This window comes from Ruditapes philippinarum, unplaced genomic scaffold, assembly GCF_026571515.1.
Source record: "Ruditapes philippinarum isolate M1 unplaced genomic scaffold, ASM2657151v2 ctg23_1_1_1_1, whole genome shotgun sequence".
Classification (NCBI taxonomy): Eukaryota; Metazoa; Mollusca; class Bivalvia; order Venerida; family Veneridae; genus Ruditapes; species Ruditapes philippinarum.
In genome coordinates, this window is record NW_026864815.1 from 842 (window position 1) to 145020 (window position 144179).

At 33.0% G+C, this 144179-nt stretch overlaps 3 protein-coding genes and 1 long non-coding RNA gene across 5 annotated transcripts; 2 read left to right on the plus strand and 2 right to left on the minus strand.

Annotated features, from left to right (window-relative positions):
• The first annotated feature begins 1006 nt into the window (after positions 1-1006).
• LOC132726943 (uncharacterized) lies at positions 1007-67072 on the plus strand. 2 transcript variants are annotated; one of them, XM_060712357.1, is made up of 16 exons: positions 1007-1133; positions 19435-19608; positions 25968-26056; positions 32380-32520; positions 33264-33456; positions 33862-34530; positions 35532-35810; positions 52894-53165; positions 54139-54313; positions 54814-54902; positions 57866-58006; positions 58736-59027; positions 59472-59642; positions 60733-60906; positions 63035-63138; positions 63475-67072. In XM_060712357.1, exons 2-16 carry the CDS (start codon positions 19468-19470, stop codon positions 64442-64444), a joined length of 3900 nt encoding a protein of 1299 aa, XP_060568340.1. In that variant the 5' UTR covers positions 1007-1133; positions 19435-19467; the 3' UTR covers positions 64445-67072. The 2 variants fall into 2 exon arrangements, with proteins under 2 accessions (XP_060568340.1, XP_060568339.1); XM_060712356.1 differs by lacking the exon at positions 1007-1133 and adding an exon at positions 16273-16443.
• LOC132726944 (uncharacterized) lies at positions 39553-41330 on the minus strand. The gene is made up of 2 exons (XR_009625272.1): positions 41096-41330; positions 39553-39763 (listed from the first exon to the last, which is right to left on the minus strand). It is a non-coding gene; the product is annotated as an uncharacterized LOC132726944 (long non-coding RNA).
• Positions 67073-71249: 4177 nt separating the features above from the next.
• LOC132726925 (non-structural maintenance of chromosomes element 4 homolog A-like) lies at positions 71250-94628 on the minus strand. The gene is made up of 10 exons (XM_060712340.1): positions 94503-94628; positions 90998-91078; positions 89980-90110; positions 86795-86919; positions 83859-83961; positions 83320-83419; positions 81333-81427; positions 80850-80898; positions 77985-78079; positions 71250-73331 (listed from the first exon to the last, which is right to left on the minus strand). The coding sequence occupies exons 1-10, from the start codon at positions 94600-94602 to the stop codon at positions 73245-73247; spliced, it is 966 nt and encodes a 321-aa protein (XP_060568323.1). The 5' UTR covers positions 94603-94628; the 3' UTR covers positions 71250-73244.
• An 11764-nt stretch (positions 94629-106392) lies between these two features.
• On the plus strand, positions 106393-126841 carry LOC132726926 (uncharacterized). The gene is made up of 5 exons (XM_060712341.1): positions 106393-106693; positions 118461-118664; positions 119404-119640; positions 120855-121070; positions 121497-126841. Exons 2-5 carry the CDS (start codon positions 118461-118463, stop codon positions 121752-121754), a joined length of 915 nt encoding a protein of 304 aa, XP_060568324.1. The 5' UTR covers positions 106393-106693; the 3' UTR covers positions 121755-126841.
• The last annotated feature ends 17338 nt before the right edge of the window (positions 126842-144179 follow it).

Below are 144179 nucleotides of genomic sequence, written 5' to 3' on the forward strand. Positions count from 1 at the left end.
CTCATTCAATATCCTTTATTTCTTTTTTTTTCAATCTGCATATTAACAGAAAATGATGAAAAATATTGGAATTGTCCAAACTCGACTTTTTCCATGTGTTTACATGGCCTTACACATAATTTTGATTGTGGCATTTTTATTTTATTATATGCAGAAAGTGTAATTATACAAATAAAATGGGTATATACGCACGCTGTTAATACATACTTGTATATTTTGCTCCATGGTTAAACCACACATGTAAACATCTTCTGGTGCATTTTCAGGTACATTTTACAATACACGTTTCAGAATATTGTAGACAAGCAAGGAAGTTGGAGCTTTAGATCTCCTTAAAACTAAAAAGAATTTTGCTTTATAATACATATCAATATTTTAAATAACCGTGATTTCACAAGAGTAAACTTTGAAATGCTTATAATCATAATAGCTGCATGGGGTGTTGTTCCCAGATTATTAGTAAAAGCATTTTTAAAAATGAATAATACAGAAGTAAGGTTGCATACTTTTGGCTAGTGAATGTCTTAAAATTATTGTCTAGTAATAAAATTTTCAGTATACATTTATTTTCTGATTCTGATGATATAATTATGATAGATGATATAAAGAGGTAATAAAAAATTTGTTTCTTCTTTTACAGGCTATATTTTCTGGAACACGTTCCATTAATATGAATTGAGTGCTTTCTTTATTTACCCAGGTCCATATATTATACAAAACCCCAGCTCTTTTTAATTAACTTAATTTCTGCAAAAGCACATCCTGTTAAGTTCTATATTAGGCAGGTTTAATAATGTACAATGATGTCCTCCTTATTTTTTTCTGTTCTGGATGTTTCATATAAAAATCAAAAGATGACCGCCGGTTTCTTCTTTGGTCATTGATTTGTGGATTTACTTTACTCTAATTTACGAAATAATCCTTTAAATCAAAGGGACAAAACTTTTAACCGCTTGTGTGCATCATATTTTTGAATACCCTCCCTTAGATAGGATTGTCAATTTCTCATGAATCTGGCACGCGACATGCTCTGCGCATGCCTGGCGCGTTACGGTAGCGTACACTTTTCACCGGCTCCAGAGTACCGGATAGTTGAATTTTTTTGGATTTTCTGTATCAGACGCGTGTGTCAGGTATTCCAATTTATATTTTATCTAATTACATATATGCACATATATCATACGTATTTACGTAAGCTACATACTTTTCAATTATAAAAACAAACGGGTAATTCATGCCTGTTGGAATTTCCTAGTAAGGGAATGTAAACAATTTCATTGCATTTGGTGGGTGGGGTTTACCGGCTTGTCAAAAATATGTTGACGTTTCTGCAGCTACGCGTTGTTTGACATGTGGCATTTACTGGACATTTAAAGTAGATTTCTGTACTGCAAATCTGATGTCAATAGAAAATAATATAACCTATTGAAATATCGAGTAGTCATTACTAATTTAAAATATCTTAATTGGCTTGTATAACAATAATGACTTAGAGCAGTTACTTTTCAATTCTGTTTTCTCTGGAATTTAATATGACTTATTTGTACAGTACCATTTGAAATTCAATATATTTCATTTTGAGAAACTTAATTGATTGACAGCTATTATTTTTAACTTTACTAGTAATGGGCTAGCAGGCTATTGCTAAATTGGCAGAGTGATAAAGTTTATTAATGACAAGAGCTTGCAAGAAACAGTATTAAAGCCAACTTTGCCAAACAGGGCATGCCATTGCTAAAAGATCTATCAACATACAGATTTTGTCATTTGTCAAAAAATCTGTAGGTCAATGTATTTATGTAGAAAACATTTTTTTCTGTTTTTACTGCTTCTTCCATTTGAATATATTTTGTATACAAAAAGGTACTGTATGAAACAAACATCCTAAGCATAGGGTACCTTCATAATAATAAATTTCTCCAATAACAAGTAAGCATATATTCAAGTATAAAATTTCATAATGATTTAATTATCTTGTATAAAAGTGTAATGAACATAATTTTGCAATTGCTTGATGAAAATAAATATGAATCTTATTATTTTCAATAATGTAAATATGGCCTAAATTGACCAGTTTTGAGTTTGTATAGAGCAGAGATGACACGGAGAGCCAAGTTAGTACAAAGGCTTAAATAAAACGATTAACATACATACTTACAATAAAGTCAATATTTAGTTATATTGATATTAGTAGCTGCTTGCATCATCAAGCAATTGAGCAGGTTCTTAAAGTGTCGAAGTATATATAATAATATTATAGCCAAGGTTACTTCAACTGAGTGTCAATAATCTTCGGCTGTGAGAGGCCTTGGAGTAGGAAAGGATTCCCAAACTTTGTTTACTATTACCTTTCATTATTAATTTTTTTTCACTTGCGCAGCCCATGGAGAAGAGAATATTGTGACACAGCAGGGGTAAAAGGGAAAGTAAGAAATGGATAAAACAGTGCATTTTATGTCAAATTGTGATTTAATACTAAAATGAAACTTTTCTTACTTTATTGAATAAAAACAAATACAGACCAGAAAAAATTAGGATCAAAATCTTGGTTACTTTGAGCAAGTTGATACTTCATAGAAAGTTTGGTCCACGATCCAAGTACCAACTCAGAGAAAGAGGTTTAAAAAGATTTTAATAAATTGTGGCCACAATTTTTCATTGACAAGGATATAATAAAGTAAGAGTTAATCTTTTTGGATGTTGGTCATCTAACTAAAAATGGTCCTAACCCTAACCCTTGTGCCCTGTCTTACTTTTGTTTGGTGTCCTACAGGGCTCCTTGCCGGTGGTCCTATGTTACTGGGTTGCGTGGGGGTTCATTGAATGTTGCCCTTACTTGATGATCTTGTTTTTCATATTTTATTGCATTGTGGTCAGTGTGGCTTTAAGGGTTGGTTGAAAAAATCATTGTAAACATGTTTTTAACGTCACTGTTGGTAGTGTTTAAAGCTTTAATAAATTGTGAACTATCTCACATAAATCATATAGGACTGTGTATGATTTGTAAAACATTCCAAGATCAAGGGTAATTTAACAACAAAACAACTCTGCATGAATTCTCCTCAGAAAAATCTATTCACATATCATATTAATGAGTTTATTACATCGTTTATGAAAATCTTTGCATGTTTAATGTATTTAGAAGTTATTCCATCAATTGGTTTGTACTGAAGTTAAGGGAACTACTTCTTTTGGCTAATTTATATTTACAAATGATATGTACTAAAAAGACTACTACAGTTCAGTTCTCATCAGTAAGCATATCAATTCTCAAACATTGTTGTACATCTCATTCTGATTTTAGCAACATTTACAAATTGTATAACCTCTTAAAGCTAATGACTACTGGTATAGTCTAATTCAAAATTACAGTGAGTGTATCATAGTCTATTTCATGTCTCAACCAGGTAAGATGAAAATTCTACAAGAATACTGATGCTACATTACTGATAAGTCTTTTTCATTGGTTCAAGCTTTTGGTGGTTTTAAAAATGACATGTACAAATCTGTACTTTTGATCATGCATCAGAACTCGATTTGCTGATTTTCTAAACTGAATTTGCCCGTTACTTCTATTTTTGGAACTTAGTCCACTATGAGTATCAATAATAGGGATATCAGGGTGAATATTAAAAGATAGCTTAGCCAGCAGTATAGAGCCTGGGTGTGCAGGCTGGCCTGGCATTATACTGGCGACAAAGGCTATTAATTACTTTATATTTCAGCAGGTCAAGAATTAAGAACTTTAGTTAAAGTGTCTACATTGACTAAACATTTACAGTTGTCTATAGATTCTAGAATAGGTTTCTATAACTACCTACAAGTTTTACAGAAATATTTCCGACACACAGCTCAATGAATGACATTGCATGATATGTAAGTGTCTTGGGGTTATTTTATCAATACATGGATCAATTTCTCAGTAACCAATGATTGTATCAAATGTGTTGTATAGAGATGGATACATCATGAAAACACTAGACAGCATTTTCCCTTGGTGTTACATTATATCAGTAATTATTATAGCAAATCATTCCTCGGATGAGATCATTTTTTGGTATAAATATGTTTGATTAAAATGTACAAGTGATAGTAAATACATAGAGGATATTTGTTTAGTTCAGTGTAAGATTGGAATATATTTCACCGAGTGAGCACCAAAAGGTATATTTCACGAGTGGCGCAGCCACGAGTGAAATATGAACTTTTGGTGTTCACAAGGTGAAATATATTTCAATCTTACACTAAACTAAACAAATTTTCTTTTTATTACATGCAAAGGAACGTTTTAAAAGACATTTAACATAATACTGAATGAAAAGCGCACCGAATAATAATACAACGTGACGTCATTTACGACGTCACGTCATTCAGTTGGTACCCAGTACTGTGCACGCTGGTATTTCACTGAAACAACGTAAGGGGCTTAAATTCAAAACAGTGAAATTATCAAAGTGGTAATTTCACTGTTTCAAACAGTGAAATTACCAGTTTTATGTCACTGATATATTTCTATAAACCACCGAAAAGCATGTAATAAAGTTATAAAAACTGAACCTCCACTTCTCCTGGGATGTGGGGCATGTACATTGTAGGTTTTACCATTGTATGCCTGTCCAGCTGTCATGGTATGTATTTGTAGATTGAAACAAAAAACCAGTGTGTCGCTGCATCTGAGTCCTATCAGAATATTTCTAGCTTTTCATGAATAAGTAGTAATGAAACAAAAAATAATGTGGATTTAATAATTTTATCTTGAATTGTTATAATTAAACCTTTTTAGTTGGTATGAAAATTCTAGACATGCTCACTGTATGATGCTGTTCACATCTCATATTGAATAATAATATTGATCATGTTTTATAGAATTAATTTGTCAGCACATCCCTGCATATCCTTTTAAAGCCAGGCTTCTTAGGAAAGTAATTCCCATGTGGTGTATTTTGATATTCTGTCCAAAATTTAGCTGAAAGTGTATAATATATGCAAGAGAATAATACAGTCCATTGCCTATTATGTGTACAGAGACAGGCAATCCTGCACTTTTCCTCAGACTCCTTATAATTATTCTATAGATGAAATCCTTGGTATTTGTAATGGGCAGTTTTTAATAGTCAATAGAAGGCATTTCTATTGAATGAATTACGTAGAGTTTCACGGGTCAGTAACATATGATTCACGGGTCAGTAACATATGATTCACGGGTCAGTAACATATGATTTCAATACTCATCAAATAAAGTCAATTTTTTTTTTTTTTAAACTTCTACTGTTTAAGGGTGGAATTTTAGGCAATAAGTAAAAAAGGACATTGACTTACATGAAACAAATGAACTTTAATTGTTTTTTCAAACACATACAAAATTATGAACAATTGATGTGCAATACATGTAGTATTTTTAATGGAACAAAAATACCCATGGGTAATGAATTGTTGTCATTTTAAGCCATATGTTTTTAAGAATGAATGTGCAAAATTTATAAAATTAGTTTTAAAAAAGAAATGCTTGAAAAATAATTATGCATTGATTTACATCCAGATTATACTTGACACACACTGAGTGATAAAATTTATTTGTGATACATGTGATTGAGATAATGTCCTGCATTGTGTCAATATATGAGCTGCGTCATGACAAAACCAACAACCAGCATGGATCCAGACCAGCCTGCACATCCGTGCAGTCTGATCAGAATCCATGCTGTTCACTATCAGTTTCTCTACTTGTTATAGGGTTTGTAAGCGAACAGCATGGATCCTGATCAGTCTGAGCATATGCGCAGGCTGGTCTGGATCCATGCTGGTCGCAAACCCATTATGTTGGTTTTGTCATGACACGGCTCAATTATTGTAATAAAGCCAGGTTTTGTCTGGTAATTTACAATTGTTTAGCAATTTAGTCTGACACTGCAGGTATGATTTGTCACAAGTTTGTGGTAACTTGTTCTTAAAACTTGTTTACACCCAAGGTTAGCCAAACCATCATGCCATATGACATAACATGTGACTGCAGCATTGCATGAGTGCCGTAAAAAAAAAAGAAATCAAGGGGGCGTTGTTTACCTTAACGAAATACTACATGTACATGACTCACCAGTATAAAGCCAGGCCTGTCTGCTCACCCAGGCTTTTTACCAAACTCTTAGAGTGTTGTATATTTACTTTTTAGCTCGACTATACGAAGTATATGGAGAGCTGTCCTACTCGCCCCGGCGTCCGCGTCCAGATTTTAGATTAAAGTTTTGGTGCAGTAAAATATTTTTCACTATAACTTTGTCATTTCTTAAGGTATCAACTTCAAACTTCAAATATATGTTCCTTATCATCAACCACATCTTATGTGACAAGGTTCATAACTCTAGCACCAATATTTTCAGATTTATCTCCCCTTGAACTTAGAATTTTCCTTAAAAAATACTATTTTTTACTGTTTCTTCTTTATTTCTTAAGGGATCAACCTCATACTTCAAATATATGTACCTTATCATCATCCCCATCTTATGTGACAAGGTTCATAACTCAGTGAGTAGCACCAATATTGCAAGAATTATCTCTCCATAAACTTAGATTTTTTTAATAGAAAAATGTTATTTTTTATTATAACTTTTTTATTTTTAAAGGTATCTACCTCAAACTTCAAATACTTATTCCTTATCATCAATTACATTTTATGTGACAATGTTCATAACTCTTGAAGTAATATTTACAGATTTATCTCTCTTTGAACTTAGGATTTTCTTTAAGAAATATAATAACTTCTTTACTTTTTAAGGTATCTACTTCAAACTTCAAATATATATTTCTTATCATTACACAAATGTTGTGTGATAAGGTCCATAGCTCTAGCATGACTATTTCTAGAATTATTCCACTTGATCTTGGAATTAATGTTAACAAATGTTATTTTTTTACTATAACTTAATACATAATTATACATAATGGATTTTTCTTTCATAGTTTTGTCCTCCTTACTGCGTTCAGTATTTTATTAGTCGAGCTTCGCTGTCTCCTGTGACAGCTCTTGTTATTATACCCCGCACAACAAAGTTGTGGGGGGGTATACTGGAATCAGCTTGTCCGTCCGGCTGTCCGTCCGTTTTTTCTTGTCCGCCCAACAACTTAAGATTCCTTTGACCCACAGTCTTCATATTTGGCATGGAGGTTAGTCATGATTAGTAGATGACCCCTATTGATTTTGAGGTCACCAGGTCAAATGTCGAGCACATGGGCCTTGACTTCAAAAAGCTTGTCCGCCCAATAACTTAAGATTCCTTTGACCCACAGTCTTCATATTTGGCATGGAGGTTAGTCATGATAAGTAGATGACCCCTATTGATTTTGAGGTCACCAGATTAAAGGTCAAGGTCACATGGGCCTTGACTTCAAAAAGTTTTCCGCCTAGTAACTTAAGATTCCTTTGACCGACAGTCTTCATATTTGGCATGGAGATTAGTCATGATTAGTAGATGACCCCTTTTGATTTTGAGGTCACCAGGTCAATGGTCAAGGTCACAGGGGCCTTGACATCAAAAAGCTTTTCCGCCCAATAACTTAAGATTCCTATGACCCACAGTCTTCAAATTTGGCATGGAGGTTAGTCATGATTAGTAGATGACCCCTATCAATTTTGAGGTCACCAGGTCAAAGGTCAAGGTCACAGGGGCCTTGACTTCAAAAAGATTGTCCGCCCAATAACTTAAGATTCCTTTGATCCCACAGTCTTCATATTTGGCATGGAGGTTAGTCATATTTGGCATGGAGGTTAGTCATGATTAGTAGATGACCCCTATTGATTTTGAGATCACCAGGTCAGAGGTCAAGGTCACAGGGGCCTTGACTTCAAAAAGCTTGTCCGCCCAATAACTTAAGATTCATTTGACCCACAGTCTTCATATTTGGCATGGAGGTTAGTCATGATTAGTAGATGATCCCTATTGATTTTGAGGTCACCGGGTCAAAGGTCAAGGTCACAGGGCCTTGACTTCAAAAAGCTTGTCTGCCCAATAACTTAAGGTTTCTATGACCCACAGTCTTCATATTTGGCATGGAGGTTAGTCATGATTAGTAGATGGTCCATATTGATTTTGAGGTCACTGGGTCAAAGGTCAAGGTCACAGGGACCTTGTCAAAATAAAGCTTTTCCCCTGAATTGCTTCAGAATGCCATGACATTTTCACATTTGAAGCATGTAGAATATATAACTTAGCAATGTGCTGGCTTAGTAACCTCAGATTTGGCAGGGAGGTTGTCATTGAGTTCTAAATGGCCACTGTTGATTCTGACAAAGTGGTATGTGGGGGTATTCACGCCATGAAAGTGGCAGTTCTAGTTATTTTTGATTATTGAAAATCAGAGGGAAACCTGGCTTTCATATTAACTCCCATGATAACCGCCTCTGTGGTCAAGGGGTTAGGGTCAATGACTTCTAATCCAGTTACCTCTCTGGCGTGGGTTGGATCCCTAGGAGCTGCTTTGGTAGTTAAGCATGGAGGAAGGTAGTCTAGTACTGGTGTAACTCTCAAGGAACCATGGTTAGGAAACTACCCGCCTATATGACTGAAATACTGATGTGAAAAGGCGTAAAAACATTGGAACAAACAAACAAACAAATCACCACCATAATAGTTTTTTTTCACCAGGAAAGTTAGATTTACTTTTAAAGCTACGCACACACCTCATTCAAATGTAATATTATATTCTGAAATCCAACATTATTTTGTTATCAGAAACTATAAAGTGCAATCTGAAGAAAACTCATATTTTAATTATGCATAAATCAGCATATTTATTCAATATAATTTATTGAAGTTATATAAAAGGTTGAGTATTTTACAGGCATGTTGTATAACATTATGAGATATTATTCATCTGAGGTGGTAGGTGTTTGTTTGTTTCTTTGCAGTTTTTAGCGTGGGTTTTGATCATAAACCATAAAGGTCATAACCTTGTAGAAATTGAAATCTCATGTAGCCGGCAGATAACATCCTGCTCTGTCTGTTTATTCTAGGTTTTATCACATTTTTTCTGAAATAATCAGTGACTGTATTAATATTTACTATGATTGATTTTTACCTGGATACTATGTAGGTAGATTTGAAAAAAAACATGACTAAGTTTTGGTTGTATATGTCATACAGTTTGATCGCTGGTGGGGATAAAGACAAACTATGCCACAGATACAGAACCTGAAAAGTCTACAACTTTTTGATCCCCTTGTGGCTGACGGGTTGAGGCATTAGACATTGAGTCTAAGCATCTCATAGCTCCATCAGGAGAGGTGTTTTTGACCCCTGGTGTTACTTTAAGTTTGTAACACCCAACATTTGCCAAAATCATCTTTCCTGTTTCAGTGCCTTATGTCCAAAATATTGTTGGTGTGCCATAATACCAAACAAAAGAAAACCAAGAAAAATTCTGCAACCGTTTGAAGATATACAAATTTGTATAATTACAAATAATGGAGAGTTCCAAGTTTAAAGTAGGATAAGGCCAACATACAAAATCACTGAACATAATGAACTAATAAATCAAATATACAGCTTTTCCTTTACATTGTGTAATCTACATTTATATAAATATTTTATTGATCATAATTGAAATGAATTCATGATCATTTAGCTTACTCAGCAAAAAATGTTAGAAATATTGATTTGTGCTACACACAGTTACACTGCTGACTGAAGCAGATATGAAAAGACAACATTAAACAAGATAAAATCATTTTACTTTTTGGCAACAGATCTTGGAAGGGAAAACCATAGAATTAGAAACAGGTATATATTGCATGTAAGTTAAGTTTATTGACTTTAAAACAGAGCCAGATACTGGATGTTTTTTTCTGAGACTTTCCAGCTTACGGGGAACATTTTGCTGCCACTCCTTTCTGTTTACCTGTCCCAGGTCCATCATATTGGAAAGAGAGAAAGTATTGATTTATGTTAAATACCTGAACATTACTTCTTAATTGAAAAAGAAAGGTGGCTTAAGGTACTCTAAAGGTGGTTAAAAGGTGAAAAGTGCATGTGGAATTCATTAAATGCTTAAGAAATTTAAGGCAGGTATAATTAATGTAAAGTGTTTTAAATGATGGATGATCTAATCTGTAGTCATTTGTTTTAAACTTGTACAGGTGGGAGTATAGGAGAAAAAACATGCATGTTTTATCATACTGTATCTGGTGTAATTTGTCCTGTATCATTGCACATGAAAATTGCCACCAAAAAATAGTTGAAATCTGACACAATCATGGGTATAAATTATAATCATTTGCTTGAGATCGGTCAGTCTGTATATGGGGGTGGGGATTATGTTATCATATTTGAGTGAAATATAATAAGAGTTACATGTATGTAGACACAGCAGTCTTTGAAATAAAAAGAATAATTCAAGGAGAATAAATCATTCAGGTTACACTCAGGTCTGTGCACACATAAAGTCGCATCTTTAATAAAAGGGGCACGGTGGCTGAGTGGTTAAGGTCATTGTTTTCAAACCACTTGCTCTCACTGCTGTAGGTTCGAGCCGTGCATTAGCATTGTTTGCATTGTCAGATTTTACATGTGAGAAAGCTATCCAGCTAGCTTGCGGAACATAGGTGGTTCTACTATGTGAGGTTCCCTTTGGTGCCTGAAATAATGTACATATGGGCAGCTGAGGTCTTCTTCCATCAGTAAAGCTGGAAAGTTGCCAATTATGACCTATACTGTGTTGGTGCGACATGCAACCTAACCAAAAAAAACAAAAACAAAAAAAAACAATCAAGATAATGTAAGGTCAAGGATCAAGGGGCATTTAGTGTCTTTCTTCACCATTGAAGTTGGATATTCTCTCCCCAAAATTCAGGACAATGTATAGTCATGTATAATAAAGATATTTTTTTTGTATCTCCATGAAATATCTCTGGATCTCTAGTTGTCATTATATAGTGTCATATAAGGTCTGTACTATTTATGATGTATTTTATAGTAGGAAATTATGGCCTTGTTATCTCCAGATTGCTGTTTTATTCACCTTTATAGCTATAGGGTGGAAATTACATTTTTAGCTCGACTTTTCTATGAAAAGGGGAGCTATCCTATTCGCCCCGGCGTCGGCGTCGGCGTCACACCTTGGTTAAGTTTTTCGTACCACCCCACTTTATTTCAGAAGTATTACAAGTATGGCTTTGAAACTTACCATACTTGTTCACCATCATAACCTCCATCTACAGACAAGAGTACATAACTCTGTCAAGGTTTTTGACAGAATTATGGCCCTTTTTTGACTTAGAAAGTGTATTGAGCTTGGTTAAGTTTTTTGTACCACCTCACTTTATTTCAAAACCATTGGAGGTATTGCTTTGAAACTGACCATACTTGTTTACCATCACGACCTTCATCAACAGACAAGAGGACATAACTCTGTCAAGGTTTTTGACAGAATTATGCCCCTTTTTGACTTAGAAAATACATTGAATATGGGTAAAATCCACTTATTGCCTTAACCCTTTGAGATATTGCTTTGAAACTTTTAATGCTATTTCACATCATTACCCCCATCTGTACGCAAGAGAAGGTAACTCTTTCAAGGATTTGTTTTAAAAATTAAGGCCTTTTATCGACTTAGAATCTTGGTTAAGTTTTTAGTACCAGTCCACTTTTTGACTGAACTGTTTGAGATATTAATTTTTTAGTTTTTAGTACCAGCCCTCTTTTGACTTAAACATTTCAAACTTTGCTGCAGTGTTCAAGGGTATCACACAATTCAGTAAAATAATTCTTCACTAAATATCTTAATGCTCATGGCCATTGTTCACTTTAAAAATACAGAGATTCTTGTATTTCCTTTTACTGCAAAAACTTTTTTTATTGGCAAGCAATAAAAAAGTCGAGCGCGCTGTCTTACGGACAGCTCTTGTTATGAAGCTTCCAACTCGCACATAAAAAAAGCTATCTCTTAAAACACAAGGCCCTTTAAATGATTAGATTGTAGCTTAATTTGGTCAGAGTATTGTAAATTGATGGTCACCAGAAACTGTTGATGAATTATGCTAGGATTTGTTCAATTCTTTATGAAAGTTTAATTCAGATTTCAGGACATTGAGGCTGGTGTACAGGGGCAAGAAAGATGTTTAACTTTTCCATTAGCCCTCACAAACAGACTCAAATCAAAACGAGTTTGCAATTTTCATATAACTGTTGTTTTGATTGGTCTAGAAGGATCTCCTCTTTGTTCAGAATTTAATGAATGCAAAATTATGCTCATATAATTTGTAAAATTGTATTCTTTAAATTCATAGAACTCTTACTGAACATTTCAATATCAAATAAGATTTTAGCAGCTTTCAGTTGTAGGAAGACTTGCCTGAATATTTGATGATGGCCTTTACTAGACAAGTCAATTTGAAAGGTTAAGTCTTGTATTTCAAATTTTGTGTATTTCCATAGTAAATTATTAGACCAGTGTAAAAAATTGTTTACTTGATCCTTTAGCGAAATGTTTATAAAACCATTGGATGACTGTTTTGTAAACTATTTTACCAAATAAGTCATTGTATTGGCTTATAAATGAATGCATTGTTTGTTATTTTATATTATATGACCATTGAAAAATAAATGATTACAAGTCAGGAAATCTTATAATGAAGTGAGTCAGTACATGAAGCATGTGAAGTGTAACACACAAGTGGTTTATGCATATTAGCTTGTTAATACAGAAAAGCTGTTTTATACATTCGGTGTATGGTTTGATATATATATTCCTTTTTTCGCCTCAAACAAGAATGCGAAATCGAATTTACCACAAAACTCATCATGAATATCCTGTTAAGTCGTTACATAGATTATTATTGATGAGAATTAGGGTGGAAAAAAACTTGCCATTCATCGGGTTATACTTTAAGCGAGATACGTCAACAGGAAAAGTTATTAAAATCATCGATCTTTGTGTTTTCTTTTCCCTTGTATATATTGACATAGAGGTGAAATCATATATAGTTAAGTTTTCAGTAATATTTATAATTTCATTATAGTTTTGATTTCAACACTTATTGAGCTTGAGGTTTGTTTTCTTTAATTATATTTAATATGTCATGGCTTCAGCATGTATCATGTTTGTTGTTGTTCAAGGTTGTTTTGTCAGCATTTTATGGGCTAGATTGATTAATTGATTGATGGGTGAATTAATAAGTAAATTATTTGATTGATTGATTGATTGATTGATAAAGTTTTATTTAAGTCACATAAACACAGTAAACTGTAAAGGGTTATATACCAATTTTCCAGTTTTGTTAGTAGAGGAAGACCCCTTTTTGCATTATTTCAGACACCTAAATAGAATTCAAGGAGGTTATATTACTTTTATACGCCCGTTTGAAAAACGGGACGTATTATGGGAACGCCCCTGGCGGGCGGGCGGCGGTCGGGCGGGCGGGCGGTCGGGGCGGGCGGCGGCGGGCGGCGTCCAATTTTGTCCGGAGCATATCTCCTACATGTATGGAGGGATTTTAATGAAACTTCATATAAATGTTCACCACTATGAGGAGCAGTGTCGCGCACATGAACCAGGTCTCTAGGTCAAAGGTCAAGGTCACACTTAGAGCTCATTGAAAAATGCTTGTCCGGAGCAAAACTTCCACATGTATAGAGGGATTTCAATATTACTTGGCACAAATGTTCAACATTGTGAGGCGGAGTGTCGCGTGCAAGATTCAGGTCCTTGCGGCCAAGGTCAAGGTCACACTTAGAGGTCAAAGTTCAGATAAAAATATGAAGATGTGTATATGGACCATTTAGTCATCATTTATTGAGGGATTGTAACACAAATGGTCATTATCAAGACTATGGCTGTGATACATATAATTTAGGTCAATATATACAAGGTCAAGGTCACTAAAGATGATGAAATATCCAGATTTTGTAAATAGAATTTAATCAAAGGGAGACAACAAAGTTATTACTTTGTTCATAAATGACTTACACAATTACTCCCCTTGATCTATTTTCTAAAAATAGAATTTAATCAAAGGGCATGAAAGAATCCTCTTTCTTGGACTTGAGTATGTTGTAAAGAATGTAACATTTATTTACACATGTTTCATTCATTGGTCAAGATACTTAACTGTGATAACTATGGTGTTCTGTAGACTTGGTATTTGTTCATAAAGATCATACAGTAATTACCTTATCAAATGTAAATACTTTCTCATAGAAATTTAATTATATTTTAATTTTCAAGTAAATATCAGTTCAGCTCATTCAAAGATTAAGAATTGTAATGAAATGTATTTCCCTAGAATAAAATCTTAAATCAGAATTTTTTAGTTATTAAATTACATGTACTTTTTATACGCCCGTTTAAAAAAAGATAAAAATATGAAGATGTGTATAGAGACGATTTAATCATCATTTATTGAGGGATTGTAACACAAATGGTCATTATAATGACTACGGCTGTGACACATGTACTTTAGGTCAATATATGCAAGGTCAAGGTCACTAAAGATGGTGAAATATCCAGATTTTGTCTGGAGCATATCTCCTACATGTATGGAAGAATTTTTATAATACTTTATGGAAATGCTCACCACCATGATATGTATTGCTCCATGCATGATCCAGGTCTCCAGGTCAAAGGTCAAGGTCACACTTAGAGCTCATTGAAAAACGCTTGTCCGGAGCAAAACTTCTACATTCATAGGGGGTTTTCAATATAACTTGGCACAAATGTTTTTCATTGTGAGGCTGAGTGTCGCATGCAAAATTCAGATCCCTGCGACCAAAGTCAAGGTTACACATAGAGGTCAAAGTTCAGATAAAAATTTGAAGATGGTTATAGGGACCATTTAGTCATCATTTATTGATGGATTGTAGCACAAATGGTAACTATCATGACTACAGGTGTTGCACATTTAATTTAGGTTAATATTTGCAAGGTCAAGGTCACTGGAGATGATTAAATATCCAGATGTTGTCCGGAGCATATTTTCTACATGCATGGAGGAATTTTAATGTTACTTTTATAGAATTGTTCACCACCATGAGACGTAGTGCCCTGCACATAAATCAAGTCTCTAGGTCAAAGGTGAAGGTCACAGTTAGAGCTCATAGAAAAACACTTGTCTGGAGCAAAACTTCTACATGCATAGAGGGATTTCAATATAATTTGGCACAAATGTTCATCATTGTGAGGCTGAGTGCCGTGCATAAAATTCAGGTCCCTGCGACCAAGGTCAAGGTCACACATTCTGTGCATATCTTCCCTATTGATTTGTTTTAAGGTTCATTTAACAACACAGTGCCAAGAATAAAAACTTGCTTGCTAGATAACACTTATCCATAATGCCCCCATCTCCATCTAAAGCTTTTTCGTAAACGGGCGTATTTTGTGACTATGGCACCCTTGTTTACAGTGTGTTTGGTTAAAGACTGAAGGAACAAAATCAATCCAGGGATCATAGAGGGATAAAATCTTAGTCTAGACAGAACTAAATGGTCACAATAATGATGATGTTATCAGCCGCCTGATTATTGCAGGATGATTGACAGTGATGATTGGCAGCCTTAATCCCTTACCTAGACTGTTGCAGCTGCTCTCTCTAGTATCTCCGCACAATTTTTGAACAGTTTAACAAAGAGTTTTTTTTCTTAGGTTTTGCTTGTCTGTGTATTAAAATGACACTTGCTGCATTCATTCTTCAAGCTTATGAGTTTAAATTAAGTCCATTAACCAATGCTTGCGTGATGTGATGACAAAGTTACAGCCACGTTAAGACTCAATTCATATACTTATTTTATTCTCCTCAGTGGTTCTACTATAGTGCCCCATTTATGTGCCTGAAATAATGCACGGAGAACCACCTGAGGTCTTCCTCCACCAGTAAAACTTGAAAGTGTTGGTGCAACATAAAACTAAGAAAAAAAACAATATATAAAGTTTTGAGTTGTAACTGTAGATACATTATTTTGTATGGTATTTATTAACTATTACAAATCGCTATGATCAGTGAAACAAATAAATCATATATTAAATTGTGAATCAGTAATTTGCATAAATATGCCTACCACTGTTCACATAAATATGTCATTAACCTAACAGTCAAACACTGTATACATGTATTTCTCACTCAGTCATGTATTTTAGCAATGTGTTTAAATGCTTGAACTAGCCTTGTTCTGTACATACAACAGTTCGGGAAATTTTCTACAAGATAAAATAGACAGATCAGCAGGAATTTCTAGTGAAAGCTGGTGTGAAAATATTTTATTAGTCATTAAGTGACCTTGGGCTGGCGTAGGTTTATTCACTGTAAAGAAGTGATAACATTCTCGGATAGATATTTACTTGGTGCAGATAGTCAGTTGGTACATCTCTCTTTTTGATATGGAGGGTGGTTTTAATGGTGAATAAAAATATAAATATCTTGTAACATCATTGTTTGGAATACAACACTGTGTCAGATATACTGTAAGTATATTTTGTTAGGTAGTCAATATGAAATATTTTGTGTGTATACATATTTTACATAGTTTGAAGCACTTTTGCTTGAAGCAAATTAAATATTTTCCAATGTTTCTACTGTTTAACATATCATATGAGATTCAAAACAATTTTGCAGTTGGCCTCGAATTGTAATAATTATATATCTATGAGCAATTTTATCGATTTTTGATTCATATTGCAGTATAATTCAGTATGAAAATATGATTATTTCTTTGCATGAATCCTTTATCAAATCCCTGTCTGCCTCACAGTTGGAAGTTCTACATGGCTGCTTTGCCTGGTGTAAATGAGTAAATAGAAGTATAATTTTCAAACTGTGTGTGTACAATTTCAGGTGTATGTTTAATACCTGATTTTATTTGAAAGATACGTTTATGGGTTTGTTTTTTTTTCCCCAGATAGATTGAATTTTACTTGCCTAGCTTGCAGTTGCAATGAAATTATAATTAAAGATATGAAATGTTTAGATTCAAGGTTCTTATTGTGCAGCAAAGCACATGTATATATGAGCCGCGCCATGACAAAACCAACATAATGGGTTTGCGACCAGCATGGATCCAGACCAGCCTGCGCATCAGCGCAGTCTGATCAGGATCCATACTGTTCGCTTACAAACCCTATAACAAGTAGAGAAACTGATAGCGAAAACTGATAGCGCAGGCTGGTCTGGATCCATGCTTGTCGCAAACCCATTATGTTGGTTTTGTCATGGCGCGGCTCATATTTGAAAACACAAACACTGTAGATTAATACATTACATCATAGTGGATAATTATATAGCAAGAACCACTTGTCAATATCACATAAGATTTGTTGAAAAAAGAATTTAATGTAAATATTTTTTGTTCCTTACATATACATTCTTGTCACTACATAATCATGTCACTGCACATAGTCATGTCAAGTGAGTCAGTTTATCAATACAGTCTTATTGAACGTTTTGTATTTTTATCCAACTTTCCAAGTTTATGTATTTTTATCCATACAATCATGTCATTTTCACATAATTACATTGCCACATTATGTCATCACTTTAGATTATAAAATCGGCCTTTTATTACACACTGTTTCAATTCATAGTTTAATTATGTTATTGCATACAGTAACGTAAAAAAAAAATCACATCCATATATCATTACAGCCTTACAAATGTTTGTTATTACATACTGTCATATTATTACATAAAATCATGTCACTACAGACACATTTCAATCATGATAGTCATACAGTCATGTCTATTACACTGTCATATCATTGACTACTCTTTATCTGAAGTCATGTCTGTAGTCATGTCATTACATAGTTATAATCATGTCATAATCAAGTCATTCTTGTTTCTATGGACTTGTGAAGTAAACCCATTTCAAGGCCCAGTATGTTCTAGTCTTTTACGACTAGGTTTCCCATCTTTTAAAATAGTTCCCTGTTCTACTGTAGCTTCCTGTATATCATGTTTTATAAAGTTTGCAAGATAATGTTGCATATTGGTTAATAAGCTGAATTTATGAGGAGATGGAATTGTAGGGTGGCATTCTCATTTCTTAACAAAAACTTTCCAATCTTAGATTGTGTGTTGAGATGGTTGTCTTATACATAAATGGTTATTAGTAGAAATAAGAAGACTGTCTTTGCTTAAAGAAATATAATGTAGGATATACAAAAGAAATTTAGCTGGCAAAATCCTTGTGTTAGTCTTACACAGTCAAGACATTTCACACTTTTTACACTATTATGTCATTACACACAAGTTTTTTTATAATTGATCTAGTCATACTATGACTTATTTCCACAGATATTATTTGCAGAATGTATAGAAATTAAATGTATTTATAGAACAACTTTATCATCAAAAATAGTTTTTCCCCTAAAACATATGGATACAGTCTCAGGCTGCATAAAATGCTGATAATCAAATAAACTATCTATAGTTGCCATGAAATACTGTGGTATTTCACAATCGAGTACACATCTGGTGCATCATCTGCTTTCCTTGAAGGTAAATTGATGCAATTTTAACGTGTAGCGTCAAAGAAATATTAATTTCGGGATGTTATTTGCATTGTTACCAAATTATGATCACATTTGTAATAATTGAATGCCTGCATACCTTTATTATTAAGATAAGCACAGCCAGTGGTTTTGTTGTTTGTGACGGCAGCAGCAGACGGAAAGATTGCAAGTGCTCAAGGCAATTTTTTTCATTTTATAAGCAGTTGACTCACTATTCATTTCCATATTTGTGAATTATTTCTTATGCAGTTGTCTGCACCATCATGACAACTGATTTTGATATGTCAAAGGGCTAAGCTGTGTTTAGACATGCGTCACTTTTTGGGTGCGAAATCAACAGCCGACTTGAAAAGGCAGACAGAAACATCTGTCCTCCATGCTGTTGGTATTTCCTAGGTGTGTTTGCAAAGATTTAGTAATGGTCCACTTGTCTTGAAAGAAATAAAAAGCTTTTAAAACAGTTTTAATAATTTCATACATTTATTAGATATTGTAATTTTGATTTTGAGACCAAGGGTAGTAAGTCATGATGTGCATATTTTAAGAGTTATGATTATTTGTTAACTAAGAACATTTTATAATTGTTATATAACATTATTTACATTAGATGATAACTGTTAAGATATTTGATGATTTGTTATAGCAACAAACACGTTTGATTATTTCCCTGTTGATTTAATCTGCATTTATAGACCTGCAGTGCACTCTTAGTATTATCAGTTCATTGTTAATTTTATGACAATTCTGCAAAAAAAACCAACAACAAAAAAACAACAACAACAACTAATCAGAGTAGTCATCCTTAAATGATATGGACAGACTGCATCAAATTGATTTATACAATACTTATTTGGTTCTCAACTTCTGGGTTAAATGATAAAACTAGGGTTTTGGGATATATGATTTAGATTTTAGTTTAACAGCAATGAAATTATATATTTTCAGGTATTAGCTTAACCTGATCATCCCCAATCAACCATGCAAGCCCCTCCCAACTTCCAGCCCCAGAATGTGAATCAAGGACGTAAGTTGCCACCAGCGGTAAGATCACGCTACAGAAAGTTTGACATCTACCGGGACGTCACGCAGTTCTCATTCGTAGATAACCATGCCATTTTGGTGAGTATACAGTTAGATATTTATCAGTTATTGATTTGTGAAATTTTTAATGTTTAGAGTTTATAAATGCTATTGTGAACCTGTTGTCCTACTGATAAAACTTCAATTATGTCCAGTTTTAAATAGAGGATATTGAATGAGTGTAGGTTTAATACTAAATTTATTGAACGAGTTGAATAAAATCATATTAGTGCGACCAGTACTTTGGGTGATTTCATATTGTTTTTTTCACTGTTTAATTCAATTTAGTATTGAATTCTACAGATTGTCAATTTCTATTTAGTCACATATTTAGTTCAAAATTGAAGGTTTAATACTTGTTGTCATAGGTTATTTTTTTTGACGCGCTATAGTGTACGCTAAGCATTTTAGTAGCGCTTTAATATTGTTTATAGTGCACCAATTGTACATTTGCATTGTCAATTGTGTTTTTAACTAGTGTTTAAAATGTCTAGTGTTCATATTGCGCATCTTTTATTTAATTATGGCTTTATTTACATTTCCCTTTATGTTTTAAATTCGCTTTTATTGCTATTAGTGTTGCCATTTGTGGATTGTCATATTACTTGAGTGGTTTCATATTGTACACATTGCTAAATATTTGGTGTTGTCATATTGTAGTGTTTGTCATGTTGTAGTGTTTGTCATGTTGTAGTGTTGTCATATGACAGTGTTGTCATATTGTAGCATTGTGATATTGTAGTGTTGTCATGTTGTTGCATTGTCATATTGTAGCATAGTCATATTTTAGTGTTTGTTACATATTGTTCGTGTCTTGTTATATTTTAGCATTTGTCAGTGTAATAGCATTAATTGTTATATTGTCATATTATTGTTATATTGTAGCATTATTGTTATATTGTCATTATTGTTATATGCTATGTATTGTAGCATTTGCTTCATATTGTAGCATTGCCATATTGTAGCATTGTCATATTGTAGTGTTTGTCATATTGTAGTGTTGTGATATTGTAGTATTTGTCATATTGTAGTGTTGCCATATTGTAGGGTTGTCATATTGAAGTGTTTGTCATATTGTACCATTGCTATATTTTAGTGTTGTCATATTGTAGTGTTGCCATATTGTAGCATTGTCATTATTAATTGTAGTGTTGTCATATTGTAGCATTGCTATATTGTAGTGTTGTCATATTGTAGCATTGCTATATTGTAGTGTTGTCATATTGTAGCATTGTCATATTGTAGTGTTGTCATATTGTAGCATTGCCATATTGTAGCATTGTCATATTGAAGTGTTGTCATATTGTAGCATTTGCTATATTGTAGTGTTTTGTCATATTGTAGTGTTTGTCATATTGAAGTGTTTGTCATATTGTAGCATTGTTATATTGCTAGGCCGTTGTCATATTGTAGTTGTTTTGTCATATTGAAGTGTTTGTCATATTGTAGTGTTGTTCATATTGCAAGTGTTTTGTCATATTGAAGTGTTTGCCGCTATTTTGTAGTGTTGTTGATTATTGACAGTGTTTGTCATATTTGAAGTGTTTGCCGTATTGTTAGTGTTGTGATATTGAAGTGTTTGTCATATGAAGTGTTTGCCATATTGTAGTGCTTGTGATATTTTGTTTGTCATATTGAAGTGTATGTCATTATTGTAGTGTTGTGATATTGAATGTTTGTCATATTGAAGTGTTTGTGAATATTTTTAGTTTGCATATTGAAGTGTTTGTTCAATCAAATTGAAGTTGTTTGCCATATTTTAGTGTTGTGATATTGAAGTGTTTGTCATATTGACCAGTGTTTGTCATATTGTAGTGTTGTGATATTTGAAGTGCTTTGCTCATATTGAAGTGTTCGCGATATTGCTAGTGTTGTGATATTGAAGTGTTTGTCATATTGAAGTGTTTGTCATATTGTAGTGTTGTGATATTGAAGTGTTTGTCATATTGAAGTGTTTGTGATATTGTAGTGTTGTCATATTGAAGTGTTTGTCATATTGAAGTGTTTGCCATATTGTAGTGTTGTGATATTGAAGTGTTTGTCATATTGAAGTGTTTGTCATATTGTAGCATTTGTTATATTGTAGGGTTGTCATATTGAAGTGTTTGTCATATTGTAGTGTTTGTTATATTGAAGTGTTTGTCATATTGAAGTGTTTGTCATATTGTAGCATTTGTTATATTGTAGGGTTGTCATATTGAAGTGTTTGTCATATTGAAGTGTTTGTCATATTGAAGTGTTTGCCATATTGTATAGTTGTCATATTGAATTGTTTGTCATATTGAATTGTTTGTCATATTGAAGTGTTTGCCATATTGTAGCATTTGTTATATTGTAGGGTTGTCATATTGAAGTGTTTGTTATATTGAAGTGTTTGTCATATTGTAGCATTTGTTATATTGTAGGGTTGTCATATTGAAGTGTTTGTCATATTGAAGTGTTTGTCATATTGAAGTGTTTGTCATATTGAAGTGTCTGTCATATTGTAGCATTGTCATATTGTAGCATTGCCATATTGTAGCATTGTCATATTGTAGTGTTGTCATATTGTAGCATTGCTATATTGTAGCATTGTCATATTGTAGTGTTGTCGTATTGTAGCATTGCCATATTGTAGCATTGTCATATTGAAGTTAAAAGTGGGCTGTCACAACTTTCTATTAATGGCAAGTTTATAACTTTGATACGTTTTAAAACATTCATGTTTAATGGAAGACCAAACCACCTATGATTTCTGGGTCCATATTTTACTCTTAGTCTTCTGGTGGCAAAAGATCCTACCCATATGACCAGTACAGACCAAGATCAGCCTTCACATCCTTTGTATCTAATTATGGTCTGCTCATTTCACTATTAAGTCACTACATATTTTGACATTTTCCCTTAAAATGATTAATGGTTTTATCCAGAACGAAATATGGACAAGTACAGCCATTTAATATAGTAAGCATTATAAAATGCATTTAATTGTACAACTGTAAGATTAATTTTCTAACAAAGTGAATATTTTGTTACAGATAAAATGTCAAACATCAATTGTTTCCCTCTGGTAATTTAATTTATGTGATTAAATTGGCAGTCAGACTATTGAGATTTTCAGTGCTTCCCTTTTCAACATATAGGCAATTTGTCAAAATGTTATACCATGCAAAAAAGCTGAGAAATGAGTGTACTGTTTTATGAGGGTTATTATGTCTAAATGGCAGAGTTTGGTAAAAGAATGTGACATCTGGTAACCATCTTCCATTAGGTTTGGTGCAGTATAGTGAGATGAAGACATAGCTTGGTACGTTTTTTTCTTTTGCACATTCTGTAAATCATTGCAGACTGCAACAAGAAAAACAAGTTTATAATCTGACAGAATGTTTGAAGTTTTCTGAGAGTTTTAATCATGTGTATGTGTTATCAAAGGCCATCTGTAGATCTTTTCTTGTTACCTCAGTGTTTCATCTATAAATATTGTGTAGAGAAAAAGTTTTGTGTGGTACATTTTTTTTCTGCAACAGACACTCAGACACACAGGCAGCCTCCCTGCAGAATAATTATCCCAAATCAATAAATATTGATAGGTCTTTCACTTGTTTATTTATAGACAAGCTGGAGATAATTGTATCTACTGGCAAATTGTAATAAAAGCTCTACAATAACTTGTTAGTAAACGAGATATTTTGACATGCCGAAAAGCAGTTTGAAAATTAAAATCTTCAAAAGCAGTGTTTATTGTGTGCATTAGCTTCAAAGTAAGAAGTTTAAAATTGTTGAATAAGCAAAGTTTTGTTCAGAATGTGCTAACAAGAAGAAAGTTCTATAATGTAGTGGCATGGCCGAGTGGTTAACACATCAGACTAGTAATCAAATGACCGCTAACCACATGATTTCAAATCCTGTCAAGGGCAAGTCTTTGTTTCCTTAACAGAACTTTTACACTTATTGCTCAGTACTGGTTGGTTCCAGAAATGGACTAGAAAGTGTGTCTATAAGCTACACAATCAAGCTAAAAATTAATTGAAGTGAGATGTTTTTACCTTGCAGTATCATAAAAAAATGATCTGATTTATAACCTTTCACTGATGGTAATATGAACATTAAACCTATGAATGTCAGTTAGACATTTGACTTATGAATGTCAGTGTGATATGTTACTTTAAGATAGTTGACCTATGAATGTCAGTGAAATATATTAGTTAGACATTTGACCTATGAATGTCAGTGCAATATATTAGACATTTGACCTATGAATGTCAGTGCAATATATTAGACATTTGACCTATGAATGTCAGTGAAATATATTAGTTAGGCTTTTGAACTATGAATTTCAGTGTAATATGTTAGTTGGACATTTGACCTATGAATGTCAGTGCAATATATCAGTTAGACATTTGACCTATGAATATCAGTGTGATATATTATTTAGGCATTTGACCTATGATTGTCAGTGTGATATATTATTTAGGCATATGACCTATGATTGTCAGTGCAATATATCAGTTAGACATTTGACATATTAATGTCAGCCCAATATCAATGAGAGTTTACATTAAAATGTCAGTGGAATATCTATTAAACATTTGACATTTATATTTCTGTGAGAGATTTAACATTGAAATGCCAGCTAGTATTCAATATCAGTGAGACATTTGAATTCCAGTGTGATATCTGTAAATTGCCTTTATTTGATATTGAGTGAAATATCAGTGAAACATTAGATAATAAGATGTTTGTAAGAAATTTGATGTTTTATTACCATAAAGAAAATATTTTTACTTTAATGAGTAATATGTAACTTTATTGTATCAGAGAATGTGTCAGATTTTAATGCTTCCAGTATCATTAAAAATGTAATTTCCTTGTATTCACAAGAAATAATTGTTTTTAAATAAGGGTCAGCTTTGATAAGATTTGTTAAATGAAAATTTAAAAAGAAATAGGAAATTAATGATATTCTTCCTGCAATCTAAGTAGATCTTACTTGTGACACATTCATAAAGCATGTTTGCTTAAGTTATTTAAAACTTAAGTACTTCAAAAGCAGATTATGTATGGACATTTAAGATGTTCAATATATATTTTACACACACCCTTAGCCTGTTGGCGGCAACTGATTCTACCCATGGGGCATGTCCATAACAAGATTAACCAGCATCTGTCTGTCTGATAATAGTCTGCACTGTTGGCACATACTTTGAAATATTTCCTAAAAATGATCAATAGTTTTCTCCATCTTTAGTATGGCAAGGGTTAAAGTTTCCAAAATATCTCTAAAGCTTTTGACTGTTGTATAATGTTACCACTCCCAACTAAACAAATGTTTTTTGAAAGTCAACATAGAGATTTGTATAAAGCTTCACCCCCAAAAAAATGTAAAATATAAGTGGGTGGAAGAACACAATTTATCACTGCAATTTCTTAGGCTCTTATCATTTATTTATTCAGATTAGATGGTTTCTCCTGCTGGTTTTGATAATACCAGTGAATCTTATAAATATTTGCCTCTAAAATTCACCTGAGTTTACAGAGCAGGTAGCTCAATTGAGGTCACATAATCTCTGATCTCTTCTTTTTTTTTCATTGTTAGTTTATTGAAATCAAATCTGGAAAAAAAATTATGTAAACATTATATTATTGATGTTAATCATTTGATGGGTTGTGAAAGGCTTAGTTTACAGTGTTCAGCTGGCACTAGTTGCTGGATAAACTTAATCCTTTGAGCCCTAGCCTCTATCATATCATTATAAAAGTGTAAGGCCAGTTTACAAGTTTATGCAGTACCAGGTATTCACTTTTTGCAATATATTTCAGCATTTGGAACTGAAACCCCTTAAACTAGAAAGGAATGTTAAAAATCAAAGCTTTGCACATTAGTTCAGGTGCAATACTGCTTTGAATACACGAAAAGACATTTTGGTTCTTCTTTCACTGGTTAAAGCTTGAAAGCTGCTGTACAGCCTTAAAAAATTTGATGTCACGCTTTAATGGTATAAAGCTATATATAATGAAATATTTTTATAAAATTTATAAATAATAAAAGTTTCCATAATCTTATGGTCAGTTCTCTAAAGAAGAATGTCTCTGTTATTTAACACACATGAATATTGTACGAAAACAGAATAAAATGTTCCAGAACGTAACTTTAAGTAGGACTTTAGCCTTTAAAATTACATATCATTAATTTTGAGCAAGCACCATTTGTTTGTAAGGACATTTACTACAATATTTCTTTCATACCAGCATTTTGGAAGTTATTCTTTTTCAAAATTCCATCAATAATTTTTGCAACAGATACATAGCTTTATACACTTTAAAAACCAAAAAATCATAATAGCAAAACAAAATATAAAAAAAGCATCATTTTTTTCTATTTTATAAATCAGTTTTCAATGTTATTTTATATATTTCAGGTATCACAAACAGATCATACAAACTTCAGAGATCTGATATGGCATCTTGTTTACAGCCCAAACTTGTCATCTGATCTTGAAAAAGCCAGGTGAGTTTCTCATTATTTTATACAGCCATTGTCTGTTGTGAAAAGGTCAAGGTATTCAGTCTATTTTACTTCAGTAAATGATAATTCACCTATAGATGACTTCTTTAAAGATATATACTATGCCCATCATTTAGTAAAATATTTAAATCACAGAAACTTACTGAAATCTATGAAATTCTTACTAAATATGTCAAATTTGAATAAAAGAATGAATAAACTATGCATGGAAAGCTGCGTTCCCTATTATGGGTAAAAAACTGCCAGTTGTTTAATGATATTGTGACCACCTATAGTGTGTAAAATTTTAAATATAACATATCTACTTTGTGTGAAGTCAAAACAAAAGTTTCTTTTTACTTCTGAATATGTAAGGTGTTGAAATATATTTGTGAAAGAGATGCCAGGTTTACTTGACATCAGTTAGATATATCTAATGTTAATTGGTGTACCATGATCTTTTCACAACATTGTTCATATATTGTATATTTAACCACTTGCAAACTTGTGAGGTGGAGGGAGCATATAGATTTGCCCTTGTCCGTCCACCCCACTATCACATTGTCAGTGTTTATCATGCTGTCTGTTTATAGACTAACAAAGCTGTGGAATGAAGAGCCTTGTCCTATGGATTATTTCTAGTTATTTTATGAGAAGAAATATATATATAGCCATAAAATCATCTTGTATTGTGCAAGCAGCATGTGAAATTGTGAAGGATAATTTTTGTTACATTAATTTTACAGGGATTATTAACAATAATTATACCATCTGTTACTATATTGATCGTTTATCCTGAATGTTATTGTACAGTCAGTGAAAATTGCAATATTTTGCATGGTTAAAGATGTTGTTATATTTGCAAGAGTCCTGACATTGTTCCCATGATTTTATCAAAGGCATTAAAGCCTCATGTTTAATGGTCATAATTAGCATGAGCCTCATCTTGGTTAAACAACTTGCCTTGCACAAGCTAGCTGAATAGCTTGCTAGCTGGAAATAGTTACATGTCCTTGCAGAGATTTCAACCAACAGCTGTGAGTGGCAAGTAAGTCACTGGCAACATAATGAGCCACTAAGTCAAGGAGAAATGGAGATGATAAGTGTGAAAATATATGAATAAAAATGACACTTTGGTTATATTAAAGTTTAATTGTAGGCACACATTTAATTTTTTCATTCTTTAGAAGGGGCAAACATGAGTTTAAAAAATTTGATGTTTAAAGAACGGTGTTACAGCATGTTAGATGATTTTCACCCTGAATATGAAATTATCTGTCATAAAGGTAACAAAATGTAAACAACAAAGTCAGTGTGTTCGAAATTAGCAGTAGTCCCATAGCCCCTGACTACTAAATTTCGCCTCAGGCTACCAACTTTTCACAGTAACAAGCCCGACCAGGCTACTGTATTTTCAGAGGCAATATAAACAACTGTTTTGAACAAATGGATTGTGCTAGTGAAATGTCTTTTGGGCTAGTGAATAGTCCAATCTGGTCGTCCGACCAGCCTAGTGGATTCAAATCCGAATTTCTTACACTGCAAAGTACTTCCATACAAGATACTAAATAACTGCTATAGTACTAGTTACCAAAAAGATTACAGAGCAGGTGGTTCAGTTAATTGGCGAATGAGTAACTTTAAGAAAACTATAACAGGACACACAAAAAGAAGGTTTCTTAGAAATAAGAGCATTTTAATGGGTCTATAAAATCATGACAGAAGAAATACTTCTAGAATTGTGTAGGATCTAAGTAAGGAATCAGGATACCTGTACTTGATTGTTGTTGCTATATATATCTGAATTTTTCTTTGATGATTGAGAAATTCTTAATTGTGGTTGTATAGTTGTTATCCAGTAGACATCAACTGACAAAGTTAATCAGCTTGTACTATTGATCTATTTTCTACAGCTGTTTGGCTGGAAATAGTTGGGAGGAATTATTTTCAACAGATTTTGATAACCATGATTCTTGGTTATAAAAGTTATATATAGTTTCAGGAAAAGTTCTTTTTTTCTTAAACTGAGTTTTTTTTAATGGAAAACCATGTTACTACACTACAATATTGAAAATTTAAAAACGGTTCTTCAATGTCACATTTAAAAATGCTTGAGTTAGCTTGAAGATTGGAGATAAATTTGCTGTTATCAAAGATGATGGGAAGGGCATATTGAAATATGAGCTTAGACAAACTGAGTATAAAGTCCTGAAAGCTTTAAAATTCTATATTAAATCATATTAGAAGTGCTCACTAGGAATAGAATAGAATAGAATTGGATGATGGCTTTGGTCTAGAGTCCCTATAACCTTCTTGTTTGAAATTAAAGAGATATTTTGAGGTGTTTGGTTTGAGAGTTTCGCGGTGAAAAATAGTGGGCTGTTTAAAAAGTTGAGTTTATTTGTTGGCAGATATTTGAGAGTGTTTGTAGGAAGAAATGGAGGAGCATTGCCAGAGGAATGTATGGAAGTGTCAGAGATCTAGAAGACGAAAACAAACTTTCTATCACCAGAATAGTAACACTGAAACGATAAATGGCCAAGATAATGTACAATAACAACCCACCTGATAAATGTTCTAGGGGAAAAACTGCTGAATAGTGCTCTCTTCACAATGCTTATATCACTATTAGACATATATCTAAAATCCTTTTGAAGTTATTTTTATATCTTTATAAACATGTTGAATGTATCTTTTTGAGTGTGTTTAATTTTGTGAGGGCAGTTGTTTGTTTTCGCAGGAATAAGATCCCAGTCCATATAAGGCATTGTTGTATTTTATTATTATATGGATATATCCATAAAATGACATCAAACTAGCCAGATATAAAAATCAATCTCCAATCTTTAAAACAAGCACTTTTGATGATGGGCAAGTGACCTACTAAAGCAAGAAATACAATGTTGTCAAGGAATATGAAAACCAGTCTAGATTTTGCAGTAGAAAACTGTCTGTTGTTTATTGATAGAAAGTGAAGTGAATAGCAGATTATCAGAAGATCTACAAAGTGTCTGCCATCATCAATTGCCTACAGCAATCTTGATAACACTTGGCCATTACCCTTACATCTGACTATCAGGAATATGTCTTCTTGTATGATTAAAAAGTATGTAGGTCATAACACCAATTGACAGCCCTACCATTATGTGGCCTATATGGCCTGTGGGTTTGTGGGTCTGGATTCAATGTGGCATGCTTTTCATATTCAACTTTTCTTAGAACTTTAGAAGACATATTGTTTTAAAGAACATTGATCATGCCCTTCAGGCAGTTTAGTGCATGATGCATTAGAGAAGCTAGTCGGCCTACTTAGCTTAATAGGGAGAGCATTAGGTTATTAATTCAGGGTCTCTAGTTGGATCCTCAGGAGAGGCTTATTATCTCCCTGACCTTGTACACAGAGTCTATTGGACATGTGTCTCTCATAGCTGATTCTGAAATAAGGTAGGATACCTAGTGGGTCACTTGCAGAGAAATTGATAATTACTGGTTAATTTAGCTATCCAGGAAAGCCACAGAAGGGCAATAACTAAAAAATTATGCAGGGTAGAGTTATCATTCTTGTGCACTGCACTCCTCCTGAGTGAGATCTATGCACCTATGAAGTTTCATGTTGATATCTCATAGGCTTTTTGAGTTATGCTCTGGACAAAAATCAATTTTGAAAAATAACAAAGGGCAATAACTCAAAAATTATGCAGGGTAGAGTTATCATTCTTGTGCACTGCACTCCTCCTTAATGAGGTCTATCTACCTATGAAGTTTCAAGTTGATAACTCAAATACATTTAGAGATATGCTCCGGACAAAAATGTCGGACGGAAGGACGGACGGACGGAGACTATTACTATATCCCCTGCCGCCTTTTCGGGGGGTGGGGATAATAAATTACTACAAAGTATAACGACTAATACAATGCTTGAATGTAAATTTGATATGATAAATGTTGTGTTAAGAGTTTGAAATGAGTGTATCACTTAGATGCCCAAGAAATAAAAACTTTTAGCTTATTGAGTTTTTTGGTTTCAGTGTTGATAATCATGAAAGGAAAAATATAATTACAAATATTAATGGTGGTGTGTTTAATATATACATGTATGTCCTTGTATATAAAAAAAATCTCTTCAAAAGTCTTCAAAGTTTTTTTTCTTTTTCATAATATCTAACCTAGAATAAATTGTAAATTTAACAGAGATAGAAATAAAACCAGAAATAACAAAAACATCCTGCCCCTGATGAAAGGTTTAAGGCATTAAAATTTTTCTCATAAAAAAATTGTAAGAATTAGACTTTGCCAGATTTCTATGAGCTGAAAATAATGATGATTCCAGAAAGTTTCTGCTAAACATTTAGAAAGAAGAATGTAAACATTATCAATTACATTGGTTCATGTTTTTTACATCTTTCATTTTCTGTCATTTTTGAGTCAGGGGGAAATTTTTCAAGATCTCAGACTGTTAGTTTAATCAATGAGGCATAACATTCCCCCACAAGTTCATTTCCTGTAACCTCTCCAGCATTATGATTGGTATTATTGTATTGCACAGATCTCATTTGACAGCAAAATGGTCATAGAACAGCTATTATATCTTTAGGAAATAACTATAGCATAAATCATCACATCACACATGAATACTCTCCCTTTATTTATCACGATTAAGCATATAAGAGTTGTCTCCCTTGTGTTTTGTTTTATAAGTTTTAGACTTGGAAAACATTGCCAGAAACAGATAAGATATTCTGATAATAGTATATAGATTACTGATAAAAATATTCTCATTACTTTCTAGGAAATTCCAGGAATGCTGAGTAAGATATGTTACAGGGTACAACTAGAACGTATCTATGTACATGACTAATATATATAAATGTAGACAAATCTGAATTGCAAAAATATATTAAATTACAAATTAAAGCAGCTCTGAATATATTTTACAATAATGACTTTCTACTTACTTGACCATTTATAGACAATGATACAAAGCTTAATAAAAATTAAATATATAAAAATTTAAAGTTACCACTAACACTTTCATGATTACGGCCTGGTTAGTTATCCAGGAAAGTCAGTTAGATGGATAGACCATCAAGAAATGTGTTTTAATCAGGGTAAAAACCAGAAAAACAAAGGAACACTCAACAGACTTTCAGCTTAACCAAAGTCAACACTGTCTGGGATTTTCTTTTATTGTCCTTTTCAGTTTCTAAGGTACATTTGAACAATTCTTCTGATAGTGTTAAGAAGATCAAGAAATATAAAATAAATTCAATATGAATATCAAAGATCAGATCATTTCTAAAGTATAAATGATACATTGTTAATAAATTATGGGAAGAGAAATGAATCAAATTTTCATATAATAGTCATAAATTTCTCACAAATTATTTCATAAGTTATTTTTTGTTTTTTGTTCTATGAAATCAAAACTGTCAATTGTCCTTTATACTGCTGTTTGTGTAGAATATGGTACTATAGCTACTCTTAAATTATATTTGTTTAGCCATTATAATAGAATTATTATAACACTAAACGATGATGGTCTTATGGAAGATGGCTATATGGTGAAGAGAAATGAATGAGTGTAGGGAAGATGGTTATATGGTAAAGAGAAGATAAAAATTAATGGGTGTAGATTGTTATATGGTGAAGAGATGAATAATTGTAGGGAAGCTGGTTATATGGTGAAGAGAAGATAAAATTTAATGGGTGTAGAGAAGACAGTTATATGGTAAAAAGATGAATGAGGGTGTAGGAAGATGGTTATATAGTGAAGAGATGAATGGGTGTAAGGAAGATGGTTATATGGTAAAGTGAAGGTAAATGGGTGTAGGGAAGATGGTTATATTGTGAAGAGATGAATGGGTGTAAGGAAGATGATTATATGGTGAAGAGGTGAATGGGTGTAGGGAAGATGGTTATATGGTGAAGAAAAGATAAATGGGTGTAGGGAAGACAGTTATATGGTGAAGAGAAGGTAAATGGGTGTAGTGAAGATGGTAATATGGTGAAGAGATGAATGGGTGTAGGGAAGATGGTTATATGGTGGAGAGATGAATGGGTGTAGGGAAGATGGTTATATGGTGAAGAGAAGATGGATGGGTCCGTAGTGAAAATGGTTTTATATGGTGATAAGATGGATGGTAGCACTATAGTAATATTATTTACCTCATGTAACAATTATTTGATCACAAATTATTTTCTACCAATGACAGCATACTCTTCCATTTTGTCATCTTTTACCTGTAAACATACATTGTAAATTATTTGCCTGAGGTATGGTCATAATTTAGCATTGTTATTATGATCTTATATATTATCATTTTTAGAGCCATTTTTCGATGGATGACATCAAAGAACATGTACAATATTGACTTTGCCAATGTGCAGAAAGGTTCTCCTGAAGAGGTTCTCACATCATTCAAGAACAAGAAAGGAACATATGCCAGAATATTTGAAACTCTCTGCGGGTAAGATATGAGCCATGTCATGACAAAACCAACATAATGCATTTGCGACTAGCATAGATCCAGACCAGCCTGCGCATCCGCGCAGTCTGATCAGGATCCATGCTGTTTGCTATCAGATCTTCTGCTTGTAATAGGTTTTGTAAGCGAACAGCATGGATCCTGATCAGATGCGCAGGCTGGTCTGGATCCATGCTGGTCGCAAACGCATTACGTTGGTTTTGTCATGATGCAGCTCAATTATAAATGTATATTCCCAATTTTTGTTTTTCATGAAATAATAAACACTTTTTTAAATAATTATTATGTACTTTGAGATATTTATGACTTGTCCAAAAAATTAAAAGCTATCAATTCTAAACTCTGTTAAATGTTGGGGTCCGTGTTATAATTTCAAGAATTTTAGCTACAATGATAAAAGAACAGATGGAATTGTCCTGAACAACCCTTCAGCAACATACAGCTTTATTTCTTTTGTTTGGTTTGTCAGTGAAGACGATGTATATTATATACATCAAGAGATTTCCTTAAACCTATGCTTGTACACCAACTAACAAAGTAAAACTTAATTTTTTGAAACATTTCAAACATAAGAAGTTGTTCATTTTTGTTCTATGAGGATCTTAAATGATATTTATTGTTGTCTTCGATATGCTATTTTCATATAAAAAATTTCACAATATAATAATATTCAGTAGATGTATCATGTAAAATTAATTCATTTTGTGTTTTGTTTTATTTGTCAGGTTTGCTGGCTTGTACTGTACAGTACTCACAGGTTTTGCTAAGGGTCTAGACTATCGACCAGGGGACAAGTTTAAGGGAACTGAATACAATCATAGCTGGAATGCTGTGTACATAGATGAGAACTGGTATCTTGTTGACTCTCACTGGGCCACAAGATATCTCATCTCAGAGAAGAACATGCCAGAAAATCTTGTATGTTTAATGTTCTATTTTCTTCAACTCTTTGTAGCCGAATATTCACTTACAGCCAGTTTTCTCATTTTTATTGTGAAGTTGATTACTTTAAAAAATAGGTACGCAGATAACTTTATGGCAAAAGTCTTCGGTTCTGCTCCATGGCAAAGGTCTTCCTTGTGCACAGTGAAACATGTTCATTATGTTATTTAATCTTTACTTTGTTAAGTTTCATCAATATTTGATAAAAAGGGAATTTGGGAATTCATTCATTAGAATATAGAGTTGTGTCATGTGGTAGTGATCATCTTTACTTTGTTAAGTTTCCTCTGTATTTAATAAATAGGGAATTCATTCAATTTGTTTGAATTTAGTTGTGTTATGTGGTAATGATGTGTTATAGGTTTAGGTAAACTATTTCAGGTGTACGAGTACGACGATTTTTACTTCATGACAGACCCTGAACAGTTGATCTACAGTCACTGGGCACAGAAGGCAGAATGGCAACTCCTGTCACACCCTCTCACACTGCAGGAGTTTGAAGAACTCCCCCTTGTAAAATCATACTTCTTTAAATGTGGCATGTTCTTTATTTCACATCAAAAAGGTGTTGTTCAAACAAAAAATGGCAATATATCGATCACTGTAGGGTTTGTCAAACCAACAAACTTTACTTATAAAATTGTTCTTTCTGAAAATGGGGATGAAATGTTTCAAGGTCACAAATTGAAGAGTTTTGGCCTCCAAGAAACTCGTCACAATCAGGCTTCTTTTACTATAAGGTCACCTAAGTCTGGTTCATTTTATCTTACAATATTTGCCCAGCTTCTAACTGGAGACATCGGAGTGAAGAACGTGTTCACCGCAGCTGCAGAGTATAAGGTAGTTGCCGACACGAGAGCTAGTGATGCAGTGCCGCTACCCAATTGTTCGGACAGCAACTGGGGACCAGGCATACCTCTGGATCAGCTTGGTCTGATTCCAAGTCACAAGGACTCGGTTATTCCTACACAAGATAACAGAGTGACCCTGGAATTCACGAAAACAAGACCTACTTTCATTTTGTGTAAACTACGGAAACCTGGCATGAAGGTGAGGTGTTTAGAAGTCTTTGTAAATAAAGAATTATGCACTTTATTGTCTAAGATTCTAATTGAATCCATGCAGATGGAATATCTCATCATTGAAGTCAGAATTGATTTTATAATTGAAAGATTTTTCAACCAATTATTATCAGAGTGCTGCAAATAATTTTATCTGGAAGTTTATTTAAGTTGAATGTATAAAACCTTGTATGCTGTTGAAATTAAAATTTTCTAAGTGTGACCTTAGATAACTTTCTGAAGCAGAGGAACATTAAGTTGTAAACTGTAATGTTAAAAGTTTTATTTTTAGAAACTACAGCTTTGAGCTGGGGTTTTTTTCCTTTGTAATTTTGCCCGATTACACCTTGTGTACGTTTAAAAACCATCAATTGTAATAGCAACCACTTGATACCTTTACTCGATTATGTCAGTAAAATTCTCTTTTCTCGCAAGATAGTGTCAGACTTGCCATCTTATCATTTGAAAAACATTTAAATTGTTCAACATTAAGGAGTATGTTTGTTTATTCAACATCAGGTTGTGAAAATTCAACATACTTTTTGCCTTTTTCTTTGTACTGGAAATATAGAAATGATAATAATACAACTTTAAAAAACAGAAAAACAAAGTGTTTTAAAAGGCTGAGTTTACAAAATATTGATTGTTGAATACTGTACAGTCATATATTGCAGAAGAAAAAGTGATACTTATTAGACTACTTATTTGTTGTGATATAATTGTAAGGATCTGACTTTGATCTCTTGGCCAGGGATGTATTATTACATGTTTTTATCAGGCTAGTAGGTTCTATTTAATTGAGGTTCTTGTCTTGATATAATCCTATATTTTCTTCCAGCAATGAAGCTAGGAAATCACCAGATGTCATTTACTTAAAATATAACTCCAGAAAATAATTATAAACTGTTGATTTAAAAAGTAACTGTTTAAAACGGTAACATTAAATAAGATATGTTTGTAATAAATGTTTTCTTTCATTACTTCATACAGGAGGATGATTTGGAACGTTGTATCACAGAAGCTGACAAGGGTGATAAGGTTGTTGTCACGATATCTCTGCCTTTGAAAGGTGAATATGGTCTGGAAATCTACGGCAACGACCCAGCCAAGGATGGGGACACATATACACATGTGTGTCAGTACTTTGTGCACTTTGCCTCACCAGATGAACAACAGAAAGCTTTCTACCAGGAAACACCAGCAAGAAACAGCAATTTACCTGACCAACAAGCAACAATGAACAAGGGATATAATCCTGATACTCAACAGGTGAGTGTTAATAGATAACAGTTACCTCCCTTTGTCATGTAGTTATTATATTATGACAGGATTGGTTATTATTTCTTCAGCATTATATTGAAGGTTGATCATTATATGCTCACTGCCAAACTGTTGCTTTTAATGTTAAAAGATTATTGAGGTACCATTCATCATACATTAAAAAAAGCAGTCTCCATTAGTCCATATATATGTATTTTTTAATAAAAAATATAGCTGTTAATTAATAAGAATAGTTGAAATTTGCTGATTGTGGTTTGACATTAGCTGCAGACATAAATTTACCCGTCTTGTACATCCAGTCCATAAAGTATTTCCCACTGGCAATACTCTTGTGTGAGTCAATGAAGAATGTTCTTTATCTTATGCTTACATGTTTGAGGTCTGGAGACAAATTTTGTGGGCACAAAAGTTGGATTATTCCATATGGAAATCTCTAATTGGAAAGATATTTGCTTATTGCTCAGTATATTGTTTCCAGTGTCATTAAAATGTAATTAGATCTAAGTGCTAGAAGTGATTATGACAGGTCTATGGCGCCAATATAGAGACAAACCAACATTTAAAAATATATTAATATTGAAATCACTTATATTAATAGTAAAACAGCTCCAGACGCAATGCCATACCAGCCAACTATACAAATTTAGTGGCAGAAATGGAGTAAAAATATATATTTGAGCCGCGTCATGACAAAACCAACATAATGTGTTAGCGACCAGCATGGATCCGGACCAGCCTGCGCATCCGCGCAGTCTGATCAGGATCCATGCTGTCCGCTTACAGACCCTATAACAAGTTAAGAAACTAATAGCGAACAGCATGGATCCTGATCAGACTGTGTGGATGCTCAGGCTGGTCTGGATTCATGCTGGTCTCAAACCCATTATGTTGGTTTTGTCGTGACGCGGCTCATTTTATTATTTACAATGTAGTATGTGGGGAACCATCCTGATACTTTGTCATAGCCAAATTTTGAGAAAATTATAATGATTTCTTTATGATGAACGATTTCATAACAGAGGACACAGTTGTATTTCTGGTTTAGTATATTTTATGTATAAAGAGTGCAGGATAATTGAAAGCTGTTTGGCAAGTACAATAGTAGGTAACATTTATAACATATAAACATCAGTTTCTAGAGTGTAAAATTACCTACAAATTGGCAATTTATCACTAAATGCTTATCATGCAGCCTTGCTTGAAAAGTCATGATGTGTTCACCGAAAGTAACTTTGTATCATGTATATATTACTTGTAATTGTCAAAATTGTGTATTTCATAAGGTCTTGGTTTTAACAATATCTAATGACACTCATTCATTTGTCATACTGCATTGTTGACACATTGATTTTTCATATTGCATGTTGCTGTTAGTTTTAAATAGGGATTGCAACACAGGTGCTTGTCTTACTGCATTGTTCTTATATCTATAATAAACATTATTTGAGCCGTGTCATGACATAACCAACAAAATGGGTTTGCAACCAGCATGGATCCAGACTAGACTGCGCGGATATCCGCGCAGTCTGATCAGGATCCATGCTGTTCGCTATCAGTTTCTCTACTTGTTATAGGGTTTGTAAGCGTAAAGCATGGATCCTAATCAGACTGCAAGGATGCGCAGGCTGATCTGGATCCATGCTGGTCGCAAACCCATTATGTTGGTTTTGTCATGACGCGGCTCATTTATATGTTTATTATTATATATATATGGGTAGGGTAGGGGTGTGCGTGTTAAGACGTCCCGCACCTGTGGATTGGAACAAGTACCGTGCAGTCTGATCAGGATCCATGTTGTTCGCTATCATTTGCTCTACTTGTTATAGGGTTTGTAACCGAAAAGCATGGATCCTGATCAGACTGCGCGAATGCGCAGGCTGGTCTGGATCCATGCTGGTGGCAAACGCACTATGTTGGTTTTGTGGTGACGCGGCTCAAATTATTTAAATATCTTTAATGTACAATATTTGTGTTAAATCAAGTCAGTGTATATATCAAAACTACGCATGTAGACAATTAAATGCTATTTCTTTTGTTGTTAATCATAATTAAATTAAAGAAAGAAAAAATCGTTAGAGGCAAAAAAGTTTCTTCTTTACTACCTCAATTGAATCATTTGCACCTGGAGTTAGTTCAAATCTCTCTAGAGAAAATTGGAATTTGTGCAAGTGTGGAAACTTTACAAGCAGATTTTTTTTATTCCTGATGAAATAATATACAAAGAAGAACCTCAGAGTTGTTCATCTGCTTACACAAAACAGGACTGTGTTGATAATTTGACCTTCAGAATGATTTAACAAAGTATTAGAGAGAGAAAAAATTGAAAAGAAAGAAATATGAAACTGCCTCCCCCATGTTTGTAAGATGCAGATATTTATGTAGAAGTAAAGGAATTAACCACTTGTTGAAGTGTATAGAGAGTTTCTCTTTATCCAGGAAACTTGTCATTATCATTAAATAACACACTCACATTTCACACATTCCATCATAATATAGTCATCCTTTATAACACACTTCACATTTAATGCTGGCCATGAACTTCACATATATACAAATCTACAGTAGAGATTTCCAAAATGAATTTGTTGTTCTTGCATTTATAATTGTAAGAGCATAATTTTTATAACATAATAAGTCATATTCAAATGTATGCTATAATTATCTATGTTCCATGACATTGTTTTATGTATTCTGTATTTTCTGACTATCAGTAGGTGAAGGTTTTTTTTTATAAATGTATGTCAATAACATATTTCTGTCTCTCTGTCTATAATTAATATTGAATGTTCTTAATGTTTGTATTTAAAAGAAACTATAGTTAGTGTTTTAAATTATTTTTTCTTCGATAAGGTTGCAGTATTTCTGATGAATCATAACACATTTACTTTGGTAAATCGGCAAACTGTTAATCAGTTTAGTAAATCGACTGTTTATAAAAATAATTTAAAACACTAAGCTGGTTAAAATTTACGTAGGGGCGTCCGTGGCTGAGTGGTTAAGGTCGTTGACTTCAAACCACTTGCCCCTCACCTCTGTGGGTTCGAATCCCGACAGGGACTTTGGATTCTTTCATGTGAGGAAGCTATCCAGCTAGCTTACGGAACGTCGGTGGTTCTACTCAGGTACCCATTCGTGCCTGAAATAATGCACGGAAGGGCACCTGAGGTCTTCCTCCACCCGTAAAGCTGGAACGTCGCGATATGACCTATAATGTGTCGATGTGACGTAAAACCCAAAGCAAACAAACAAACAAAATTTACGTATTTACAAAATTAAAATTAAATTGGTAGCGGGGCTGTATTTATTTGCATAAATAAATTATTTCATGAAATTCAGTAGATAAAAGGTCAAGGGCAGAGAATATTAGTTTTTTTTACAGTGTTTATAATGTTATCTACACTGTACCTATATTATGCATCAATTTACTATATTGCAAAATCATAACTTTTCCATTACATCAGTTAATGAATCCAGCAAGTAGATCAGATTTTATGAGATTTTAGCTGCACTTTTTGAATAAGGATGATGTCATTATACAGTAAAACAGCAATAGTATTTTTTATAAATTTGCAACTTTGATTGCATCTATTGTTAATTTGTAAAATAGTGAGAAGTTAAATCTGTTGCTGGTGAACAAATTTTACTGGAGTTAATGCTGACAAAACATTATCTTTTGAATCTTTACACATTGAAAGTACACTTTTATTCAGTTACAAAATTGAAGACTTACTGCTCTTTGAATATAATTTATCAAAAAACAAAACTTGTACAATTTTTTTTTAATGTTAAGTTTTACATTGCACAAACTAAATGTAGGTCATATGGCAACCTAATCCAGCTGTACTGGTGGGGGAAAACCTCAGGTGCACCACTGACATTATGTAAGCTGACTGGATAGCTTTCTCACATGTAAAATCTGCTGATGCTTCCATGGCTCGAATCTAAAATGATCAGAGGCAAATGCTTTGAAGTCAATGACCTTAACCGATTGCCATGGATGCCAGATCCGATATAAAAATTGAAATGTCTTATTTATTTTAATAATAAAGTAGGTGTCTGCAGAATAAACAAGTACCAGAGTACATGTATGGTAATATCATAAAAATTTGATAATAATTCAACATATTAAACATGAAACTGTAGAAGTTAATTTCCAGCAGGGACCAATCTCTAGCAAGTCTTTAGCAAGTCTTTCCCTTTAAATTTGACTTTCAAAGTTATCACAGCAAGCTGTCCTTTTCATAAGCCTGATAACTTCTAGTCTTGTCATTTTGAGGTGTCATGATAAGCATACATTACTATACAATTATTGACTGGTGTGCCATTGAATATGATGTGATATTCACTGGCAGATGACATATTGACCGAGGCGATAGCCGAGGTCAATATGACTTTCTGCCAGTGAATATGGCACACTAGTCAATACTTGTTTTATTATATGAATAGGCTATAAGAATAAAAAAAAAGTCACATAAAGTACAACCTTATACATGTACAACTTTTGCCTGTTTCATTGAAGAGAGGAAAAAAAGACCCACATGTAAGGCGTGCAACAACTACGCGAACGCTTCGCATACAAAAGAAATTCAAGTTTATACTCATAATTTCAGAGTTACTTTTCACTATAATTGTAAAGTAATAATTATTAATCGGGAAATATACCATAAAGAACCAAACGCAACAATTTTTTAATAAGCACGCGTAATAAACAGTTTATGATATATGGTCATTGAATATGTGTCTCGATCTATTTTTAGACTGGGAAAATCCAATTCAGCCAGTGAATATGATTCTATAAAAAGTTCTATTGACTACTGTTTGGACCAATGAGATTGCAGCTATATTTAGATCATATAATAAAGCATTTTAATTCTCTAGGGATCTATGTACTTTTCACTTCTTACTGATTGTACTTTAAAAGATTCTGGTAACAGTTACTTAACAGTGACATTCTGGTATATTTTTATAGGTGTACTGCATGTGGCATACTGAGTATCTCCATATTTTTGCTGGCTGATGATATTCAGTAAATTATTAAATAAAATAATTTTTGTATTGGCAAAAATGCTAATCTGTTGAGGATTGTTACAGGCTGGAAACCTCACAAAACATCTAAGCTTTATAAAGAGGTACAAGGGATAGATATGTACAGATGCACATGTTGAAGAAGAGATGTTTGATCCATAAAAGTGTTTAAGATAAAACTGATTTTATAACGGATAGATTTTACTGTTAGTCATGTCTTTTAAAAGCTTATAAAGAAAGTTACTAACCCTTTAACTATTGGTTGAAAAGATGGTGTGGTGGTTCTGTCAGTGTTTGTCTACAACCAGTAATATCAGGTTAGCTGTAGCAAATGAGCCGCGTCACGACAAAACCAACATAGTGGGTTTGCGACCAGCATGGATCCAGACCAGCCTGCGCATCCGCGCAGTCTGATCAGGATCCATGCTGTTCGCTATCAGTTTCGCTACTTGTTATAGGGTCTGTAAGCGAACAGCATGGATCCTGATCAGAAGCAGGCTGGTCTGGATCCATGCTGGTGGCAAACCCATTATGTTGGTTTTGTCATGACACGGCTCATATATTGTTACATGTTGTATATTACTACAAGGCCATGGGGGAATCTGTATGACATGTTTGCCAAGTATACTCTCCTTGTGTTGTCAGCTGATATGTTATTTACAAGATTTCTATCATACTTTAGCTGTCTTTCCTATCAGAAAAGTGATTTGTTTAGTGATGTTTTCTGTAATGTTCACTGTTGGATGTACAAAATATTGTGGAAAAAAATTCTCACTTAGTTGCAGAACATTCACTTCCCTACATTTGACTCTATGTTGCCTTTAGAAGCTCTTAAGCTCTTTCAGAGACAATTAATTGCCTGGGTGATAACCAGGATATGCCAAGGTCATACTTGCATTCTTAACTCAGTTTTAGTACAGTACTGTTTTAGTACAGTACTGTACTGTGATATTGCAGTTTCTGTAACAGAAGACTTGGACAATTCTTAATGCATTCTCAGGAGGACAACTTTATTATACATATTTATTATAACACTGTTTCAAGGTTATTTGAGTGATAGACATGATCAGTACTTAGGTAATATTGAATTGGTAAAGTTTACTGCAGGATTACTTGGTTGTCCATTCACCTGGGGACTAGTAGTTTGAATCTTTACTACAGCATATTCTGTCTTTTTGATAAGTTGGTCCAGTATAATAAGTTTTAAGTACTTGGAATGAAATTTTTAAGATGTTTTGTACAAAGATGGCATACATTGTTTTTTAAGAGCTAGTAACTTCATCAGATTTAATTTGAAATAATTTTTATTATAAACATTTTATGTTTTGCAATGTAAGGAGGAAAGTTGTAATTTGTAGAAATGGCATGCTAGCTGGTATGTTGACAGTACTAAGGCTGCCCATGTGAAGTCTTCTCAGTGACACTATTTATGAGTTTGTGCTTGAAAACATCTAAAAATAGCAATGGACATTGTCAAAACTAAAACCAGGAAAAAGTCCATTTTATAACATCAACATTGAAAGGTTTAACAAAGTGGGAGGAAACGGAATGAAACTGTAACACTTTGATTATAGTGGATCACTTCCGAAATGTATAATATATATCTACTGTTTAACAAAGTACTTAGGTATGCTTAACTAATTAGTAATAGCTGATTGGATTTCATCTGTTACTAAAATAAGGAGGTAGAGTGGAAAAAAAAAAAGAAGAAATATTTCAGACAATAACAGTAACAGCAGAACAAATCCGTTATAAATGTCAAATTGTTTATGTAAGGTTTTTCTTTCCGAATTAAATTGTGTAAAACTGGATTACGTTGCACGTTAGTCATAAACAGTCAGTGTTGCAGCTGTAGTGAACTACGGTAAATAGTTGCGTCTGCTTCTCAAGATTGAATTTTTGCAGTAATAAAAACTGCTAGGATACTTAAGTTAATTTAATACAGGAAAGTAAATTATCATCACCAAGCTGCTTTTCTGTATTTTTTTATTCTTTTCTTGAACAAGAGTTAGTTTTGAGAAGGTGTCGCAAATTACATACATGTAGTATGTAATCCTTTTTTAACCAAAAAAAAGCAAACTTAGCAAAAATCTTGGACTTTACAGCAGTGTGTTGTTATTTTTTAATTTTAGAAGAAAAAAATAGATGTTTGACTCATTCTATTTAATTTTGTTGATGAATTGTAAACTTTAAAATATATCTTATAAATTCTGGGCAGTTTTTCGGTGGAGAGATAGATAGAAAAGATACCCCTGGTTCATGTTGAAGGAAGTCTGGAAACTGTAAAATTAATGTTGTTGTTGTTGTTGTGGGGGTATAATATAAGGTGTAAGTGCAATTATTATATGTAATATATATATATAATACATTTTGTGCAGAATGCCAGCACTGACATGGTATAGAATTAATCATCTCTCGTAGACAAATTTTGTGTTGTTTTTATTGTTGTGTGCATTATGGCTGAGAGGAAAGCACGTAGTGTGGAAATTACCTATGATCCATATACAAACAGAACAAAGGTAAGACTCACAGTATTTAAACATCTTTCAAATAATGTACTTTTCAATACTGGTGGTTTTTTTTTTTAATTTGTATACTGTAAACTGTCAAAAGTACTATTAAGTTAATGTGTTATTAAGTTTGCAGTTAGTACTATAAATGAGCTGCGTCATGACAAAACCAACATAGTGCGTTTGCGCATCCGTGCAGTCTGACCAGGATCCATGCTGTTCACTTACAGACCTTATAACAAGTAAAGAAACTGATAGCGAACAGCATGGATCCTGATCAGACTGCGCTGATGCGCAGGCTGGTTTGGATCCATGCTGGTCGCAAACGCATTATGTTGGTTTTGTCATGACGCGGCTTAAATAATCATTTAGAGTTGTTGCATATAGAGAAAAGGGTCTTGTATTGTGGGGAGGTAGAAAATCTGTTGGAAATTTAAAAGTGTGCTGATGAATAAATATAGGTATACAAAATCATAAAGTTGAACTGTGCTCATGCATGGTGTCACTCCATTACATTGTGTTTCAATAAAATGTCATACATAATGTCATTTTATTTCTGATACTTTGGGAATATTATCTGATACTTTGGGAATGTTATCTTATAGATTTACATGAAAAGATAAACAGTTCTTTAGGTGTCAACCCAATGATCAAAGGCTATTTTAAGTTATAAGAATATTTTGTAGGTACTTTGTTAGTCCTATTGGTTAGCAGCAACATTATGATATTTGTCATTCTGGGATATATTCTCAAATCACAGTTGCTAGACTTATTATTCCTCACATCTCTTTCCAAGGTGATTGATGGACAAACTCAGTCCTATATGTAGTAGATGCTTGAACCTTTTTTACCAATGTCAGTGAGGAAACTTATTATGCATAAAGTACTAAGTTACAGTTCCTTTGAAGCTTCAAAATGTTTTAAAGGATGGGGTAAATGGTGCTATTTGTCTGGTATAATGACAGGTCAAGGTCTTTAACAACTACAAGTGATCTAAACACCTTGGGTACTACACTTAGGGCAGCAGTAGTTGAGTAGGGGTCTCAATGGCCGAATGGTTAAGGTTGATGGCTTCAAATCACTTGCCCCTAAACCCCATGGGTATAAATCCTGGCAGGGACTTTGGATTCCTTCATGTGATGAAATCAGCTTTTCAGTACTGAATGGCGACAGTTCTAATTATACCCCCAAAAACGAAGTTTGGGGGGGTATATAGGAGTCACCCGGTGGTCGGTCAGTTGGTCGGGCGGTCGGTCGGTCGGTCCAGACGTCCGTTGCATTTTCCTTGTCCGGAGCATAACTTGAAAACTAATGGTTGGAATTCAATATAACTACATACAATGGTCAAACACATTGAGAGGAAGTGCAGTGCACAAGAACCATAACTCTATCTTGACTAATTACAGAGTTATTGCCCTTTGTTACTTTTCCTTGTCCGGGGCATAACTTGAAAACTACTGGTTGGAATTCAAAACAACTTCATACAATTGTCAAACACAATAAGGGAAAGTGGCAGTGCACAAGAACCATAACTCTATCTAAAGTAAATTACAGAGTTATTGCCCTTTGTTGCTTTTCCATTGCTTTTTTTTTGTCCGGACCATAACTTGAAGACTAATATTTTGAATTCAATATAACTACATACAAAGGTCAAGCACATTGAGAGGAAGTGCAGTGCACAGAACAATAACTCTATCTTGACTAAATTACAGAGTTATTGCCCTTTGTTACTTTTTCCTTGTCCGGGGCATAACTTGAAAACTACTGTTTGGAATTCAAAACAACTTCATACAATTGTCAAACACAATAAGGGAAGTGCGTGCACAAGAACCATAACTCTATCTAAAGTAATTACAGAGTTATTGCCTTTAATGCTTTTCATTGCTGTTTTTTGTCCGGACCATAACTTGAGACTCATGGTTGGAATTCAATATAACTTCATACAATGGTCAAGCACATTGAGAGGAAGTGCAGTGCATAAGAACTATAACTTTATCTTGACTAATTACAGAGTTATTGCCCTTTGTTACTTTTCCTTGTCCGGGGCATAATTTGAAAACAACTGGTTGGAATTCAAAACAACTTCATAAAATTGTCAAACACAATAAAGGGAAGTGCAGTGCACAAGAACAATAACTCTATCTAAAGTAATTACAGAGTTATTGCCCTTTAATGCTTTTCCATTGATTTTTTTGTCCGGACCATAACTTCAAGACTAATGGTTGGAATTCAATATAACTACATACAATGGTCAAGCACATTGAGAGGAATTGCAGTGCATAAGAACCATAACTTTATCTTGATTAATTACAGAGTTATTGCCCTTTGTTACTTTTCCTTGTCCAGGGCATAACTTGAAAAACACTGGTTGGAATTCAAAACAACTTCATACAATTGTCAAACACAATAAGGGGAAGTGCAGTGCACAAGAACCATAACTCTATCTAAAGTAATTACAGAGTTATTGCCCTTTGTTACTTTTCCATTGCCTTTTTTGTCCGGACCATAACTTGAAGACTAATGTCAGAATTCAATATAACTTCATACAATGGGTCAAGCAACATTGAGAGAAAAGTGCAGTGCACAATGAACCATAACTCCATGTTGACTACTTACAGAGTTATTGCCTTTGTTACTTTTCCTTGTCCAGAGCATAACTTGAAAACTAACTGTTTGGAATTCAATACAACTTCATACAGTTGTCAAGAACATTAAAAGGAAGTGCAGTGCACTAAGAGCCATAACTCCATTTTGACAAAAATACAGAGTTACCTTGCCCTTTGATACTTCCTTAACATTTTTTTTTTAAAAATTTTTTTTGTTTTTTTTTTTTTTTTTTTTTTTTTTTTTTTTTTTTTTTTTTTCCTTCTTTTTTTTTTTTTTTTTTTTTTTTTTTTAAAAATATTTTTTTTTTTTTTTTTTTTTTTTTTAAATAAATTTTTTTTTTTTTTTTTTTTTTTTTCCTTTTCAGGAGCATAAACTTAAAACGTACTGGTTGGAAATTCAAAACAACTTCATACAATGATCAAGCACAATAAGAGGAAGTGCAGTGCACAAGAACTATAACTCTATCTTCAGTATTTATAGAGTCATTGCCCTTTGTTCCTTTTCTTTGTCTTTGTGGACTTATTACAGAGTAATTCAATTAAACTTCATCAATGGCCAACCACATTGAAAGGAAATGCAACATATAAGAACCACAACTATCTTTAATTGCCCACAACCATAACTCTATATTTCAATTCTTTTACAAGGTATTCTGTTACTAGTAACATCTTCATTTCCGAAGCAGTCTTGTGGGGGTATTAATCACATTTAGTGATAGTTCTAGTTTAAGGTACCTGTTTGTTCCTGAAATAATGCAGATAGGTCTTCCTCCACCAGTAAAGCTAGAAAGTTGACCTTTTAAGTATTGGTGTGACTTAAGATCCAATAAAACAAACAAATAGTTGAGCATTTGACTTGTAATGAGGTCAGCATTGTTCCCTGGCTTGGGCATGCATACCGTACAACATATAAATTCAGAACTGGTCAATAAAATGGGACAAGATAGGGTATCTACAGGATGGTATTTCAGTTAAGTGAGCAGTTAAAGAAGATATTCTGTTCATTGCTACATTAAGTATTAGGTACCATTAGCTTATGTTAAAATATAAGATCAACATGTACACTATCTGGACATAGCTTTCATTCATCTGACAAGTACATGCAAGAAAATGTAGAATTCCATGTCATTGTGCACCGTGTAATTTAGCATGTACATGAAAAATCTTTATGATCATGAACTACAACACAATGTTCATGTTGTGTTTCTTGTGTAACATGTTGCCATCAAAACATTGCCTTTTGTTTCATTTTATGGATTTGTAAATTCTTTTTATATTGAAATTGTTAATATATGAAGTTCTGTTTAAGATTTAACACTGATATGAAGAAGGTATGTGATTTTATATGTTTTAAAGGGACACCATTAAGGTTTGACAAGGGCTGAGAATGATTTTTCAGAATAAATGTTCCGATATAGATCTAGATCAATAACTTGGGTGCAAATTTCAGATCATTCCTTTAGCTACTTTTTCTTATTGTGAAAAATGACCCAAAATTGAAAGGGGTTGCAACACTTACCACTTGAATCAGGCTAAGGAGAGCACAAAAAAATTACAATTTCCAATTCATTTCTAGCGTATTTCTTAATTACTTTTTGCATATCTTTCTGTTTAAAGTGCCTGTTTATTATAATAAATAAGTAATTATGATTATTTGTTTTCTGGCTATTGGGCCTCAGTCAAGTTCCTTTAAACTGTTGTGTTTACTTTAGACAAAGTTGTTATTAGAGTTGTCATTGATAAAAACAATAATCAATGTATCATCAATATTTTCTTGTTGATTAATATTTAAAAAAAACAGTATTATTTAACTTTTACCAATTGAATATATTTAACTCTTACCAATTAAAATATTCAAAGTGTTCTAAAGTAGGTAATTTGGTTGATTCATCTTAAAAAAAAAAGAATTAGATATTGAATTTGAATAAAAAAGAGAAAGTGTACAACTCTTGTAAAATTAATTAAGTCATCACACTTGATGTTTCTTGTCAAGATGAATTGTCTTGTTTACAATATAGAGGTGTGGCAAACTAATTCAAGATTTTCTGTTGACTTTAACTTAAGGAGATACCCTATATATTGGATTGGTACAGGTGAAAACTTTACAAATTTGTGAAATTTGATGTGTTGAGGAAGAGTAATAAGTATGAGATTATTGTACCTTAGTTTATTTGGGTGTATGTTAAAGTTTAACTTAAATTTATTACAGATTTAACTAAAAATATTACAGAAATTGTTTAAGCTAATTCAGCATATATGCTAAGTCTGCTTTCATTAACCTGAATGTAATAAGTTTGCCAATTGATTTTATTGTTTAGTGATTCTGTAACTAAGTAACCCCCTAGCAATGTATCATCACCTAGATGTAACTGATGATTACTGCTTACATTAAAAAGTTAGTATGACAAACTCTTAATACTTTCACAAAATTAGATCTTATTTATAATTTACATTACCAACCTTTTAGTAACTGTTTATTTCAGCCTCCTATCTTTTACCTGTAATTCTTATTGTAGTGAATTACTTGGTGACACTTTTCACTTATTACTTGGTCACACTTTTAAGTTATTATTTGGTCACACTTTAAAGTTTTATACTTTGTAACACTTTTTGTAACACTTTTAAGTCATTACTTGGTAACATTTTAAAGTGATTACTTTGTAACACTTTTAAGTTATTATTTAGTCACACTTTCATGCTATTACTTTGGTCACACTTTCAAGTCATTAATGCACTTTTGATAGATGCTGACAAAGTTAAATGAGGAATTGACCAGGGGTTTCATCTTACAATTCAATAAAGTGGAAGATTTGTCATATAAGTATTATCATATTAAATCACCTTTCATCTCACAGCTGAATACAAGTTTATGGTCTTGTGGACATCTAGAGGAAAAATATTTCACTCTGGTTTACTTCTATCTCAAAATAGAGAAGATAGGATAGTTCAAGTATGGTCAACTTGTTTACATGGGTGGTGAAAAGTAGACATGGAATGTTCATAATTAATTTTTGCCCTGTTGTATGGTAAAGGTTTTTAGGACAGTAAACCTATAGTATAATGATAACATGACTTTCAGAGTTTTGTCATTGTGTAGGGTTTAAGGAAATTATTTTAAACTTCAATTTATACAATTAAATTGACAATAACCATTGTGTTAATTTAATTTAGAAAAAGAGAGGGGATTAATATTCAGAATGGTGTAAATGTAATAAGACAGGATATTAATATGTGTATTATTGGCAGTGTTGTGTATTTTTGACTTTTTATAATTGTCTGGAATGACTGCAGTTGAAGGGCTGTCATCATTCATTTTGGTAGCTCGGTGATTTTTTGGAACTGTCAACACCAGCAAATATTTATATATCCTTGCTGATGCACCACATTATCAAACTCTTCCTGGATCAGATAAACCAATGGCAAATTTTATATGACTATTGTACTCAGATGGTTTTGGAATTGAACTTTTATGGTTTTGATAGTAAACACATTGTACTTATGGTGTAGGAGTTGAAATTTTATGGTTTACACAGGATTTGATTGTTATTATTTTCAATAGTGTAGAAAGTGTAACTTTAAGATATGGATAAAGGTGTAGAAGGGAATGCTAGTGTTGAAGTCAAAGTTTCAGGGGTCAGTGTTGACATAGATCTTGATGCTAAGGTAGGAAAGTTTGATTTGGGTGGTATTTCTGTGCTGCAACTTTTTCAATGAATTGTCTGTTTTTGTAGACCAATAATGTAACCAAACAAAAAATGCTGATAAGAGCCAGGGCCCGCAAAATCTGACTTTGACTTAATTGTCTGTTTTTATCTGAAATATTTCTTAACTTGTCTATATGTAATTATATAGTAAATTCTTGAAAATTTCCACTTGGCTGTGGGACAACCTGGGCATATTCTGACAATTTTGCCGCCCCTGCTGATAACCAAACAGTATGAACCAGAATAACCAAAAAAAAAACAAAAAAACAAAACAAAAAAAACCTGAATATCAGAATGCAAAATCTGCTAATCATTTGTGAAATAAACCAATATAATCAATATATGTTAAAAGTAATTATAACGTAAAGTATAAACTGCAAGACTGCAGAGTTGTAAATAAAATAATATAAGCATACGGAGCAAAAGCTGCAAATAACAGTGAAATGATTAATTTTTGAGCCTGCTTTGTGTTGCAAATTAAGAGAACAACAATAAGGTATTACAGGTAGATTTAATCTGCTATAGAACAAAAGGGTATAACAGAATGCATTATCATGCATTTTCTTTCAAATTAAAGAACAATTTAAATTTTTCAGTTATTAGTCAGAATTGATTTTTTTTCTTCTCTAATTTACTTCGTCTGTGACTAATATTTAATGTGAAGTTTTTATGTTTATTAAAAAAAAAAGAAGATATTTTAAAGAATGTGTAACATAATGCCCCCAAAAACCTATTTAACATTAGATGATGTGAGGAGATAGATGTGATCTTGATGTATATCATAAGATAAACAAGGGTTTTTATTTACCTTTCATTTTGCTTATATTGAATTTTAAGTGCAAAAATATCAGCTTTGTCTGGTTATTGCGTTACAGTAACAAAGTATGTCTCAAATTTCAGGCTTCTTAATTGGCTGGTTAACTTTGAATGAGTCACAGGATTTATGGTAAATAACCTGCAGATATCTTGAATCATTGTAATACATAAGTTTTGTTTAGCCCCTTCCTAAGTGCTTTCATGTGAAATGTACTTTTCTTGGTTTTAATTTGAAATTTTCAAATTATGAATTGCATTCTTGTCAAGATTAAAATATTCAACTGGACAGTGGCTCAAATCTGTTCTTCTTGATACTGGTAATAGTCAATTAATGCTTAATGTTAAGTAATTGACAGGATAAACAGGTGCCCTCTCCCCTTACTAAAAACATAACTTCAGGTCTGAGTAGTGAAGTAAGTATATAAACATACAAATATGCAGATGTGTACACCAGGTTATAAACAGGTGTTTACTTCATCTCTTTTTATAATGATTAATAAAGACATAAATTTCATTGATATAACATCTGCATAATTACTCTTCTATCATTATGATGTAACTGACAGAAAAATTCAAAGTTTACTTTTGAGGGAATAAAATACACTTAACTACAGAGGTAAAAGCAGTGTCACTGGTTATTTGACAGATCTGAATGTTCAGATAATTTGTTTACCTGTAATACAGTGTTCAAATTTCCACCCACAAATCAGCTCATGCATTCCTTCATGGAATGTAGGCTAGAAGTTATTACAACAATTTTAATATGCTGATGCAGACAGCAATAAAATATTCATAACTTTTTACAAGATTATCATAAAAATTGTTTAATTTGAAGCAACCAGGAGAGGGGATTATTTTGAGGGTTCAAAGGTATGCTGTTGTGACTTACTGTTCACTGAGTTATGAATAGGTCGGTGTTAATTGCCTTGAACTTTTATAATGTTACATATAAAAACAAATGTAAACTTGTAAAAATTTAGGCAGTTATTTTTGCAATAACATAATTATATTAAAATTTAACAAACTAAAGGATATGGGTTAAGGCAGTTGTCAAACATTAACTCTCCATAATGTTTTTGTTCAATTAATGATAATGTAGCTGCTAATGAGTATTTACTCATTGATTTTTTTGTGAATGAGTCTGGAATTTTGGAGGCTTGAAATTTTTGTAAATGAGTAAAACCCTTTATCATGTTCCTATGTTTATTGCATACAATGTATACATTTGTAAAATGTACGTATACCTACATTGTAGTTATTAAGCTTATTCCAAAAGAAATGTACATGTACTGTATAACTCTCCATTTAGCTGCCGTTAATTTTTGACATAAGTAATATTTTATCTTTAAAAGAATTTTAACTGTTGAAGAAATGTAAATGTAATTGTTTTGATAAAGATAAGTCACCAAAAGTGCTATATATCTTAAATATTTTTTTTGTTTTCAACCAATATTTACTTATTCGATATAAAGTTTATCCGAAATCCAGTAATTTCATAAAACTCATGTCATTCTTTCCGGCATTGGTAGTTTTATTTTGAAATAATTTGCCTTTAAATGATAAAAAAATTAAATATTCATTCTTTGAACTCATATAAGCAAAATCTTAAAATGTAAAAATGAAAATGGGTAAACAATATTCCAGCTGATTATCATCTTTTTTGTTTCTTTTTACGATGATGGTTGAACGTAACTAATTAACAAGTACATGACAAGTTTTGCTGAGTAAATATAGCCCCTTATTACTGAGGAAAAACATTTACAGTCGTACTTATATCTTAAATATGTTTTACTGTTCAAATTTGTCATCTGCAACTCACCGATGTTGGCAATGGCCTACGCTAATGTAAAGGACAGTACAGAACATTGTCTACATTAATAAGCAAAAAAGCACATGCTTTATTAATCTGACACAAACTGTCATTTAATCTTTACACAGAATCATTTAATTGTCAAGTAATTTGTTTGTCTTGGACCACGGAAGTCACAGTCTGCAGTTTTGTGTACTTCTGCTTCCGTAACAGAGACGCTCTGATTGGCTTACAGCCCCACAAATGGATAGTATATTATCCTCTGCTCTTTGGGATTTAATATTTCGGCAAGATTGATTTCACTTTAATGTTTCGAAAGAGCGAAAAAGAGGGAAAATCATGAAACTTATTCACACATTTGTGATCAGCAATAAGTTGCGGCAGAAATGTTATTCATTGCGTAATCACAATATCTTGCGCGTTTTTTGACGCTTGAAATTTAAATTGAATGCATAAACCTGTGATTTTCATGCAAAATTTACACATAAATGTATATGCATTTTATCTGGAGCCCTGTGCATGAGAATTGAGAACTAAAGAAAACCGTTAGGCTTTAGTTTGTCACTTTGTACTAATGGATTGGTATTTTATATACTTCAGGTGACAGCAGGTCTAGCTAGCACATATATAGATGGACAGACAGGTGATGACTATGGGGACTTCCCACCTCCACCTCCAGAACTCTTACAGCAACAGTATCTGTATGGTGCTGCCCCGCAGCAAGGTGTGTACACTAATGTAGCACCAGGGGTCAAAGGTCAAGGAACAGTTGCATATCATCCAGGCAAAGGAACTACTGATGTTCCGAAAGCACAACAGGGCAAGGTGTCAAATATTCCAGTCAGTACAATACCCATACAGGTGGAGAAAAGGTAAGACACTTACAGGCCCTTAAAGCCTTATTTTTATTTCTCAAAAACTCTTTATTTTTGGTATCTTGTTACAGTTTCCAAAAAATAGTCATTTGCCATATAAATGAATTATCTTTGCTGCTTTTGCTTTGTTGGCAATTTATATAATTATAGTGAATAAGTATTTTGCATGGAAGTCAAAATACTACCTTGTTTACATTTTGCTAACTTAACGACACATAACTGCACATTCAGTGCTTCTGTCTAACATCAAACACGCCCTAAATCCATTATTAAAACATTATTAAACACATGTTTGACATTTCTCAAGGACTCAAGGATTTTAGTAAATATGGATTTCTGAGGCATAATGTGCCTTTAATCATGATAGATTTTATATAAATTACAAGAATTGATTTGTGAAATACTTTGAATTTGGTACAGTCCATTCATTATTGTTAGATTGAGGAATTTGATTATTTCAATAACAAAATTATAAAATGTGTCAGTAGAATAATGGCAAAGCTTTTACAGAGATTGATAAATAACTTATTTTGAATTTTTACATTTTCAAGTATATCAAGTGAAATCAAGGTTGAAGATATTGAACAATGTTATCATAGAATTATCATATCATAATTATTACATGAAACATACCCAGAAAACCATTTTTGAGCTACTTGGACAACTTGATTAAGAATATAATATTGGCATACTCTTGTAATCATCGTTCAGCCTGACTTTGTTGAGTATGTTTATGAATCTAGTGTTGTTTTGATAAGTTCAGTGCAGAGAAATACATTGTTATGGTTGAATTGAGCATGCTAGAGGCATATATATCCCATGACTTTGTCAAAATGAATAATATACCATTTACTGTAATACTAGCACAGTAACTGTGAATATTAGTTAAGTGGCTGGCCCTTGTTTTACATTAGAAGTACATATCCTATGACCAACAAACAAAACATGGTATATGTGTATTTTTTTACAGAAATGTAGGTCAAGAACCTCCTGCTCCACCTGCCTCCTTCAAATTGTTACCTGTTAAAACCGAGAAAGATGCTGGTCCCCCTCCCCAGCCACAGACAGCAACAACACGCCAGAAACCATCACTAGAGACTATTGATAGACAGGTTCTTCATACAGTGGATGACCATGCCATACAGGTATTTATTATTCTTTGTAAACAGCCCATATTTTACAACTATATTTAATTTGAAGTGATAAAATCTTGTGCAACTTAAGATTTAGTGTTAGATAAATTGACAATCATCTATGTATAATTTTAATTTATACCATCAACTTTATTTGAATTTGTAACTTGTTTATTCTATTGAACATTAGGTGTGTAGGGATCTGTACGATTGCACGTTTATAGGTCTATTAAAACCAAACACTTAGTACTTTTAATTTTTTTGTGCAAAGATGAAGTAATATTAGATTTGTTTTGTAATCATATTTCTACTGAAGTGTTATTTGACCATTACAGGCAATTTTATTTGACCGCCATGGAGATTTTTATGCAGCCTGAAAAATCTAAATTAAATCTAAAGTAATGTCTAGGTCGTGTGGCTGCAAAATTGATTTTTTTATGATTTCCTTTATATTAGCATAATGTTAGGTTTAAAAATGGATAAGATAAAAATGTGTATTTTGTAATTAACAGGTATCCAAGAGTGACCACAGTAGTGTCCGAGACCTGGTGTGGGATCTTATATTCTCAAAGAACATTACAAATGAAATTGAGAAATGCAGGTAGGCAATTCACAACAGTTTCCGTTTTTCATGAAAAGACATTTGAGCTGTGCCATGACAAAACCAACATAATGGGTTTGCGACCAGCATGGATCCAGACCAGCCTGCGCATCCGCGCAGTCTGATCAGGATCCATGCTGTTTGCTTACTATCCCTATTACAAGTAGAGAAACTGATAACGAACAGCATGGATCCTGATCAGACTGCGCGGATGCGCAGGCTGGTCTGGATCCATGCTGGTCGCAAACGCACTATGTTGGTTTTGTCGTGACACGGCTCATTTGTTCTCTTGCAAGGGAGTTACATGTTTTGAAAGTAGAATGGTCATCTGTCTACTCATGGAACTCATTGATTAGTCGATTATATATCTGTTTACAGAATAAACCAATCAGACAATGTTAAATTCTGACTTGTTTTATGACCAGAATATTTATTTTATGTACCAAAATTAATCATTTATCTGAGCTTTCAGTTACAAAAATTGTCCAAAAATTAGTGAAAAAAAAGGAACAGTTTATCAATTTTATATTGAACTACAAACAATACTCTTTATATAATTGTATATGGCCTATTTTTAAAAACGGGGTAAACACCCAAAAATCTTGTCACATTCCATGACCTGACCATAACCTCAATATTTCAAGTGCTTTGTCAATATTTTAAGAGTATAAAAAAGTGTTTATATTAGATTTGTGCCTTTTAAATATTTTTTGATAGCATTTGAAAGTTGAGAGCAAATATTTTGTCAAAAGTATTAGAGGTTTTATGATTGTTTTATGTTGATGTAGCAGATTAAAGTTTGAATGTTAAGATGGTTAAGGAGAAAGTTATAGTTCCTGCTAGGTCTATTAAATAACAACCAACAAAGGTCTGTTGAATAACAACCTATAAATGTATAGCCAAATAATGCAGTAAACTATTGAACATAGTAAAAAGGAAGAAAAATGAAAAGTGAAATTTCTTTGATGGAGCCTTTTGCTTGTGAAATGGTAATTGTCTTTTTTTTTTTTTCTGACTCTGAATTTGAAAAAGTCATTCTATGGAGACTACTTAGAATTGGGCTATTCTATTTTCTCAGGGTCAATGTTTGGTGACTTTTTTTGCATGCAGCTTAATACCTCATTAATCAAAGAAGGTACATTGTGTCACAGGTCTTTAGATCATGATTTTGGTCTCTGTTCAAAATGCATAAATCTGTAAAATTTCAAGTTTTAAACAACAGAATCAATTACTTTATGTAGTAATTAACAGTCACAATTAGGAGAACTGCACTGAAACTATTTATATCTTGTTGTTTTTTGCAGCTACCTATTTTGAGTTTTTGTAATTAAAAAAAAACAACAACAAAAAACCCAGATCTAATGGTGAACATGTTACAGTAAAGAACTTGGATCAGACTGAAACAGATTTATGTTATTACTGTTGGGAAGGGCTTAATCTAATGTTGCTAGAACTTGTTGCCCAGTCCATTTACTTTTTATGCCCCCGCCATGTAATGGCCGGGGCATATAGTGTTACCCTGTTCCGTCATTCCTTCCTTCCATCCTTCCGTCATTCTGTCATTCCGTCATCATCAGTTTCCGTTCATTATCTTAAGAACGGTTGCACACATTCAACTCAAATTTGACATATGGATATGTCATGAGAAAATACAGGTCAAGTTCGAATTTGGTCATGGTTCGATGATTTTTGGCAGAGTTATGCCCCTTTTACTTTGAAAATAATATGAAATTTCAGTTTCCGTTCATTATCTCCCCAACAGTACAACACATTCAATTCAAACTTGACATATGGATATGTCATGAGAAAATACAGGTCAAGTTCGAATTTGGTCATGGTTCGATGATTTTTGGCAGAGTTATGCCCCTTTTACTTTGAAAATAATATGAAATTTTCAGTTTCCGTTCATTATCTCCCCAACGGTACAACACATTCAACTCAAACTTGACATATGTATGCGTCAAAGGAATGCGCAGGTCAAATTCAAATTTGGTCATGGTTCAATGATTTTTGGCAGAGTTATGCCCCTTTCACTTTGAAAGTAATTTGAAATTTTCAGTTTCTGTTTATTATCTCCCCAATGGTACAACACATTCAACTCAAACTTGACATATGTATGCGTCAAAGGAATGCGCAGGTCAAGTTCAAATTTGGTCATGGTTCGATGATTTTTGGCAGAGTTATGCCCCTTTTACTTTGAAAATAATATGAAATTTTCAGTTTCCGTTCATTATCTCCCCAACGGTACAACACATTCAACTCAAACTTGACATATGTATGCGTCAAAGGAATGCCCAGGCCAAGTTCGAATTTGGTCATGGTTCAATGATTTTTGGCAGAGTAATGCCCCTTTCACTTTGAAAATAATATGAAATTTACAGTTTCTGTTCATTATCTACCCAACAGTGTTACATATTCAACTTAAATTTGACATATGGATATGTCAAAGGAATGGGCAGGTCAAGTTGGAAATTGGTCATGGTTTGATGATTTTTTGGCAGAGTTATGTCCCTTTCACTTTGAAAATAATATAGATACGTCTTAGGAATAAGCAGTTTAAGTTTGAATTTGGTCGTGGTTCAATGCTTTTAGACAAACTTATCTTTCCTGAATGTTGGAAAAATTTTGAACTTTCAGTTTCAGCACTCATACTTTTAGCCATTATTTTGGCTACAAATATGCAATATTCTTTTTTTAAAAGGTTAAGACTGAATAATTTCAGTGCCTTGAACATGGTATGAAAATGGTTTGTGTTAACATTGAAAAGTTTTAAGGGCTTTGAACATAAAATGAAAAAAATAATTAATGCACCATCTGAAATTTTGGCTGCATGCGGGGGCATCCGTGGCATGATGACACATTTCTAGTTGTTATAATATTTGTCATTTGTATAATAAATATTTTACGTGTAAGTACTGCAATAAATAGGTTCAAACTAAGTGAATATTGATACCTGTTTTCAGAGTAATATTCCGTTGGTTAGCCACCAAAAACCTGAAGGAGATGTCATTTGACAATGTACAACCAGGCAGTCCAGAGGAGGTGCTTATGGGTTTGAAAACTGGCAGAACTACATATGCTATGGTGTTTGACATGATGTGCAAGTTAGTACAGTACCTCGTTCTTTTAGCTGATTTTGTACAATGACTTGCCCAACAGTCAACTATTACATTAAAATGAGCCACGCTATGACAAAACCAACATATTATGTTTGCGACCAGCATGGATCCAGATCAGCCAACGCATCCGCGCAGACTGATCAGGATCCATGCTGTTCGCTTACAAACCCTATAACAAGTAGAGAAACTGATACCGAACAGCATGGATCCTGATCAGACTGCGCGGATGCGCAGGCTGGTCTGGATCCATGCTGGTCGCAAATCCATTATATTGGTTTTGTCATGGCGCGGCTCAAATATTAAAGTATGAAAATTCCACAATTAAAAGTGCTGACTGGTCTGGCAATAGACTGGTTTTCATCATCTGTTATGAAATTTTAGATTAGCTGTTGAAATAAAACAAATTTTGAGTCTTTAATAACTTTTCTTTATATGTCTTGTATATTTTTGCTTGACCTTTGTGTAATGTCATAACCATATTAACTATACAAATGTTTTCAATACTTGTCTTTTATTGATATAGTTATATTGTTGTTTGAATACTCTACTTTACATGTGTTGTAGTTTTGCAAAAAAATTTGTAATGTTATAAAAATAATGGATGTCTCTCAGGGTAATAGTGCATATAAGCAACCCAACCTGAGAACTGAAATAACACCCAAGGCTCTATAGTAAAAAGTTTACTTGAGGTATAAAAATATTGATTTCTTACAGTAATGCTGGTCTACACTCTAAGATCATTAGTGGATATGCTAAGGGAGCCGACTACAGACCAGGCCAGAAGTTTCAACCAGGCTCAAATCAGCACTCATGGAATGCTGTGTACATCTACGGTACCTGGTGTCTGATAGATGCTCACTGGGCGGCACGAAGAATCATTGGGAAACAGGCAACCACAGAAGAGTTTCACTACCAGCTTGATGAATATTTCTTCCTGACTGAACCAGCACAACTTATCTTCACGCATTTCCCTGATGATCCTAAATGGCAGCTTCTAGAGAGACAGGTAATTATTATTGTGTTAGCGACTTGTGTATGTGCTTACATATTAAATGCTGTAATAATTACTCTTTTTATGTGATGTATTTACATAAGGTTATACACTTGCATTAGTCTGGCACTTTTTCAGCTAGTTTACTGAGGTTTGTCCTTGTTAATGTCAGGTCTTCCTTCGCCAGTAATGTTGGGATTTTACCATATGACTTCAGCAGTCTAGTTTTGACTAAATAAACAAGTCTAACCATGAGGTGACAATACATAGCACTTAATTCATTTGTCAAATATTTTTTTGCTTTGACAATTTTCATTATTTTATACCTTCATAGACAAATATAGACAAGTGATGATGTTCCTATAACCTGGCAATGTTACGTATGATAAAGAATGTCAATGAATTGAAAGAAAGAATCTTTGTTTAGACTTGAATAATAACTATTTTCATGTTTCCTAGGTAACGCTAGAGGAGTTTGAGAACATGCCTCATATGAAACCACAGTTCTTCAAATATGGTCTAGAGTTTGTCAGTCATAGAACAGCAGTTGTGTACGGGCGTGGTGAGATCAACATACGTCTACGTTATCCTGCACACAGACTGGTCGTAGCATTTAACTTTACCATACAGGTGAGCAACATCAAATGAGCCGCGCCATGACAAAACCCAACATAATGCGTTTGCCACCAGCTTGGATCCAGACCAGCCTGCGCATCCGCGCAGTCTGGTCAGGATCCATGCTGTTTGCTTACCAACCCTATTACAAGTAGAGAAACTGATAGTGAACAGCATGGATCCTGATCAGACTGTGCTGGTCGCAAACGCACTTAGTTGGTTTTGTCATGACGCGGATCAAATTACTCTCGAGTTTTAACCTGTAACCTATAACTTAACAATAAAGCTCAATTGGTATTGGTGTCACATTTATTAAAGTCTTTATCTGCAATATGAAGATGAGCAAGATTTGATAGGCTGGAAGTAGGTATGAAAGTGAAAATAACTGGCTGTTTTTTGTTTTGTTTTTTTCCTGTCACCTTAAACTTTGCCTTCTAGTAAAATAGATTTATATCAACCTGGTTATAGTATGTGTGAATTCTTAAAGTTTTATCAAATTGGAGGTGGTGACACTTTCATTTGTGATAATTTCAATGATATGAAGCGTGTAAAACTGGAAAGCCAGTATGTGATATATACATTAAAATTTCAAAAAAGAAACCATTTAAGACTCATATGCAAAAAAATGAATGTTTTCATTGAATATACATACATTGTAGGTAAAATGGTTCTGATAAATTAAACATGAAATATCAATGTCGTTCTATTAAAGATATTTATGGTAGCCTATACCAGAGTAAAACTTCTTTTATAATATGATATTTTTAACAATTTACATCTGGGTAAGAATAATTTAAATTAGCATTATAATGATAGTCACTGTGGTCAATTAATTATTCATTCTAACTTTAAATTTCTTCTTTCTCACCAGAAACTTTGAATTCTTTCATTTGAGAGCCCTGTAAAATACATTGAACTTTATTTTCGATAAATGAAGCTTTCAACTTGGCTTAATACTTCCACTATCGATAAATGAAGCTTTCAACTTGGCTTAATACTTCCACTAGAATAGCTGAACAGTTGTTATATGACTTGAAGAATGTATTTGTGCAACATGAAACCCAATCATAATTATATGTGACTGGTTTTGTTTTCATTATAACAGATGGAAAATGGAGATGAGGAATACCGTGGTACAAAGTTGAACAGATACGGTATGCAGGAAAGTGTAGCAGGTGTGGCTTCATTCAGACTCCGCCTTCCACAAAAAGGCGCATACATCTTGTATATCTATGCTAAAGAAGACACACCAGAAAACAAGGACAATGTTTATGCCCAGGTAAATATGATGTTTTTGAAAACAAAATATTTTTATATGAGAATAGCAAAGAGACAGATAATTTGTGAAAGTTAACAAAAATAGCTATACACATAGACAAATGATGTACATGTATTATGAAATTCTTAGGATTTTAAATTATCAGAAGGGGTTTTTTTTGTGTTGCCTGCTACAGAGTAGTGTCAACATATGGGGATCACTTCTCTGTCCATCTGTACGTCTATAACAAAATTTGTCCAGACTACTCCTGAAAAACTTCTTTTGCAGTTTCATCCAAACTTTATAGGAATAATGCCTGTACCAAGTCTTGTGCATATTGTCATTATTTTACAGTTTAATGATTTTTGTCAGAGTTATGGCCCTTTAATGATTTTGATTTTTAAAGTTTTTCCTGACTTCATCTCTTATACCACTGATTAAATTTGAATGAAACTTTACAGCATTGATTGGTACCTCAAGTACTTGTGCATATTGCATGGGTTTTCCAGTTAAATGAATTTTTGCAATGTTTGCCCTTGAATAAAAAAAAAGCGGTTGAGCCAGTAAGTAATTTATGCATCTCTTGCTACACAGTACCTGATTGCAACAAGCTACAAAGTAGCAGTATCATACAGGGAACAAACTGGTCAATAACCCCCTTAATACAACTGTATAATTGGCTTTTAACAGGTGAAACGTGTGATCACTGATCACTCTTGTGTGTGAAATAATATCTATGTCACTATAATGTAGAAGAAAATTTATCATTCATCGTCAGAGTAATATCCCATTGATTAACAGATAAAGTACTAATTAAGAACTGGTTTGGAAGAAATCAGTAATGATAATATATAAATGGACAGGAGTCATGTCAATAGGCAATGATAGCTGGAAGTATGATTTTTTACAGACAAAATATTACATGTAGTCTACATGCCATTAATAGTGTTTTCAAGTTTTTTCTATAAATACAGGATTTATTTTCATCGAGTGGAAAAAATAAATATTTCGTGAGTGGCAGTAGCTGCAGGTGAAATATAGTTTTTATACCACAAGATGAAAATATATCCTGTATTTATAGAAAAAAACTTGAATTTTCTGTTTATAATATACATTTTTGTCTCTTTTTTTGACATCACAATTTACAAGACGTCCCCTTGAATTTTGTGTACTGGCTGAATTTAGAAAAAATATGTCTTGCCACACAATATGAAAATACTGAAAATATATTTCACTGCGGTTAAAAATACATTTTTACATTGAAAATATAAAAAAAAAAGAGAATATGCATTTTATTTCATTAATATTTTTTCAATATTTTTCAACTATAAGTATATAATAATAAATGAATGTAGCATTTGAGTCCTTATTTGAGCCGTGTCACGACAAAACCAACATAATGGATTTGCGACCAGCATGGATCCAGACCAGCCTGTGCATCCGCACAGTTTGATCAGGATCCATGCTGTTCGCTTACCAACTCTATTACAAGTAAAGAAACTGGTAGCGAACAGCATGGATCCTGATCAGACTGCGCGGATGCGCAGGCTGGTCTGGATTCATGCTGGTCGCAAACCCATTATGTTGGTTTTGTCGTGACACGGCTCATTTATTAAATTTTGACAATCAGAAGAGGCTTATGATTCTTGTAAGTAAACAGAAACTCTTCATGCATGAAAAGAAAGCACAAGATTCAACAAGACAATGTTGTGAAATCCATGCACAGAAATTCCATACAACTGTACTATAGCACACTTGCAAATCTCTGCACTTCTCAATAAAACTGTATTTTTTAGAAGTGCCTCTGTTTTAATAATGTGATTAAGTATAATATGACTTATACAGTTTTACTTCAGTTATTTTTTTCTTGAAGGTTTTTTTACTAACTTATACTTTAGTGAAGTTAAAAAAGAAAATGAACATATTTGTATTTATCAATGATATCAATGTGGACATTTGGTAAGATTGAGACATTTGAATTAACTGAGATATGTGCTGGATAATCTGTTGTTGTGAACTTATTAGATTTTCACCTGTTTGAATAACTGATAATAGAGATAGGAATATTCCAAATAATTGTTTTTGTTTGCAGACATTTTGTGTAAGTTTATTTCCATGTTGATAATATATGATGATTTAATAATTACAGGTGTGTGAGTTTAAGATAGTACAAGAAGAGGTGAATACTGTGGAGCCAGAGCCATTCCCACCATGTGCCTACCTGAACTGGGGACCAGGGGCTGCCTTCTTTAGGTAAAAATATTTACCTTTTTGACACCTTGTGAATTTCAAAATTGTAATGAAAAATGCTACACTTTACCTGAGTGTTTATATTCATTTTATCTTTTAATTTACATATAAGGACATTTTATATCTGACAAAGTGCATTGGGAACAGTGATTTTTGCATAGGGAACATTGTTTAATTTTTGCATAGGGAACATTGTTCAATGTTTGCATAAGAAACTTTGTTTAATTTTGCATAGGGAACATTGTTTAATTTTTGCATAGGGATCATATCTTTGTAAATTGTTTTTGTACTTCCTTACTTGTACCAATAAGTTTCTGTAAATCTAATTCCTGTTTGTAGGTATGGTTTGGCAACTTATCAGCAGACGGCCACAGTTCTTACTAGAGATGGCAAAGCAGAGCTCCAGTTCCGTATCCCGAAGACCATGCAGTTCATGGCTAAATTAAAGAATAATAAATGTAGCGATTCAGAATTAGAGGGATATTGCATGAACAGGATTGTTGGTAATACAGCATACTTCAATATTACAGCTCCGGGCAGAGGAGAGTTCGGTTTAGAGATTTATGCCAATGACCCATCAACGGAGGGTACAATTCTTTTCCATGTAGCTCAGTATATGATAGAATGTCAAGAAGATGTAAAGACTGTTCCATTACCTAAGTTACCGGGCGGATTTTTAGGAGCGCAACCAAAATTTAACGAGTTTGGTCTAAACACCTTAAGTCACCATGATCCAGTTATCCATCTTGAGTGTAACAGTGTAGAAATTCAATTTGCCACAGCACAGGATATGAGAGTAACCGCCAATCTGCTTGATGCCGAAACTGATAAAGATTTCCAAGATTATGTCTTCACTCAAACCCAGGGCTCTGTAGTCACCTTTGTTGTTACCTTGCCAGCTGTAGGATTTTACAAGCTTCAGTTATATTCTATACCTGCAGATGATCCGACCCAGCAGTTACCTGGTGTATATAACTACCTTATCAACTGCAAGAAAGTCACCAAACAACCATGTCCCTTCCCGAAGCAGTATGCTCAATGGAAGCAAGGATGTTACATGGAATGTCCAAAAACCCTGTACACAGGCTGTGGAGATGAAGTTGTTTTCCGTGTCAGTGTTCCAGGTGCCGAGGCTGTGGCAGTTGTTGCTGGAGAAGAGTGGACGCATCTACAGAAACCAGATAATCTCATGTGGGAGGGGCGTGTAAAATTAGCCGGTCTTTATGGAAGAGGCGTTAAAGTCACCTTAAACGCAAATTATGGTGGAGATCCAACTAGCTATGCCACATTACTGGAATATAACATTTAAACTTTCTTTTTGAGAAAAATTTATAGTTATATGGAGACATTTATGACAATTTTTAGCAAATATCTATATATCTTGAGTAGGAAAATGCTTGCTTTATATCTGGTGCTAGTGTCGTTGATGAAAGTTTTCTACCATCTAGAAACAATTAATGAATTAACAGGACAACTAAACGTTACATGTACAGTAAATAATTCACCTTGACAACCAAAATCTAGATGTATAGTACACATACAAAAGCCGTGTTTTACATTATGAATATGTTTTTACATAACATGGAACTAAAACAGTAATTCATAAACATTTTTCAAGAAGTTATTTTTTTTGGAGACCAGTTAAGACGCAATTGAACAAAAACATTTTGATGGCCCATGTGCATAGAATTATCTGATACATATAAGTGAAGTTGAAATTTGTATTCTGCTTCTTTTATATTATAAACTTGTAATAAACTCTCTGTCTTTATTTCTAATCAGCACAAATGTACATCAGTTGGTGATGGTAGCAAGCAATTAAATGTGCACCTAGTTGAGTGATGATTGAAATTTAATGTGATATATTTAGTGCCCACAGCTTTTTTACTGCATGTAAATTACTGAAGAACACCCCTGTTACTGTTATTTACTATTATGTTTGTTGGTAAGAAATTGTTGATCTTTCATTAATGATATGATGTTATGTGCTCTGATACATTTTTGGGGGGAGGGGAAAGAGGGTGTGGAATTTTGTTACATTGTAAGAATTGTGTTGCATTCAAGCTGACTGCTTTCGCAATTTGATATGTTTGTTGAATTAAAAAGTAGTGATCCAGCTTGGTAACTTTGAACAAGAATCTTCATGACTGTGTGCATATTTGAACAAAATTGTTTGGATTGATAAATTTAAACAAAAACCATTTGCCTTAAATATGAACAAAAATCTTCTCTTTTTTTTGGTCCCTTAAATTATAGGTGAAACTACCCGACTTAATGAATTCCCGTGAAATCATTTTTCAACAGTTCAAAGACCATAATAATAACAGTTTTGTTATGTACAAATAGTTGATTTTTTTCACATCAAAGACACTGCTGTTTGTGTAATAGTTATTAGTAACTTTAAACAGGAATGTTATAACCAAAAAAATTAAAGACAGGGTATTCATATTACTTAATTAAACATGTTCTACGCAACCATATTTTCTCCAACCTTCCTAGTTCTTAGTAGAAAAATCACGGAATTAAAGTCTGTCACAAAATGAACATGCACCGTGTGACAGGGGAATTAATTTGTTGTAAGTTGCAAAATCTGGATTATATGAGTGCTTGATAAAATAATCTTAATTGATAAAAGCTGGGTCATACTTTTTCTTGCTAATTTTATTTCTGAATGTTGTAAGAAAAAGACTTACCTTCACATTCTCTTTTATTTTTGTTAATTCATCAATTAATCTAAGTGCCATTGTTTTTTGATCAGCATTTTTAACGGGGCTGTTCAAGCTTGTTTGTTTATTTTGGTGGGGTAGGGGATAAAAACACTTACATTCACATGAACTGTCTAATAGTTTCTATGGATACGGTGTTTATTTTGTTTTTTTGATAATGAATATATGATTGCTTGTGTAATGTGTTATATGCTAGCTTCCCTACCTTCATACATACATATGTGTAAACTATTTGTGTAAACCAGCTGTTGTATATGTAATCTGCTCTGGTAGCATAGTTTTTATATGTTTATATTATTTTGCCTTTCTGTTTATTAGTAGTATACTTATTTTTTTGAGAAAGGTATATTTCTTACTTTTCTGTTAATCTATCATGTATATAATTTAAGAAGTGACTTCTTAGAAGCCAACTTGTAAAAAAAAAAGGGTTTTATACTTATGTACAAGTTGTTTTTGTTTTGATTTTTGCCCAGCTGTGCAATTTAGACTAAAATTTGTAAATTTTTTCAGATATTACAACTTTCATAGATATATGGCTATATTGTGCTGAATTTTGAACAAAACTTGAACAAAAGTTAGTATTCTTAAAGAAGTTTTATATCTTGTTATTTTTTAAAATGAGAAAAAAATCTTGCAGTTAGCCTTTATTTTCAAAATTGATTTTTTTATTTACATATTTTCTATGCTCAATTTCAGTTGATTTTTTTGTATTCTTTGCATCCAAATGTTTTGCTCATTTTTAGTGTTTACATCTATTTTTTTTTCAGCAACAAGATCTAATAACTGTACCACTGTTATTGTTATCATATATATCTTCCTTTATTGATATATATTGCACAAATTAGTTCCTTCTTTAGCTACTGCAATAATCACATGAACTTGAATCTACTGTAATGAAATTTGAAGAAAAAAAACTTGGTTATATAATTCAGAAAATCCCATTAATTAAATGTGTTATACTAGTAGCGTTTTTCATTACATTTCTTGATCAGTCAGTTTTACATAAATTTAAGGGTTGAAATTTTAGTTTTTTTTGTTTTTTCATTTTCTATATATTTCAATATTTTATAACACTCTTTGTTACTGCGTTTTTTTAGAAATGATATTTTTATTTTTTACAAAGACATAATATCCATTAAGTTGTAGACATTTATATTTTCAAGTGCTATATATGAATGCTTTTATTAGCAATAAATGATTGCTTATCGTTATATAGTGTTGTATTATCTATTGATGTCCTATTCCATGTGGCAGAAGGGTTGCCTTTACAGGTTGTGACACCAAAGTTGCAGCCACCTTTTAACCTTTGCAGGATTGTTAGAGGCGACTGGAGTCTATGCTTGTCTTAGCTTCAGCAGGTGAGGTGGTTTTGATCCCTGGTGTTGCTTCAAGTTTGTAGCACCCAAAATTAGCCAAATCATCTTTCCTGTTTCATAAATTGTGTTTGTGCATTGGCCGTAAAACCAAACAAATCATCTGGTATGTATACTATGTCTCCTTCATCAAAGACAGTTATCTACGAGTATGCATAAAATTTATTATTGCATTCTTTATGAGAAATTTCTCAATTAAAATGTCATTACTTGAAAAAAGAATTAAAAGGTTGCACCACACTTGAATTACTTCAATTGCGCAACTTTGCATCTTTTTCCCATGTTTTGATGAAAATAGTTTAAAGTTGTGCTGGTTTTTTTTTTTTTACGAACTTGTCTCTACAAATGCAGAGTTGTTGACCAATGACTTCCAGCAAAGAGATACATGTATGTGATCCTACATACTAAGTTCAGTGATATGTCCTACCTAAATTCTTCTATGCATGCAGAAAATACCAGAGTAAAAGACTTTAATCAAGACAACCACTAAATGACATCCACTATTTTGAGAATCAGATGGATGTCACATCAAAATGTATTTCATTTTAATATAATATGTGTCAACATGTAAATATGAAACTTCCCCTTTTTAGCTCACCTGAGCACGAAGTGCTCAAAGGTGAGCTTTTGTCATCACTCTGCGTCCGTCGTGCGTCGTGCGTCCTTCAAAAAATGGCGTCAAACTTTTCAAACAACATCTCCTCCTAAACTACATGGCCAATTGCAACCAAACTTTACAGAAATGATCCTTAGGTGGACCCCTTTCAAAGTTGTTCAAAAATTTAAATTCCATTAAAAACTCTGGTTGCCATGGCAACCAATAAGAAAAACTTAAAAAATCTTCTTCTAAAAAACCGTAAGAGCTAGAGCTTAGATATTTGGCATGAAACATCTTCTAATGAGTGCCTACCAAGTTTGTTCAAATCAAAGCCCTAGGGTCAAAATTGGCCCAGCCCCAGGGGGTCATTGATTTTTCCCTATATGCATATAGTAAAAACTTAAAAAATCTTCTTTTAAAGAACTCAAAGAGCTAGAGCTAAGATATTTAGCATGAAACATGTTCTCATGGGTGTCTACCAAGTTTGTTCAAATAAAAGCCCTGGGGTCAAAATTGGCCCCGCCCCGGGGGTCATTGATTTTCCTTATATGTGTATAGCAAAAACTTAAAAAAATCTTCTTTAAAAAAACCCAAATAGCTGGAGTTTAGCTATTAAGCATGAAACATCTTCTAGTGAGTGTCTACAAAGTTTGTTCAAATCAAAGCCCTAGGGTCAAAATTGGCCCCGCCCCGGGGGTCATTGATTTTCCTTATATGACTGTGTATAGCAAAAACTTAAAAATCTTCTTTGAAAAAACCCAGATAGCTAGAGTTTAGATATAAAGCATGAAACATCTTCTAGTGGAGTATCTACCAAGTTTGTTCAAATAAAAGCCCTAGGGTCAAAATTGGCCCCGCCCCAGGGTGTCCTTTGATTTTCCCTATATGCATATAGTAAAAACTTAAAAAATCTTCTTTTAAAGAACCCAAAGAGCTAGAGCTAAGATATTTAGCATGAAACATCTTCTAATGAGTGTCTACAAAGTTTGTTCAAATAAAAGCCCTAGGGTCAAAATTGGCCCCGCCCCCGGGGGTCATTGATTTTCCCTATGTGCATATAGTAAAAACTTAAAAATCTTCTTTTAAAGAACTCAAGGAGCTAGAGCTAAGATATTTAGCATGAAACATGTTCTCATGGTGTCTACCAAGTTAATTCAAATAAAAGCCCTGGGGTCAAAATTGGCCCCTCCCCGGGGGTCATTCATTAGCTTGACATTTTTTTTTATATATATACATATTATGTATTTATATATATATATATATACATGTATATATATAAATGTATATATATATATATATGTATATATATATATGTATATATATATATATATATATATAATATGTATATATATAAAAAAAAAATGTCAATATATATATATATATATATATATATGTATATATATATATATATATACATATATATTAATATATATATATATATATATATATATATATATATATATACATGTATATATATATAAATGTATATATATATATATATATGTATATATATATATATATATAAATGTATATGTTATATATATATATATATATATATATTTATATATATATATATATATATATATATATATATATATATATATTGTATATATAGATATACATGCATACATATACAACCAAGTTTGTTCAAATAAAAGCCCTGGGGTTTAAACTGGCCCCGCTCCAGGGGCCTATATACAGGTGAGCGACTTTGGGCCATCATGGCCCTCTTGTTTAGCTCACCTGTCACGGTGAGCTTTTATGATCGCTTTTCGTCCGGCGTCCATCCGTCCGTCCGTAAACTTTTACTTTAAATGACATCTCCTCATAAACCACTAAGCCAATTTCATCCAAACTTCACATGAATGTTCCTTTGGTGGTCACCTTTGAAAAGTGTTCAAAGAATTTAATTCCATGCAGAACTCTGGTTGCCATGGCAACCAAAAGAAAAAACTTTAAATATCTTCTTCTAAAAAATCCAAAGAGCTAGAGCTTAGATATTTGGCATGAAACATCTTCTAGTGAGTGTCTACCAAGTTTGTTCAAATAAAAGCCCTGGGGTCAAAATTGGCCCCGTCCAAGGAGGTCATTGATTTTCCCTATATGCATATAGTAAAACCTTAAAAAATCTTCTTTAAAAGAACCCAAAGAGCTAGAGCTAAGATATTTAGCATGAAACATGTTCTAATGGATGTCTACCAAGTTTGTTCAAATAACCGCCCCGGGGGTCATTGATTTTCCTTAAATGTGTATAGCAAAAACTTAAAAATCTTCTTGTAAAGAACCCAAAGACCTAGAGCTAAGATATTTAGCATGAAACATCTTCTAATGGGTGTCTACTAAGTTTGTTCAAATAAAAGCCCTGGGGTCAAAATTGGCCCCGCCCCAGGGGGTCATTGATTTTCCCTATATGCATATAGTAAAAACTTAAAAAATCTTCTTGTAAAGATCCCAAAGACCTAGAGCTAAGATATTTAGCATGAAACATCCTCTAATGGGTGTCTACCAAGTTTGTTCAAATAAGAGCCCTGGGGTCAAAATTGGCCCTGCCCCGGGGTCATTGATTTTTCTTATATGTGTATAACAAAAACTTAAAAAATCTTTTTTGAAAAAAACAAATAGCTAGAGTTTAGATACTAAGCTTGAAACATCTTCTAGTGAGTGTCTACCAAGTTTGTTGTAATAAAAGCCCTGGGGTCAAAATTGTCCCCGCTCCGGGGGTCATTCATTTTCCTTATATGTGTATAACAAAAACTTAAAAAATCTTCTTTGAAAAAACTCAAATAGCTAGAGTTTAGATATTAAGCACGAAGCATCTTCTTGTGAGTGTCTACAAAGTCTAAAAACCCTGGGGTCAAAATTGGCCCCGCCCCGGTGACATTGATTTTCCTTATATGTGTATAACAAAAACTTAAAAATCTTCTTTGAAAAAACCCGAATAGCTAGAGTTTAGATATTAAGCATGAAACATTTTCTAGTAAGTGTCTACAAAGATTGTTCAAATAAAAGCCCTTTGGTCAAAACTGGCCCTGCCCCAGGTGTGTCATTGTTTTTAACTATATGTGTAAAGAAAAAACTTGACCAGCTAGACCTTAGATGTTTAGCATGAAACATCTTCTAATGGGTGTCTACCAAGTTTGTTCAAATAAAGGCCCTGGGGTTTAAACTGGCCCCGCTCCGGGGGCCTATATACAGGTGAGCGACTTCAGGGCCATCATGGCCCTCTTGTTTAACTTTATAGCTACTAAAGACTTTATAATAATACATATCTAGCAACAAGGTAAGGGAAAAAATGACAGTAAATTTTGTAGGACAGACAAAACTTGAGTGGAACATTATCCGTCTTATAATAAATGAAAATAATGACTATAATGTCTAATGTAAAACTAGTTGATCAAAGTGTATAACAACAACAACTTTCTGTCTGTCTTTATTACGATTAACAAGCAATATTATAATAAACATTATGTACACATGTTGTTTAGAAAAAAAAATAATACTGGAAACTTGAACAAGTTATAAAAATATTTTTTTCTACAGCTAAAATAAAACCAATTAACATGCACAATAATAATATACATACATGTACAAAGTAATTTATACCAATAACAGGCAGTCAAAAGTAAAGAAATCAAGTCAGTCTGCAGATAAATAGGTCTACCTAAATCAATACTGGTGACATGGGTTGCTTTATAAATGTCATTTGCAGTAAAACATATAACAAGCAAAGCATACAACAGTAAATTTAAGTACAAGAGCGATCAGTTATCACGTGTCGCCTCATGATGGCCAATTTCATGTTGGGACAAATTTTGTGATAGACGGACAGACAGAGTGCACAACTAGACTTGGTACTGATCATTCCTGTAAAGTTTGGATAAAATTGCACCAGTAGTTTATGAGGAGTAGTCCGGACAAGCTTTTGCGTATCTGGCAACACACAGAAAAAAAAACCTTTTTATCAAAGGGCCATAACTCAGCCAAGAATCATTCAACCGGAAAACCCGTGCAATATGCGCAAGGACTTGAGCTACAGATCAATCCTGTAAAGTTTCATTGAAATTGCATTAGTGGTATAAGAGAAGTAGTCCGGACAAACTTTAAAAATAAAAATTATTAAAGGGCCATAACTCAAACAAAAATCATTGAACCGGAAAATGCTGACAATATGCACAACTAGACTTTGTATTGATCATTCCTGTAAATTTTGGATGAAATTGCACCTGTAGTTTATGAGGAGTAGTCCGGACAAGCTTTTGTGTATCTGGCAACACACAGAAAAAGAAACCTTTTTATCAAAGGGCCATAACTCGGCCAAAAATCATTCAACCGGAAAACCCTTGCAATATGCGCAAGGACTTGAGCTACAGATCAATCCTGTAAAGTTTCATTGAAATTGCATTAGTGGTATAAGAGAAGTAGTCCGGACAAACTTTAAAATTAAAAATTATTAAAGGGCCATTACTCTGACAAAAATCATTGAACCGGAAAATGCTGACAATATGCACAACTAGACTTGGTACTGATCATTCCTGTAAAGTTTGGATGAAATTGCATCAGTAGTTTATGAGAAGTAGTCCGGACAAGTTTTGTGACGGACGGACGGACAGACAGACGGACAGACAGACGACGGAGAAGTGATCCCTATATGTCGCCACTACTCCGTAGAGGCGACACAAAAATACTATTAACAAAATACCGTAAAATTCCTAATAAACGCCCCCAGGGGCTTAACATTTTCCAAAAGGGGGGCTTTTATTACAGCACATTTTTTCCTAAAAAAAAATCGCTGTAAATACATTTAGTGTTAGCAAGTGTTGGTAATAACACTAAAAAGTGTTAAGGTTTTAAAGTTCATATTATACATATTTGTGTTTACTATTAAATACTATGGATTCTGAATGATTTGAATAAAATTATGGCTTTAATTATGAGTTCAGCACTGATGGGTAGATTGTTTTCCTTATCAAAAGGCATGGGGGGGGGCCTTTATTAGGGGAGGGGCGTTTATTAGGAATTTTACGGTAACTTTATTCTATAAGTATTTTTGACAGATTTTTAATAATTTTATGAATATAACGAATGTAAGGCACAAAAGTGTTATAGGATGGGTTATATTATTATATATGTACAAGACAGCAACATGCATTACTATGCATGATTGGACCATAGCATTATTTTCCTCCAAAATTCTTTCCCCTTAATGACCCTCAAAACCGCCATCTTTCACTACTTTTTCGGTCATATATACTCCAACTGACTTATTTTTTTCCCCACTAATCAAATCCATCTCACAAAAAGCTGCTTGTTCCAAATTTAAACTTTATATTCAAACTTATTCAATTAATAAGCCTGAAGATCTTTATTCGACTCAGATTCTTGGAACATGATTCTTCTTATTAACGTTGTCAATCAACCATGACCATTCTGTGCTCCATTTTCTTGGCTTTCTCTAGGTGGAATTGCAGCTTCCTCAATTTTGAAAATTTTCACAAGTTCCTAAAACATAAATACTATTATTACAAAAATATCTATAGAAAAATCAAATTAAAATATAAATATTGACAAGAGAGTCATAGTGGCCCACAAATTGCTCACCTGAGGTAATAGTTTATATTGAAAAGAAAAAAATCATTATTAGCTCATTCCTATATTAAATTCCATTAAAATGTGCCAAGCAGGTGAGATGTCATTAAATATTTAAGCTTATTCCAATCTTTGGCTCAAATGTGCCATGTTGGTCTCAATGTTGGATTACTTTTTGCATTTTTTGTAAAAGACCACCAAACAATCATTCCTGCAGAGTTTCATCAAAATCTACCAACAACAGAAGAGGAGATGTTCAAGATTTAGTTTAACCCATTACTTCATATACACGCCTTTTAACGCCTTTTTCACCCCCCCCCTTTTTGTTGTCTCAAATGATGAAAAAATGCCTTATTTAGGCCCCAAACACTTGTTTTTGTTTGAGAAATGTTGTTAAAAAAAGTGACCTCTTTTTCGGCGCGGCCCCCAACCAAAAGATACATCAGGGGGTTGCCAGAAGGGGGATGTGCCCCCTTCTGTTTGGGGGGGTTTGAAGGGGGGCGGAGTCCCCCTCATCGCCAAGAAAATTTTGGACTTGTGAGAGGCTGTAAATGACCCCAGATTGATCATAAGGTAACGTGTAACCAACGCTGAAAAGCATTCGACTCTATCTCAATCCATTGAGAAGTTGCAGCACTTTGAAATCAATTTTTGATGGAAAAAATCAACGCAAAAATAGTGATTTTTGGCAATTTTGAGAATGTCCCCTCCTTGCCATGGTAACAGAAAATTTAAGCCTGAGCATGTTGTTGCAAGGGCAATGGTCCAGTCAACATTTGTGCCAAGTTGATTAGTGTTGAAGCAGTTTTGATAGTATTATAGCAATTTGAACTTGTAACGGGAGACTTTTTCAATGAAAACAGCCATTTTTTCACAAAATGCTCATGAAGCAATGGGTTAACATAATATTAACATGTTATTTATGAAGTAAATATTGTTCAAGAATTATGAAAAAGTATAAAAAGTATTCAAGAGCATGTAACAAAATAGATCTATTATGTGAAGGAACTTGCTCTGTGTTTTAATTCCTCTATATCTGATTGTGAATCAGATAATATTTTCCATTTTAACAATTTTATTGCTAGAATATTTAGGAAATAGATCTTTCTACATGTATTGTTTAAGCATACTGTGGTAAAATACTGACGTATGGGATGATATCAAGGTGTGCTTTTGTTTTAGTTGGGTTTTACATCGCACCAACACGGTATAGGTAATATGGTAACTTTTGCAGCATTACTGGTGGAGGAAAAGCAGTAACCAGAAAAACCGTGACTAGCTGGATAGCTTCTTCACATGAAAGAATCCAAAGCCCCTGTCAGGAGTCAAACCCAAAGCGGTGAGGGCCAAATGGCTTGAACGATCTTAACCATTCGGCCACGGACGTCCCATTTTTATTTTATTCAGATATGCATAATTAACAAGACCTATCATTATTCTCACAATCATGAAGAATTGAAAAGCAAACAACAACTATGGCTATACCAATCTGCTGAAAAAAATCTTAAATCGATTTCAACAATTACAAAAATATTTTATTTTAAAAGAACCATATTCTCAAACACTAATGTTGATACATGTAGTGTAAATTAGACAAGACAATGGATATTCTTTTATCTGAGATTCTGAGATGAATCATGTGTATTGTAACAAAAACATTTTATAGAACAGGAGGTGTGTGGTGGTGAAATTATGTACGCTACCCCCCATATTTTTTAGAACAGTGAATATGTGGTGGTGAAATAATGTACGCTTCCCCCTCATATTTTATAACAGGGAGTGTGTGGTGGTGAAATTATGTACGCTACCCCTCATTTTTTTTAAGAACAGTGAATATGTGGTGGTGAAATAATGTACGCTTCCCCCTCATTTTTTATAACAGGGAGTGTGTGGTGGTGAAATTATTACGCTACCCCCTAATATTTTATAGAACAGGGAGTGTATGGTAGTGAACTAATGTACGCTACCCCCATTTTATAGAACAGGGAGTGTGTGGTGGTGAAATAATGTACGCTACCCCCTCATATTTTATTGAACAGCGAGCGTGTGATGGTGAAATAATGTATGCAACCCCTCATATTTTATAGAACAGCGAGTGTGTGGTGGTGAAATAATGTACGCTACCCCCTCATATTTTATAGAACAGCAAGTGTGTGAAGGTGAAATAATGTACGCTACCCCTCATATTTTATAGAACAGCAAGTGTGTGATAGTGAAATAATGTACACTACCCCCTCATATTTTATAGAACAGTGAGTGTGTGGTGGTGAAATAATGTATGCTACCCCCTCATATTTTATTGAACAGCGAGTGTGTGGTGGTGAAATAATGTATGCAACCCCTCATATTTTATAGAACAGAGAGTGTGTGGTGGTGAAATAATGTACGCTACCCCCATTTTATAGAACAGTGAGTGTGTGGTGTTGAAATAATGTATGCAACCCCTCATATTTTATAGAACAGCAAGTGTGTGGTGGTGAAATAATGTATGCAACCCCTCATATTTCATAGAACAACGAGTGTGTGGTGGTGAAATAATGTATGCTACCCCTCATATTTTATAGAACAGCGAATGTGTGGTGGTGAAATAATGTACACTACCCCCTCATATTTTATAGAACAGCGAGTGTGTGGTGGTGAAAAAATGTACACTATCCCCTCATATTTTATAGAACAGGGAGTGTGTGGTGTTGAAATAATGTACGCTACCCCCTCATATTTTATAGAACAGCGAGTGTGTGGTGTTGAAATAATGTACGCTACCCCCTCATATTTTATAGAACAAGCGAGTGTGTGGTGTTGAAATAATGTACGCTACCCCCTCATATATTATAGAACAGCAAGTGTGTGGTGTGGAAATAATGTAAACTACCCCTCATATTTTATAGAACAGCGAGTGTGTGGTGTTGAAATAATGTACGCTACCCCTCATCATTTTATAGAACAGCGAGTGTGTGGTGTTGAAATAATGTACGCTACCCCCATTTTATAGAACAGCGAGTGTGTGGTGGTAAAATAATGTATGCTACCCCCTCATATTTTATAGAACAGCGAGTGTGTGGTGGTGAAATAATGTACACTACCCCCTCATATTTTATAGAACAGCGAGTGTGTGGTGGTGAAATAATGCATGCAACCCCTCATATTTTAATAGAACAGGAGTATGTGGTGGTGGTGGTGAAATAATGCATGCTACCCCTCATATTTTATAGAACAGAGAGTGTGTGGTGGTGAAATAATGTACGCTACCCCCTCATATTTTATAGAACAGCGAGTGTGTGGTGGTGAAATAATGTACGCTACCCCCTCATATTTTATAGAACAGCGAGTGTGTGGTGCTTACCCCCTCATATTTTATAGAACAGGGAGTGTGTGGTGGTGAATAATGTACGCTACCCTCTCATATTTTATAGAACAGCGAATGGGTGGTGTTGAAAAAATGTACGCTACCCCCTCATATTTTATAGAACAGCGAGTGTGTGGTGGTGAAATTATGTACGCTTCACCCTTATTTGTTTATATAAGAAATTCATCAGTGTTAGAATTGTATATAGATTATAATTTGAGCCGCGTCTGCGCAGTCTGATCAGGATCCATGCTGTTCGCTATCAGTTTCTCTACTGGCATGCGAGCAGTTCCCGTACAGAAGAAATACCCGTATTTTTCATTTAAACGCTTGATTTTTACTTGCAATCTTCAAAAATTCATTTCAAATCAAGCAGATGCATAAAAGAAACAAAATCTAAGTGTCAGTTCGGCAGTACGTATAAAAGTCTCATTTTAAATCACTTTCACCTGTGCGTTGTCAAAACGTGACCTTGTTTTTCTCTGGGGGATTCCGTTCTTGCGCGCATGCGCTAAAATATTTACACGTGAGGCCTGTTAAAGGGTTTTCCACTAATACCACCTGTTTACAGATAAGTAGGCAATGTGACGAAAACTTGTTTAATTATCAGAATTTTGATCAATATTACTATATTAAATAATTTTATGGCTTTGATGCATAAAATATCATGCATTCAAGCATGCCATTGTATGAGAATGCGTTGGGGTAACGGTACTGGGTAATAGATACCAGCATTTAGTCTACGCTCTATTTCCTGAATTACATCTATTTATCTCTTAGAAAATGGTCTGTTCAACAATTATAATTGAAAAATAGGTCCGTTATAACAAAATTGTATAATTATAATGAGTTAAATTTTATGTACGGGAACTACTTCTCTTCATACAAAATAATGGATAATTTCGGTACCCCATATGAGGCCTCATAACTAAGGGTTATTCTATGTTTAGAACATGATGGAATTTCCATGATTTGTGTGACGAGCCGACTAGTGATGTGTAACATTCAAATTTTGGTGAGTGAGCGTAATAAAAAATAATTTTTAAGTAACTACAATTTTTGTACGGGAACTGCTCGCATGCCAGTACTTGTAATACGGTTTGAAAGCGAACAACATGGATCCTGATCAGACTGCACAGATGTGCAGGCTGGCTGGATCCATGCTGGTCGCAAACGCATTATGTTGGTTTTGTCGTGATGTGGCTCATTTAAGATTTTACCTTCCAGTCTCCTGGTGTGATTGACATGACAGTCTGATGACGTCTCTGACTACCTCTCTCCTTATTTTTCTGTGCCTCAGCTTGGTCAACTGGGTCTGAATTGAGATATATAGATCTTAACTGATATGATTATGTCTTAATTGAGATAAATTAGTCTGAATTGATGTACATATGTTCATATATCTGAATTGAGACAAACAGGTCAGAATTGATATAATATGTCTGAATTAAGATAAATAGGTCTGAAAATTATGTGCTACAACATAAACAGAAAATTTCATAATCAGGTATCACTTGATTTTTTATTAACATCATCCATATATACATATATAAGAAGCTATGTTTTTATTCCAAAGAAAGCACTTACGTATGGCACCTTTAATCTAATGACACTTGACAGTTACAGATGTATATAAGTTTCAAAACATTTACTCCTCAATAATTGTACAGTCGACTCTACTTATAACGCACTCGCTTATAACGAATTATCGTTAATAGCGAACTAAATTTGACATCCCCGGTCGATTCCTTCTTTCTTTTATATTAAATCACATCGCTTAATACGTACTCGCTTATAGCGAATTTTCGGCTATAACGAACCATTTTTCAAGCCCCAAAGGACGGAAAACATGTAAATTTCCTCGGTTATAACAAACTGTTATAACTGAAATATCAGGATGCGCTCGAATAGGATCAGTACATGAATAACGCTATCCGATAATTAAACAATCGAATGATTGCACAGGTTAATTATGGCTTCAGGCAATACAGATTTTGATAAAATGTTCTCACAACATAATTTCCTACTTGTTACGGAAAATTTGTATTTCACACCCTCAGTTGATTGCTGTTAATACCCGATAATTGCCAAGTAATCGAATTTTTGTGTTTGCAATATTAACCAAACGATAATAAACAAAAAGCAAAAGGAAACAAATGGTAATAAATTCATAGACAATTAATACATGAATAATATATTGCTCAATAAAATGCCCCACATTAAATAACCGCTGCAGTAAAATACCAGTTACACCAGTAACCAGTGAAAAGTATGGCTTTTTCACGGCAAATTTCCCCATCCAAACAAGTTAGCAAGTTGTTGCTACTTCGCTTTTAACGAACTTCGGATATAACGAACGATATTTTTATGTCCCATTGAGTTCGTTATAAGCGGAGTCGACTGTATTTTTACCAAACATTTTCTAATATTCAAACAAACTAAAACAGCTGTGTTATATAATGTTCAATACTACTGGTTGGGGAGATAACTTCGGCTGGTTGATAAACTCGGGTTTTTATTATTAAATCGAGTTATCGGAATTTTTAATCTAATTAAGCTCACCATCTCATACTATCACTGGAATTCGACAATATCTACAGGGCTGCCAACAGCAAAATTCAAAATCAGCGTAAAATACGCCGGGGGTCAAGGGGGCTGCTCAAGCCCCCTTTGCAGGTCCAGGGCAGAGCCCTGGTGGGGGTTCAGGGGGCGAAGCCCCGGAAAGCTCCTGGATTCTGATGATTTGGTATGCCCTAAAATCAATTTCCTGGACTCTAAATTTGACAAATATCCCGACATTTTGACGCATTTTGACAACAGACAAGAGCGGCAATGTAAACTGTAATTTGATTGGTTATTCTAAAATAGAATACCGGAAAAGACTCGATATGAGCAATGAGAAAAGCAATTACAGACGTACCATAGGCGGCTAGCGTAACGATAAAAGCCGAAGCGTGCAGGTTTTTGGGTACTGTATAAAATATGACGAATGAATTTATTGTCTTTGTCGAATTTACATCGATCTCAAAAATGACCCAGGAGCTCACGAAATCCGCGGATTTCCGCGGATCCGCGGAAAATCGGCAGCCCTGTATTTAGAAATTTTGTTAAGTTTGGTAAGATATTTAAAAAATAACACACATTTTTCCCTGTTACATAAAAATGATTTATATGTTACATAGTATGTTGCATATAAATATCGTGTTATCATAGATATTCATTATACTAATGTAATGCTCAACAATTTTGGTTATATTTTTTATTTGGCATAAATGAACAGCAAAGAAATAATAAAATGTCTAAACATGTTATTTTACGTTTTAACTTACTCATTTAAGAAGAAAAACAAAGAGCCGGAATAATCTACTCGCGCGTGTTAAAAATATCCTTTTTACGTACCTCTTCCAGGGCCTCTCTAAATTACCCATTATGTTTCTAAATATAACTTTTATGGTGATACCGGAAATCGAAATGCTGAAGTTTATTATGGTGCAAGATTCATCAGAATACGTAAACAAATAAATGAAATATGCCCCCAAAACACTGATTTTCGGCCGAGTTTATCTCCCAAACCAGTAGACATTTTATCCAATTTTATCCAATCAAAAATTATCATATGAAAATGAAGTTGCCATGTCTTTATATTAAAAATGATAAAAATTTGTCTTTTAAATTTTAGTACTGTACAAGTATATTTTCATTGCATTTAAATTCTAAATTTTAGTACTGTACAAGTATATTTTCATTGCATTTAAATTCTAAATTTTAGTACTGTACAAGTATATTTTCATTGCATTTAAATTCTAATATGTGATATTAGATCATGTATCTTACACTTACAAACTCTATTACAAGTAGAGAAACTGATAGCGAACAGCATGGATCCTGATCAGACGGCGCGGATGCGCAGGCTGATCTGGAACCATGCTGGTCGCAAACCAATTATGTTGGTTTTGTCATGACGCGGCTCATATAATTATTTCATTGTTGCCATGTATGGTACTAAATATTATCAACATAATTACTTATTGTACCTAAGACCTTCACTTAACCATGTAAAAACTCATACAATATAGTTTTCTTACATATGGTGGGCAATCCTTCATTATCTATGACCATCTTGGCTAAACCATCCTGAAGTGTAAAATAAGTTTCCTTCTCATGTTTACAAATAATGATGTTAGTACATACCTCTTATAAACACACAAACTAAGTTAACCAGCACACTTCACTATTCTGCAGTGTTTGACAGTAAGAAAAGGGTCATAACTGTGTAAAGGTAACTCAGAGTTATGGGATCTGTGTCAATCATGTCAGACAATAATAGAGAATAAGAGTGTGAAGTTTCTCTTCAGAAGCTGCATGCAAAAATTTAACCAAAGTGTGACACCGAGGCCTGGATGAGCACAAAATAGCTCTCCCTATTTCTCAAACAGTCTAACATAGTATAATTACGTAACATGTTCATGAAATACAAAGTAAAGTAATAAAGGATGAAGATGTACATTTTATAAGTGCAGACTTATTCTATCTTACTTCAGAACAAAATATATACAGGCAACACTTACTCTGATAAGAAAAGAAACATGGAAGATATTCTCAACAGTGCGACCAAATGAGTCTGGATTTAACACAAAATCAAAATAACTCAGAGGGTCTTTCCCTGTAAATGTATAAAATAAATTTTCACTGCAACACAAAATACTGTTCTAGAGTCATTTAAAAATATATATATATCTTCATGAATCCCAATTTCACCTTTGTATTGTCACTTTTGATCCAAAACTGCTCTCTTCTTTTGGATTTGTTTATTTTATAAAAAAAAAAAATGTCATGCTTTTGTCAAATTAGGCAATTGCACAAACATCAGTTCTATTGTGTTTTCTATCTTCATAAGTAATATATCTGTGTGGTCTAAGGAAAACATTGAAATACGTTTTCTGCAAATGAAACTAGATCTATCACTAAATGTGATTAATACCCCCACAAGACTGCTTCGGAAATGAGGATGTTACTAGTAACAGAATACCTTGTAAAAGAATTGAAATATAGAGTTATGGTTGTGGGCAATTAAAGATAGTTGTGGTTCTTGTATATTGCATTTCCTTTCAATGTGGTTGACCATTGAAGAAGTTTTATTGAATTACTCTGTAATAAGTCCAGAAATACAAAGAAAAGGAACAAAGGGCAATAACTCTATAAATACTGAAGATGGAGTTATAGTTCTTGTGCACTGCACTTCCTCCCTCTTTTTGTGCTTGACCATTGTATGAAGTTGTTTTGAATTTCAACCAGTAAGTTTTAAGTTATGCTCCAGACAAGGAAAAGTATCAAAGGGCAGTAACTCTGTATTTTGTCAAAATGGAGTTATGGCTCTTATGCACTGCACTTCCTTTTAATGTCCTTGACAACTGTATGAAGTTGTATTGAATTCCAAACAGTAGTTTTCAAGTTATGCTCTGGACAAGGAAAAGTAACAAAGGGCAATAACTCTGTAATTTGTCAAGATGGAGTTATGGTTCTTGTGCACTGCACTTCCTCTCAATGTGCTTGACCATTGTATGAAGTTATATTGAATTCCATGGACAAGGAAAAGTAACAAAGGGCAATAACTCTGTAATTAGTCAAGATAGAGTTATGGTTCTTGTGCACTGCACTTCCTCTCAATGTGCTTGACCATTGTATGTAGTTATATTGAATTCCAACCATTAGTCTTCAAGTTATGGTCCGGACAAGGAAAATGCAACGGACGTCTGGACCGGACCGACCGACCGACCGACCGACCACGGGTGACTCCTATATACCCCCCCAAACTTCGTTTTTGGGGGTATAATTACTGGTATTTAAATGGTTGTCTTTTTGTTTTGGATTTTAGTGTTTTCCTCAGCAACTTTTTTTGTTCTGTTTTAAGTCACACCAACACTATAAAGGTCATAAAGAAGTTTTATAAGTGGAGTAAGACCTAAGATGCCACATCGTTAATTACGTTTCAGGCACATGCAGGCACCGTAGTAGAACTGCCACTTTGTAAGCTAGATGCATAGTTTCCTCACATGAAAGAATCCAAAGTCTACGGTGGGTTTAGAATCAACAGCTACCAGGAGGAAGTCATTTGATGTCAATGAATTTAACCACTCAGCCGCAGACAAATAAGACTCAGTTTCTGGTTGTATCACAAATTTGACGGAAATATTATGACATTTACACATGTACATGATAACCCATACAAACATACATTCTTCTAACCGTTACCTTAGCAACACAAAGTGCGCATATCTCAGTATCACATTGCCTGTATTACCTAAACTATCTCTCATAAATGAGCCGCGCCATGACAAAACCAACATAATGCGTTTGGGACCAGCATGGATCCAGACCAGCCTGCGCATCCGACCCTATTACAAGTAGAGAAACTGATAGCGAACAGCATGGATCCTGATCAGACTGTGCAGATGCCAAGCTGGTCTGGATCCATGCTGGACGCAAACACACTATGTTGGTTTTGTTGTGACGAGGCATAAATGTTTCACAATCAAATATATGAATGTCCCTCACCATCACCTATCTCTTGGTAAAGATCTCTCAGTATTTGTAAAACCCTCTCTACTTCTTCTGTTGTTGCCTCGCTCTGATCTGTTGTCTTAAAATCCTTCAGCTAAAACACAATATCAACATATTTCATATAATAATTCATTGTAAGACAAAGACAACAAAGTTACAAATCTACATTACATTACTGTTACATTAATGGGATTACAAGACATGAATAATAGAAATAAGCAGCCAGATGTACAGTCTTTCCTTTTGTATGTTTTGCCAATTATACTTAAAACGATTTATTCAAAACCTTTGAAATTAAAATTTTAACAAATACCTTTAAAAATTCATATGTCAAAGGATAATCATATTTAAAATAGGAAAAAATCTTTGTCATGCTTTCAGGTTAAAGAACTTGTTACATACTTAGTATACAACATCCTACAGAAATATGCCCCTTAACATTCAAAACTTTATAAATTTGCACTAAAATAGTAAACAAAAGAAAGAAAAATATTTGTATATTTGGCAACTGTTTAATATCAAACTGTACTTACCTGTTGAGGCACAGTTTCTTTCCCAACAATGTTGTCTTTTTCTTTTGGAGCCCTCTGTTGTCTTTCCTTCACAGGTTTAGGTCCTCTCTCAAATGACCCAAGCCTAATAAATACAAAATGCAGTCCTTTCTAAGCAAAATACAAGAAACATGGAAAGGCTAAGAAACCAGATTTTTAATTATCACCATTGTAATAAATTTGGTTCTAGTTTGCATACTTGTTTGTTTGTTTAATTTTATGCCTTTTCCCAACAGTATTTCAGTCATATAACCAACTTTTCTGGAGAGTTACACCAGTACTAGACTACCTTCCTCCGTGCTAAACTACCAAAGCATCTTCTAGGGATCAAACCCACGCCAGGGAGGTAACTGGATTAGAAGTCATTGACTCTAACCCCTAAACCAGGTAGGCGGTGTAGTTGGCATACAAATACAAGCAATGTACAATGTAAAGAAACAAAAGAAACAAGCAATTATCATAGTATTGCAAGCAATCCATAAGTCCCCTACCGGTAAGAGCCCAAGCAACATTCTGAAGGGCCATTGGCCATTCACTTAGGTTCCTATTTTAAGTAAATTTGTCGAAAAAGTTCTTTAAAAGTGATCACAGGAAACAGTTTTTATGTACAGACAGACGGACTGAAGGACACTCTAAATTTATTTTTTAAACATCCCTGTTATCAAAATATAACATTTTTAAAATCCTATCATGATTGAAGAAGTTGGAGTAAACATTACCAATTTCTCAAAAAAAGTCTAAGTTCAAAAGGGGCATAATTCTGGAAATAGTCTTGCTAGAGTATTGAACACTCATAAATGTTGAGTGATAATAAGAAACATTTATATGAAGTTTGAAGTAGATACATTCAGAAAAAAGAAGTTATTAAAAAAACAATGTTTTTTTTTCATGAAAATTTTAAGTTCAAGGGAGGTAATTCTGAAAAATTTTGTGCTAGAGTTGTAAACCTTGTCACATATGATGTGGTTGATGACAAGCAATTTATATTTAAAGTTTGAAGAAAATACCTTAAGAAATAAAGAACTTATAGTGAAAAAACTTAAAAACTAGAATCCGGAATCTTGAAATTCAGTCTATTTGTTGCCATAGCAACAAGAATTTTCAACATAGGAAGATAAGAAAAGAATGTGCATAATTTCTATACCGCCATCTACCCATATGTCAAGTTTCATAAACATATTTTCAGTACTTTTTGTGTTATCACTGGATCCAGGTTATGTGTAAAATTTGCCATATTTTCAGTCTATTTGTTGCCATAGCAACCAGAATTTTCAACATAGGAAGGAAAGAAAAAGACCTGCATAATCTCCATACTGCCATCTATCTATATATCAAGTTTCATAAAAATATTTTCAGTACTTTTTGCGTAATCGCGGGATCCAGGTTATGTGTAAAATTTGCCATATTTTCAGTCTATTTGTTGCCATAGCAACCAGAATTTTTAACATAGGAAGAAAAGAAAAAGACGTGCATAATCTCCATACTGCCATCTATCCATATATCAAGTTTCATTAAAATATTTTCAGTACTTTTTGCGTTATCGCGGGATCCAGTTTTGTGGACGGACGGACTGACGGACGGACAGACGGACGGACTGACGGACGGACGGACGGACAGACGGACAGACGGACGGAGGGTAAACCTAAAGTCCCCTCCGGTAAACCGGTAGGGGACTAATAAGCATACAGTTTGTAATTACTGCAGATGAAAAAACCAATATTGTACTGACATTGATCCATGGGAGTGGGGGGGAAATAAACAACTCCAAGCCATGTCTTCACATAAATTTGCTACATACCAAGTTTCTGTGAAATATCTCATTCCAAACCACTAGTTATTGACCAGAAACCAAATAATCTTTTATAGCAGCGATTTTTTTCCCTATATAAGTGGTACCGAATAACGGACCCATTCACAATCACAAACGGACCTTCACAATTTTCAGACTGGGTCCGACAGAGCTGTTCACAATTCTGATGAAATTTCACAATTCTGATTAATTAAGTCTTTAATAACGTATTATTTCCTCTCTTCTCATAATGATGCTAAAATTTTGCCTGTTGTGCTTTGTTTATCCTAAAACGTGTTTAGCCAATAATGATTTCCGGTGCATTCTCCCTTTAAATTTTCGTACTGTTTAAATACCAAACTTCTAGGGACGAATTAATATTAAAACAAGCGCCTGGTAATTTCTGTAAACATCATTCAAAATGTCTCGTGACAGTAAATACTATGTTAAAAAAATTATATGTTCTTACTGCTTAATAAGATATTAACAATCTTAATTAAAATATTCTCAATTTGTGAAGAAACAACGCCTTTTTTCACAATTTTTATGGTACCGGACCCATTCACAATTCAGAGAAAAAAATAGCTGTATAGTTTTGTAATTATTCTACTTAAAGGCAATTTTGACAAAAATTCTTTATTATGAATGGGCATCACTGCAAAAATATAGCTTTCAGAATTATAAATGACCCTTGTGAATGTAAAAAAAACTGCCTCTTGTCAAGATAAGCAATTATATTTAAGTTTAATATTTGAGCCGCGTCACAACATAACCAACATAATGGGTTTGCGACCAGCATGGATCCAGATCAGCCTGCGCATCTGTGCAGTCTGATCAGGATCCATGTTATTCGCTTACAAACGCTATAACAAGTAGAGAAACCGATAGCCAACAGCATGGATCCTGATCAGACTGCGCGGATGTGCAGGCTGGTCTGGATCCATGCTGGTCGCAAATGCATTATGTTGGTTTTGTCATGACGCGGCTCATTTATATATTGATAAGTTTGTTTAAGTAATGGGCAACATTTAAGTTTTTTCATGACAATAACGACAAGGCAGGATCAAGGGATCATAAAATTTCCAGTTAAATGATGAGAGTCTACATAATTATTGATAGTAAAACTTACATATACTGGAAGGTAGGTGCTCGTTTAAAGAATGGCTGAGTGGCTTTACCTAACCTTGCCCAACCTAATGCAGATATTCTTGCACTTTCTGACTGGGATGCAGTCTGTCCACCAACAAAATTAATCTGAAAATTCACAAAACTTCATTTCACCAACAACATACCATTTACCTTATCCATTTTTTGTAACAAACTTACTTTGATTTAAAACTGCCTGTCTCTTTTTCAAGGAATTTCAAATCATAACATTACTAGAAATGGGTCCATAGGACATGGATGCACCAATACTCCCACTATTTTGTCAGTCCACTGATGTACAGAAAGACAGGAAGACAGAGGGACAGACAACCGAAATTCTGCATGACTCCTCCTACCAAGTGGTAGGGGTATAATAACGCCATCCAATTTTACCGACATTGTTGACATCTTGAATTTTTCCAATATTAAGAATTTCTAATCTCAATTTGATATCCTAAAATATGCTTAATAGAGCATAAAAACAAGCTACACAAACTACACATGCTGACCAACAGCTCTGTAAAGTTGAAAATTTTTAGGTCAAATACTTTTTGAGTTCCGCAAGACACAAGCTTAAAATTGCAAATCATTTACTAACTCAAGGACCATAACTCTACAAATACTCAATAAATCCACAAGCAAACCCCCAAGTGAATAACTACACATGCTTACAAACATTCCTGTAAAGTTTCAGGACTCCAGATCAAATATTTTTTTGGACTACGCAAGACACAAATTAAAAATTGCAAATTTATATTAAGTCAAGGGCCATAACTCTAACAACAAGGGCAACATTGTGGCAATACATGACCATCACAGAAGCTTTTGAAAGAGATGAGGGCATTATAGATATGCATATAGGAGATAATATGGGCTGGGCAAAATTCAGAAAATATCTAGATTTATTACCCCTCACTTTTTTCGTAATGCTAATTTCCCATAGGCCTCTGGGAGTAATTCTTACTGTTAATGCAAGTGTACCACGTGACTACAAATTTCGTACTGTTACATAGGTAACAGTATTTTTTAACAGTATAAAATCTGATCATGGTCTATTTTCTAAATAAAATGAAATAAAATGGCCGCCATTTTTTTCTCGATTCATTCTTATTTTCGACGATAGTGCATCGCCGAAGTAACTATTACTCTGATAAAATTTAGTTCTTTGCAACCTAGAGTCCCTTTCGCGTATTAAATATCTTTTTGTTTAATAGTCAACAGGAAACATCCGTTTTCAACGGAAGTAATTGTAATGTAAATAATTTTGTGTCAAACTGGAACATGCAGACATAAAGCGTGCAACAAAGGATAATTTAACAATTTTAACCAGTGAAACGTTACAGATAGGGTTGGTGGACAGACATCTGTAGGATATCATCGTTATTTTCTAAATGCACTTTGTCAAAAACCATTCGAAGAATATTCTGGATGCAGAAGGATCAGATTTCACAGATCATAACCTTATAAATGGGTTAGTGTTTTGTTTTCTGAATAAAACACAGCTTATTTTATGTTTATGACTGGTAGATATCGTCACTTGCCTAAAGAATAAAAGAAAAACAGCTTCTCAAGTAGGCCTACAGTGCACTTAAAACTTGCAAGGTAAGGTCTAAGGACAGTTTAGTTATTGCTTCTCTTGGCTTATTTTTGTTACAGTTAGATTTAGTTGCCAAATTCAGATTATCACAGTATTTGTTCGGGGTAATAAAATAAATAACACATGGGTTTGTGGGTAACAGTAAAAATATCATCCCTCGTATAAATACTGTTACCCTCGGCTACGCCTCGGGTAACAGTATTTTCCTCGGGATGATATTTTTACTGTTACCCACAAACCCATGTGTTATTTATATAATATTATCATCTCTAGTTTTCTTATATCTGAACTTTGACCCCTATGTGTGACATTGACCTTGACTGCAGGGACTTACATTTTGCTCTGGATAAGGGTATTTCAATGACCTCTTAGTGTGACCTTGACCTTTAACCTAGAAACCTGGTTCATGTATGTGACACAGCTTCTCGAAGTGGTGAACATTTGTATGAAGTTTCATCAGAATCCCTCCTCCGTATGTGTAGGATACATGCTCCGGACAAAATCTCTATATTTTATCATCTTTAGTGACCTTGACAATCATCTTTAGTAAACTTGAATTTGCATATATTAACCTAAATTACATGTTTCACACCAGTAGTCATGATAATGAACATTTGTGTTTCAATCTCTCAATAAATGATAATACACATTTTCATATTTGTATCTGAAATTTGATCCCTATGTGTGACCTTGACCTTGGCTGCAGTGAGCTAAATTTTGCATGTGGCACTCTGCCTCATAATAGTGAACATTTGTGCCAAGTTATAATTAAATCTCTCTATGCATGTAGAAGTTTTGCTCCGGACCAATGTTTTTTTAATGACCTCTAAGTGTGACCTTCACCTTTGACCTGGAGGCCTGGTTCATGCGTGTAACACAGCTTCTCATAGTGGTTAACATTTCTATGAAGTTTCATTAAAATTCCTAAATGGGTGTAGGAGATATGCTCTGGACAAAAGTCAGACACCGATACCCCTGGGACACACACTTTTAGAGCTACATGTGACACAACAGTTTGGAAAAGATGCACAGACGGACAAGGGCAAATTTAATTGCTCCACACCCCAAAGAGTGGAGTAATAAAAATGCAAATAATGTACATGACATAGTTATGAGTCTTGGATATTGACCAAAAATTTTTGTAAATTTCTGCCACAGAAAGAGACCACAAATTGTAATTCTAAAAGCATGAAGCAAGTTTTTAAGTGAATGCAATCTATGGTTTTAAGAAAGATTTATGCTGCAAGCCAAACTTTTAAACCAAACATTTTAGAAATTCAGTAAATATCCATGTCAGAGGTTATGACCTTCTGTAAGCTAGCTAGATAGCTTCCTCTGGCACATGAAACAATCCAGATGAAACAAAGTCAGTGGCGACAGGGAAATGGTCCCAAGTCAATCACTTTAGCCACCTTGCCACAGAAACCTCAAAGGTATGATCACAATCAGCTTCTACTCCAAAATTATATATTAAACCGAGAATTTGATGCATATCAATTTCAAGTCCATCAAATAATGATCTTCAATAATTTGCAACTGCAAGACAATTTAATGTAAAAAATATAACTTACTAATTTACTAGCAAATTCTGTAGGCTGAAATCTCACAAACTCTGTATGTAATGCCTGAGCTTTCATGCGCCCAATGTTGGCAATCATCGACATGGCTTGAGAGTCAAGCGCAACCTCCCGAGCACATTTAACTAATAATATTAAACAAACAATTAAAACATGTAGTATTTCAAACATGCAATAGTTTAGAAAACATTAGCATAACAAAATCATCATCTTACATATCTAGAAATGAATATCAGTTGCTATGAAACTTTAATGTTATAAGACGCATAATCTGCAATTCAGCGTTTTTTCCTTCTTGAAATGATAAGAACAAGAGCTTTCAGTAGGAAAGAGGGCTAAATTATGTTCAGTGGAAAAAATAGGATGATTTTATCCAAAAAAAATTTATGGCAAAGTTATGAGTCTTTGATATTGATAAAGAAGCTTTAAAAGTTCATAAAGGTCATATTTCATTAAAAGTATCAGCCTTAAAAAGTGACCTCTATTTATGATCCAAAAGATAAAATAATATTGAAGGCACAACTTAACATGCAATTTTCTAAGTTCACAAAGGGCCCAAACTCTGCCAAAATCCATGCTAAAAGTAATAACCCTTAACAGTGACCGCCTATTATGACCTCAAAATGAAATAAATGTGAGAAGTTACAAGCAAACATCTTTAGTGGTTGATCTGACATGATGTTGTGCAAAAAGTTGCTCCAAAGTCTTATGCTGATGCCAATGTGAGAAGGATAGCCCTACTCTTCTTTAAATAGTAGTGCTAAACATAACTACATTTGTAATATCACCAGTGCACCAGTACTTACATACTGGAAAGCACATATCCAAATGTCAAGTAATCAAGGACTCTTTAAGCACAATTCAGGGGATAACCATTTTTAGATTGTTTCCATAATTACAAAAATAATTTGTAGTTCTTGAAACAAACATGAAAAATTTATGCAAGATTCAAAAACTTGCTTCAGAAGTGAACATCATAGCCATAACCATATGTTTAAATTAAATTAATTGCCTGGTTTAAACAATTCATCAGCTTCTCTGAGTCTTTCACTGAGCTCATTTGATTCTGGGTTGATCAATTCTTCACGATTCTCTACAAATAAAATTGAAAGAATAATATACATGTTAACTTGAAGATATATTTTAACATGTGGTTACATAAGCCTATATTGTAAGCTGCAGTTTCAGCTATATAATATAAATCACATGTTACAAGCCAAAATTTGTATGTGAAAAAAATCTGATGGAATTTTTAAATATTCGAAAATTTTAAATAAAAGAATGACAGTCACACCTTCAGCGATCAACTTTTGTTTTCCATTTTGATACACAGAATTGACTAGCTCTATAAATGCAACAAATGTACCTCAAACAAAAACAAGAGCTGTCACAGGAGACAGCTAAGCTTGACTAATTAAATACTGGATGCAGTAAGGGAGACAAAACTATGAAAGAAAAATCCATTATAATATAAATATATTTCCTTTCATGACAAGAAGTTATAGTTGTTAACATTAATTCCAAGTTCAAGGGGGAATAATTCTAGAAATATTCACACTAGAGTTATGGACCTTGTCATACAACATGTGCCTAATTGATAAGAAATATATATTATTTTTGAAGAAGATACCTTAAAAAGTAAAAAAGTTATAATATTTCTTAAAGAAAATCCCAAGTTCAAATGAATATAAATCTGAAAATATTGCTTCAAGAGTTATGAACCTTGTCACATTAGATCTAGTTGATGATAAGGAATATGTCATTGAAGTTTGAGGTAGATACCTTTAAAACTAAAGAAGTTATAGTAAAAAATAACATTTTCAAGTAAATAAATCTTAGTTAATGGGGAGATAATTCTTGCAATATTGGTGCTAGATTTATGAACCTTGTCACATAAGATGTGGTTAATGATAAGGAACATATATTTGAAGTACTAAGTTGATCCCTTAAGAAATAAAGAAGTAACAGTAAAAAACAATAATATTTTTAAGGAAAATTCCAAGTTCAAGGGAAAGTTAATCTAAAAAGAGTTATGAACCTTGTCACATAAGATGTGGTTAATGATAAGGAACATATATTTGAAGTATTAAGTTGATCCCTTAAGAAATAAAGAAGTAACAGTAAAGAATAATATTTTTTAAGGAAAATTCCAAGTTCAAGGGAAAGTTAATCTTAAGAGTTATGAACCTTGTCACATAAGATGTGGTTAAAGATAAGGAACATATATTTGAAGTTGATACCTTAAGAAATAAAAAAGTTATAGTGAAAAATATTGTACTGCACCAAAACTTTAATCTGAAATCTGGACGTGGACACCGACGCCAGAGCAAGCAGGACAGCTCTCGATATACTTTGTATAGTCAAGCTAAAAATTGTTGATTCAAGGGTGAGATTAATCACTTAAATCTGACATTTTTGAAAGCGTTTACCCCTTTAAAAAGTTTAAAAGTACATGAACCTTGGAATTATTTTTCAGGACCACATTATATGCCTAAGTGGCCAAAGATGATCTAAAGGATGGTGCTGTTGTTTATTGCATAGAATTATCATTACATGTCCCTGTCAAACTGTTCAATTGCCTTGTTATGACGCTTATATGATAATTATCAATTTGCAATAGAATTTTGGAACCTCTGCAAAGATGTTTTCAATTAAATTTAACAAGTTTATAGGAGACATTTATCTCGGAAATATTTATTTCTATTCACAATACTAATTAAGTTTACAAAGAAACTGATAATATGTCATTTGATTGTCCGGTTACTTGTTGCTATTCCTACAAAATAAGTATCCTTTCCTCAAAACATTTTATAATTTATTCAAGTTATGTGAACTTATGTCTTATATTGTATAACATAAACAGAAAGAAAAATATTTGGTAACTGTCACTTTTGTGAGAATTATTTCCCCTTTTTCATGTTTATATAACACATAATTTTCCAAGTCCTTAAAAAATATGTTACATATACAAAGTATAAAACAAAATAGGTTAAATAACTTCTTTATGATCCAATTCATTGCGCCAACACCTGTCAGCATACATTTCATTCAGTTTTCAAAGGAAACTTCAAAGTATAATGTTCAGTGTCAAAGAATTGTCAAAGTATTTATGCCAGAAACAGAATATTAAATCCAAATATATAGAATAAAGGTACTGGCGCAATAATTTTGAGCAAAATGAAGATGTTGGACACATTTCTGTCAAGAATTTTACATTGCAACATACTTTTTAAGGACTTCAAAAATTATGTGTCATATAAACATGAAAAAGGGGAATAATTCTCAAAAAGTGAAAGTAACCAATTATTTTTTCTTTTTGTTTATTTCATATATTATGTTCAATAAACAAACAAAGTTTAAAAGAAATATCTTTATTATTTTTCTAGAAATATGATTTTTATGTCATAAGCCCAATCGGGCATTTTCACCAGCCTGCTAATTTATCAGCACTTTGTGCTTCAAAATTAACTCTGTACTCGACAGCGAAAGCTGCATTTTGTGCCTGTGGAAAGGTTTGAAATTCGAATTTTGTGTGTATCAGATGCTACTGACGGTTGTGAGTTGTCCAACTTAATGTATTTAGTAGTATTATTTAGTAAATTCAAGTAATTTTGACCCGTATTCAGCTGACATACATGTATTAGTCTATGTTTACGTACCAAATTGTTGTGCCGCAATTCTGTCTACCAAGGATTTTTAGCACGAATTCCCTCATTTCCTGATAGATATTTCATGAACGGGAAGGGCTAAAGACTTGGGGTTGGTCTCATTTTAAGCTTAATACGGGGAAGTCAAAGACCGGGCCCGCGAAGCGGGTCCGGGCTTTGGCTTGCCCGGCTATAGACTACACGTGTATATTTAAAAGAAAATCAAATAAAAAACAATTAAAAAATATATAGAATTCTATACCTATCAATGAAATTTTCAGTGTCAGTTCTAGTCGGGCGCCGCCATTTACAATGTAACTCAATGATAATAGGCGGGGTATTCCGATAACGGAACAAATCTCAACTTTTCGGATTAATAATAATCGTCGAGTGTTCCGAGTGAAAACGGAAGCGATGCATTAAATACCAAATGACACCTTTAAAACGGAAAGAATGAAACTAATTTTTAACGACTTCCCCGTTCATAGGCTTTGCCTAATTTCATATTATAAACGTGAAATAGTGATAAGTTTTATTTAATTCTTGGGCCAATTGTTTTCACAACGGACCAGGAAATGAATCCCTTGCTTGTAGGCTCGAATCTGGAGTTTCCGGCCTTCTCTTAACTTATAGTATATTTTTAAAGAGGGTCATTATTTACATTTTTTTTGACACTTTTAAGATGAACACAGGTTTTTTTATTAATCTGGTCATTTTTTTTTCTTCCCAGGTCCGATACTCGTGCCTGTGACTAGAAGTTGCAAGTTTGGAAAGTTATGATGCCATGACTTTCATTGTAATATCTAAAAATTTATCATGTGACAGAAATAACAGTACAAACTATATAAAGTAAAATGTTTTTACATATACCTTGAAGTTCGTCAATTAAATTCCTGTATCTTAATCTAATTTGTCTCCTTTCTTCACGGTTTTGCTGAGTTTCCTCTTGAAATCCTTCATTATCCGCCATTTTCAACGGTGTTGTAGTAAAGCGTGTTTTTGTAATGTTTGTAAATTAGTAAATTACCGCTATGATTGAACACCGCTAAAAGATTCCCTTCCATAAATGCAATATATAGAGGATATTGAATGAGTGCAAGTTCAATACTGAATAAATTGAATAGAATTATAATACATTACATTACATTACAATTACATTACATTATTGGAGAGCATATTATCTTATTTAACAAGTTCAAAAAATTCAGTAATGAACCTACATGAATATAATTTTCTATTTATCACATACCCAGAATAAAGACTGTTCAAAGGGAAAAAGAATTATTTTTCATGGACGCGCCTATAGTGTAATGTTTGCATTTAGCACGTCTTTACATTAATATTATGTTTGTATAAAATTTAGCACGTCTTTACATTATGTTTGTATAACACAAATGATGTTACGTCAAAATATATGCACAGCCGTGCAATACCATTTTTACGGAGTCGCAAAAGCAGCACAGGTGTGTAATAAATTTAAATATTTCTAGGGATGTATAATAAACTTTTTTGATATTTCTAAAAAAAAAAAAAGAAAAAGAAAAAAAAAACCTATATGTATTGTGGTATGAACTTTTATGTAGGACAAAATTAAACTGAAAGCAGATAATTAAACAAGGGCCATCAGTGATGACATGTGTCATGCCTCATGATCATCATAACTTGGCAAAAGATCATTCAACCTTAAAATCTGTCTCCTGTAAAGTTTCATTGAAATTGCATTAGTGGTATAACAGGAGTAGTCCGGACAAATTTCAAAATTAAAATCATGAAAGGGCCAAAACTCTGACAAAAATCAATGAACCAAAATATGTTGATGAGATGCACAACTAGACATGGTATTGATCATTCCCCTAAAATTTTGATGAAATTGCACCAGAGTTTCTGAGGAGTAGTCCAGACAAACTTCTGTGTAGCTGGCAACACAAAAAACACCTTTTTTATTCAAGGGCAATAACTCGACCAAAAATTATTCAAATGAAAAACTTGTGTCTATGCACAAGTACTTACCAATTAATCCTGTAAAGTTTCATTGAAATTGCATTAATGGTATATGAGGAGTAGTCCGGACAAACTTTTATTATTTCAAGGGCCATAACTTGGCTAAAAATAATTCAAGCAGAAAACCTGTGTAATACAGTAAACTCCGCTTATAACGAACTCATCGGGACATTTGAAATCTGTTCCTTATAGCTGGAGAAACTTCCTTGTAAGCATAATAGCGAATTCGTTCCTTGTATAAGAGTTTTTATAGCGAACAGATTTGCATATAATGAACTGATTGTTTACCATCATCCTCCATTTTGAAAAGCATTTGTTTTAGAAAAATTAGTCACTTATATCTTTTTTAGACACGATACCAGAGAGTGTCCTTTTTTGAAATTTAAAAATCCTTTGTTATTTCAGTTTTAGTTTTACTCCCTTTCACAATTTCTCATAAAATACATTACATACATATTTTGTTTCTAAACACAGTGCTTTTCGTTTTCTTACCATGATTAAGAATACACAAGATTTTCGATTTTTCTTCCTTTTATATCAAGTATCTTCTATTATATTTTAAGCGTGACTTTTACTTATAAAAGATAAAGATTTCTTTTCATTTCAATCAATCCTACTTTGTGTGATTATGTTGAAACCCGATTATAAATGATCATAATTATTTTACTTGAGCAAAACTATTTAAGAAAAGAAATAATAGAATAAAAGGAATAACCATTTTTATTTGTTTGGGTCACCTGGAATAAATATATGTTGATATCTTTTTGGTTTGCAAAATTTGTATTAAAAATAAAATGTAGAGGACTGTATAACTTCTGGTAACGTATCTGTTTATCATTGTAACATATCTGTTTAGAAAGAGATTTGAGTACTGTTTAATATATATATAACTAAATCTTCAACAAAACTTAAATGGTTTAAATTAGTAATATATGGTTTGGCAATATATAACAGCACTGTAACGTAATGGAAAAAAAACATATTAAAGTATTTTTAAATAAATGCCCGTTAGTTCAGCATTGTATCAAGATAGTATGTCTATGGTAGGAATGGACTAATTTGGATATAGATCAAAACCTTGGAGGTGCACATATAATATTATATGGATTGATTATAATACTAAGTTGGTTTTCTTTAAGGGGTACCATTGTGACTGATATAATTTTGTTAAATGTAGATAAGCATATTATGATATACATGTAGGCTTACTCATATCACCAAGTATGACACAATCAAGGATCGAGATTGTACCAGTATATAAAGACAATTGAACAGCAGATGAACCAAAAAGACAAACGAAATACAGAATGTCAATTCACACTATGAAACACTCACATTAATCTAGCTGTTACATATTCTAGTAGATGGGTGTCTTTATTTAAATGTTCTTGTTAAAGTCACAATGTTATTTGGCTATTTGAAGCTACAGTCAGAAAACAATAAAACCTAAAAAAACTGGAAAAGATTTTGTGTGTTCTATTTAAAATTAAAAGTACTGGTTCAGACATATTATTTATTGGTCAGTTTTTAAAAAAACTTTTCATAATTTTTTCATAATTTTGTTCATAATAGAACGGTGAAACAGATACGTTACTATGATTTAATATTCGTTTCCACTTAGCGGAATAAATTTATACTGTTAAGTAAATCCGAGCTACATTGTGTCAATAGATAAGTATGGAACATCAGTATTTTTATTGGCCTAAAATGCTTTTATAAGTAAATCATGTATTTGGAATAAAAAAGTCTGATTTAGATAAGTAACATTGTCATCAGCTTCAGTTCGATGTGGATTTTTTTTAAAATGCATAGTGATGCATAATATTTTGTAATATATACTGGTGCTATATTGTTGAAAGAATGATAATAAATTTTTAAATTGTGTATATTCATGCTTAGTATTTTTATTTAATCTCTGAAAGCAATTGGAAAAATGGTAACGTATCTGTTTTTTGCACAAATCTCGAATTCTTGGTGTCTATCTCCTATTAACTAATATTAATTAACAATGTTATTTAGCATTAGATTGCCATACACATACATGTACATATATTTGTACAACTACATAAAGTACAACATGTTATTTATATCTGAACATGTCTTTAATATATCAAAAGAAGGTAGATTTAAGCTTAAATAAACAACTTCTAATAAAGTTTTTTTACAGTAAAAGAAGATTAAACATATTAAACTTATTATTTTTCATGGAGGAGGCGCGTACTGTAGGGAGTAAAATGACTATAAATTACCTAGTTTATTGAGATATATAGAAAATAATAAGATTATCAACATATGAGCCGCGTCATGACAAAACCAACATAGAGTGTTTGGGACCAGCATGGATCCAGATAAGCCTGCACATCCGTTCAGTCTGATCAGGATCCATGCTGTTCGCTTACAAACCCTATAACAAGTAGAGATACTGATAGCGAACAGCATGGATCCTGATCGGACTGCGCAGATGCGCAGGCTTGTCTGGATCCATGCTGGTCGCAAACACTTTATGTTGGTTTTGTCATGATGCGGCTCAAATATTGAAGATTTAAAGTATGGTCTGGCACCCAGGTAAACAAATAATTTATATCAGGGTTCAACATTTATCATATTATGTTTAATTTCTCTTCTGACATGTTATTAGTGTTATTTAAGGAGTGACTAATCATTAAATAAAGTAGTTTAAGGACATTTTCTAGAATTTATTAACATTGTAGACCTATCACAGCACTTTTCATATGATTATATTTACACTAACTAAGTTTAAAACATATCATAGTGTCATATAAGTGTTATAAAGGGGAGAGTAGATAACTCCTGCTATTTAGTGGTATTTTCATTTATTGGCTATAAAAGTTTCTTTTTTTCCTATATTATTAAAGAATCTTATGTTGTAATTTGTTAGATTAACTCTTTTAAACTCTCAATAAGTTGTATTCAATTATATTGGATATATCTTGTGTGTATAGAACTACTTATTCAGTTAATTTAATTTGCAAGCTGAAAAATCAGTGCGAGGTCCATTTTCACAGTTCTCTCCCTTGGACTGTAAATGGCCATTATAATTGATTATGTCATAACTTATTTAGCTTCCGATGGAATTTGATGGGGTTTTCTTCTCCAAGTCAGTTAAAAATTGTTGTTAATAGATATTATTATATCAAATTAATAAACTTGTAGGAGAAGTTAAATTAGGGTAAAATTACCTCATTTATTGTTGGATAATAATGACTTCTTATCTTGAAATTGTTAGGCTATATAGGATAATCATTGTAACTTTTATACAAGTTCATAGAATTTCATAGGGATTTTTTGGACCCTTAAAGATGTTTGTTAATAATTATCATACAATTGTATGGAATTTTATAACTGTTTTGGTTATTTTTGGGATTTATTAAGCCTAATCTTATTAAATTAGGGTTAATTATTTCACTAAATATTTTCTATTTTTAGGAGAATCTTAATGAATTTGGTTTTTTAAGTAAAAACACGATCCTTATTGATTTAATTTATAGGGAATATCTATAGATTAATTTGTCTCCTCTGTAGTTTAGGTTATTAGGTGATGTTTAATGCAAAAGAAACTAATCTGGTATGGACTTTACTAGAGATACAACTTACAAATTATATGAAATAAACAGGTGTTTTTGTTTTTTTGTTTTGTTTTGGGTTTTACGTCACATCAACACAGTATAGGTCATATCACGACGTTCTAGCTTTACTGGTGGAGGAAGACCTCAGGTGCCCTTCCGTGCATTATTTCAGGCACGAACGGGCACCTGAGTAGAACCACCGACGTTCCGTAAGCTAGCTGGATAGCTTCCTCACATGAAAGAATCCAAAGTCCCTGTCGGGATTCGAACCCACAGCGGTGAGTGGCAAGTGGTTTGAAGTCAACGACCTTAAAACAGGTGTCAAAAAGTAAAAAAAGGAAATTGAAAATTCTTGGTGCAGAGCTTGTTCTAGATGGTGCAGGTTGACTACAGGTGGTTCGTACCATCGCCCAAATAAAATTTAAAATTTCAATTGTCATCTTGTCCAAATTGAGGCAAAATGCCGGGTGTGCTTAACTTATTTCCAGGTGTATATATAGTAAATGAATGCTGGATAGTAATTTTGTTCTTGTTGATCAAAGGGAGATTATTTTGTGATAATTTGACCTTTATTCACAAGATTAACCTGTGGTATGCACAGCTAAAGTTTTGTTACAGAACACCATGCTCATTTAAAAAATATTTTGAAAATAGGAAAATTTATTGCCCAATTGTAAATCAGGTTAACTAATTATATTTGGATGTTTGGACATATTTCTATAGAGTTTTACAACTTTCTATCAATTTTATCACATTTTTTTTCAGGAGGTGGGTGATGTTCCGGAAGTGATGTTCCTATTTAAGCAAATGTCAATAATGTAGCTATAACTCTGTATACAAAATGCAAGCAATGTAAACAAAATGCAAGCAATGTATACAAAAATGTTTTGAGTTACACTAGAAAATGTAGTTTTCACTATTTTTTAAAAATCATACTGTCAAATGTCTTATTAAATTTACAAAACTTTGATTTTAATAAATGTCAAACAAACAATGACTTTGATATAGACACAACATTCACAGCCCTGTTTTAATTTTACAAACCATGAATTAGCATATTAATTTAAGTGCTCCCGCTGAGATTTGAACTCAGAACTCCTCCTATGTAATACACTAAAGAGGCATTTTGACAATTAAACTACAAGAGCTTAAAACTTACTAGCCATGGCTTGTAATACATTTAAAAGATTAACATTCTTCCTATTTTTTTTGCATCCATAGTTTTTAAGCAGCCAAATATAGGTAAGTGCCAAATATCTTGGGTCTATTCTAAATAAAAAAACTATTTTATCCTGAAAATTCTTATTTTTTTTTTGTAAAAAGAATTTCTCAGAATCATTTCAACTACAAGAATCATTTAAACTGCATGTTTATGAATTGTTTTTAAAACAATAGCTGTTGGTAGGACAGCAATGCTCGACTATTCATAATGCTTGATAGTAAAAGAACCTTGATAATGTAAACTTTTATTTAATATTATACTTAACAAGAGCTGTCGGTAGGACAGCAACGCTCGACTATTCTTAGTGCTTGATAGTAAAAAAAATGCTTGATACAGTTACCTCCTCCTGTTTACAGGTTGGGGTCATGATGGTGAACAAGTGTGCAAAGTTTCAAAGCCATATGTCAATGGACTCTGAAAATATTTGAACTATTACAAAAACTTTAACATAAATTCTAAGTCGAAAAAGGGGCATAATTCTGTCAAATGCTTGATAGAGTTACCTCCTCCTGTCTACAGGTTGGGGTCATGATGGTGAACAAGTGTGCAAAGTTTCAAAGCCATATGTCTATGGACTTTGAAAATATTTGAACTATTACAAAAACTTTAACGTAAATTCTAAGTCGAAAAAGGGGCATAATTCTGTCAAAATGCTTGATAGAGTTACCTCCTCCTGTCTACAGGTTGGGGTCATGATGGTGAACAAGTGTGCAAAGTTTCAAAGCCATATGTCAACGGACTTTGAAAATATTTGAACTATTACAAAAACTTTAACATAAGTGGTTACGCCGACGCTCGGGTGACTGCAATAGCTCTACTTATTCTTATCGAATAGTCGAGCTAATAACAAAAGAATAAAAATTTTCTTGAAATCCATGTTACAGTTATAAGCCTTGAAGAGAGTCCTTTTATGCTCTCAAATAAGAGTATAAAATTTCAACTTGTTTCAATAGAATATGAAAATATCTGTGGTGGTATGCAAATCTAAATGTAAATACTAAGTTGAAAAAGGGGCATAATTCTGTAAAAATGCTTGAAACAGTTATCTCCTCCTGTCTACAGGTTGGGGTTATAATGGTGAATAAGTGTGCAAAATTTCAAAGCCATATGTCAATGGACTTTGAAAATATTTGAGATATAACAAAAACTTCAATGTAAATTTAAGTCGAAAAAGGGGCATAATTCTGTAAAAATGCTTGATACAGTTACCTCCTCCTGTCTACAGGTTGAGGTCATGATGGTGAACAAGTGTGCAAAGTTTCAAAGCCATATGTCAATCGACTTTGAAATTATTTGAGGTATTACAAAAACTTTAACATAAGTTGTTATGCCGACGCTCGGGCGACTACAATAGCTCTACTTATTCTTATCATAAAGTCAAGCTAAAGAGCACACTTAAAGTGATGTTTCATCATTTTCCTTCCACAAAGCATTACGAGTTGTGTATCATATAAGCATTACAAGTTTTGAAATTGTGAAATAAAATTGATATTTAACTGTTTTGCAACATTGAAATACATATAATTCATGAAAATTTACAAAGGGCAACATCTCAACAAATAAGAAGTGCAAGGAATAGCAATTCTTGTGCTCATTGAAGATGAAGCATGCAAGTTTGGTGTCAATCTGTTAACTGGGAGTGTCCGATCCCTGTAATATAAATACGTGATCTGACCGACAGTCAGTGAGTTATGCTCCAGACAAGCCTAAGGGGACGCCGAAATTAACAAAGGGCAACAACTCTAAAATCATTAAGTGCAGCATACAAGTTCTTGTGCACTGCACTTCTCAATGAGATACATCATCCAATGAAGTTTTAAGTCAATAGCTTTTAAAGAGTAGGAGAATTGGCCCGGACATTTTAATTATGAAAATTTACATGAGGCAATAACTCAAAAATATATCATGAAATACAAAGTACCAGTTTAAGTGTGCTGCACTTTTTCTTGAGATCTATCATCCAACGAAATCCATAGCTTTCATATTTAAGAGAAATGGTCTGGACAAAGGGCAATAACTCTAAAAATAGGAAGTGCAGAGTAATGATTTTTGTGCACTGCACTTTGAGTCATTGAAAGAAGCATGCATACCAAGTTTGGAGTCAATCCAACATATAATGAGTAAGATATGCTTACCAGACAAGCCTAACGGGATTCCGCCAACGAAAGTAACCCCTATATGTCCAATATTCAAGGCGACAGAAAAATCAGTTATTTGACCTGTTACTTATAAATATATTTATGTAAATTATAGGAATTTTCTCACTTGTTCATGCTGTGACATCAACACACACTGCAACATTTTCCATTGAACCATCCCATCTCCTACAAGTATATATAGAATAATTGGTTAACATATGTTAGATACAAAAAATGTAAATTCACCAATTGGAGAATAAAAAGAGTACAAATGGCATAAATTAGACAAATTATCAAAATTACAAGATCTGTCAATGAACAGCACACTCTTATTTTACTCAGTGCTGAGGAGTATGATAAATGCAAAGTAAAAAGGGGGCATAATTCTGCAAGTGCTTGGCAGAATTACATGCCCTTGATTGTGTTTGTTTTTTACTGGTTTTAAGTCACACCGACACAGTTTAGGTCATATGGTGACTTTCCAGCTTTACTGGTGGATACCTGACATGAAAAGATTCCGATTTCCTGCCAGAATTCGAACCTAAAGTGTTGAGAGACGAGTGGTTTAAAGTAAACAACCTTAACCACTCAGCCACGGACACACCTACATGCTCTTGATAGTAAACAAGTTCTTCAAGTTTGAAGTGAATATGTATGATGCTTTTTTATGAAAATAAGGAAAATGTCTTAAACTAAAAGGGAGATAATTAAGAAAAACTCTGTCAAGGTTATTTTCCAATTAGAAATGCATGCCAATTGGATGCGTAAGGTTAAAGTGAATATATGTACGGTAATAGCTTCTGTGGAAAAAAGGGGCATAACTGAGCAAAAAATGAAAAAAACAGGTTAATGAAAGAACTAATGAAATCGAGCTGTATATTAAATGGACTTGCCTATCTTTCAATCTTATTTTAGGGAAAATTTCAAAATAATTATACTGACTGAATTGTGAACAGTGATAAGACGATTTGTGTTGATATCACTATAAAATCTATTAACTTCATTTCTTCCCCTCTGCTTTTATCATGGCTTGGGACATGCTAGTTATTAAAACTAGGCAGCATTGGAAGAAGTGTAGTCATAGTATACGTCGAACCGTTATAAACGCACGACTGAATGGACGTTTGATTATTATTTTTTGTATTATTATTTTAAAGCGCGCTACACTTCTCCCACCATTCAGTTAACGAATCTTGTGATGTGGTTGGTATGTGATTTATTATTATTTTTATTTTTATTATTTTGATTATTATTACTTTTATAAAAAAAAGAATTATTATCACTTTTATAATTTAATTTTTTTTATTATTACTTTTATGTTGCTATTATTATTATTAATATAATAATTTGTTTATTATTATAATTATTATTTCTTTTAGGTAATTATTATTTTTATAATAATATAGCTTTTATGTTTTTGATATGTTTTCTTTTTATTGTTTCTTTTATTACATATAGCACCTATTTATTTTCATGAACACAACAACATGACAATTTATACCATTTTTTATACCGTAACTGTCACATTGATTGAAATTAAAGTTTAAAAAAAATAAAATTTTACACTCCATACCCAGAACAAACTTTTACACAACGTACATATAGCTCTTTAAGAGCTGACCAGAAACATTTTTAATTTTATACCCTTTTTTGATACACATTTTTCAAGCACATTTTTGTAACACATTCTTTTTACATACCGGTATATTTATAAAATTCTTTATACCATTTTTTAATATTGCCACATACCGGGTAATGCATTTTATTAAGACCATTCATAGCATATCATACCAATGTTAACCTTTGAACATCTTTGTGTTTAAAATTTCTAACTATAAAGAAGAAATTGCATAAAGTCACTGGATGAGCTCAGAACCCAAAATTAGTAGGTGTTATACCAACATCAAAGGTGCACACTTTTAAACTAATACCCTTTTTTAAATTATAACTTTTCGATATTTTTTTACCACACAATTCATATCATCTTTTGATTTCATGGGGAATATTATGTAGCATACTCCATACAGCCGACCAGAAACAACTTTTATACATATTCTTAATTCACACAAGGACTTTCATACAAATTATTTTATACAGTTTTCTGTAAACTGATTTTTTTTTTACTATTTATAAAAAAACCTTTGACATGTTTAACAGGATTTTTCCTGTTTACCCTTTTTGAAGTAGCCAACCAGAAACCAGATACATATAGTCTTTATATGAAACCGTTTTCATATAAATTATTATTACAAATTATTTTAATACACACTTTTTTTACAAATCTATAAAAAAACACATTTGACAAGTTTAGCTGAAATTCTCCTGTTTGAGAAACAGCCAACCAGAAACCAGATACAATTTAATACCCTTTTATATACCCTTTTTATACAAATTATTCATACAAATTATTTTGATACACAAGTTTTTTTTTTACAAATCCATAAAGAAACGAAAAATCCACGAAAATTCTGCATTGCCTAGTCAGGCACGAAACGAAAATATTTGTGCCCGGTGGGAACAAAACGAAAAGATTTCTATCGGAGGAAGAAAATAAATACAATTTATAAGTAAATGACAAAACAATTTATGATGTAAAGTAAGGATATGAAGGCAAAAATCTAGGAAATTCCGCATCGCCACTTCAGACACAAAATGAAAATATTTGTGTCTGTTTGCTTACCAAAAGATATTTGTGTCTGTTTGCTTACCAAAAGATATTTACCAATTACAGTCATGATCCAGGCCACTTCCATACTATGAAACTCCATATCCCTCAGCACTGAAAAAAAAACACCAGAAATAATTTGTTGACACATTTTTTATACACATTTTTTATACACAGCCAATTAACCTGTGGCTGAGAGACCAGATTTTTTTATACCTTTTTTATACATGTTTTTTTACATGTTTTTATGTTGAGCGTTAAGTGACCCCAGCCAACCTGTGGCTAAGAGGCCACATCTTTATACCTTTTAATGAGAGTACAGACCCCCAGCTAATTATACTGTGGCTGAGAGACCAGATTTGTTTATACCTTTTTATGATACCCATTTTTTATACATTTTTTTTTACGTTCAGAGTAAGGACCCTCAGCAAATTATACTGTTGCTGAGAGACCAGATCTTTTTATACCTTTTTATGATACCCATTTTTTATACATGTTTTTACGTTCAAAGTATGGACCCCCAACCTGTGGCTGAGAGACCAGATTTTTTATACCTTTTTATGATACCCATTTTTTATACATGTACATGTTTTTACGTTCAGAGTACGGACCCCCAGCCAATTATACTTTGGCTGAGAGACCAGATTTTTTATACATTTTTATGATACCCATTTTTTTTATACATGTACATGTTTTTACATTCAGAGTACGGACCCCCAGCCAATTATACTGTGGCTGAGAGACCAGATTTTTTATACTTTTTTATGATACCCATCATTGAGAGTACAGACCCCAGCCAATTATACTGTGGCTGAGAGACCAGAATTTTTATACCTTTTTATGATACCCATTTTTTATATATGTACATGTTTTTACGTTCAGAGTACAGACCCCAGCCAATTATATTGTGGCTGAGAGACTAGATTTTTTTTATACCTTTTTATGATACCCATTTTTATACATGTTTCTACGTTGAGAGTAGTGGACCCCCAGCCAATTATACTGTGGCTGAGAGACCAGATTTTTTTTATACCTTTATAATATGATACCCATTTTTGTATTTTCTGATCGCAAGATCAGATAAATACATAGCTATCATCCACGGTCTGACACAACATTTCCCAACAGTCCTAACAACGCAATGTAGTTCTCACTCAAAACTGCTTAAAAACCAGCAATTTATAAGAAAGAATAATTTTTAATGCATGCATTTAACAAATTACAGTGCATTTAAAGTTTTGATTAGTCAATAGAAATATGAGGTTACAATCATAAACTTCGCGGATGAATATCTTTTTTACCCAATGAAAAATGTTCGGCTATTTCCGTAATAGTTCGGATTATGATCGGGTGCGTCATTCTTTCCCACGCCGCCATATTGATCAGACGTATTAGTCAGCTAGAAGTCTTTTTTTATTGACAACAACTGTTGAACAACCAGAGGAAAGGTAAGATACTTTCTTGCTTTTATATTATTATAATTTAGTTAACATAAATAGTTGCTTGAAAGCTGAAACAGGATTTTCATTGTGTGGAAAATCGGGCGTGCATGTGTCGTGTGACCAAATGATTGAAGTTGTTGTGAAAACTTTCTGTAAACTCTCTTGGATCACGAGTTGAAAAAAAACTTATTACTTGAATAAGTTTGGGTAATTTAATATAGTCTTAGATATTTCATCTTATTATTTTTATCATCGGCTGTCCTTTTCATCTTGTCATTTAGTCATTTTTAATTTGTTTACAAACAAACCCACGCTAGTGTGACCTACATTTGTTTAGGTTTTAACTTTTATGCTGATTCGGGGCCGCACATTTGCTTTTGAAATACTAAGCACAGATCGTCAGTTTGAATTTACTGAATATTATAAGTTAAACGATCACCAAATTGCATATTAAATATTGTGTATTTGGTTTTATGCTAACCTGATGAAGCATTATATTTTTACAGTGTATAGAATAATTTATGCTTAGTCCGGGGCCAGCCTGATTACATCATTTCTTCTTTATACACAAAGATTAATAGACATCATTCCTGATCCAATTATCTCATTTAAACAAAAGAATTTGTTTTGGTCATATTTAAGCTGAAGTTTTAGATATACTTATTTTGAACATTTGTAAACAAATAAAAGCATCTTTATTCTGGAAAGGTTATCTTGAATAAAATCATTTGTGCTTTAAATTAAAGCCTTGAGGGGTGATTGGTAATGCTTGATTTGGGAAAGTTTTTTTTTGATGTTGTAAGGTAACTGTTTATAGTAATAGTACTTGTTTACATACATGTTTATAGATGTAAGTCATTTTTTTTTTAATCTTATACTTAGCTTAGAATTGTTATCAGTACTCAAACGGACACAAGCTTTCCCATAGAGTGCACTAAGAGTAAAATATTCAGATTATTTATTTAAGGTTTAACTGGCACATGGTATGAGAGTTAGGATTTGAAATAGAAATTTAAAAAATTTGGCATGAGATTCAGGATTTGAAATAGTGATTGAAACACATGGCATGAGATTCAAGATTGGAAATAGTAATTGAAACATGGCATGAAATTCAGGATTTGAAATAGTAATTGAAACATGGCATGAAATTCAGGATTTGAAAATGTAATTGAAACATGGCATGAGATTCAAGATTGGAAATAGAAATGGAAACATGACATGAGATTCAGCATTGGAAAAATAATTGAAACATGAAATAGATTCAGGATTTGGAAAAGAAATTGAAACATGGAAAAGATAAGACCTAGGGAATACTTGAACTGAGGCTTTGATAGAGAAAATTTGTAGAAATTTGTAGCATTTGATCAAATATGTCATAAGATTGTCTATGTTATATACATGTATATAAATATATTTGTTTGCCTGGAGTCAAGGATGTTTCACGTATGTGTCTGTTACATTTTATGCATATTTAGTAAGAAAAAAATATGTATATGTAGTATGTGTTATAGTTTTATTGTTGGTTGAGAAGTTCATCCGGAAATGAACCTTTTTTTACAGTAAGTTGCTTCAGTTATATACAAGAAATATGTATCAATTATTTCTATGAATGTCATTTTATTTTACTGATGTTTATCAGATTTTTGTTGTGAAGAAATAGAATTTGATAGTTCAGAAGTATCACATATGAATACATCTGCATACATTATTTTTTGACAATTGTTATGGCCAGTCAGTTGTATAAAAAAAAGTACACCTTCATACAGGGGAAAATTTTGTGTTTCCATTCTTCAATATTATTACTCTGTGTCATGGCTATATCTTTGATTTTAATTATTTGAAATCAATTCATTAAACAGCTTTCATTTACTCAACAGCTACCTATATGCCTTCAAATTCTCTCTCTTGGCATTTTAGTGCTTTGATTCTTTTAAAATATTAAAGTTTGAAATCAGATATTTTGTTATTAAAAAAGCATGTTTATAATACAAGTTTCATAGAGCTCCATATTGTGGATTTCCAATGGCATATTCTTTACTTGCCTCTGCTGCTTTCCATCAAGGAGATGGCTGTTTGCCTGCAGCAGCAAGGGGAAGACAATGTGTTCCATGTAGTCTTGTTTTTTTGATCACTGTAAGATATATTAAATCAGCAAATGCACTGGACACAAATGATTTGAACGATATACTAAAAGCAGGCAGTCAGTTGTATTGTGCAATGATTGATACACATTCAATAACATCAGATTTTGTATATCCGGATGAAGTTCCAAAAAGAATTTGTTATAGAAAAAAATTTGTCAGTATAATGCACAAAGGTGTAGTTTCAGGTTTAGTTTGTTGTCGTGAACCAGTGCGACATACTACTCCTTTATCATCATTTACAAATGCCTTTTTGACCAGTTGTATTCATTCAGAGTATTTTGTTCTTGTTCTTGATGATGTTGCAGTTGGCATATATAAAGATGGCTCATCTTTTTTTGTCTTTGATAGCCATTCAAGAAGTGCTGTTGGAAGGAGTGATTCAAATGGGACTGCTGTTCTTGGCATTTTGTATTCTATAAGTGATCTGTGTACATTTCTTTGTACATTGGTTTATTCGTTAGGTAAAGATCCTTTTGCGGTTCAGTTTGATTTGCACTCATATTCTTTTATGGTCCGTCTATGCAATGACGCTAAATATACTGTTGAAATTAATTACCCAGACTTTGGTTTCAAAGTTAAAAAGATTAGAAAAAGAGCACATACAGATGAAACTGAAACACAAAACAATGAGATTGAGATTCAAAGTACTGAAAGTGTTGCACATTATAGGTGTGCTTCTGCTGATGAAAACATGGTTATTTCAAAATTTCTCATGTCAGTATCAGAGGGTCCTGACTATGTTTGCTCTTCCTGCACCCAAACCTTTTTCAAACACAGTGTTAGAAATGCAAAAACTTTGTCAGATGATATAAAGCATCAATATTTATCAAATATTTTAAGTGTTAATGGGTGTGAATGGGTTTGTGTCAGTTGTTGGAAAGTTATAAAAAGAAAGAAAACCCCCAAGTTTTGGTTACATAATGGCCTGCAGTTTCCAGTTAAGCCATCTGAACTAAAGCTGTCTAGTTTAGAGGAAAGGCTAGTTTCTCCAAGATTACCTTTTATGCAGTTACGAGAGATGCCTAGAGGGGGTCAGATAAACATGCGTGGAAATGTAGTCAATGTTCCTGCTGATATAAACAGTACCATTAAGGCTTTGCCCCGGTTTTTAAATGATGATGAAACGATAATGCTGAAGCTTAAACGCAGACTGGCATATAAACATCATGTTGCATTTGAAAATATTCGCCCAAATAAGGTTTATGAGGCTGCCAAATGGCTTTTAAGCAATAGTGCACTATTTAGAAATGAAGGTATTGAACTAAATGAGACATGGCTTCAACAGCCAGAAAAATTGTTAATGAAAGAAAATGACCCAGAACCTTCCAGCTCAGTATGTAACCCGGAACTCAATGCTTCTGAAACACAAACTGACAGTTGGACAGAAGATGAAAATTTTAATGACAGACCAACAGGTAACTTTGATACTTGTCTTCAGTCAATGGATTTTAGAGAATTTAACCAAGTATTGTGTATTGCCCCTGGTGAAAACAACTCTCCGCTTGGTTTGTTTCAGGATATACATTCAGAAATACTTTCTTTTCCATCAATATTCTGTGGTCAAGAACGTGTTGATAATTCAAAGCAGATTATTGCTCTGCATTACAGTGACATTTGTAAGTGGGAAATGAGAAATGTAGATAGGCGTGTAGCACTTTGTGTTCCGAATATCTTCTATAAGTTAAAGAAGTTGCAGATTAAGCAAATTAAAGATAAAGTGTCACTAGCAATTAGAAAATGCAAAGTGAATGGCCAGTCATTAACTGCAGGGAATTTGCTAAGCCCCAGTTTTGTTGAGCAGTTGACAATGCAGGATGAGGGTTACAGGGTTCTACGAACATTGCGAGGTTCACCTCCATACTGGGAACAAGCTAAGCGTGATCTCTTTTCTATGATACGTCAGATAGGATTGCCTACATGGTTTTGTTCATTTTCAGCAGCAGAAACTAAATGGGGACCTTTGTTAAAGACCTTAACAAAACTTGTTAATGGTAGTGAGCAGGGTTCGACACTAACTGTTTTTACCAGGGATCCCATAGGAATCCCTGAGATTTAATTCAGGGATTCCTCCTAAATATCAGGGATTCCTCAGATCAAAATAGTAAAATATGGAGGCGAAGAATAACAAGGGAGTGCAGCAATTTGATTTCAAATTCTTTTCATTTTTGAGACTACATACAGGATATATTGTCTTGTTTCAGATGCAGAAAATGTAGTTTATGAGCCCTTTGGAAATAATGCTATTTAAAGTTTTAAAAGCGTTTCAAAGTGTTAACTTTACTAGTATATATATATATATATATTTGGACTGCTAAGATAAATTAAAACATAATATATTTTTACATGAACATGGAAACAGAATAACATTAAGCTCACTGAACAAGAGTTCGATTTGAAAATAGCTATCTTGCTAAAACCTGTTTTCTCCCTGGAGTTGATAATTGTGAACCAGTTTCTGTATCTAAATGAAGGTATAATGCAAGTGACTTGACAAGGTGGTTTGAATTTTTGAAGTTAAATAGGAACTGGGGAAACATTTTCCCAGATAGCCTAGGGTTCACTGAAATAGAGCCCACTTATCATATGTAGATCTTTAAAAAGTTACAGGTAATGATTAGGCTCCATATTCCAGAAAGGTCTGGTATGGATAACTGTCAATAATTATTTACTTTCATGTCATTTTTAAGGAAATTCTTAATTATGATCACTTTAAAAAAATATTTGATATCATTTTACATTTTTGTGTTTAAAAGGAAAAATCCCATAGATTGTTGTAAATTAAATATGTTGATAATTTTTTACTTAGGCTAATAAAAATATCAAGAAACAGTTTTGTTTGCATTACAAGTAAGGTACCTTTAAATGATTTCATTTTTAAAAATGATAAGTTGCTCCAAGTCCATGACAGGATGTGCAATATCCAAATTTATTGTTCTCAATTTTTACACTGAAATGTCCGATCCCTTTCCTCCCTGTGTATTGATTTTTTTTTAAGTTTTGACACCTGTCACATCAAAGGCACTCACCCCATACAGCAGTCATGTAGCTCACAACACTGATTGGCTCAAAGCACTGTCAGATGAAATATACGTCATTTGCTGTATATTTCGTCATTTGCTGTATGTTTCACGTAAGGATTTTTGTATTTCTTGTCGGTAAATAATGCGTGACCTTGATTGACCTTAGACTTTAGTTAGACAATGAAGGCTGTGAGTTTCAAAAAGGATTTTAAACTTAAAAGTATGGATTCTTTTCATTTTGTTTATTAATTATACTTTTGCTGTAGTCTACTGTAGGGAGAAAAAAAACACCAGTTATCTTTTTTTCACAATTTTGACGAAAATTTACAATGGTCACAAGTGCCGAATTTTGGCAATAAAAAAACAAACAACAAACACTTGATAACTGTACCGTAGCTACCGCCGGCATTGCCGATCAACACAAATTTGAAGTACACATCGCTTGTGTAATAATTATACGATAATTACATTTCTTTTTTGAATTTTCACAACTCTATTTTATGAAGTCAATGCATGATATAAAATTATACAAGAATGTTTCTTTAGTCAAAACATTTTTGTCATTATACATCGCAAATGAGTTGATAGCAGTCACTGCACAAAGAAAAACTAGCGTACATAATTCAAGAGTGTAGTATTTACCGGCGGGGTTTTTCTTTTCTTTCTTGAACCACTTTTCTTGAATATTTGTGATTCAATGACATTAATTCAGAAAATTTCAAAAATTTACACAGCAATTTTTCAGGGATCCCAACGGAATCCCCAGCTAGGAATCACAGGGATTCCTCCCGACTTTTTGGGATCCTCGGAATCCCGGGACCCCGTTAGTGTCGAACCCTGGTGAGATAACTTTGGAAGCCACAAAGGAGCTGTCATGGCAAGAAAAATGCAAACTTATCAAGAGTGACCCAGTCACTTGTGCAAGATATTTTGATCATAGGGTACAGGTATTCATACGAGATGTTTTGAAACATAAATCAAAACCTATTGGTGAAGTAAGTGATTTTTTCTATCGAGTTGAATTCCAGCAAAGAGGCTCTCCACATATTCACATGCTTGTTTGGATAAAAAATGCACCTGTTCATGGGACCAACTCTGACCAAGAGGTGGGAAAATTTGTGGATAAATATGTGACATGCTATAAAGACAAAAATATACCTGATCTTATTAATTATCAGACTCACAGGCATGCCAGTACATGTAGGAAGCGTGATCAAGACATGTGTCGATTTAATTTTCCATTGTTTCCCATGCTTGAAACAACAATACTGTATCCATTAGAGGCTGCTGATTTGAGTCCTGATTATGCAGAAAAGGCTAACAAAATAACAGCTGCATTAAATGAGCTGCACAAATCTGATGCAGATATAACTTTTCCAGAATTTCTTGCCCATCTAGATATGGATTATGACTTGTATAAGAAAGTTATATGTTCAACTTTAAGTAGACCGAAAGTTTTTTTGAAACGTTCGGTTTCTGAAAGCAGAATCAACAGCTATAATAGGGTTTTAATTAAAAGCTGGTTGGCAAATATGGATATGCAATATGTTTTAGATGCATATTCTTGTGTTTCATACATTGTGTCTTACATCTCAAAGGGTCAGAGAGGTCTTTCAAATCTTCTGCGTGATGCTTGTTATGAAGCTCAGCAAGATGCAGACATACGTCAGAGAGTGAGAAAAATTGGCAATCAGTTTTTATCTAGTGTTGAAATTGGAGCTCAGGAAGCAGTTTACTTGGTATTACAGATGCCGTTACGTAGATGTACAAGAGAAGTGATCTTCGTTGATACCAATCGATCCAGTGAGAGAACATCAATGATAAAGCCATATTCACACTTGAAAGAACTACCTACAACTTCCAGTGATGTTGAAATGGATAGTTTATTAAAAAGGTACAAAAGACGTCCAAAATGTATGGAAACATTATGCTATGCAGACTTTGCAGCTTGGTATGATTTATGCCCTGGGGAAAAAAAAGTACAAACAGAGATGACTAACATGGCAGAAGAATTACCAGAGATAGAATATGAACATGACAAAGATGATGACTTAGAGCCTTGTGGTTCTGTTGTCTATGAAAAAATTGTTACATTTCCTTGTGGGACTCGTGTCAGGAAAAGAAATCAACAAAAAGTTTTGTATACCAATTTAACACCTGTAAATAAGGACCGAGAAGAACATTTTAGACAGAAATTGATGTTGTACAGCCACTGGCGAGATGAAGACACAGATTTGGTACTTAATTTTGGTACATATGAAAAAAGTTATATCGCACAAAAGGAAGATATCATTGCTAATAAGCAACAGTATGAAAAATGTGCCGTGGATGACTTTTTGCCAATTCTGGATGAATCAGAAGACAATATATCTGCAGGGATAAACTCTGAATCAGAATTCCAAGAAACACTTGACTGTGATGAGGGTAGTACTAAATCTTTTGAATTTGGTTGCTTTGATGCAGGTCATGGATCAAATTGTTTTGTTAGCTATGATATTGGTGAAGACCTTGGCGTAAGGCAGCGCTCACTAGGTGATGAAGTTATGCCCCAAAAGGAGATTGCAAATGATGAATACTTGCAGCAAGTAAGAAGCTTAAATAATGAGCAAAAACAGTTTTTTTACCATATCCTGTCACAAGTAAAGAAACAGTCTTTACCATTCTATACATTTCTTTCAGGGGGTGCAGGTGTTGGAAAGTCTGTTGTTACAAGGTGCTTATATCAAGGTTTGTTGAAATTTTTGAATCATAAGAAGGATGAAAATCCTGATGCCATGAAACTGTTATTATGTGCTCCAACAGGGAAAGCAGCGCATAATATTGGAGGTCAAACTATCCATTCTGCGTTTTGCATTCCAGCAAACCAAGGGTTTAATTTCAAACCACTGGACATGCAACAGTTAAATTCTTTGCGCGCACGTTTTCATAGTTTGAGAATAGTCATTATTGATGAGATATCAATGGTAGGAAGGGGCATGTTCAATTTCATCAATTTACGCTTACAAGAAATCATGGGTTGCCCAAGACCATTTGGGAATGTAAGTGTCCTTGCTGTAGGGGACCTTTTTCAGTTGAAACCAGTTATGGATGCTTGGATCTTTTCTAGCAGATACACTCTCTACAAATGAGCTGCCTTGCATCAAGTTTGTGGGTTGATCATTTTGATTTCTTTGAACTGAAACAGGTAATGAGGCAAAAAGATGACCAAACTTTTGCTGAATTGTTGAACAGGTTAAGAGAAGGTCTTCATACTGATGATGATATACAGGTACTGAGATCTAGGCAGGTTGACACTAATCAGATTACAGCCTTGCAAGTTTTGCCTCATTTGTTCTGTCGAAGACAAGACACTAAAGCACATAATATTTCTGTGCTACAAAATGTTCCTTCTGCTGAACAAATTGTTATTAAAGCAATTGATGATATTTCTGGACATGTAAGTCCTGATTTGCAACAAACTATTTTGTCCAAGATATCAGATGATTCTAGCTTGTCCATGGGACTTCAAAAGGAACTTTCTCTAGGAATAGGCTTACCAGGAGAAATCTGTGTTAATGTTGACACTGCTGATGGTCTTACAAATGGTGCATCATGTCTTATTAAGAAGTTTGACTTTAGAGTTCTTGGCTCGATGAGATGTAGTATTGTTTGGGTTGAGTTTGACGATATGTGCATAGGCACACAGTGGCGTGTGCGTTACAAACATTTGTATACAGACAGCATATTAAAAAATTGGACACCAATTTTAGAGACAACTCGTAGATTTACATATAAATACTACAAAACATACCTTGTGACACGTCGCCAGTTTCCAATTTGTTTGTCAGCTGCTAAAACAATTCATAAAGCTCAAGGTTCAACTATGAAGGCAGCTGTACTACATTTCGGGAAAAGAAAAATAGAACATATTCACTATGTTGGACTAAGTAGGGTTACAAGTCTGTCACAACTTCATATTACTGAACCAAATTTTGAGAAAATAAGTGTGTCTCAGGAGGTTGAGACAGAAATGGAAAGACTACGACGTGAAAGGTACATACCATGTATGCCTACTTTACAGTCTTTTCCCCCTGATGAGCTCAAACTATGTTTCCATAATTGTCGTTCCTTGCACAAACATTTAGAGGATTTCAAACATGATAACAACCTCCTTTCTGCTGACATTTTGGGTCTTGCAGAAGCAAGAGTTTGGGATATGTTTGATGACAGGTTGAAAGTTGAAGGATTCCAGGTTTATGCTGCAAACAAACAACAAGCTGCACATGGAATTGTCATATACTTTAAAAGGACATTAAATGTTGACTTCATATGTAGCAAGACCATTTCTTCCATAGAATACAGCCTAGTAGGCTTAAAACAAGAATTTGTAATAGGTTTTGTATACTGTCCACCTAAGCAAGCAACTGTTACCAACCTTACACTGTTTTTGTCTTCAGTACATGAAGAGATTACACAGTATGTTCTGACAAACACTACCTTTAAGCTGGTCCTGATGGGAGACTTCAACTTTGAATGTAATAACCAGAAAACTTTGACCAAACTTTTCGAAAATGAATGTCAACTTACTCAACTGATAAAGACTGAGACGACAGATTATGCCTCTAGCATTGACCATATTTACACAAATTTATGTGAGAGAGACATTTCAGCCTTTGGTACTCTAGAATCATACTATTCTGACCACAAACCAATTTACTTAGTATTGTATACTAGTAAGAAAAATTGATAGTCTGGTATTCAAATACCACAATACAGATACTTTACATATTTGATGAAGTTGAAGTGTCAAAACTAGTAAAAGTGTCTCAATTATGTACATATATCAGTTTATGTGTTTGAGATGAACTCGCGATGCCCAACATTTTCTTGAATTATCCTGTATTACAAAAATAATTGTTTATTATGTAAACATTCTCAGCAATAGACGGCCTAACATCTTTAAGTCACAAAAAGAAAAAGATAAGAAGTCTTGTATTAAACACAAATTTGACAATAACTTAATGCTTTTTGAATTGCCATTTTAAGTGGCAACAAAATATTCTAATTGCTTGTATCCCATGTCATTAATGTATTTTTCAAACATTTCATATTATTCTGGTCTACACTTTTTAACATTTGTGGTTAGATGTCATAATATTGCATTATGCCATATATTTAATTGTTTGATAGTTTTCTGGTCATATTATAAGCTGAACACTTACATAAATATATTGCTGATTTACTTGAAATTGACTTTTACAGACAACATCACTTTCTAAGAAAGTGACTTTGTATGTATACAGTTTTTACTGTAATAATGTGTTAAATACTTAGCTTAATTTCCATGTGTTGAATTTCACAAGTTTTTTCATTCATCCAGTAGTTTAGCTTATTTGGACAGATTTCCTACAACCTCATTTTGGTATTATTAGAGGCATTTACACACAGGTTCTCAAAAACTTTGCTTTCAAAAATAATTTAAGATAAATAACCATATCTGATATCATGGCTAGAACAATTAATAATTGGTTTACTAAAAAAAATTGTAAAAACTTGTTGTCATACTTAAAATCTTACTTATAATTGATAAACTATGTGATATGAATTTGAGTTAACAATTTAACTACCATATAAGTGTTTTTTTTTCTGCTGGCTCCAAATTTTGCAGTTTTTCCAAATTTTGGCATGTTTTTATTTCTGCGGACTTTATTTCTGCGGAGCTTTCTTTGGACAAAAGTAATTTAAATTGTTTGGCTTGTCTTATCAAAGTCATAGTCACATTACTATATTTAATTTGCATGTACACATTTGCATTTGTTTATCGCTGTCACCGGCAGTATATTAATTGCAAACAAATTCAATGCACAATAATAGAAGGTATGCATCTTCTCATCAGCATGAAATAACATGTGAAAAATATACCTCAGTAGAATCTTTAATTTAATAAAATTTGTAGAAGATGACAAATGAATTAAAGTATACAACGAATATATAGCATGAAAAGGGTTGAAATGATTTGAACGATGAATATTGTAAACCAACCCTTAGCATTCCGGCAAACACTATAATTTATATGCTGTTTAAATATCTTTATTATTAAGTTAGCACAATGTTCACATACAAACACAGAATACATGATACTTAGCTGACAGCAGTTTCATTCAACTTGAAAACGGCTTTAATCTGTTAGTAGTTACCACTTTTTCATAATGCTGTACTGCCTAGGTTAAGTGGTATGAGTCGATGACTTCAAACCAGTTACCTCTCTGGTGTGGGTTTGATCCCCATGAGATGCTTTGGTATTTCAGCATGGATGCAGAAAGTCTAGTACTGGTGTTAGATTTAACTGTTACTCTCTTGGAACGATGGTAAGGACACTACACGCCTATATGACTGAATTAAACTGTTTGGAAAAGGAGTAACATGAAACAAACAAACATCATAATGCACAACACATATCTTACCAGCTTAAAAAACAAAAACATGGAGAAATATTCTGCAATTTTTATTTCTGTTGTGCTGAAAGTGACCGTAAAAAATACAGAAGTAAAGTCACTGCAAAAAAACCCACTTATATGGTATATTTTTCACTATTATTTTTTGTATCTCATGATTATTTCTCTTTTGTAGATGACAGATATAAAATCTGTATTTAAAGGACGTTCAGGCCCATATGATAAGGGATTAAGAGTGCAATGTGTTGCAGTTGGCACACCAATAACATACACAGGCAAAGACACACAAGTGAAACAGGTGCTTGCTGCTGCCATCAGTGATAGCAAGGATGTCATCAAGGTGTCATGCTATGACCCTTCGAAATTTAGATTTTTCCAAGTAAGTGTATTTAAACACATTTGGTTTTAAATTTTTGTTTCTATCTGTGTTTTTTGTTGTGCTCAATGTGACAGCATTTTGTACAAATTACCATGAAGTTTTCACAATTGTAAATGATTTGTTACTTTTCACAATAAAGTACAGAATATGAGTATAACAATAATTATCCTCTTTTTCTGTATGGCCTCTACAGAGTAATTGCAACATTTAGGGGTAACTTTTTATCAGTGTCTGTCCGAGTGTCCGTTCATCACAAAAACTTGTCTGAACTACTCCTTAGAAGCTACTGGTCCTTATTAATCAAAACTTTACAGGACTGATAAATACCAAGTCTGTGCTTATCATCAGCATTTTCTGGTTCTGTGATTTTTGCTAGAGTAATGACCCTTCATTGATTTTCCAAACTACTCATCTCGTACCACAAATGCAATTTAAATGAAACTACAGAATTTATCAGTAGCTCAAATTATTTTTGTGTCTTCAGCTACACAGTAGATGCAACATGCAATTGGCTATCACTATGCGGCACATATGAACTAATCAATCTTGTATTGCCTCATTAATGAGCTGACAGAAATTTAAACATGCATTTAACAAGGTTATAAAATTACCTTTTTAAAAGGTGAAACTAAGATTAAAGAAAAAAATGAAATCCATTTAAATAAGAGCTTAGTTTTTGATGTGTGTCAAGTAACTATTTTCCATCTTTAAAAATAACCTTTATATAACTTTTTCGTAGGTGGATAAGGCACTGATATTGAAAAATTTCATCAAAAAAGAAGAAGATGGGAAGTCTGTTGTAGTGACGAAAGTCTCAAAAATTGCCTTTGGAGCACCAATGACTGGTATTACAGAAGAACAAAAAGCACTTGGACAATCGCTTATTAACCCTCCCAAAGCCCAGCTTGTTTCTGTTGCTGAAGCCTTGTCTTCCCCGAAAAAAAAGAAGTCCTCAGTTCAAGGAAAACTTATTCAGGTATATACGTTTCACATATATTTCTGCTACAATAGTTTTATCTGATTTTTTTGTTAATATCTTTATTCCTTAAATAGTATTCAAGTCGCAATCGGCATCATTGTTGGCGACAGTGAGGGTATCCCCTTAGGCTTGTCCAGGCAGATCATAACTCAAGTCACGTTATGTTGGATTGGCTCAACCTTTACATGCATGCTTCTTTCAATGCTCATCAGTTCAAATGCCACATAAGTTAAAAGTATATGTACATTGTAAGAGTAACTTAAGTTAAAAGTATATGTACATTGTAAGAGAAATGTTTATAAATAACATATATTTCAGAAAAAAATGCATAAGTGACAGCTATACTTTTCACAATGTGACACATTTGAGTAGCCAAGTTCTAGTTTCTATTAATTTTATCAAATCATAAAATTAGGTTAAGATCACTAACATTTTTTCAATGAAAAAAAAAAGAAATAACAATGCCCTCATATGAAGTGATGTGTAGTCTTACTTAATGAGTCCAGCACCTAAGAAATGAAAAAAAAAATAAATATGCAGATATACTATAGACATGTTCAAAGTTGTTAAGGTCTATTTTAGTGCTCCTGCTAATTTTATAGTATAAAACTAATTCATTTCTTGACATATACCTTACATGTTTGGTTTTATGTTGATTATGTTTGATGAGTACATCAGTTGATTATATGGTTACAGCAGCATTTTCCCCCTAGTTTGAGACTGGTGCCAGTACCAGTCAAATTGGAAAAAATACATTGTTTTGACTAATATTTGGTATTTAATGTACCATGCTTAGTAAACAGTATTCATGCTTTTTTATGTAGGGAGACATATGAATTATACATAACACTTTCATAGCAACATAAATGATCTTCCTATTTGTGTGTACACCTTTAGGTGTGAAATGCTTAATGTACAAAAATAACTGGGCACAAAGCTTTATTTGCTTATCACATGTCAACATGGAAGTATCCATTATTGTTACATTTTATTTACTTATTTTAATATCTTATATGTAATTTTGGGGACTTTGGACACTTGCTGTCTTATTTTCTGTTGGGAAAAATGTTGTTTTCTAGTATAAGTTATCTATGGGAATACTGATATGTTACTTGTCTTCAAGAAATTTTATAGACATGTAAATTTGTTGTGTAAATACAGCTTCAAATTCACACAATTTTTTTATTCTAGTAATTTCTACTTTTTTTCAGGAAGAAGCATCAAAGATGGTAAAAGTTGGTGGTGAAGAAGTTAAAATTAAGAATGTTGTTATAGAAGACGAGAGTGGCCACGCTAAGGTCACTCTTTGGAGGGAACTTGCGAGCGCAGATGTAAGGACAGGGGAGTTTGTACAGATCACAGACGTACAAACGAATTATTACATGGATCAGACTTCCCTGTCCACAACAATGAGATCAAATTTGGAAGTAAGTAACAGTTTGTGTTATTTTATCAACTTATGCTAATCATATGGACTTGCGTCATGGATAATACAGAAATGCATGTCTTCTGAGTTTTCCGGTTTTCTACATCTTAAATTTGAAATTTTGCGAAGATGAACAGGTGCCAGATTCAAGGGAATAAATACAGCACAAGCTGGTTAGATTTGATAGGGTTCTTACTTACAAAAAATCTGTTTTATTTAGTCTGGTGGCTCCAATGTTCAATTCAGTCTGATTGTTCTAATAACCTTTGTGTTTCTCTGTTTGTGTCCAACTGATATCTCTTATAAGATGTAGTCTATGGAGTGATATGTATTCATGTTTGATAGTTGTAAAGTAAATACATGTGTTTTGTTAAAACAAAGTGTTGTTTCCTTGCATTTCTCATACTTCTCTTTTTATGCATTTCAGAAAATAGATGCTCCGGAATATACATTTACCATTACAGTTGTGGGCATCTCTGTCGATGATGGATTGGCAGAACTTTTCACAGATGGTGAGGGCACATCCACTAGTGCCACGGAAGTTACTGTGCCTGCTGAACTTTTGCAGCAGGCACTTGCAACAAATGATGGATATGTTGACCTTGAAGCAGCATGTGAAGAGGGGCCTTTTAGACTTTCTATATCTAGAAAAGGCACAGACATTCTAAACATTGCTAAAATATAAACCAGAGAAACAATTGTACAATTTAAGGCTCCCATATTTACATGTTTAAAGTAAGGTTTGATATCTTTTGCCTAGCTTTACTTAAATAATTTATTTATTTTCTTTCACAATTTCCAAACACCGATTATAAATTCAGACCTCATAATTTTTTAAAGGTAAAGATTTGATCAAACCTTCTATATCATTCACATTTTGTAGTTTTCCTAGTTTTCTCTATTTTTCATTGTGGTTTATTCCTATATTTCATTTGGCTAGAATTGTGTGATAAAACTTACTGAAAACCATCCTTCCTTAACTAAGTTGATAGTATAAAATACATTTCCTTCTGTTGAGGACTGAAAATAATAAAAGTATTTATGTTGCAATTCCTTCTAACATATTGCCAGTCTCAATTTATATGAAAAGGATGAATTATATTTAACAAAAGAATTATTTGCAATATTAAAATAACCTTGCATTTACAAAAATTCATGCAGATATGGGAGCCTTAGCGCAATTGTACATAAAATATGCAAAAATCTAGTCCTCTTACATGTTTCGTAGTAATTGTTGGTTAAATTTTTCTTAAAGATAAAGTATGCTCATCCGTGCGTAAAATAATTTTATCACAGAAAATTGAAATCTTTGTAATATTTTACCGAAAATTAAAGAGTGAATAAATTATGTTTTGGAAGCTGTGTACAGGTCAAGTTAAACTGGTCTTTTCTGAAAAAAAAAACACAAAAAAACCCAGTTTCTTTAAATGATACTATATATTCATATTGTCACCACCTAAAGTGGGTAAAATTTTACACACAACTTTTTTATGAAGTAAAAAAAAAAGTTAATTTTATATTAACAAAGAGACTGTGTGTACTAATTATTTATATTTTCAAATATCAAAATTGGGCATACTATATCTTTAAGCTTGACTGTACAAAATTTTTTTGCTCCTCTCATTTTTGTTACTGAAGAAATTAGCTTAAAATTTCAAATTGTTGACTCTACATTTAGCGCATAAAGGTGCCTGTTTCAGTTTTATTGAATACTTTCTTGATACTTATACAGTTATGTATTTATATTTGTTTATACAGTATTTTATAAGTCAAGCATCTGTCACCTTTGACAGCTCTTATTAGCATCTGTCTCCTTTGACAGCTCTTATTATGCAAAATGTTTGTGTAGCTTCCAAGTTTTATATCTTGTTCTGTTGCTGAAGAGCTCACAGATTTTGAAATAATATTGTCATTTGACAGAAATAAGTTTCACAAAAGTCAGTGTTGTACATAGTTTTATAGCTCGACTATTCGATAAGAATAAGTAGAGCTATTGTAGTCACCCGAGTATCGGCGTTGGCGTAACCCATTATGTTAAAGTTTTTGTAATACTTCAAATATTTTCAAAGTCCATTGACATATGGCTTTGAAACTTTGCACATTTGTTCACCATCATAAGCCAAACCTGTAGATAGGAGTAGGTAACTGTATCAAGCATTTTGACAGAATTATGCCCCTTTTTCAACTAAGAATTTACCTTAAAGTTTTTGTAATACCTCAAATATTTTCAAAGTCCATACACATATGGCTTTGAAACTTTGCACACTTGTTCAACATCATGACCCCAACCTGTAGACAGGGGGAGGAAACTGTATCAAGCATTTTGACAAAATTATGCCCTTTTATTACTTAGAATTTATGTTCAAGTTTTTGTTATACCTCAAATATTTTTAAAGTCCATTGACATATGGCTTTGAAACAAGTTGAAATTTAATACCCTTCTTTTAGAATATAATAGTACTCTCTCCAAGACCTATATCTGTTATATGGATTTAAAGAAAAAAAATTACCCTTTTCTTTACTTAGAAAAATTTACATTATCAAAGCTTTTTTACTATCAATCACTAAGAATAGTAGAGCATTGCTGTCCTACAGACAGCTCTTGTTATATTTAAAGTGACATTATGCTCATATTTTCATTGTCAATTTCAGCCAAATTTATTATATATTTAAAAAGCTTGAATGATAATATGGTGATTGACCAGGAGTTGATATTGTAAAATTTCTATAAATAAAATAGAAATCTGCATAAAATATAAAAATAATGGCACACTGTTTTTATAAGTTAAATGTTTTAGTAGAATTCCAATGGATACTTACAGAAATCTCCAACAACACAGAGTTGCCTCTGATCATTTACATGCTGTTTGTTTACATTATTAGAAATTTTTCAAAACTATGTCCTGTATGTTTAGTTTTCTTAGATACTATGTGAACTGTTTACTTGCTGTAGATTTACATTCAAAACTGTTTATTTACCATAGGTTTCTATTTGGTAGAAATATCTCAAAACATTTGACAATTGACGCATTTAAGAATCATAACTCAAATTTTATGTTATTGCCCTTTGTAATATTTATTACTAATTTTTTGTGACAAACTAACCCAATTTTAAGTAATATTTGGAAATGTTAACCAGAATCTCTATAAAATAATTCCAGAGTAATTGCCGTTAGTAAGTTTTTTTCTTTTTCATTGATTTTTTGTTCAGTTTGAAATGAGTAATATAGATATAAACTGAATACATTAAGAAAATGTACATACTACTAGAAATATCATTTATTTTTATAATTTTCATGTCATTATCTTTTGCATTTTGTTTCATACTAGTTATTGCGCTTCTTATTTTTACATGTTTCTTTTATATTTTTACATGTTACTTTTGTCAATAGCCTTTCTTAAAATCAATATGATATATCAAGAACTATTTAACTGTGATATTCAACAATTGTATAATCCGTATTTTTCCTACCACAATGGCTTATATAACTAACATTAAGTGTCTGAAAATTTCTTATCCAAGTCTTGGTTTTTGCAATACTATTTCTGTCTAGTAACTTTACTTAGACATTTTGTTCACTAATCCTAATGCATCTAATTTTTTCCTCACCTGTCTCAAAGTAACATGGTGAGCTTTTCTTATTGCTTTTAATCCGGCACTGTTTCTTTAAACAACATCTACTCAGAAACAACTAAGCCAATTTCATTCAGACTTCACATGTATGTTCCTTTGGTGATCAACTTATGAAATTGCCTAAAGAATTTAATTCCATGCAGGACTCTTATTGCCATAGCAACCATAACAAAAAAACTTTGGTATTTCTTGAAATTTTTGGCTTATATTCACACATACTCATCATAGATTTTATTGAATTTTTCCATAACTTTAGCATTTATTGACCTTTGGCTTATGGTGTCCCTGAGATCAATCGCACTTTTTTTCTGTATATAGTTGATGTTGACCTTGATATATTGATGTTGATATATCATTGATATTTTGAAAAGTATTATTGTATTATCATGTTTTGCAGTTTACTGTAACTTTAATAAAGTTTTATGTATGAGAAGGCTGTTTGATCTTTACCAAAAGTATTATTTTATTATCATGTTTTGCAGATTACTGTAACTTTAATAAAGTTTTATGTATGAGAAGGCTGTTTGATCTTTACCAAAAGTATTATTTTATTATCATGTTTTGCAGATTACTGTAACTTTAATAAAGTTTTATGTATGAGAAGGCTGTTTGATCTTTACCAAAAGTATTATTGTATTATCATGTTTTGCAGATTACTGTAACTTTAATAAAGTTTTATGTATGAGAAGGCTGTTTGATCTTTACCAAAAGTATTATTTTATTATCATGTTTTGCAGATTACTGTAACTTTAATAAAGTTTTATGTATGAGAAGGCTGTTTGATCTTTACCAAAAGTATTATTTTATTATCATGTTTTGCAGATTACTGTAACTTTAATAAAGTTTTATGTATGAGAAGGCTGTTTGATCTTTACCAAAAGTATTATTGTATTATCATGTTTTGCAGTTTACTTTAACTTTAATTAAGAAACAATATATCCCAAACAGTGATTTTATCGCTTAATAACATCATTGTTTGGAGTTCGGATGCGAGGAATTATATCACAAGAGCGTAGCCCAAGTGATATAATGATGCGCATCCGACCAACAAACAGTGATGTTATCAAGCGATAAAATCACTGATTTGGATATATTATTTCTATTCTAACGCGACATCAACATATAAATGCTGCCGTATCTTCTTTTGAAAAATCAAATAAGGTAGAGATTAGATATTTGGTTTGAAACATCTTTCAGGCTCAGTTTTAATTGTTTCATTACATGTCTAATGGTTGCGTTTTATGTCTAAATATAAAGAAACTCAATAGAGATTTTATTGCATAATAACAAAACTTTTTGTCCTATTTTAAATAGGGTAAAATGTGGGTAGTGTTAGTATATATTTTTAAAGTACTTGCTAGAACTGTCCAAATACTTGTCATTTTATATAAAGACTTAGGATGTCATATTTCTGAGCAGTAGAACAAAAATTTTTGAACAATTTCAACAAATTTATACTGTTGCAATTATTATTTGAGCAATGACTATAGTCTGTGACCCTTTGTATTTTTACATATATAAGAAGTCATATTTTTGTTGCTTATATGTTCAACAACAGCTTGAATATATAATATAAATCCTCTTCAATGAAAAAATTGCGTAAGAATGGTTTTCTTTTTAAAAAAAACTTTCTCCCTTCATGCATTATTTAGCTTTCCAATTATGTCATATGATGTCATTATGATATGATATTACACGATTAGAACATAATTACCACATAAAAGTAAAGCACTTGTATTTACTCATAAGACATAATAAAAAACAATCTATATTAATGAATATAAGATGCACAGGGGTATAATTGAAATGGAAGCTAGAAATAAAATATGTTTATTCAGATTCTACAGTGAATTGAAGCTATTTTTAAATATCTTTTCATAAGTGTTTAAGTCACTTTCATTAAAAAAAGCTGCATGGAAATAAAATTTGAAGGTCAAGATTTTTCTAAATGCGGGTAAATATTGCTACAGAGAGATTAAAATTATTTTTAATATCCTTTGTAAATATTGACACTGTTCTTGCTCTACATATGACTGCTCCCAAGATGTTGTATTATTTAATTGACAAAAAATTTAAAGTGCTGTAAATATGTTTTGTTTATTGTTTGTTTATATTAAAACCTTAAATGCATACACTTCTTTAGTTGTTATCTTACTCTTTTTACCCCCCTACTCTAGCCATGCAAAACTCCGTATGTATCAAACTCTGGTGTCCTGCAGATACAGTGCGATTTAGATTGCAAAGATCAGAAAATACCACAGAGCTTGCAGCCCTTTGATTTATACATGTTTCTACGTTGAGAGTAGTGGACCCCCAGCCAATTATACTGTGGCTGAGAGACCAGATTTTTTTACTTTTTATGATACCCATTTTTATACACATTTTTTTTTTGAAACTCGCTATTTTAAATATTTAAAAAACATTCTTTGATTTATTTAACAGGATTTCTCCTGCTTTTTGAAGCAGTCAACCTGAGGCTGAGAGACCAGATACATTTTAATACCCTTTTATGATACCTTTTTATGATGCCCATTTCATACAAATTATTCATAAATATTTTTTAAACAATTTTTTTGCATATCTATAAAAAACCTTTGACAATTAAGTTTAAGAGGATTTCTCCGATAGAATTACCACTTTTTTTTCCATTCGTACTAGAAACTGTCGACTAGAAACAATTTTTATACCCATCTTTTATGCCCATTTTTATACATAATTTTTATACACCCATTCTTTATACCATTTTTGATACACATTTCATACACAGTCTTATACACATTTTTTGAAACTCATTATTTTACATATTTAAAAAACCTTCTTTGACATGTTTACAGTTAAACTATTGTTTGCTATTTTTTCCACTCCTTTTTTTTTGCATTTAATACGCATTATGCATTTAATACCCATTATGCATTTAACATATATCACAGAGCGACCAAAAACATTTTTATATCCAATTTTATACCAATTTTCATACAAATTTTGTATACACATTTTTTTAAACATACATCCTTTTATTTATTTATAAATAAACCTGTTTGACATGCACAAAATACATGTATTAATAATCAGAACGCGGAGGGAGAGTTTGTCAATAAACAATAAAAAAATTAAACAAAAAACGCCTAAGTATGTTATGTTGCGAAAAGTATGTTATGTCACGCGGCTGGTCAGACTGCCCAATCGAGATCGTCAAATTAAACATCAACCATATTTCATCAACACCATAACTAGCAAGTCATGTGGGGCGGGGTAATAAAATGGCCAGGTGTCTCAATTATCAGGAGCAATTATGTATACAAATCATCAAAATAAAAATAAACAGTCATATAACAAAGGCATTCAATACGATAGGCTAATCAAAAATCAAATGACACAATAAAGTACAATAAAAATATCAACACACCTGCACGCCATTTCTTCCATCTTCGCCTTGCAACTCTTCCTCCTAAACAGGCTTTTTCTTTTTCTTTTTCTTCTTATACTTCTTCTTCCAGTACGTTCTGTACATACCTGAAAAAATCAAATGACGCAATATTAACACACCTGCAAAATCAATTTTCCATCTTCGCCGTGCGACGTTCCCTCCTAAACTGGTCTTTTCTGTGCTCAAATGCTCACGTGACCTATAATGTGTGAAGCGGGAAAATTGTCCGGGTTTTTTCGCCGTACTTAGGTCAACTCTGACCTTTTCATTATTGAAACAACAATAGATTTAACCAAGTGTTCTTTTGTAAAAATAAATATGGCAGGGTAAAATTCCAATCGCAACTTTTCGGCCCTTTCCGTCTGTTTTCGGACACATATGAAGCAATCCAGTCAACTTGGCCCCTGGTCAACTCGTCCTCTGGTCAACTCGTCACCTTTTTGGTCAACTCGTCCCCTACTTTTGGTCAACTCGTCCTCAAAGAGTCAACTCATCCCTAATATGGTCAACTCGTCCCCTACTTTCGATCTATTCGTCACTATTATGTTGTAAATCAATGTTTTTTTTTAAATAGTTCTTTTATGTAAAATATGTAAAATTAATAATGAATTTGATTGATATCGTAATATTAATAAAATAACGTCTCGTTTACGTTAAATTTTCATGATCTTTATCCAAGCGCACGTGCTAAGCTTTGATGTAAAACTACAAAGACAGGTAAGTTTGCAAACATTCAATTACGGTTTAATTAATCGGAGTTTTAATGATAATTAAACTAAAATTAGGTCCAACTCTTTGATTTTTACCGCCTCCCTGAATACCTCAGCGGGATAATAAGGAGGTTGTCTATTGTACCCATTATGCATTTAACATATATCACAGAGCGACCAAAAACATTTTTATATCCAATTTTATACCAATTTTCATACAAATTTTGTATACACATTTTTTTAAACATACATCCTTTTATTTATTTATAAATAAACCTGTTTGACATGCACAAAATACATGTATTAATAATCAGAACGCGGAGGGAGAGTTTGTCAATAAACAATAAAAAAATTAAACAAAAAACGCCTAAGTATGTTATGTCGCGAAAAGTATGTTATGTCACGCGGCTGGTCAGACTGCCCCATCGAGATCGTCAAATTAAACATCAACCATATTTCATCAACACCATAACTAGCAAGTCATGTGGGGCGGGGTAATAAAATGGCCAGGTGTCTCAATTATCAGGAGCAATTATGTATACAAATCATCAAAATAAAAATAAACAGTCAAATAACAAAGGCATTCAATATGATAGGCTAATGACAAAAATCAAATGACACAATAAAGTACAATAAAAATATCAACACACCTGCACGCCATTTCTTCCATCTTCGCCTTGCAACTCTCCCTCCTAAACAGGCTTCTGCTTTTTCTTCTTCTACTTCTTCTTCCAGTACTGTGCATACCTGAAAAAATCAAATGACGCAATATTAACACACCTGCAAAATCAATTTTCCATGGTCGCCGTGCGACGTTCCCTCTCAAACGGGTCTTTTCTGTGTTCAAATGATCACGTGACCTATAATGTGTGAAGTGGGAAAATTGTCCGGGTTTTTTCGCCGTACTTCGGTCAACTCTGACCTTTTCATTATTGAAACAACAATAGAATTAACCAAGTGTTCTTTTGTAAAAATAAATATGGCGGGGTAAAATTCCAATCGCAACTTTTCGGCCCTTTCCGTCTGTTTTCGGACACGTATGAAGCAATCCAGTCAACTCGGCCCCTGGTCAACTCATCCTCTGGTCAACTCGTCACCTTTTTGGTCAACTCGTCCCCTACTTTTGGTCAACTCGTCCTCAAAGAGTCAACTCGTCCCTAATATGGTCAACTCGTCCCCTACTTTCGATCTATTCGTCACTATTATGTTGTAAATCAATGTTTTTTTTTAAATAGTTCTTTTATGTAAAATATGTAAAATTAATAATGAATTTGATTGATATCGTAATATTAATAAAATAACGTCTCGTTTACGTTAAATTTTCATGATCTTTATCTAAGCGAACGTGCTAAGCTTTGATGTAAAACTACAAAGACAGGTAAGTTTGCAAACATTCAATTACGGTTTAATTAATCGGAGTTTTAATGATAATTAAAACTAAAATTAGTCCAACTCTTTGATTTTTACCGCCTCCCTGAATACCTCAGGGGGATAATAAGGAGGTTGTCTATTGTACCCATTATGCATTTAACATATATCACAGAGCGACCAAAAACATTTTTATATCCAATTTTATACCAATTTTCATACAAATTTTGTATACACATTTTTTTAAACATACATCCTTTTATTTATTTATAAACAAACCTGTTTGACATGCACAAAATACATGTATTAATAATCAGAACGTGGAGGGAGAGTTTGTCAATAAACAATAAAAAAATTAAACAAAAAACGCCTAAGTATGTTATGTCTCGCAAAGTATGTTATGTCACGCGGCTGGTCAGACTGGCCAATCGAGATCGTCAAATTAAACATCAACCATATTTCATCAACACCATAACTAGCAAGTCATGTGGGGCGGGGTAATAAAATGGCCAGGTGTCTCAATTATCAGGAGCAATTATGTATACAAATCATCAAAATAAAAATAAACAGTCAAATAACAAAGGCATTCAATACGATAGGCTTATGACAAAAATCAAATAACACAATAAAGTACAATAAAAATATCAACACACCTGCACGCCATTTCTTCCATCTTCGCCGTGCAACTCTCCCTCCTAAACAGGCTTCTTCTTTATCTTCTTCTACTTCTTCTTCCAGTACTGTAAATACCTGAAAAAAATCAAAAGACGCAATATTAACACACCTGCAAAATCAATTTTCCATCTTCGCCGTGCGACGTGAGCTCCTAAACTGGTCTTTTCTGTGCTCAAATGATCACGTGACTTATAATGTGTGAAGCGGGAAAATTGGGAAAAGAGTCAACTCGGCCTTATACCTACTCGGCACGGGTCAACTCGGCCCACTTTACAAAAATATATATAACGTATTAACTTTGCTTTGCATTTTGTTAAAGTAAATAAATAATAAGAAATATTTAAATACATTGTACTTCTGCCGAAATAAAGTATATTTAGAAAAAAATGTTATTTATTTGTCTCGCAGATTCGATAAAATTAATATAGATCTAATCTTAGATGCATTTTGTTTGTAAAGTAGATCTAATATTCAAAAAAATATGAAACAAAAACGTGTTTACTTAATATCATAAGCTTCTTATTAATTGCAGGTGGCCACTAATCAAATTTGAATGAATGCGTCAATCATAATTATCACCTAATTAATCGGCATCCTTAACATACACACTGATTGATAATAATAAGTATTTAATTTTACGGTTAAACCTACCACGAGTCAGAAATACAGTGAGATACGCAATCGGTGATCTTTACTCGCATTTCTACTCATAAGAAAAGCCTGTCTGCTGCTAGTTCGGAAACTGTCAATTCGTGTATTAAAATAATAATAAATTACAATTTACAATAAATAGTGATAACACAAACCTAAATATTAATAATTGAAAAGTGGGCCGAGTTGACCCGTGCCGAGTTGGAATAGGGCCGAGCTGACTCGGGGGCCGAGTACGTTTTAGGGCCGAGCTGACCCGGATTCGGAAAATTGTCCGGGATTTTTCGCCGTACTTCGGTCAACTCTGACCTTTTCATTATTGAAACAACAATAGATTTATTTTTAAAATAAAGTTTCCTTTTAAAAGGAAAGGCTTGCACAGTTGTGCCTTCATCCCAACCCTTTAAAATTGGTTTTGTTTTTTTTTTTGTTTCAATTTATTATCACAATTTTTTTGAATTACTGTATTTGTATATCATAAAGGGTTTATTTAGTTTGTTTTTTTTGAAAAACGATTTGAAATCTTTTCTGTATTGTATAAAACTAATAAAGAAAATGATCAATCGTAAAAATACTAACGTGGATATCTATCTTTCTTGCATAGCAGACTGGCGTTTCCGTTAGTTTTACCCATGCCGGAAATTTCATCTGGCATGGGGGGTTCCAGATGAGTCGCGTGCTGTACAATGGCACGATAAAGATGACGTCATTTTACCGTTATGAATGATTTTGTAATTCATACGCTGTTGTAAGAAAGTAGTTACGGTTGTAATGATATAAATTTTCATTGAAAATAATGATAAAGAATTTAAAATATAAAGGCATATAGCAGAATATGCAAGAAAAAATATCTGACATATGTTTGCGGTTCGGATCGAAATATCCGTCCCTCGGTCACCCGCCCATGGGTGGTAACTCGGCAAGCCTCGTTACCGCCCAATGTGCGGGTGACCTTGGGATGAATATTCCGATCCGAACCCAAAATATGACAGATATTATTAATCATACTGAAGGGAAACAAGTGTGCACATGTCATTTCCCCTTTTTCGCAGAGAAATCATTCGTTTGCTTTATAGACAAGCTAGTAAATTTATGCACTAAAATACATCGTTACGTGGTACCAATTAATAATTAAGCATGTATCAACACAGATACGATGCGCTATCTGTAGATCAGCACGTGGCAAGGTTAATGATATGCATGGGCTATTTTTAGAATTACCTCATCAAGAAGTTGAATTGCGTTCAGTAGATCTAAATATAACTCGATCATGCAGGACCACCCTTTGAAGACGGAATACTACTACAGTCACCATTCTCTATTGTATAAAACTAATACAGACAAAAAAACAATTAGATCTATAAAAGAAACTAACTTTTGCGTCTGAAACGGGACAAATTCGTTTATAATTAATTACGGTTTAAACCGATAAATCAAGTAAAGATAGAAATCCTATTTATATAAACAAACTGGGATTACCGAAGTAACTAAAATAGCTTAGATTTCCGTAATATTACTTCGTCTGATTCCGCAGTATGACGGAATCGCCCGAATTGTAACGATTGCAATCGGAACTTCATCGGCTATTATCATTAATCCGAAGAGTTACGGGAAAAGGCCGAAAAGTTGCGATTGGCACGATTGCAGCTGGTTTCCCATTCAATCATGCACTAACAATTGGAAACAGGAAACCACCTTACCGGAACTAGTTATTCAAAACAAATGGCTTGCAGCCGTGGCCACATCGTCGGATACCCACGATTGATAAACATGTCACATAACATGCAATCAAATAATTCGGCCGTGGGTATCCGACGATGCCGTGGCCAATAAATATAGCGGGGTAAAATTCCAATCGCAACATTTCGGCCCTTTCCGTCTGTTTTCAGACACGTATGAATACATTGAACGGCTACGGCATTTCGAAACTAAATATGTAAACAAATAGTAATAATCATTCATAAAGTTCTTTTACTTTCAAGTAAAATTTCAGATACTTAAGTTCTGTTTAACCGTGCCTTCTTCTACACATTACAATGCATCCTCTTACATATTATTTTATGCTGCATTAATGAGTTAAACTTATTGTATACTCGGTTCCTATGATATCAAGGGTTCTATGATATCAAGGTATTTAAATTTTCTGTGACTGCTAGTAAAAGCAACACATGATGATGCTAATATTTGTAAAACTTGCACACTAGATTCATTTTCATCTGCCAATAAGTTTAATTTGGTGAATAATGAATGTATTTGTGGCAAGAAAACTATTTTATAAAACCTTCATATTTGACTACCATTTTCCTTGATGTTTTTTACACAGTCAATTAAAATATGTTATAAACACATATACTGACATATAGTCTGTTCATATAGTTTTAATTTTATAGCAAGTTAAGTGTTGGAAGTTTTTCTCAACTTAACTTGAAAGTTTTGACCCATCTATCCTATCATACTTGCTTTTTTGGGGATTACCTTGATACCGTAGTAACCTCCTCTGAAATTACCCAAAATGGCAGACATTGAAAATATTCTAAAAAATGTCATTTTTATTGGTTCTTTTGAAATAATTTTTTGACAAACAGTTCAGAAAAAGGTTCAATTATAAGATGGAAGAAAAATCTCATTAATTTATGATATTTATATTTAAATATTTTCTGATAAACGTTAAGTACCGTGATATCATAGAACCCCGGGCTATGACTTAAAATTACGTTCTCGATACTCATGCGCAACACACAAGAAACATTTACAAAATTGTCGCCCTTGCACATATTTGAGAATAGCGTCAAGTTAGCGTCAAGAAGACGTTTCTGTGGTTTTCAATACGCTATACATTACCCACAAAGACAGCTGCTTTTTAACAGCTGAATATTAAAAAAATATTTGATTCAGAATTCAGCTATTTAAAAACGAAGACGGAAATGTTGTCTTTAAATTGTAGAAAAGGTATATACGAAATATTTGTTTAAAAAAGAGAAACAAAGATGTTTGAGAGTATTATAGTGGACATGTAGCTCTATTTAAATTATTAATGCAACAGGCTTACATGCAGAAATCGATTTTCAAATTAATGGTTTACTCCGTTTATGTATCTTAATTAATTTCAACGAATCAAGTAATATCTTTCTGCAAAGTAATTTTCTAAAAATGAAAATCAATTTTCTTCTTATCTCAGAATTGCTATACCTGTCAGAGATTGTCAGGACAACAGTGAAATCTTTTGTCATTTCAAACACAGTGATGGCGTTGGAGACGCGGTCATGACAAAGATGTTAAAAAATCAGATGTTGATGCTGATCAAGGAACGGAAGTTGATGCTTCGTATCACGGCATTGTAACCTACTAGTATGCCAGCGTTCTAGAAAAACAGAAAGCTGGAGCGTCGGGGAAATTATTTTCCTTCGATGAAGGAAACATGGCACGTAAGGTAGATAACTTGTTAAGTTAATTAATCAAAGCGCTGAAAGCACTGATGTATTCGCTGCGCATTATAAATGCATATGTGTCTTACTAAAAACGTTGCAATTGTAAAGAATAAAGGAATATGGGCCACTGAATTACAGATTATTAATCTGATAGAGACATTAACACTGGTTGTTGAATAATATATTGAAAGAGGGATAGAAGTAAGAATAAACTAAATGAGAACAACTTTATTACATTATCTAAGTGGTACAATAAAATATACATCCAAAAATATGAATGCATGCAGTTCATTCATGACTAGATCCTTAACATGATGAGAGAATTATGTTATAATGAATATATATACAGTAACAATACCTAGAATACTATATTGCTACATAAGCTTCAAATGTAATGACAGACAGATTACCTAGCTAAAGCATTTCAGTTTTTCACATGATGAAAAGTGAAACTTGGAACATGTTAATTTCATGAAATTTAAGAAGAAAATATAGGTATTTTTGTAAAATACTTTAATTTTAAAATTTTCTGAGATTAAAAATATACAAAAAAGTACTTTTAATAGTTTGCGTATTATATTTTTAAATAGCCTGTAACAGTCAAAAATAAATTTTAAAATTCTGTTATTTACTTTTTTGCAAAAAAACATTACAAATGGAATGGAAGCATGAGGAAATGGCTTTAATAATGCAAAACAAGCAAAATGGGACAATAAGAGAAAAGGATGGTTGTAATATCTAATCTTTTTTTACCTACTGTGACCTTATCATGAAAAGACCAAATTAATTAAAGCGTTCTTGCACACAGTAAATGAGAATTTTTGACGTTTTCAAACTAATATGACATTATTGAAATATGGATGACTGACAGACCAGGAATCTTTGACTGTCTGTAATAGCTGAGCTTTTGCTAATGTGAGCTAAAAAATTAGAATACTGATGTCAAGGATGATTCAATAATATCCATATTTAAGAAAACACAGCTTTAAAACCAATTGCAATATTGATAAAAAAGTAAACAATGTATATTATCTATGCCCCTGGTTAAAACATGATAGAAATATCCCCAGAACCTTTTTACTCACAATAATAATACATGTAATTATAACAGCATTAATAAGTACATCACCTTATCTAATAGTCTGAATCTTACACAATTTAATGTTGCATGACAAACAGTCTATTATAAAGCTTTCAATATTTCAGTTACTTCATACATAATCAGTGTTCTTTCCTAATTAAAGCATATATACAGAACTTGCTAATATGAAAAACAAATTTGGTCACGATAAGTTTATCTCATGTATAAAATTGCAACTTGCTTGCAATTTAAGTAATTTTATTTTAAGATTCTTATGCTAGAAAGTATGGTGATTGCTCAATTTTAAGTCATTTGTTAAAAACATTTTCATAAATCGGAAACACACTGTATAAATGGCTTGGTACTTCATATCAATTGTGAAATTTCTTTTATTAAGAATATTACTTACTGATAAATGTTCACAAAATTACAAATACACTGTAAATCTAAAAACAATGCTACATAATTAAGGTATAATCAAGTTATATAATGATTAAGACAATAGATTGAAATGATAGAAAAACAAGCAAATGTAAAATGAACATAACAAAATATATACATGTGACACTATTGACCATAAGAAACAGTTAAGTCAAACAAATGTAATAGTTATTATGCATTTAAATTTGGGGTGTAGTTTAATGTTTCTTCGGAAATTGAAGTCAAAATAGTTCTCAGAAGTCAAATATTTCTCTCACAAAGATAGAAATGTTATGAGCATGTAAAGCTCCCACAAACTTTCTGATATAACTCTAGTGCAATCACTGTTTGTCAAATTTCAATAGATAAATAATGAACACATGCAAAATATTTTTTACTTTGACTAGAATCAAAAATGATACCTTTGTTTACAGTTTGTGTCCACAATGATAATAGCATATAAATAAATATTATCATGTCACTTGTGCCTGGTTATATAAAAAAAAACAATTTCTAATAAAGGAATGTACAAGTTTGTTTTGCGTATGTTAAGAACAACTTAAGCATGTAAATAAAAAGTACTGGGAACATGGTATTTTAAAGGTATTATAAGTAGATTTCAACAATAATAAATGAATGATTTCAAAATTTAAAAAAAAAAAAAAAATGGGTCAAAGACAGAAAAGGCCAGGTTCCATTTCTATACCAAATATCATGATGCTGTAATGTTTTGAAAAAATTTACACTGACCATTAATGTGGAAAATTTAACTAAGTCAGTTAACAGGAAGTGGATGAGTGAAAGACTTGAAATCTAATCCCACAGTATGAGACCATGTGTCAATGCTGTTTGTCAAATATCAAGAGCCTGTGATAAGTAGTTGCTAAAAAAACTGTTACGAAAATTTGCTACCATTGACCATTAATGTTGAAAATTTAACGGTAAACAGGGCGTGGTGAGCGACCGACCTGAAATCAAATCCGACGGTATGGGACCACGTCAATACTGTATACCAAATATCAAGAGGCTGAGATAAGTTGGTATGGAAGACAAAACTTTGAACATTTGTTTACATATATTCCATAAATAAGTTCAAGGTGGGGGGGGGGGGTAATTCTGGAAATAGTCATGCTTGTCGCACAACATATGTGTCATGATAAGAAATATGAAAAAGTAAATTAAATTAATTATAATATTTCTTTAAAAAAAATCCTAAGTTCAAAGGGATATTAACCTGAAAATATTGCTTTAAGAGTTATGAACCTAGTCACATAAGATGTAATTGATGATAAGGAATATGTATTTGAAGTAAGAGATAGATGCCTTTGAAACTAAAGAAGTCATAGTAAACTAGAACTATCACTAAATGTGATTAATACCCCCACAAGTCTGCTTCGGAAATGAGGATGTTACTAGTAACAGAATACCTTGTAAAAGAATTGAAACATAGAGTTATGGTTGTGGGCAATTAAAGATAATTGTGGTTCATGTATGTTGCATTTCCTTTCAATGTGGTTGGCCATTGATGAAGTTTAATTGAATTACTCTGTAATAAGTCCAGAAAGACAAAGAAAAAGAACAAAGGGCAATAACTCTATAAATACTGAAGATAGAGTTATAGTTCTTGTGCACTGCACTTCCTCTTATTGTGCTTGACCATTGTATGAAGTTGTTTTGAATTCCAACCAGTACGTTTTAATTTATGCTCCGGACAAGGAAAAGTATCAAAGGGCAGTAACTCTGTATTTTGTCAAAATGGAGTTATGGCTCTTGTGCACTGCACTTCCTTTGAATGTCCTTGACAACTGTATGAAGTTGTACTGAATTCCAAACAGTAGTTTTCAAGTTATGCTCTGGACAAGGAAAAGTAACAAAGGGCAGTAACTCTGTAATTAGTCAAGATGGAGTTATGGTTCTTATGCACTGCACTTCCTCTCAATGTGCTTGACCATTGTATGAAGTTATAATGAATTCCAACAATAAGTCTTCAAGTTATGGTCCGGACAAAAGAAAGCAATGGAAAAGTAACAAAGGGCAATAACTCTGTAATTAGTCAAGATGGAGTTATGGTTCTTGTGCACTGCACTTCCCCTTATTGTGTTTGACCATTGTATGAAGTTGTTTTGAATTCCAATCAGTAGTTTTAAAGTCATGCTCTGGACAAGGAAAAAAAACAAAGGGTAGTAACTCTGTAATAAGTCAAAATGGAGTTATGGTTCTTGTGCACTGCACTTCCTCTCAATGTGCTGGACCATTGTATGAAGTTATAATGAATTCCAACAATTAGTCTTCAAGTTATGGTCCGGACAAAAGAAAGCAATGGAAAAGTAATAAAGGGCAATAACTCTGTAATTACTTTAGATAGAGTTATGGTTCTTATGCACTGCACTTCCTCTCAATGTGCTTGACCATTGTATGTAGTTATATTGAATTCCAACCATTAGTCTTCAAGTTATGCTCCGGACAAAAAAAAGAAGGCAATTGAAAAGCAACAAAGGGCAATAACTCTGTAATTACTTTAGATAGAGTTATGGTTCTTGTGCACTGCACTTCCCCTTATTGTGTTTGACAATTTTATGAAGTTGTTTTGAATTCCAACCAGTAGTTTTCAAGTTATGCCATGGACAAGGAAAAGTAACAAAGGGCAATAACTCTGTAATTAGTCAAGATAGAGTTATGTTTCTTATGCACTGCACTTCCTCTCAATGTGCTTGACCATTGTATGTAGTTATTTTGAATTCCAACCATTAGTCTTCAAGTTATGCTCCGGACAAGGAAAATGCAACGGACAAAAAAAAAAGCAATGGAAAAACAACAAAGGGCAATAACTCTGTAATTACTTTAGATAGAGTTATGGTTCTTGTGCACTGCACTTCCCCTTATTGTGTTTGACAATTGTATGAAGTTGTTTTGAATTCCAACCAGTAGTTTTCAAGTTATGCCTCGGACAAGGAAAAGTAACAAAGGGCAATAACTCTGTAATTAGTCAAGATAGAGTTATGGTTCTTGTGCACTGCACTTCCTCTCAATGTGCTTGACCATTGTATGTAGTTATATTGAATTCCAACCATTAGTTTTCAAGTTATGCTCCGGACAAGGAAAATGCAACGGACGTCTGGACCGACCGACCGACCGCCCGACCGACCGACCACCGGGTGACTCCTATATACCCCCCAAACTTCGTTTTTGGGGGTATAAAAATAATATTTTTCAAGTAAAAAAAATCTAAGTTCATGGGGAGGTAATTCTTGCAATATTGGTGCTAGCGTTAACAACCTTGTCACATAACATTTGGTTAATGATAAGGAACATATATTTGAAATATGAAGTTGATCCCTTAAGAAATAAATAAGTAACAGTAAATAATAGCTGTCGGTAGGACAGCAACGCTCTACCATTCTAAGTGCTTGATAGAAAAAGAGCCTTGATAATGTAAAATGTTAACAAAAGGGCCAAATTTTCCTTTAAATCCATGTTACTGTTATAGGGCCAAATTTTCCTTTAAATCCATGTTACTGTTATAGGCCTTGAAGAGAGTCCTATTATGCTCTCAAAGAAGAGTATAAAATTTCAACTTGTTCCTAGCCAGATGTCAATAGTATATGAAAATATCTGAGGTGGTATGCAAACTTTAAATAACATAAAATCTAAGTCAGAAAAGGGGCATAATTCTGTCAAAATGCTTGATCCAGTTATCTCCTCCTGTCTACAGGTTGGGGTCATGATGGTGAACATGTGTGCAAAGTTTCAAAGCCATATATCAATGGACTTTGATATTTGAGATATTACAAAAACTTTAACATAAGTTATTACACCTACGCTGACACAGACGCCGACACCAACACTGACGCACTGGTGACTACAATAGCTCTACTTATTCTTATCGAATAGTCGAGCTAAAAATAACTTTTTTTAGGAAAATTCTATCTTCAAGAGGAGATAAATTTGAAAATATTGGTGCTAGAGTAATGAACCTTGTCACATAAGATGTGGTTGATGATAAGGAACATATATTTGAAGTATGAAGTTGATCCCTTAAGAAATAAGGAAGTAACGATAGAAAATAATATTTTTTAAGGAAAATTCTAAGTTCAAGGGGAGATAAATCTGAAAATAGTGGTGCTAGAGTTATGAACCTTGTCACATAAGATGTGGTTGATGATATGGAAAACCAAAACTTTAATCTAAATAAGGACGCGGACGCCGGGGCAAGAAGGACGGCTCTCCATATACTTTGTATAGTCTAGCTAAAAATGAAAAGTAAGAAAGTGTTTTATGCAGTAAACATTAATATAAATATAAAAGTGATATGGCACTTTTTGTACTAAGAAGCAAGGAATGATATTTTATCTTTTCTTGCATTCTAAATCTATAGTAAATGATATTATTACCGTACCTTTCTTGCCTTTTAAATGTATGGTATTGTACCTAACAATATTGCTTTAGCAATGATGTTCCAGGGTTTTCACATGTTGGTTTACACAAAATATCCATACATATATCTAATTTCTATTATAATACATATATACATTAAACTTTATGCTTTAAACAAAAAATAGAACTTTTTACAACATTACCATTAGACAGGATTAATTTTGACCCCAGTGACACTACTGAAGTTTTCCAGATTGTATGTAAATGATAAGCAGACTGGAAATCTATACACCTGACAATCTATTTTCCTTTCTTCGAATTTTTCCTTGAATATGTGACCATAAGGCTTGGAAATTTTTTAACAACATAGCAATATTCTGAGGTATCCAATGCATTTCTCTGCTTAACTTCAGCAAGAAACTTTTTAAAAAGAAGTTTTTCACATATTTCCAATACAATTTAGGTAAAACATGAAGGTCCATTGGCATTCAGGGCTTCCATTAAGATTCAAAATTTGGAAGTCAAAGACTGCAAAATGTCTTGACATTGGAAGTCACAAAATATTGGTAAAGAAGAAAAAAGCATTACATTTTGGAAATCACAAGCCAAATTCAAGGAGTGAAATGACTCCCAAACTTCCATTAATGGAAGCCCTTCCATTACTATGAAAATGGTAGCCTGATAGTCATTTACAAAAAGTGTTTATACCTTGATCATTCAAACAAAAAGTTTCTCCAAAAATTGTGTTTTTCTCTTCTAAACAAACAACTTTGCACATTTCAACATCTTACAGTTCACATAATTATATTCGTCTTACATGTCCACAGATACCACAGATATATATACAATGGATAGGAAGCTCAGAAAATAGTTGATAGTCAGATTCAGATCCACAGTGCGCTCCGGTAATAATCGGGTTTTCCCACTAGTCCCCGATTCTCGCACTCTCGTTAAACTTCGGCGATATCCATGAACTACTGTTTACATTGCCGACATTGTTTTTTTTTGAGAAATATCTGTGTGGAAAAGTGTGTATGGTACGTTTCAACATAAATAACACTTGCTTCTTATGTAAGTAGAAAATGCTTCGTCTTTTTTTGTCAATGTTCCTCTTGGAATTCAATATGGCGGTATTTTGGCTACTATTACCCAGGATGCATCAAATCTTGGAAAATCCCGAAACACATGATAACTTGCGTTAGAACAACCCCAATAATACTGAATTTAACTGTATGACGTCTAAGTTACTTCTCCATCTATATTAAGCTCCATGACATGTCCAATCAATCAGTAAATCAATAAGTTGATTGATCATTAGAACATTCAATCAACATTCAACAATCATCAATCAGAGAATGAATCATCGAGTCAATGAAATCGAGGAAATCAACACTCTGAAATTAAACAAATTACATCAACATAAAAATAGAGTTAAATCAATTTCCTATGTCTGAAATGCATAATTATCATTTAAATAAAAACGTCCAAATTTATGGTCAATTACAATAAACCCATTAACACTTTCTATATGATCTACGTAAATAACCGAGGTATATCGAGTGAAAAAATAGGAGTTGCTTTATGACTTTAAGCGAGGATTTTAGTCAAGAATATTTACTTTTTAGAGATTAATCGCCGTGTTGGCTACAGTAAAGAATGTACTTTGTCATCTCAAGACGTCGAGAAAAAATAGCGTTTGGTTGCAGTTAAATAACATCAATTGAAATAGTTTACAAAATTTTGATAATAATCCTTTTTTGTTTCATTAAGTTTAATTTTTAAATTGGAAAAAAAAAACACCGAAAATAATTGTTGGGCTCTGATAATTGCGTCAATTACCGACGGTATAGAAGTTTGTCCATCGTCCATCATTAAGGAAAGTTTGCATTATTAAATTATTTTTCCTTTTCACCGTTTTTTTTTAATATTAATTCTTTTTATTTATTTCTTCCCCTCCGATCATTATTTATTTGATCCATGTGCTTAATCAACAGATTAAACAATTCATCTTTCATACTCTTAAAACAATAAATCATAAGCATGAAAATCAAGGACGTTATAACATGCAACTTTGACACTTTTATTAAGATAGATTATACAACGCTTGTTCGTATACATTCATTTTTTTGTTGTTGTAAAATTGCGGAGCATCTTTATTAAAGTGAACACACTTGGACAAATGCGGAGATTTGATTAAAGTCGTCGTTTAAAGACACAAAATAACATATGCATTTTCATTTTCCATATAATTTTGAAAAGTGACGTACAGCTAGCCAATACAGCGTGTCCTGGCTAGAACTTTTGGCTAGCCATACGGCATTACGGGCCCGTACGGCTAGCCACTTCCATTAAATATTTACAACACATTGAACAGCTTACTTAATCTGTAGGTATATTAACATATAATATACTATAGCTATATGCTTTCTACTGGCCGCCACAATCATAAGTTCATTTAATGAAGTTATTATAAAATACATCATAATCATAAATAAATTCTAAACTCACCAGTTCGTGGAATTGAATGGAAAAGAGTCAACTCGGCCCTATACCAACTCGGCACGGGTCAACTCGGCCCCCTTTACAAAATATATATAACGTATTAACTTTGCTTTGCATGTTGTTACGGTAAATGAATAATAAGAAATATCTTATTATTATATAATTATACATTGTACTTCTGCCGAAATAAAATATATTTAGAAAAAAATTGTTATTTATTTGTCTTATATTTATAAACTCTCTCTGTTGAACTACGTAAATAACTGAGGTATATCGAGTGAAAAAGCAAAAGTTGTTATCCTTAGTTTCCCTTCGCTTGCAAAAGAATGCAAATTTAGCCGTGTTTAAATCGCTAGTTTGGGGCGATTAAATATCCGATTTTAAAATTTGTTACACCAATTAAAAGCTGGTGATCTTAGCTTTCTCTCAGTATATATTTCAACACATTGTTTGACACTGAATGTATTTAAATTTACGGTAAAACCTACCACCTACCACGAGTCAGACATACACTGAGATACACAATCGGTAATCTTTACTCGCAATTCTACTGATAAGAAACGGTATAGATGGATACCGAAAATAAGCTATTTTCGCGAAAATAAGATCGCGGCTACGAAAATAAGATTTATTTTTGAAATAGTTCATTTATCTGTTTAAATAATTACGTTAGTTATATATTTATGCATTCTTTTAATGATTTAACAGCAAAATACAATTTCAGAACCCCAAAAATATATAAAAAATGCAGTTTAAGCTGAAAATACATACGTACGAAAATAGCTAAAATTGCCGTGAAAAGCGAAAATAAGATCGGGTCTACGAAAATAAGATTTAATA

Excerpts from the sequence above, each read along its gene's own strand:
- LOC132726943 (XM_060712357.1), top strand. The coding sequence starts at position 19,468 with ATGCAAGCCCCTCCCAACTTCCAGCCCCAGAATGTGAATCAAGGACGT. Across the intron at positions 54,903-57,865 it reads AATGAAATTGAGAAATGCAG|AGTAATATTCCGTTGGTTAG; the intron begins GTAGGCAATTCA and ends ACCTGTTTTCAG. Across the intron at positions 59,643-60,732 it reads CATTTAACTTTACCATACAG|ATGGAAAATGGAGATGAGGA; the intron begins GTGAGCAACATC and ends TCATTATAACAG.
- LOC132726925 (XM_060712340.1), bottom strand. The coding sequence starts at position 94,602 with ATGGCGGATAATGAAGGATTTCAAGAGGAAACTCAGCAAAACCGTGAA. Across the intron at positions 86,920-89,979 it reads CAGAATTTGCTAGTAAATTA|ATTAATTTTGTTGGTGGACA; the intron begins GTAAGTTATATT and ends GTGAATTTTCAG. Across the intron at positions 83,962-86,794 it reads GCACCTACCTTCCAGTATAT|GCTTGGGTCATTTGAGAGAG; the intron begins GTAAGTTTTACT and ends TGTATTTATTAG.
- LOC132726926 (XM_060712341.1), top strand. The coding sequence starts at position 118,461 with ATGACAGATATAAAATCTGTATTTAAAGGACGTTCAGGCCCATATGAT. Across the intron at positions 118,665-119,403 it reads CGAAATTTAGATTTTTCCAA|GTGGATAAGGCACTGATATT; the intron begins GTAAGTGTATTT and ends ACTTTTTCGTAG. Across the intron at positions 121,071-121,496 it reads CAATGAGATCAAATTTGGAA|AAAATAGATGCTCCGGAATA; the intron begins GTAAGTAACAGT and ends TATGCATTTCAG.